The sequence below is a fragment of the Camelus bactrianus genome, chromosome 1 (assembly GCF_048773025.1).
Source record: "Camelus bactrianus isolate YW-2024 breed Bactrian camel chromosome 1, ASM4877302v1, whole genome shotgun sequence".
Classification (NCBI taxonomy): Eukaryota; Metazoa; Chordata; class Mammalia; order Artiodactyla; family Camelidae; genus Camelus; species Camelus bactrianus.
In genome coordinates, this window is record NC_133539.1 from 9,573,002 (window position 1) to 9,717,180 (window position 144,179).

The window sequence follows — 144,179 nt, forward strand, 5'->3', positions numbered from 1 at the left end:
AACCTGTAACTTTTAGGTTGCTCTTTTGTTTTTGTCTCGTTTTTTTTTTTTTTCATTCCAACAGTTTTGCAACATTGTGAATGTACTAAATGCCATGGAAATATTCACTTCCAGATGGATAGTTTTATGTTATATGAATTTCACCTTAATACAAAAAAACGTGGGGCTAATATAAAAATACCCGACTGGGGATTAAATGTGACCTCTGTGGAGAGATGTTTGAGCAAGTTCAACACTTCTTTTTTGATTCCGTCTCCCTGATTCCCTGGGCCACGTGGACCCTTGAGAACAGGGGACTTCATGATGGTGATCTGAGCCCCAGCGCCAGAGGTCTGTTTTGCAGGCAGGAGAGACTCAAGTGACTATGAAAATCACCAAAAAGCGGAGTGGTAGGATTGGAGTGTTTAAAAATCTTGATACAGATTCCTCGGAGTAACAACCACAGAAACGGTGCTGTGACTTGCCACTCAGACTGGGAGCCAGGCAGCTGGGGTTGCCAGCTCCACCATCCTCCACGCGTGGGACCTCCAGCCAAAATTCTTGCCAAGAGTCAGTTTTCTCATCCAAACAATGGGGTTTATTGAAGTACTTACCGCATAGGGCTGCTGTCATAATTCAGCTAATTGACGCATATGCTGGAAATACAGTATATTCTCAACAAATGTTAGCCAGTGTTTTATTAAGGAGAAGGTAAACAATGACCAAGAAACATTGGCGGCATGGGCTCTGTTGGGGGGCTGATGGGGTGAGGAAGACAAGGGGCCACTGTAAGCATTTAAAGCCAAAGGGGGACTTTGAAGTTGTTTCTGAAGGTGCTTTAAGCAATTTGCAACACTGCAGAGTGGGACGGGGTAGGGGAAATTGGGGGACAGAGGACAATGACAGGAAGGGAGAAAAGTTGCACATCAAAATGATTATTCCGAAAATTAAGAAGGAGGAGCTGTCAGATGCTGGGAGTGGCTCAGAGGAGGAGACAACACAGAAATTCAGCAGTCTCCACTGGGCGTAGGACTGGATTGCTTTTGTAGTAACTGTGAAAGGGGGACAGAAATTTTGTCCCTTGCAACATGGTGTTCGGAAAGTCCAGCTCTCAAAGCAGAATCTGCTGTGCCAAGCAGACACCCTCAGAGGAAAACCGCTAATGAACTAGACTTAGTAGAGACCCACCACGCAGGCGTCCCTGAACCCCGTGTCTCATTTCCACCTGAGTTGAAAGTCCCATCATGAGAGTGAATCTTTCTGCAAATCAGCCTTTAGCAGCAAAAGGGAGGGCTGCACGGTGCAGAATTTAATAGGAATTGAGATATTTGATGATTATCTATGGTGAGCCTGACTTAGTTTCTGAAATATTGGACATCATCCATATCATCCTGCTGCCGTCCCTGTAACTGGAGGCCTCCTGCTCTCTCAGTCCTCGGCGATGTGCCAAGGTGAGATTCCAGGAGCCGCAGATGAAGTGCGGGTTTGTGATACAGCTCTCTGCATGGTCAGCCTGGGTCCCCAAAGCCCAGTTCCCCCCATGGGGTACAGGTTCTCCAGAGAGAACAGGTCACCAAGCCCCAGAAGTACGTGACATTTGGGCCTTGTTGGAAAGCACTGTCTTCAGACCATCTTCAGTCTTTCATGGGTCGACTGAAAAAAAAAAAAATCACAACCTAAAAGTTGAATTATGTTTTATTCGGGAAGCTTACTGAGACTACAGCCCGGGAGACAGCCTCTCAGATGGCTCTGAGCGACTGTTTCAAAGAGGTAAGGGAGGAGCCAGGATGTATAGGAGTGGTTGCTGGAAAAAACCAAGTAGTGAAACATCAAAAGATTATTGCTAATCACAAAAAACCAGACATCTCCAGCTAATGATTTTAGTGCTTTTCTATGTGTGGGCAGATGTGAATCTGGGCTCATTCAAATTATCTCTTTGATATGCATCTTAACCAGCAGGGCCAGTATCCTGTTTTTCTCCATCCTGAATCCCCTCAGGGTGCACCACTGGGGGTGGCTGCAGTGGCTGATGGCTTGCTGACTGCCAAAGTTCATTGTTTACCAGAGTGGCAGGCAGCACTCTTTGTTTACTGAAATGGCAGGCAACGTGGTTTTTTTTTTTTTGGTCCACACATTGATAAGAATAGAGATAGAGATAACAAGCGTATCAAATCAATACCACAGCTTAAACTTAAACAATGTTATCTGTCAATTATTTCTCAATAAAGCCAGAACAAAGATGCAGATATAGATATACACAGTTAACTGTTAACAGTACATAGTTACTGGATTCTATGAAGGGCTGAATATAAAAAAGACGAGGTGTCTGCTACTAGAAATCATTCGAAACTACAGTTCTACATGATCATGCTTGTTTTATATCTCCCCTGCCACCACCCAGCCGTCTCCCTTCCCTCTCCACTCCTACCCACACGCCTCTAACATTGATGGTAAAACACTTTGCCTGGGATGGCAGGAAACTCACAGTGAAATGTACTGAGCAATTAAGCATATTCAGTGCTTTGGAGTCATAACTGATTTCAAGCATATCTTATTTTTTAAATATAAGTAATACATGTTTATTGTAGAAATTTAAAAAACACAAGTAAGCAAGAAAAAAATTAAGCCCTCCAATATTGCCACTCAGAAATTATTACCCTTAAAGTTTAAAATTCCAATTTATATTGCTTTAATAGTACTCGCAGGCGTGTACGTGTACACACACGCATCCGGAAGACCAGCTGAGGATGAACTTGGGGCCCCCCATGAGCTCTCGTGGGCGTGGAGAGAGCTAAGGGGTTTACGCTAGGTGCATGGAGGCATAGGGTCAGGCAGCACTGCAGCAAATGAAGAGGTCAGCAGGACCGCTGGCAAGGCAGCCTACCCCTGAACTGCAGCTCAGCCCCCAGGGAACAGCCCCTGTTCATCTTCCCCCTTCTTTGCAGAAAGCAGCTGACCCCACCCAGCACAGGACCAAGGCAGGTGTTTGCAGCAAAGGGAGGCATGCAGCTGTGGCAGAACACTTTGAGGTACCAGCAGCAAGAGTGGAGGCTGGGACCATCCCCACACACCTCAGCACGTGATGGAAACCAAGAGGCCAGAGAGAGAATTTGAGGGCATTATGCAAATAAGGGCCACCAGCCAGGGGAATTTGAGTAATTACAATTAATGTGACTTCATTTTTTCCAAAGACTGGTGAAGCCTGGGAAAATTAGCACATATATATACACACACACATATATATAAGTACTTAAATATAAAATTTGTTCATACCCTAATTTGATAAGTAAACTGTTTTCTTTGCTTAACAAGATCTCATATTTTTTTCATGTAGAGAAAGAGAGAACTACGATAATTGTTTTCAACACTAGAGACCAATGAAGGTGTTTCAGGGCCCCCATGAAAGGGACAGTAGATTTTGCAGATGGGAGAAGGTGTGAGTTGCCACAGAGTCTACTTTTACAGTTCTGTATACTAGGATTCTACAAAAGACTGAATATTAAAAGCAGGAGGTGTCTGCTACTAGAAATAACTTGAAACCACAGTTCGACATGATTTTTTATGCCATGTGAAATCTCACTGTGTGGATAAATGATCGTGTATTAACCAGACCTCTATTTTTGGACATTTAGGTTGCACAGAAGTTAGGAGTTGTGTTCAGATGCAGATATCACACTCCTGAGACACCATGACTTAAACAAATTAGGATTTTATTTTTCTCATACAATGAAAAATCTGGAAAGAGGCAGTGCAAACATCAGATTAGCAGGTAATGGATCTCCAACATCCCATCAGTTCCAGGCAGGATAAAAAGGGAGAGAGGGGGGCAGAGGTCATAGGTCAGAAGGGATCTGGTAACTGAGTTGATTTTCCTCACAAAGAGCTTTCCTGGAGATGCATCTGAATGACTTCTCCTTACATTTCATTGTCCACCCCTTTTTTCAAAGAGTCCAGAAAACATTTTTAGCTAAGTACCTTACTCCTCCCCCAAACTGGGGTTCTGTTACTGTGGAAGAAGGTTAGAACAACAATTAAACCCTTATCTCAAAATCCTTGAAGCTACATCACAACCTAAATTTTAACAAGATCACAGCACAGAAATAAAATTGTTCCTTTAAAGACACCTCAGCAGTATGTAATAAAAAAGTCACAAAAATATTGATATAATCTCTCACTATTTTGGATCTTTGTTATTTTAATAACTAAAATGTTTTCATGATTGTTTTTCTGAATTGCTTAAAAATGTTTTTAAACGATGGAGTCATCTTGTTTCCATTCTTATCAGTGTGATGTGAATGCTTTAGAGAAGGGCTTCTTAAATTTTAATGTGTGTACAAATTACCTGGGATCTTATTAAAATGCAGATTATGATGCAGCAGGATTGGGGTCAGCCTCGAATCTGCATTTCTAAGAAGCTCCCAGATGACACTTGCTAGTCCACAGACCTGGCTTTGAGTAGCAAGTTCCTAGTCGCCCCACCAGTGCGATTTCATCATCAAACAGAACACGTCTGTATTGTTTTTTAAATTTTTTATTGAAGTGTAGTTGATTGACAGTGTTAGTTTCAGGTGTACAGCAAAGTGGTTCAGTTATACATATACATGCTTCTTTTTCTTTTCAGATTCTTTTCTGTTATATGTTATTACAAGAAATTGAATATAGTTCCCTGTGCTATACAGTAGGTCCTTGTTGTTTACCTATTTTAAATATAGTAATGTGTGTCGTTAATCCGTGGCCCCTAATTTATCCCTCTCCACCCTTTCCCCTTCGGTAACCATGGTTTGTTTTCTATGTCTGTGAGTCTATTTCTGGTTTGTAAATAGAATTTGTATCATTTTTTTTTAGATTCCACATAGAAGTGATATCATATAATGTCTTTCTCTCTCTGAAATACTTCACTTAATATGATCATCTCTAGGTCCATCCATGTTGCTGCAAATGGCATTATTTCATTCTTTCTTTTTTATGGCTGAGTAATATTCCTGTGTGTGTGTGTGTGTGTGTGTGTGTGTGTGTGTGTGTGTGTGTGTGTGTGTGTGTGTGTATCTCACATCTTCTTTACCCAGTCATCTATTGATGGACATTGAGGTTGTTTCCATGTCTTGGCTATTGTAAATAGTGCTGCTATGAACACTGGGGTGCATATCTCTTTTTGAGTTATAGTTTTCTCTAGATATATGTCCAGGAGTAGGATTACTGAATCACAAGATAAGTCTAGTTTTAGTTCTTTAAGGAACCTGTGTACTGTCCTCCATAATGGCTGCACCAATTTACATTCCCACCAACAGTATAGGAGGGTTCCTTTATCTCCACACCCTCTCCAGCATTGATTATTTGTAGACTTCTAAATGATGGCCATTCTGACTGGTGTGAGGTGATACCTCGTTTTAGTTCTGATTTGCATTTCTCTAATGCTTAGCGATACTGAGCTTTTCATATGAGAGCACATCTGCATCGTTGAGTGAGAAGGGCTCTCTTCCCTGAACACAGAGGAGGGTCAGGACCAAACATCCCCAGTGAGGATTTGGTCCCCAAGCCAAATGTATACCCTTATGCTGCTGCAGAGAAATAACTCAATTCAGTGAGACTTCTGAGTGACCTGGGAGGTCCCTGAGAAAAGTGAGGGCTTCATTATACACATGAAAGTCTGAGCTGCCAGTGGGGAGAGATAAGAAAGTCAGCTCCTCTGCATCTCTTGTCCAAACAGAGACCCAGAGACTGGAACAGCCCAGGTCAGAAACCAGGAGCTGCTCTGGGCCCTTGGGGCCGGTGGCAGGACATGGGGGGCGGGGCCGACTGTTAAAATGCTGATTTGAGCCTGGTTCCCTTCATTCCGCACCCACACCCATTTCCAGCTGGTAGCCAAGCTTCACACTTCCCTGCCTCCGGGATTTGGGCCAGCTGAGATTCTTCCCTGCTTTTGTAAAAGCTAAATCCCTGGATGAGATTATGCCAAGGGCCTGGAGGGTGAGAGAAGGGAGAAGAAGTGGGGAGAAGCACTCCAGAGCGGGTAGTGTAAGGAGGAACTGGGGAGTCTGGACCCCAGAGGACCTGTAGGGCCCCCAGAGGTGTGGCCCCAGGCGCCTCTCTCCAGATCGCAGTCCTGCAGATGCAGCTGAACCACAGGGTCTGAAGGACCCCGTGCCCAGGCAGTGCGGGGGTAGGGAGAACGGGGTGGGACCCGGGCATTTGAGGGGAATCACCTCTGTTTATACTCTGTCTCCTGAAGCCTACTTTGCTGGATCCTAAGACAGCCACACCAGCCTTCCATGTATGCTTTGAGTTTGCGTCTTCCATAAATACCCTTTTCATCAATGAGAAACCAGAATATGGGCGAGAAAATCTCCCTAGATTAGAAGTTGAGGTCACGGGACTGCAGTTCCCATGGTTACTGGAAACCTTGAGTGCCCAGCCAGGTGATCGGTGCCGGCAGCCTTTCAACCTGGGAAGAGGGTGTGTGTGTGTGTGTGTGGTGTCCACTTCCAGGTGGGCTCAGCCCACTCCATGCCCGTTTCCCTAACGGGACAGAAATAGTGAAACCCCATCCCAGGAACGTGAACGCTCTTCAGTGGCTCCTAGCCCACACCGAGGAGTGTCATAGCACCACTCGCAGAGAGAAGAGACCCAGACATCCCAGAAAACACAGCTGAGAGATAGCTTTTGTGTCTCTAGGTCAGGAGTTCCCGGCTCTGGCAAATTAGAAGCACCCACCTGAGAAGACTTTTTAAATGCTAATGCCCAGGCCCCATTCTCAGGTGATTCTATTTTATTGATCTGAAGTGGGACTGGGCATCTGAACTTTTTAAGGTGATTTCCATTTGAATCAATATTTTTGAAGGCCAGCTAAGTTAATCTAATGTTCGATCAGACTGCTTTGCAGACTGCAAATATTCCAGAAGGGAGCCAGGTAGAAAGTCACCAGTTTTATACAGTCAGGTATTTGTCACTCTGTGGCATTACCAATGACACCAGGGTTGGCTGGCTTGAAGGACAACGCTACTAAGATGTCACGTGACCAGGCAGAGCCAGGACGCATCCAGCACACCCGGCCTCCTTGGGAACAGCATCGATACTGCAGCTCCCTGCGGGAGAAGATCGTGGCTACAAAGCACGGAACAGGAGCCCTGCCTGCCCCTCAGCAAATAATTAGGGCTGACCTGCAGCATTACTTGATATCCACCTCCAAGGTCAATGCGAATGAATAGGTGTCTCTGCTCAGTTTCTTCCCCCAAAGCAAATGTTTCAGTCATCTCCCTTTCACCCTCCATTCAGAGTACACTGTCCGGCACTTCTGAGTCACTCTGAAAACAAGCCTGTATGTGGATATCGTGGAAATAAAGCCATTTCCATGAGACGTAGTATTTCTTGTTCAACACTGCTTACAAGAGCTTACTAAACCGGCAGAGAAAAAAACCCAGCGATTTTCAAAGTATAAAAAACTACCCATTATCCATTATAGAGACACTGGTGGAAGTCAGGAGCTTTTGGCTTCAGGCAGAACTAGGGACTTTGAGGCTCATTTTTCAAATGGAAAATGCTCTTTTCTTCTGTGCTGCTCACAGCGCCCAGTTCATGCTAGGAAGCCCGAACCAGATCTTTTGAAAATGATATTGTTCTAGGACTGAATGACTGGGAGAGACAGAGAAGGTTTTCAGTCCAAGGATGAGAACTTTTGTATCCTTAGCCAAACTGAATCCCACCCACTTTTCCAGTCCAAGGATCCCATCCCTGCCTTCACTGTCCCCTGGTGCCAACTTGCTAGGTATCATTAATTAAAACCAAAGCTTCCTGCTTATAGGCACCAGGCCCCACCTGCTGCCCCATCTTTGCAATATTGATCCTAGGCCTTCCTCCCCAGCCATCCTTCTCTGCCACCAACTCCTTGGCTCCCGCAGAATGGAGGCAGGTGTGTGAGGGGTGACAGGCCCCCGGGGGGTGCACCATTCCCCTCTCCATTTTCTGCAGAAGTGTCAACATGAACGTGCTTGGGGTGGGAGGCTGGAGAAAGGGGGAGGGTCAGAGGATCACGCAGGGGTCGTGCAGCTGCTGAAGCCCAGAAGAAAATTCCCCTCTGCCACTGAGAAATGGCAGTAGAAGGTCACAGCCGCCGCCCCCTGAACTTCTGACCACTTGATAAAGGCGGCTGAAGATGAAGAACATTCCTTCACCAATCTTGCCTTCACTTTTGATGAACAGTTAGGACACAGGTTCAAAATTTAATAGCTCAACTGTTGTCTTGGACTGCCAGCCAGCGTGGACATTGTAAAGGCAAGAGAGGGTGGGAAGAATGTGATTTCTTCTTCACCCCAAGTGGCTTTATAAAACAGAAGGCCTTGAGAGGGAACGGACTGAGTCCTCCCCGAGTGCCAGCAGTACTGAGACTTTCAATACACTGAATGGCCCTGGAGACTCCAACCACCAACAAAAGCAGGGGGATTTTGCCCTCGCTTACACAGAAATTCTACGAGTCAGACATCCGTGTTCCGCTCAGGAATCAATTTTTTGGAGGGTAATTTTATTCTCCTGGATCCTTTTCCTGTAGTCACTGTGTCCAGGTGGGAATTGGCAAGGTTCGACTCTGTCCCTGTTGCACTGTTCTCTGTAGCTGAAATTCACCACCTGGAATTTGAAGAACAAACAAGCAGCAGCAGGTCCCTGGTAAGCCTGGGACTCAGAGGCGGACCTTTCTGCATAAAAGGGGGACTAGCTGTCACAGATCTGGAGACTAATGACTCCATAAAGTGGCCTGGCATCACCACCTGTGGCAGTTCTGTGGGTGCCTTGGGGAAGAAGCACTGAAATGACATGAGTGGGCCTGGATTCTGACCTGGGTCTTGAAGTGTATGTGAAGGGTGGTGTGTACACGTGTGTGCGTACATGTGTGGGGGACTTTGTGTGTGGATATCTGTGCCCCTGCATGTAGTCATATTCATTTTCCAGGTGACAGTACCAGATCCATACCCCTCACAGGATTGCCTGGTAGATCAGATAAGAAATGAGTAGATTAGGGCTCCCCAGAAAAGTAGAACAGATAGGATACAGGGACAGAGATGGAGATAAAGATGGAGACGGAGAGAGAGAGAGAGAGAGAGATTTACTACAGGGAATTGGCTCCGGTGATTGTGCAGGCTGAAAGTCCCAAGACCTGCAAGGTGAGTTGGAAAGCTGGGGACCCAAGAGAGCCCAGTGACAGAGTTCCTGTGCAAGTCCAAAGGCCTGAGGAAAAGGAGAGCCAGTGGTGAAGTTCCAGCCCGGAGGCTCAAGACCCAGGAAGACTTGACGTTTCAGTTCAAGTCCAAAGGCAGGAAAGAGCTGATGTCCCAGCTCAAGCAGCTGGGCAGAAGGCATTCTCTCTTACTCAGGGAAGGATCAGATTCTTAGTTCTATTCAGGCCTTCAGCTGATTGGATGAGGCCCACTCGTATGTATGAGGGAGGGCAATCTACCTACTCAATCTACAGATTTAAATGCTGATCTCATGCAAAACCATCCTCACAGAGACACTCAGAATAATGTGTGACCAACTGTCTGGGCACCCCACGAGCCAATCAACTAACACATAAAGTGAACCATCACAGTGGAGTCAAAGGCAGCATCGAGTACTGGAAGAACCCCTGTTTCTGGAGCCCAACAGCCTAAGGTCAAATCTAGCTTTATTACTTGCCAGTCATGGGATTTGTAGGTTACTCAGTCTCTCTGGGGCTGCCTCAGATGCCTCTTTGGTAGGATGAGGATAACAAGAGAGTCAACAATGTACGTACATGACACATAACAGGTACCAAAGCATTCGCTGTCTTGGGTGCAAAAAAGTACGTTTTTTAAGGTGCAGTTTGTTTTTTGCATTCAATGTACATCATCATTTAAGGCAAAAGAGACTGCTGGACATAGAACATGTAGGAGGATAAAGAGAAGCATTCATAGCAAGGAAGAAAAGCAAAACACCAGAGGGTGACACAGACCTTGTTAGCACATCTTTACTGTTAAATTAGTAGACCGGGACCTGGGGTTTGGAGGAGACATCAGAACTACCGGACTGCGGGGCTCCTCTGCTCTAAGGGAAACTTCTTTATTTTCCCAGGAGGTGTGCGGGCCAATATTTACCTTGGAACCACAGGGTGGCTGTGCTCTTTGCAGAGTATGTACATGTTTTACATTATATGCATGAGTGTTGGATGATAGCGAAACCTAATACATTTGGGACCTGATACCATCATCCTTCATGAAAGCAAAATATTTTCCCACTCTAGAAATCAAGTTGGAAAACCTCTCTCACAGTTGGTTTGGATTTTAAAGTCACAGTAATGGCTGCAAAGATGGACTGTTGGTCCAGATAAGACTGGAGCCAACCTAACACCTCATTGCAGGATTGGTCCCACTTCAAAGTCCTGTTAAGCATGTGGGTGGTGTTAACAGCATCCTTCTGGCAAGTAAAATGGACCAAGAGTATGGCCTAATGGTTAGAGAAAACCTAGATGGTACAACAAGGAATGCAGTGGCCGGACAAGCCACATGAGACTGTTGGGGGCCAGCATGACAGCTCTCTCAGAGTGTGAGATATTTGGGGTTTGGCAGATCCTGAGAAGTCAGCTGCCAAGCTCCACTGCCCCCTGTCCCCCTGGTGTATTTCAAAGGAAATTAAATCCACATGTTTCTGATTTGCTGACACTTACAGCTCATCCAAAGGTGGTTTTGCAAGAGTGGTTTGGACATGAGAAGCCTAGAGAAACTTTAATTATTATTGTTTTTTTCATTTTGAAATGCAGACCTGTGCGCTCACATAATAAATGCCAGGCCTACACAATCAGAGCCCAGTTTTGCCTTCTCAAAACTTTTCGTCCTGGGCCCACCAGAGACAGACAATTGAAGTCAACTAGAGAAGACAAACTCTGACTTTAATAGCCAATCTAGAAATTCACCTCGAAAATGGTCGCTCTGAATGGCCCCTTTTGACTGAGCTGTACCTAGACCTGCCAAAGCTAGAATTCAAAAATATAATATGCCCAGCATGGACTGAGTCCATAGGTTCCATTATTGCCTGAGACTCTGGCCAAGAGGATGGAAACCTATATTCAAGATGGCATCCATCGTAGGTTCTGGGAACCTGGGTCCAAGGACATGGGGCAAGAGGCCTCAAGGACAAGAGGCCATCACAAAGGTGTTCTTTGGAATGTTCTGAAATGTCCTGCCGTGTCCCTGAATGAAACTTAGACAAGCAACAATCCAGTTTTGCTTCAGGGCAACTGAATCATGTTATACACTTGGAAAGAATGAGCGCTCTGGATGTGACATGTGACCCCTACAAGTCCAGTCACATGAAAGCTATTGGCCAGAGAGATCAGGGACCAACGGTCCCCGTCTTCTGAACCAGGGATTAACATTTTTGGTTTCTCCCATCCCTACCTCTAGCCACTGCAGAAAATGTTTTCTGAAGATGCACCTCAGCGGTGACCTCCTCCCCTGCTCTGGGTTCTCCTGACAGAGGCGACAACTTCGTTCTCTCCCGCTGCTCCCACCTGTCTTCCCAGCTCTGGGCCAACTACTGCTTGCTTGGCAGTTTACACGTGGGTCTCTGCCACCGGAATCCCCCAGCCCTGAGCTCGGGGTCTGGTACAGGTGAGAGTGCTTTAAATCTGTGATGGCTGAGGCGACAATGGCTGTGATGGAGAACAGGAGACAGCCCTCCCCATCCCTCTGCTCCTGGGTTTCTCTGGGCACCCGTGGTACACTTCTCACTCCCTCCACGTGTGCTCCCCTAGCCCCCAGTTTTTAACCCAGGTAACCCTTGCTTCTCAGGTCAGCTCAGACGGTCCTTTCCCGGGGAGCTGTTTTCTTTCCAGCCCCACTTGGAGTGCCTCCCCACCGGGCTGTGCCTCCCTCGCTCCTCTGCACACTCAATACTCATAGTTAACTAATTAAGTGCAAGGTCGCCTGCATTGCCTCCCTTCCTACCAGACTGCTTGCCCCTGGACGCCAGGAAGCACGTCTGTCTCCCTCGCCCTCTCCCCAGCGTCTGGCCCTGAGAAATCGGCGCCGGTTCACTGACCGACTTCTCACTCTGGAGGGACAGCCAGCCTTTGCCACCAAGACGGCTCATTTCCATGAACTGAACAAACAAAGAGCTAGGAGAGGGTCTCCAGACACTGCGAAACCAGTACCACTCATATTAGTTTGCTAGAGCTGCCATAACACCAAACGGATGGCTTACAACAGCAGACATGTATTAGCTGACAATTCTGGAGGCCAGAAGTCCGAGATCAAGGTGTCCACAGGGTTGGTTCCTTCTGAGGCAGTGAGGAAGGATCTGCCCCAGGCCCTTTCTTAGCTTTGGTGGTTTTCTGGCCGCCTTTGGCACCCCTTGCTTGTCGAAGATCACCCCAGTCTCTGCCTCAATTGTCACACGGCCTTCTCCCTGTGTGCCCGTCCACCTCTGTGTCCAACTTCCCCTTTTTATAAGGACACCAGTCATGTTGGATGACAGTCCACCCGGATGACCTCCTCTTAAGCTGATTATCTACAAAGACCCTCATTTCCAAAGAAGGTCGCTTTCACAGGCACACGGGTTAGGACTTCAACATCTTTGCGGGGAACACGATGCAACTTATAAGGCCACTTTCCTGAGAAAGAACATGGCAGCTTAAAACTGACATTAAAATATAGTAACTAATTTAGAGTCCAAACTGGGACATTTTTGAGAATGAAAGGGGGCACTATTAATAATTTTGCAGGGGCAACAGGCATAAGCCAGGACTGTCCCAGGCGTGCAGTCTGGCACATATGGCCACCGTCCACTGTGAGGCTCACTGCCCAGTCTTTCCCATGAAAGGACACGTGTACCTTCACCTTCAGATCCCTCTTTGTTTGTGTTCCCAGCGAGTCCGGTCTGTTTTATACACAGACGCAGCGATACTGAGGGATTAGCTGTATTCCGGCTGCAGTTAATTCACTGTTTTCAGTTCCCAAATGCAAGCCCCATCTCAGCAATTAATTTGGCCAGATGAAGTCAGGCCCTCTTACACCTGTTCCCCTGTTTAATTAGGCTCTAATCTTCCCGAGGGAACTGGAGGCACCGGGGAACATCACCTAAGCCGTAGATTAGGAGGGCAGCGTCAGACACCCTGCCGTCACCATAATGCACAGGCGACACCCCTGAAACAGCTCCAGCCCTTCAGTCTAGAAATTCGCCCTGACAACTGTGATCCCCCAGCATGGCTGGGGAAAGGATCCTTATTTTTGTTACAGATTCCCTTTCATCTCCTCCCAAGGGGAGGAAGTGTTCCCAGTGGTGCTTCTCTCTGAGGTAATTGTTGGACCGGAGTCACCAGTTAAGGCTGCCCATCTAATTAACAGAGTCTGTTATGATTTTCAGGATAATGAGGTGGGAAACAAAGACATCAATTTTTTTTTTCCGTTCGTGATATTTTGGCCTCTTTTCTTCCTTTTGGAAGATGACCTGACATTAATGAGAAACGAGTACTTATTGTTGGGGTGCAAACAGAGAGATAAATGACATCGGTAATTAAGTCTCAATCCCTCTTTGGTACACAAAGCCATTTGTCAGGCAATATTACTCAATTAATTAATTCCATTAGGGCTACCACATTTTCCCCAATCCAGCCATTCCGCCATCAGCGAGGACAATGGTATGATACAAAAATAGAATGGTTAATAAATGCACAGTGACCCTCCAAAAGAAAGTATTTTAGCCACCCCAGGAAACGTAGCCAGAAGCATTTGATTTGAGAACATGTAAAGTGCTCCCAGCCAGCCATGTACGTCTTCCTATCAGGGACTAAACAACATTTGGGCATTTTTGAGCTCAAATGCCTAGAAGGAAAAAGGGGGACATGGGGCTGGTCCAGCTCATTTTATTATGCTATATCAGCAGTCACTGTCAAGGCCTCTGGTCAGCTGCCTGTCTGTGGCCAGAAAGGGAACAGGATGACATGAAGTGTGGCTGTTAAGGGCCAATTCAAAGGGCAATACGATGGGAAGGAAGGCTTCCAGAACGGCAGCTCCCAAACGGTGTGGTCAGTTTTCTGTCTGCTTTCTTTCCTCTCTTTTGTCAGAGGAGAACCCTGACCCTCTCCCTGCCCATCCGTCTCTCACTGCTCACAGCTCAAGTTAATTCTGCCTCCATTGACGCTCATGTTGATAAAAAACAAACCCACGTTCTCTTCTATTCCTTTCCTTTTTCCGCTTTCCTTTTCAATGCTTGCCAACTTGTCTCAGAATCCTTTACCTCCTTCTTAGTGAGAAATATGACTGCAGAAAAAGATAAAGTGACAGTCCAGAACCACATTTAAGAAAGATCTAAAAAAGGGGTTAGTATCATGACATTCTAAAGAGAAAGGCCAGCCCCTCCTTCATAAACTTGACAAACACCCATTTACCTCTTTATGTCTCCAAATCAACCTTTCCTTCCACCACTAATATTAGCATAAATAAAATACTATCCCTGTGTATCATTCATTGCTTTATTTTGTGTTGATTGGTTTCCGACCCTATGGGAACACTGCGATCTGCTCTATCTCGTTGCGATGCAGCAGTATTTCAGCTGGATTCAGGATGAAATATGCTTTTGTGTGCGGTTGTGGGAACCTACCTCTCATTCCCAGGAAAACAGCTCACTTCCAAGGTTCAGAACATAGTCTGTTTGTAAAGTGGGTAGCTACTACCTATACGGTTCTAGCCCCTTTCTCATCTCTTGGCTAATCAAGGTTTCTTTTGTCCTCTAAGCCCATCCTCTGGGAAGGAATGTGAAATCAACATGGAAGGCCACCAAAGCTCAAAAGCCAGGCTGGGAAGGAAAACGCCCAGGGCAGGGGTTTTCAAACTTGAGCCAGCATCAGAATCACCTGGAAGGCTTGTCTGAACAGACTGCTGGGGTGGGATCCAAAAGTTGGCATTTCTAACCTCCCTCCTGCGGAAAATTTGCTTTCAGAAAAAGACGGTCTCACCCAGGGATCACCCTTTGAGAGCTACTGGACTAGATCATACAGGTACAGAAGAGGTACAGGGAGGTAACTAGGTTTTCAGAATCTTGAGCGTCTAGCCAACAACTTGGTTGATGCAAAAGCTGCGTTTCCCTTTGCATCAGCCAGGCATGGATCATGACAGAAGCAAAGAAGCCATCCCTGCCTGAGTCTCCCCCACCTTTACCTGTAGACAGAGACCACGCCTGGAGTGAGATCAACAATTTCCCTGGAATAGGCCAGCATCACTTGCTGTTTTATAATTAGATCTAGAAATAGTGCCGAAGTCTGCGGAGATTGTGGGATTTCTGAATGTTTGTGAAAATGCTCTGGTTTGTTTGCCTCTCTGCTTCTCCTCGGTGTCACACATCCAGAAGTTCAACAGGCTGGAAAGTCTTGGTGATCTTCTGCTGTTCTTCGTGGAAAACTCAGAAACTCATAAACCCATTAGGGCTGGATGGGGACCTGACCACTCTCACTCTTCATGCTATGATCCCAACGGTCATCGGGGCCAGTGCTTCCCAAACATCTTTTTGAACCCCCTTCACAGAGATGGACAACCCTGCCAGTCCCTTAACAACTCATCTTCATGTCTTCATCCTCGTAAATCGCTTTAGCGTCTCAGCCGGGATTCCTCACAGAAAGCAGAGCCTATGACAAGGGCTTTTGTAAAGGAAAGTTATTTTGGAGAGTGAGCCCAGCAGACAGGAGTCAAGGGCAGGAGGAGGAGAAGGTGACCACGTGATCCATCACGTCTCCAGTGAAGACCCTCTAGGAAGCTGTGTCCAATGCACATCAGAATTTTCAGCCTGAGGGAAGAGAGAGGGAAGCATTAACCCACAGACTCTTTTTCCCTTTTGGAGGGTTGTCCCATGAAGTGTTGACTCCCTCACAACTACCAGGTTGCACACACATGTATACCAGGATACTGTCCCAGGAAAGCCCAGGGCTCAAAGAGAGACACAATGTCCAGCTGTGTCTGGAAATACGGTGCCATCTGGTTACAGCTGCACAAAGCCGATTGCCCAGCCATGCCTGACATCAAAGGTGGGCCAGAAGGTGAGAGACACACACAGAAGATGTCCAAGACGGTGTTTTATGAAAAAGAAACTGGGGGTAAAAAAAATTTATATTTTATCTACATGTATTATAAATCTCATATTAATATAATCTTTTATATCCTACACATTCAAACATTTAATAAAGGTGAGGGTTAACATCGAATTTCAGGAGTAAGTGTCTGAAACCCGTAAACCTTACAGTGTGTCTACATGCCCTATTTCTAGAAACTTCTACCATTCCTGTACTCTGAGGTCACTAGCAAACACTGACCAGACATAAACTTCATGATAACGATTGTGAGGCCATCAGATACAGGGAGAAAGTCAATAAAAGAGTTATTCTGTAATAGCTATTTGGTGTTCGTGTTAAAATACAGGTTTGGGGCATCAAAAATCGCTTGCATGACCTCATGTCTGAAATTTTTATATTTGGTGCTTTAAAAAAATCAACTAGCTGCTATTTATAATCACTTTTGTACAATCATTTGTTCGTAATAAATGAAAACCAAATTTAGACATAATTGTCACTGTCTTTTTTTTTCTCCAACACTAAGTTTCTGAAGTCCAGGGGCCTCTTCAAAAGGACAGATTTTTGACGAGAAAAAGACCATCTTAAGATAAAGTGAGCATGAACATCAAGCAATTTACTGAATTATTAACATGAATTTCAGCATCTGTGCTGCTGACGCTTCTAGTCTTTAACAAATGGGCCATTCAGGATACAGACCCAGGAACATATGGCGAAGGAGAAAGGCTATTTGAAGCTGGACTTCGGCGACAAGCGCTGCGGCTCAGCTGTCAGGGAAATCGGCCGAGGCCAAGCCCGCGCATGCTCAGTGCAGCTGCCCGCCCCTCCGCGCATGTGTACCTGACGCCCACTCCGGGGCTCCAGCATCGTTCTGGGATGAAAAATAGAAGTCTTTAAATTCTAAAAACTTTGTCATTGAAATTTTTCAAAAATATACAAAAGTGCTAGAATAATGGGTCTGCAAATACCTCACCCAGCTCAATTATGGCCAATCGTCAATACGGTTCTTTCTTTTCTCTCTCTTTTTTTTTTTTTTTTTTTTTTTTTTATCCTCTTTAACAGGCATCGTTTTTTGCTTCTAAAGACAGGAAACCCGGGGGAATTTTCGTGACCCCCTGAGGGTTTGTGACCTGCTGGTTCTTTGGTTCACTGACCTTGTTCAATCCTCTCTTTATACAAGGGAATGCTCTGCTTCTCTCATTCTCTCTGGCTATCTCTCACGCTTGCAGCCAATTAAGTGGACTCTGTCTATGATTTCAGCAATGGTGACATATAATCCCAGTGTTAAAGGATGGAATTTTCCAATGCAAGGAGCAGCAGAAAACGAACAGAGGAAACATTGCCATGAGCAAAGGCTTCTCAACACAGTATCTCTGACTGTGCTGCAAAGCAACCCAGCATTTGGATGAAAAGTGAAAGAAAAAAAAAATCTGACAATGGAGTGATTGTTCTCCCTCCACAAGTGATCCGTACTATTTCTAACCCTTTCATGAGCTGTGCTGGCAACAGGCAGACATGACTTAGGTCTTCCTCAAGTGGTCGGCAACCCCAAAGGCAAAGGAAAGAGAGACCCATGTTTCCAGGAGACCAAGATCCCACACCAGGATTGCAGCCGCCAGAACCTTTCCTCACCAAACAAAGAGCAGGGCAGCTACTCACCTCCTCTCATCTGTTCAGGGGGAACCCAAACCCAGCCACATGGATCTGCTTCTTGATTTTTGTCCTACCGCTTGCCTACTACTAGAAAAACAACCGAGGTCTGCCAAGAATCTGCAATCTTCTAAATCTCTAAATAATGACTAGCCTATCCAGTGTTTCCATCCAAGGAATTGTTGGTCCCTATACAAGAAAACCCTTTGGGGTGAGAGTCAGGAGTCCAAGAAAGGCATGTGGTTATTTTTTGCTACAATTTGGAAAGAAAGGGAAATCTATTTTTGACATCGGCTATTCAGCTTTCCAATCACATTAGCCCTTAAAGCATACCTAATTGAACTGTTGATTCCAAATTTTACTTAACTTTAAGGCTTTTTGGTTTTCTAGTGTGCTTCAAACACACACACACACACACACACACACACACACTCTTTCACTTACATTCTCTTGCCTTGGCAAAAGTTTTGGAGTAAGTTAAGGAAATTAATGCTCCTGTTTCCATCTGACAACTTTCATCTTTAAACAAAATAATAATAAACAGGAGTGATCAAGTGGAGAGTTCATTGCTTCGTTCAGATGACGATGTTAAGACTAATGGCATTAGGTACAATTAGTCATTAAAGAAGGAGCGATGTGCTCACGGCTTATGAGGGGAAAATGAGATGCAAAGGGCTAAGGGGAGAAGAAGGGACTCCTACAGTGGTTTTGGAATATTCCAGCAGGTGTGTGAGTCATTACATGTCAACCCTGAACTGAAGGCAGAGATCAAACATGAAGTTCACCAAGGGCTTGTGAAAACTAATAAGGGTTGTAATATTGCTGACAACTTAATCAAACCCGTTTGCATACAGACTCGAAAATGATTTCTCCACGTGGGGGCCCCTTGCTGGAAGGGAAAGCCAAGAACACGTGTTTCATTGTTTTAAAGAGAAAGCATATATGTATTTCTCATAGTCATGAAAGCATTTGCAATCCAGAGTTCCGCTCGTCTTTTAGCTGAAAAACAGAAAGCCACACCAAAACGATTCCTAACATGAAAGAATGGAGTTAGTTTTGCCTTCAACTCATATCAAAGGCAAAAAAAATTACTCTTCTACAGAGATGTTGGTTTGTATTGCTTCTCCAAAATAAAATAAAATCACAAAATGAAAGCTGCTTTCCCTGCCCTTCTCACCTCGGCTTTATCAGCCACCCACCTTCTCTGAACCCCTGGAGAATTTAGGGGACTCTCACTTACGCCCCCACCATACCTTCCTCTCGCCATTTGTGGACAAGCCCTCTCAGCGCTGACAACCAGCTGGATCTATCACTGCAGCCCCCACAGGGCTTAAAGCAGGACCTTAGTGTTGTTGAGTGGTTCAGTGCCTTTAGTAATGGTAAGATTTAAGTCATAGCTATCAAATTCACCTCTTTTATGAAAATAGGAGAGACGGAAGTGAAAGAAAATAAAAATCACAGCTGTAGGTTTGGTATCAAGCTTTATTAGACGTGGAAATAGTAATACACATATTAAGCTAAAAAGAAACCGAGTTAGAACCCCTATCGGGTGACCAGCCTTGCCAGTGTGCCTGGGACTGCCGGGCTTAGGACTGAAATTTCCACACCCCAGGAGACCCTTCTGTCCTGAGCAAATTGAGACAGTTGCAGGGATCACTCTGTAAGTTCTCAGTGACTCTCAGAGACCGAGATCCAAATGTTGACTTCGCTGTAATTCAGCAAGATCTGAGAGAGCTCATCAAAGGTGCACAATACACCCTATCTCCACCGCACCGTGAGTCTCCATTTCGGCCCCCTATTTATTTCCTTCGTTCCACTTTAAAAATGTGATTATTTTTCTGTTTATTACTTACTATCTGTTCTCCTTACTCAGTGTGAGCTCCATCTTGTCAAGGGAGTCATCTAGCCTGTCTCCCACTGTAGCCCTAGAACACTCCCTGGCAAACAGAGGACATTCAAGAAATATGTCTTAGGAGCAGAATTCTCCCCCCCCCCCCCGCCCCCAAATCATGGACTCTAATAGAATTGCTGTTCTTCGCTGATTCTGAGATACACAATTTTATGAAGTTTAACATCTCTGCAATCCAGAAGCATCTCAATCAGTGTTGTCTTTCAAAAGCCATCAGCCAAGTGGTGTCATGACGTGGTGGTCATTGGCTTTGCCACGCAAGCACTTAGTGGTAGATGCTCACACTGTCCTCCCTTCAGCTGAGGTATGTGTGTCTATTACTTTGACCTGTGAGCTTAACTGACATTTAGAATGGCCTCCAAAAAATTTCACTATGATTCAGCATTGAAATGACAAGCTATTTCATACTCGCAAAGGCACAGAAGCCAGGCAGCAGGATGTAAATGTGATATGAGTAAAGAGTATTTGTCACAAAGGAATGATCGCAAGTCCACATCTTCTTGCTAAGAAACAACCAAGTGCCTTAGACACCTCAGAAAGGAAGATAGCCACGAAGTCAGGCAAGCTGTGTTACTTTCCTTTACCAAAATATTTGTTTCACCGCCAGCTCTCACAGAGAGATGAAGATTAATTTCAAAGGAATCTGACATGATTGATTCATATGGTGCTCAGGACTGTTGTTAAAGGCACCTGTCACAGTCTGTTGGAAGTGTTTTTCCTTTTTTATCAGTGCATAAAATAATGGTAGATCTTACAATCAACAGCATCTTAGTCTTGACTTAATGGAATGAGGTATCAGCCTCTCCCAGCCTTTTGTTCAGTTCTGTGGATCACCAAAGAGGTTGTTGGTACATGACAAGGTCAGTAAAGTCTCGCAACTCATCCAACCTGTGCAACTTTTCCAGAAACTTCTGGTGATTGAGTTCTCTGGCTGCTACAGCCTGAGCATGAGAAGGGCTCTCCAGTTCCAATGCCAACTTTAGTTTTCAGGTCTCCATAAATTTCCCATTGGTGCCCCTCATGCAAACTAATGTATTGCGCTGGCTCAATTCTGCCCCACAGTGCAGGTTCTTGCTAAGCCTGAATGATGTCATTTACAGAATCTAATTATAGTCTCAGCACTTCACCTACCAAATCCTGTCCTACAGGATATGAGAAATCTCAAACACTAATTCCAATGTGTACTTTCTGGGGGACAGTTATCTACCATCTTTGATGACAACAGCTGCATAATTCTGGAGAAAGGATTTGTATATTTAATTGTGTCTCCTCTACATGATGGAAGCAGGAGATGCTCAGAGACAATGCAGGTACCACAACACAAGACAAGAGACTCATTAGAGAGAGTCCAGTTCATAATTATCAACAGTGAGCATATGTTGGGTTAAACAAAATGTGTCCATTTTTCTTAAAGTCTTTAGAGTCTCTCAATGCATTGTTATATGTTTAAGTCATTTCATAATGTGTTCATTCATTTATTCTTTTACTTGCCAAATAATTGAGGGCCTAAGGGCATAGAAGGATATACAAAAAAGACATTTTCTACACAGCGTGTAGCATAGGATAGGTTTTTAACCTGGGGTCCACAGACCTTCTCCCAAAGTGGTTCATGAACTTGGGTGGGAAAAACTTACAGCATTGTCTTCACCAACCTCACTGATGGAAAGCATTGATTTGTCTCCGTCATTATCATTTTATTTTTTCATGTAAAATTTCTCATAGAAGTTCACATAAATGGGATCATACAATATGTAGAACTTTCGAGACTGGCTTTTTTCACTCAGCATAACACCTTTGAAATTCATCCAAGTTGTGTGTGTCAGTAGTTCATTCCTTTTTATTGCTAAATTGAGTAGCATTCCCGAGGGATGTACCACAGTTTATTTACTGATTCACCCATTGAAAGGCATTTGGATTGTTTCTAGTTATTGATGATTATGAGTAGAGCTGCTGTAGACATTGATGTACAGGTTTTTGTGTGACCATAAGTTTTGCATTTACTTGGGTAAATACCTAGGTGTAGGATTGCTGGGTCATCTGCTAAGTGTGTGTTCAGCTTTAATGAGAAACTGCCAAGTGGTTTCCCAGAGTAGTACAATTTGGCATTTCAAACTGGTAATACATGACAGTTCCAATCGCTTTGCATCGTCATGAGCACTTGGCATTGCCAGTATTTTTTTATTTTCACCATTCTATTTTGCTATTCTAGGTGTGTAGTTATATCTCTTCGGGGTTTGATTTGCATTTCTCTAATGGCCAATGATGTTGAACATTTCTTTGTGTGCTTATGTATTGCTGGATATTTGTCAATATTTTGTCGAAAATTTTTGCGTCTGTGTTCATGAGATATTGTTCGGTACACTTTCTTTTATTGTACCATCTTTGTTTGGTTTTGGCATCAGGGTAATGCTGGACTCATAAAATGAGTTGGGAAATGCCCCATCCGATTCTATTTTCTAGAAGAGACTGTGTAGAATTTATTGTATTTCTTATTTAAATATTTGGTAGAATTTGCTAGTGAAATCATTTGGGCCCAAAGCTTTCTTTTACAGAAGGTTTTAAAGTACAAATTCAATTTTCAGAATAATTTTAGGACTATTCAGTTTATCTATATTTCATCTTGAGTGAGTTTTGATAGTTTGTGGTTTTGGCAGAATTTGTCCACTTTATCTAAATTGTCAAATTTATGAGTAGAGCCTGTAATGATAACCCCTCTTTCATTCCTAATATTCATCATTTTTGCTCTCTCTCTGCCAGTCTCTTTAAAGATTTATCAATTTTATTGAACTTCTCAAAGAAGCAAGTTTTGATTTTATTGATTTTTCTTTATTGTTTTTAAAATTGTATTCCATTTCATTGCTTTATACTCTTACTTCTGTTACTCTCTGTCTTTTGCTTGCTTTGGGTTTATTTTGCTCTTCTGTTTCTAATTTCTCTAGGGAGCAGCTTAGACTATTGGTTTGATATCTTTCTCTTCTCTAATATGAGCATTTTAATTACATAATTTTCCCTCTGAGCACTGCTTTTCCTGCATCCTACAAATTTTGATATGTTACATTTTGATATTTATTCAGTTCAGAATATTTTTCTAATTTCCTTGAGACTTCCTCTTTGACTCACGGATTAGTTAGAAGTATGCTGTTTAATTTCCAAGGGTTTGGAATTTTTCCAATCATACTGTTATTGATTTCTAGCCTAATTCCATTATAGTCAGAGAACATACTCTGTATGATTTCAACTCTTTAAGTTTTTAAAAAATGTATCTTAGGATGTAAAATCTGGTTTATCTTTGTAAAGATTCCATGTATACTTGAGAAGAATGTGTATTCTGCTGTTTTGGGGTGGAGTGTTCTATAAATGTCAGATAGAACCAGTGGTTTATAGTATTGTTCAGGGGTTTTTTGTTGTTGTTGTTTTGTTTTGGGTTTTTTGGGGTTTTTTTGCTTTTTTGCTTTGGGGTTTTCTGTACTATACCCCTGCTGGTTTTCTGTCTGCCAATTCTATTGATTACTGAGAGAAGAATATTGAAGTTTCCCAATATGATTGTAGATTTGTCTGTTTTTTATTTCAGATCTGTTCATTTTTGTTTCACACATTTGCAAACTCATTTATTTGGTACATATCCATTTAGGATTGTGTGTCTACTTGATGAATTGACCTTTTTATCATTAAGTATTATCCCTTTTTATCCCTGGTAATTTCCTTTGCTCAAAAATCTGCTTTGTCAGATATTATTCTAGCCACTCCAGTTTTCTTCTGATTAGTGATCTATATTTTCCATCTTTTATTTTTAGCTTACCTAGGTCATTATATTTAAAATGTGTTTCTTGTAAACAGTATATTATTGAGTCATTTTTTAAATATATCCTGACAATCTATCTTTTAATTAGCATGTTTAGTCCACTTATATTTAATGTAATTACTGGTATTTAGGATTTAGGTCTACCATTTTATAATTTGTTTTGTTTGTCTCTCTATTTTAATTTCTATATTTTCTCTTTTCTTGCTTTCTTTTAGATTATATAAACATTTTTAAAATGTCTATTTTAACTTATTTATCACTTTTTTACTATATATCTCTGTGTAACTTTTAACTTATTGTTTTAGGGATTAATGCACACATACTTAACTTTTCATAGTCTATGTAGAATCAGTATTTACAACTTCAAGTGATGTATTACCACTATATAGGTACCATTACCCTCCCTCCTTTATGTTACTGTTGTACTTGTTACATCAACATACATTGAAAATCCTACTAGACACTTTTGTAATTTTTGTCTTTAACCATCAAACATATTTAAAGAACTCAAGAGGAGAACAGTCTATTACATTTACCCAGGTATGTATCATTTCTGTTGTTCTTCCTTCATTTTTGATGTTCCAACTTTCCTTCTGGTGTCATTTCTCATCCTTAAGCAATACAGCTGGTGACAGTGAAGTCTCTTATGTGTCTTTCATCTAAGATTGTCTTTATTTCATTTTCATTTCTGAAGGATATTTTTACTGGATGTAGAACTGTGGGTTGACAATTCTTTTAAAATGTTATTTAAAGGGGGAGGGTACAGCTCAAGTGGTAAAGTGCATACTTAGCAGGCACGAGGTCCTGGCTTCAATCCCCAGTACCTCCTCTAAAAATAAGTAAAACCTAATTACTCCCCCTCCCCAAAATAAAATAAAGTATTCTTTTTAAAAGTTCTATTTTCTTCTGGCGAAAGCTGTGGCTATTTGAATCATGTTCTCCTTATAAGTGTTATTTTTTCTCTGGCTGCTTTAATTTTTTTTTCTTTAGTTTTCAGCAGTTTGATAATGATGTGTCTGGGCATAGATTTCTTTGGGTTTATCTCGTTTGGGATTTCTTAGAGTTCTTAGTCTGTAGGTCTATGTCTTTCTCCAAATTTGACAAGTTTTCAGCCATTGTTTTCTTCATACATTTTCTATGCGCCACATCCTTTCTTTTTAGGACTCCTACGACAAGATTGTTACAATATTTGGTACTTTCCCACCAGCTGATGAAACTCTGTTCTTTTTTACTTTTAGTCTTTTTTCTCTGTATTATTCAGATTTTATCAATTCTATTGATCTAAACTGAAGTTCACTGACTCAGCTCCATTCTGCTATTGAATTGCATCCAGTGAGATTTTTTTATTGGCTATAGTATTTCTCCACTCTTGAATTTCCTTTTGGTTCTTCTTTATATCTTTTATTTCTTTTCTGAGACTTTTAATCTCCTTATTCATTTTAAGAATGTTTGCTTTTACATGTTGGGGTATTTTTATAATACTTGTTCTAAATTCTGTGTTATCTAAGCATTGGTCTCTGTTGACTATCTTTTCCCATACAAATTGAGATTATCGCAATTCTTCATAGGTGCTGAGAAATTTTTAATTGCATCTTGATGACTATGTTACCAGACTCTAGATTTTTGTCTAAATCCTATGGAGTATTTTGTTTGTTTGTTTGTATTTTAATTAGAATCTACCGGGTTGAGTTCAGGTCACATGTTCCAACCCGTCTTCCATGGTTTGGGTTCTAATATAAGTCCTGTTTCCCAAGATTTCAGCTCTTTCCTGTGTACACTATCCAGTAGCCAGTCTGAAACCTGGGCAATGGTCTATTTTGTAGTTCAGTTCTCAGAATTTATGGTATGCTATTTGAGGTCAGGTCTATTCTTGTGTTTCTCAGGGGTGAGCCGAGAAGTTCATAAACAACTTTATGGGGTTGCTTTCCCTGGCTCTTCCTTCTCTCTGGTACTTTCCAGTCCCCAGGGGCTCAACTTTTTAGTCCCCTGGCCAAAAAAGCTGGGGCTTTACTTAGCCTGCTCTTCTATGCATTTCCCACAACTGCATCTGTGTCCAGGGACACAGTAGTGGAGGACATAAAAGGAAAAAAAAAATTGAGAGTTTGCCCTGCACTCTTGGGACCAAGCTCCCCTGATCAGAGGGAAGATTCTCCTCACTCAATTTTAGGATCCTGTGAGCTCTCATGTCCCTGACACCACAGGATTGCTTGGGGTCTGGGCACAAGAGGATGGAGAAAAGGAAAACAAAACAAAGCAGGGGATTTCTCCACCATTTCTTAGTATTAGGGGACCTCCTTCCTGCTCCCTAGGGCAGGACCTGGGTGGGGCTCTCTTTATAGGCACCAGTGCCCATTCCTGGGTTCAGGGCTGTGCTGGATCTAGGCTGGGGGGTTCTGGAAGGGGAAAAACAGTAACTCACAACATGTTCAGGGATACTTCAGAGTCTGTCTTCTTCACCAGTCTGCCAACTACCATTTGCTTTTCAGACAGAGTGGAATGCACTTACTCCATTTTGCCTTGAACCAGAACCCAGTGTGGTTTTTTTTCACACACTTAAAAACACAATTTTAAGATAGGATCCATAGGCTACATCAGCTTCCCAAGAGGTGCATGACACAGAAGGACTTTTAGTCAAAAGGGAGAGACAGACATAGCAATAGCTGCTTGCAAATCAACGTTATACCTGCTCAGCAGGAGCAGCTGGGAGCTTTGGGAGCCCCTGAAGAGCACGTAGGCTAGTCTGGGATCAGAGAAGGCTTCCCAGTGAGCACAGGAGGAAGAGTGTTCTCAGCAGACAAAAAGTCATGCTCAAGAGCCAGAAAAGAACCAGAGTGTAGAAATGTGGGTCGTAACAAGTAGTTTAGAATGGCCAGGACATGAACTTCTCTTGGCTGCTGAGACCATGCGCAGAAGAGAATCATATTTGTTTCATTAGGCAGCATTGGTAAACTGTTAAATTCAATGAAATTCTAAGTCCTTTGGAAGCTGTCATCTTGTTGGTATCCATGATGGAATCCAATTCCGGATCTCCATCTCAGTTCTGTACGTAAACTCTGCTATGTAGGCATTTAACATTTGATTAAGGAATCCATTCATTTTGTATACTTGGCAACAAATTCGGTCATGGATACATATACCGTAAGATAGCTATTTAAAATCACTATTTCAGAGATCAAAAATTCAGTGAGGAGACTGAAAGCAAAATACAAAAATTAAGAATGCAAAAGAATAAAAATAGCCAAAGGAAAAAAATTTTAATTCCATTTTCCGTTATTATACACTAGAGGAACAACCGCAAATAACAGACACAATCAATATAAGACACTTCTCTGCGCCTTTGGGAAAACTCGAATTTGTCAGAGCTTGAGGCAGAGCATGGAAGGAAACATGATTAAACAGAGAAAGTGTGCTAATATGTAAAAAAGGAACTAAATTCCCAAGGCAGGTAGATCCAGCATGCAATAATACAGATTCAAATCCCCGTAGACCAGAGACAAACACAGGCTTGTTGTGAGAAATTTAGTGGCTTTGCCACAAAGCCTATGGGCTGAATCTGACCTCAGGCATAGAGCTCATTTCATTACCATGCAATAGGAGGCTCTTTGGGGGGAGGAAAAAAGAAAGGATCATGTATTTACACCACTTTAGAGTCGCTTACACAAAATGTGACTGGCTAAGCATAAAATAGACAATAAGGAGTTTGTTCATTTAATTTATCTGAAGAAAGCACTTACCATCTCACCGCATCACAACTTGCTCAAAGATCAAATTAGGGAAAGAGAACAAATTGCTTTCATTTAGGCACTCAACAAACCCTTAAGGAGCACCAACAGATCAAGCCTGCACTGCGCTCCAAGGGTGTGTTAAGGACTGCATTGTGGCCCTCAAACTCGTATGTTGTACCCTTAACATCTAGTGCCTCAGAATGTGACTATATTTGGAGACAGGGCCTTTAAAGAGGCAATTCATATTAAATGATGTGTTAGGGTGGGCCCGAATCCAATCTGATCGGTTCCTTAAAAGAAGAGGAAATTTGGATGCCCACAGAGACACCAGGAATACACACACACACGGAGAAAAGACCACATGAGGACGCAGCGGGCAAATGGCCGTCTGCAAGCCAAGGAGAGGGGCCTTGAAAGAAGCCAGCCCTGCCAACACCTTGATCTTGGACTTCCAGCCTCCAGAGCTGTGAGAAATAAATGTCTGTTGTTTAAGCCACCCATTCTGTGGTATTTTGTCATGGCAGCTTGAGCTGACTAACACAGGTGGACAGAGAATGGAGGTCACAGATGCAGGAGAAAGCTGACCAGGGACAAAAGGTAACAATACTCAGAGCACATGGTGGAGGATGAGCAAGTCTGTGGGCCCATAAACAGAGCACAAAGGGAGAAAAGATGTGTTTCCAGGAAATAACCAAGAGGATCAAAGGGTAAACTCAGCTTCAAAACTGTCAACACTGCTATTTCCTCTGGAAACTGGATTCATCCTGGGTTTGGTCAGTCTGAAAACGCCTCAGAATCTGAAGCTGCCCCTTTACTGAGGTAATCTCCCCATCAAGGGGCTTTGGATCCTCTTGCCTTCCAGGTGTAAACCATCCCCAAGCAATTAGGGCAAAAGTTTATATTCCATCCCTCAGCCTTGACCTTTCTTGTGATGGCACCAGTAAACAAGTTGATCTGAATGATCAATGACCTGACTGACCCTGGAACATAGAGCAAAAATTCAATGAAATGAAAAGCATGAATAAAATATGAGAGCAAGGGAGTACATATTCAAGAACACTGCACAGTGGGAGAATATTAGCTGTTAAATATTGAGAGCTCCAGAAAAGGAGAGAAAAACAATATGGAGAAGCAAAGTTGAAAAGCAAATAGAAGAAAACACTCCTTGAACTCAATAAAGACCAATTTTTGAACCAGAAGGCAAATAAACTCCAAGTGCCAAGCAAGATAAATAATAATTTGAATAGCAAAAAATAAAATGAAATTTGAAAAAAAGAGTCACACCTGGACAAAATCTGGTGAATTCCCAAATTCCAGCTACTAGAGAACAAAGAGCAATTATTTACCTAAGGAAGGGAGTTTGAATGGCACCAGAGTCCTTACTGGAAACAGCTGGAACCCTGAAGCAATGGAGCCAGGTTTAAGGCTTTTGAGAGATAAGACTCTGATCCAAGATCCCTCTGCTTGGCCAATATCTTGCATCCGGAAGGCCAGAGGAAGACACTTTGGGACTTTGCAAGGACTTAAATAAATATACTACCCACATCCCATTTTTGAGAAAAGACTAGGAGTTCTCTGGATTAAGAAAAATCAAATTATTTTAAAGAGATAACACAGGTGAACTTCCAGTAACCAACAAGGATGGGGGAAAGATGGGCAGAAAGAATTCTTTTAAAAACTGACTAATCCAGGAAGAATAAAGAAAGTAAAAAAAAAACAGGACACAGAAGAAATTTAATAAATAGTGAAAAAAGAGATAAGGTGAAAAAATAAGACCAAAGATATTGAGACATCTCAATAAATGTGACTAGATTAAATTCCTCCACTGAATGAAAAATATTCTGAAATAGAATTTTAAAGCACTATTTGTTATATGCTATTTATGAGAAGGAGCCAAACAAAATTACAAAGAAAGCTTGAAAAGAGATGGGAAAACATACAAGGCAAGAGAAAACAAAAAAGCAGAGGCAACATGAAGAGGAGATGAAGTGGAATTTGCGACCAATAGCTTTAAATAGGACAAAAGGGGGTATTTTATAATAATAGGTACAACTCCAAATAGAAAAAGAGTCATGAACCATTATCTATTCCTTATGACACTGTTTCTAAATATATAGGGCAGAACTTCTCCAAAGTGAAAGAAACAGATGAATCCACAGTCAGTGTAGGATACTTCAGCAACTCTCTTTGAAATTACCAGGTCAAGAAAAGATCTGGGGAAACCGAGCAACCAATAAGCCACAAGTCATACATCTGTGTAGAACTTCAGGCTAAATTTAGAAAGCAAATTCTCTTCAAACACTTGGAAATGGTTTTGCAAAAATTGACTGACTAATGTCTTAGCTCAGGCTGCTTTAACAGAACACATAGACTAGGAAATCTAAACAACAAATGTTTCTTTCTCACAGTTCCAGGGGCTGAAGTCCAAGGTCAGAGGGCCAGATAGTCAAGCTCTTGGTGAGAGCTCTCTTCTTGGCTTATGGAAGGCTGTCTTCTCGTTGTATCTTCACCGGGTGCAGGAAGAGGGAGGTGGGGGAGAGAGAGAGAGAGTTCTCTTATTTCTTCTCATAAGAACACTAATCCCATTCATGAAGGCTTTTTCCGCATGACCTAATCACCTCCCCAAGGCCCCGCCTCCTAATACCATCACACTGGGGAGTAGGGCTTCAGCATGTGAACTGTTGGTGGGGAGTGGCACACAGACATCCAGCCCATCACAATTAGGCCCCAAAGGAAAAGGTAAAAATAAATAGACAGTCTAGTCGATGTGGAAGACTGACATGATGAGAAAGGCCATCCTACCCCAAATGGATGGAAATCCAAAAACAGAATTTTGTTACAGAGCCGATCTCAAAACCAAACAGAGAGAAACCAGAGAAAAGGGGGTGACATAAAGCAGTGAACAGTAGCTAAAGTATTAAAAACAGTCTAAAGCCTTACAGAGTCAAACATAGGTCTGGACATCTGGGCAGGGATTGGGGGTCTGGACTGAACAAGGAGCCCAGGCTGCTGGGCCAGGAGAGGCTGGGAGCTAGAAGGAGCCACTGGCATGAAACCAGGAATTACCAAGGGTGACTTGTCTCCAGAAACCAAACTAGAAAAGCTCTCTAGCCATGGATCCAAGAAGCTTGCTTCAGACCCAGACGGATCCACAGATAGAAAAAGAATTACCCAGGAGTAATTGGAATGAGTGAATGAATTAATGTATTACAAAGTTTCCTCCTGTCCATGAATTCAGAACTGCGCCCACAGTCCTTCTCAGGATACAGGAGCAAAACTACTTGCTGGTGCCTGAATCTGTTACCTAATTACCACCCGGAACTGTACCAATCAGAACTACAGAAAATTGCACGTATCTGTGGGCCCTGCCTCTTCCAAAATATTTGTCTAAAAACATGAGACCACACTGTAACTGGTTCTTTCCACCATTAACCCCACCCTGCTCTGCCAGCCTGAGGTCAAGTGTATCCCACAGAAGATGACACACTTCTGAAGATGCCACCATTGGTGCCTGTTACATGGTGGGCATTGCACGTCAGAAGCTGTAAGGACCAGGCTTTGGAGACAGAAGAGCTGGGAGCTTCAGAAAGTATTCTTTGAACCTTGATTTCCTCATCTGAAAATGGAAATGATAATAGCTATTTTCGAAGGTTATTAGGAAAATCAAATGAGATATGTAAGAATAGTAACTATAAGAAACAAATTATTATTATTATTATTATTATTATTATTATTATTATTATTATTGTTATTGTTATTGTTATTATTATATGTTTAGTTTCCTTGATTTGAAGTAAAAAAATCGCCCCAATGATTTATTTTTATTTTCGGCTTACAGATTTTATTAAAATTCTTTTTTTACTGCCAAATAATAGTCCACTGTATGGATATAGCACATGGTATTTATTCATTCATCAGTTGAAGGATGCTTGGGCTGTATCTCCGTTTCGGCTATTGTGAATAATGCTTCTGTGAACGCTTACGTACAAGTTTTTGTGTGGACATAAGTTCTTCAGTTCTCCTGGGTAGATGCCTATGAATAGGACTGCTGAGTTGTGGTAACTCTCTGTCCAGCTTTCTGAGGATCTGCCAGACTCTTACCAAAGCTGCTGCACTGCTTTCCATTCCCACCAGCAGTGCGTGGGGGTTCTGATTTCTCCACGTTGGTAGGATGCTTTTTAAGGTAACCGAGGAACAGGTAAACTACGGGAAACTGGGACTTCGGCATCCCCACCTCCTTCCTGGAGAGCATCTGATTCCCTTTCATTTGTACCAGGGAAACAATAAAGTCGGATCAAAGTCTTTCTCTTAAATTGTGGGGATTTCAGGCAAGGCAAGCCTCCTCCCCTGTGATTCCATTTTCTCTCCTAGAAATGCAGACAGAGGCAGAAGCATCTCCTTAAAGTACCTATTTAGTTCAACATGGTAGAAAACATGGTAAGAACACAGTAGAAAATAGTAAGAAATGTGGATCCAAACCTAATATTTAGAACATGTAATAAAGCTTCAGGTGACGTTCGACCAGCTCTTTTGCAAACCTGCTTGAGCAGTGAAGGAACCTCCTTGGTTCCAAGGAGAGATGTCTTTTCTTATCCTCTTTCCAGGCCTAAGAAAGCAAAGGCCAGCGTGATGGAGAAGTAACCTGGGGAGCCAAGGTGGCTGTAACCAAGAGCGGCAGCAAAATACGTAGTGAAGTAATGCCTTCAGCTGGTTTGCATAGTAAGAAGAGCCAAATAAACAGCATGCTCAAACTTCTCTTTGAAGCTCAAACTTCACGCCCCACAGTCTACTGAATCCTTGGAGAGGATCATCATCAACCAGGGAGGAAGTGGACTTGGGGTGTGATGCCTGGGGCTGGCCAGAATTTGAATCTTATGACCACCCGTGTTGAATTGAAAGTGTTCCTTCAGAGACTTCTTTTGAGTGTAAAATATAATTCTGTTGGTCACAGGCGAAAAGCCATCGTGGTACAGAATGACTAATAGGATGCTACACTTTTTTTCCACAATCAATGGCAAGAGGGAAAAAAAAACACAGTGGCGTATTCTTCCCCCATCCAATTCAAAACACAAGGTGGTAGAGTAATAAAATTAAATAGGCCGTAATGAAAAAAAAAATAATTCCACCATAAATAAGCTTTGTTATTCCATCCAAGAGAAAAAAACAGGGAGCTGGGTCGTGTGTGCCTCTTCCCTTTCAAAACCAAACTGTAATCAAAAGTAAACAGGTTTGAAAACTCAACAGAGATAAAACTGGAATTTGCAGCTGTGAAGAGAGACACCCATGGAGTGGAATGGCCGCCGCACAACGCGGGCACGGAAGGGTGGCCTTTTGGTTTATGTGGGAGGTGCCTGTGAGGGCTCGGGCCCCTCGCGTGGGGGCCCCGGGCACTCCACGGGTGGGACCCCGGACAGGGACGGATTAGCCGCCCCGGGGCGCGGGGAGCGGAGTCCCGCAGCGCCCAGCCTGCCGTCCCAGGGTGAACTCCAGCCCCGCAGGTCCGAGGCCGCCAGGGCCATGTGTTGCCTCCTAAGGCATGAGTGGCGGGTCGCCGCCTCCTCCGCTTTCCCGTCCCCGGACCCTTCCTTGCGAGATGGAGGAGCTGTTTTCTGAGAAACGTGCAGGATGAGACGTCAGCAGCATCCCAGGTGGTGTCCGAGGTTTCCCCATGTCTCTGTGCCTTGGGGTAGGGCAGGCAGCGACCTCACTCAGACGCTGCCTGTTTGTCTCCCACGCGACAAACCGCCCTTAGGATGGTTGAGCCTCGCATGGCTGACTTCCTTCATCGGTGCCTGTCACCAGGGAACTGTTGGGCACAGCCCGAAAAGTTCGCTCCCCTAGTCTCCAGTCCCCTCCTAGAGCCTTGAACTCCCCACAGCTGTGTGGCATCCCTGCCCTCACCCCCTGTCCCGTTCTGTTTAAAGGAGCCTTTCTTTGTCACCCTCGGCCCTTCCGCGTCCCTCCACCTTCTGGCCGAGGCTGAGACCTGGCTCCCCTCCTCGCACCCCACTCCCTCCAGCGTCACAGGGCCGGAGTTCCTGTTGCCACCTCCAGGGTCTGTCACCATCAGGGAGGAGTTAACATCCCCACGGGTGGCTCCTCGGGCTCAGGGCCGCTTTCTGCCTCGGTCCTCTACTCCAGGGAGCCCAGCCCTTGCCTCGCTCACCTCCCAAATCACATCAGGACCTTGACGTCCCCTGAACCCCTCTGCCTCTGAAATCCGACTCCCCAGTTTGACGTTTGCATCTGTCAGGGTTCCCATTTCAAAGTCTTAACTATTCGATCACTCAGAACTCACTCCTTTCCATCCTGGAGGCACCGGCTTCACCTAGACCCAGTCCTGCAGACCTCACTCTCAGCTAACTGTTAAGGTTGGAAAAAATTCAGTTACTCACCAAGGATTGGCTAATCATGGATTACACGGGAACAGACGAATCCTTCTCCTTCCAAGAAGGACCGTATAAACATCTATACAGACAGCAATCACTGTCATTCTCCTGATGGTGTCTCTGCTCCTTCCTCTCTCAAAGTATTAAGTTTCAAAAAGTTAAGCCCATGACTCCCACACAGACATAAAATGAACATGTGACATGAGTCCAAGATTTATGTAACTCATGAAAATGGGCAAACCAGTAGGACAGGAAAGATGGTTCAAAGAGCACTTGCAGAATTTACTGGCATTTAGAAACCAAACAGAATGTTAGAATGACTGCGGGGTCGTACGGTAGATACAAAACTGGTTAATGCCCTTCATGGGAATAAAAACATAGCCTTCGTCGTTATCTTTTCATTAGGGACAGAAATTGATGCTTGAACATGGAACTTTACTGTGTCTGGGCTTATCAACCAGCGAATGGTTAAGTCAAACACAGGTAGATTGTCCTCAAGAATTAAGTGATCCTGGGGTGAGCCTGTCAAACAATGGCTCCATGTGACATTCAGAGGACATGCCCTTTTGCCTTGTTTCTATGTTTTGGATACTTTTCCTGAAAATTCCTAAAAGAGAGAAACTCTAAACTAGTTATCTCAAAATCTCCACACTCGTTCCTACTTGACCTTAAGAGAAGAAGAAAGAAGCCTGTAAGTGCATCACTCGTGCTCCATCGGGCTCTTGGTGACCAAGCCCGTGATTGGCACCTGGGAGAACTTCAGACAGCATGACTCGGCGGGAGGAATGGTAACTTGGCAGCCCTCTCATTACACAGATGGCCACCGGCTCTCCCCAGACCAGCCCTGGCTAAAAACACAGGCACTTCGCATTCCAGGATAGGTTGTTCAGGAATAGATTCTGTGAGCTTATACCTTCATCGAGACATCATAGGGCTGGAACTTCAAGGAACCTTCTGGAACGTCTCCCTGGACCTTCCAGAACAGATGGTGTTTCCTATATTTAGTTCTCCTCGGACTGAGCAAGCCCATTGTCTGCCCAGGCTGGCTCTCAACAGCCTCCCTGGCAAGGATCTCTGCTTCAAGCTCTTTCTTAATCAATTTGAGGCCATTTTTTCTTCTGTCCTCTGTGAAAATGGCTTACAATTGATCAGTGTCTTCATCTGAAACCTCTTGACTTACTTCAGGCAATTTTTAGGCCATAATTTCTTTTAGGCTAAATAATCCAAACTGCTATTATCTTCTTAATTCTGTCATTAGCTGTGCTTCACTGAGCCCTCTTGGGTCTCTCCTAAGACCAGGAAGAGCAGAATAAAGCCCCCAGGGATGATGACTTCACACACCAGGTCCACCATGCCCCGCGCCATGTGAGCTCTCTCTGAATCAGGCATCTGCCAAGTAGGAAGGTTGCTGTGAGGACCCTTTAGGTTGTTTCTCATGCTGTTTTTCTTGCTCAGTCTTTCTTCATTGTTATTGGAAATATTTCTACTATGTTCGTCAGCACGTAGCCCTTTATTTATTTATTTTTTTCATACCCATCATCACAATTCTCAGAGTCAACTACGGCTGGTATGTTGGCACTCAGCATTCCGGTCTTTTTCTCCTGATTTTTTTTTTAAAGACTCACTCAGACTGTCCTGTACCGCCGTTAAGCTACTGCTTTCATCCAGTGACAGCCGGGGGCCCCCACTCGCCCCCTGCTCAGGGCTGTCTCACTCTTTCCCAGCATCAGACCGTCACCATCACGACAACCCAAGCAGCTCCTAGTCTGAGAAAAAGTCCTAGCAACACTTCAGACTGGCTTAGGAAGCAAACTAAAATGAATCTACCAACACCGATTTATTCAGCTTGAAGAGAAACCAGCCCGGTGAGTGGGAAACACCAGCAAGCCCTCAAGAGGCGTTCCCAGGAAGACTTGTGGTCAAACCACAGCCTCTCCTCTGTCTCATCTTCTGAGTCCACCCAGGTTTACACCAGGGACCTTCTCCGGGACACTCTGGGCCCCCACGGGGGGTTTGCCAGCAGATCGCCAGCGGAAGGGCTGGCCGTCACCCTAGACTCGCCGGCTTGACGCACACCCAGCCCTCCCTCGTGGGTGACCCTCATGCTGGCTGGTTTTCTTGCAAGTTGGTGCCGACCTGATGATGTTTCTGTGTTCAAAATTATGCCAAGAGACACTGATTTTTCTGTTCTATCTGTGAGCTCTCATTGATATACTGACTCATCTCTATATTTTTTGCTATCCTGGTAAAGCCGGTTCTCTTTTTGGGTGCAAACCTTTTTTATTTTCCTATTAAGTCTCTGTATCTAAGACACATTAGACATTGTTTAAATTTCACGTTGCTCCTATCAATAGATCATAGCCGTTTCCTCGTGCTGCTCTGTAATGGTGGTAAGTCCATGTTAGCAAGTCTGTATGCAATGTATTTCAATTAGTCTCCTACTGTAGAACATTGAGGTGATTTTCAATGTTTTGATTTTCTTAAAGGAATTTGATGACTATCCGCTGTGTGCCAATCATGATTCACGGTAAACGCCCACCAGTGGGACTGCTGGGCCACAGGCCAGGAGTCTTTCACTACCTGCAGCGAACCCAGCCTCCGAAGTTTGTGATTTTACATCTACAGGTACTTCGCTGTACTCATCCTGACTAATCTTCATCCAGTTTTGGACCAATCTGTTCTCCACCCAGGACACGTGGAAGACAGGGCTGTGGAAGCTGGCGCTCTTAGAACGGGGGCTTTCAAAGCCTAGGGCACTAACTTAAATCTGCCATGTTCTCTCCGAAAAGTCCTCTTTGTTCATCTGACTGCAGTGGGTCAGGCACCCTCTACGCTGAGGATGCATCCACGAACCAGCCAGAGAAAATTCATACCCACTGGAGCTTATATTCCCCCTGGGGGGTGGGGGGGAGGACAGACAGTGTAGATGTAAGTAAATAAAATATACATCAGATGGCAAAATAAGTGCAGTGAACAGTACAGCAGGGGAAGGAGGTGGGGAAAGCAGGGGGGTCAGGAAAGCCCCCACTGGGAGGGTGACACTTGGCCAAGGCCTGAAGGAGAGGTGGTGCTGTGCCCCTGTTAGGACCATTAGCTGTGTGGCCTTAGGAGAATTGCTTAACTCCTCTGTACCTGGATTTCCTTCACTGGAAAATGAGGGGTGTTAGCACCCATGGCATAAGGTTGTTGAGAAAACTAAAAGAACTAAGCAAGTAAATGTTCATAAAATACTTAGAACTGGGCCTGGCGTATTAAATGTCAGATGTGTGTCTGTTAGATAAGAAGACTGCAGGCAGGGCTCAGGCAGGCAGAGGGCACTGACCGAACAAAAGTCCGGGGCAGATCAGGTGGGAGGTTGACAGGGTGACCAGACCAGCCAGGTTTTATAGGCCATTAGAAGGACATTGGCCATTACTGCAGGTGAAGTAGGAGCCTCTGGAGGGTTTAAGCAGAGGAGCCATGTGCTCAAGCCGTGGGGCTGAAGTCAGAGCAGTGGTTGCCAAGAGAAGGAAGAGGGGGTTCACAAGGGGGTGGAGTGGACTGAATAGTGTCCCCCCAAATTCATGTCCACCTGACACCTCAGAATGTGGCCTTATTTGGAAATAGTCTTTGCAGATGTAATTCATCAAGGATCTGGAGGTGTGATCCTCCTGGACTCCCAGTGGGCTCTGCATCAAAAGCCCAGGACGAGGGGAGGAAACAGACACACAGGGAAGGGGCCGCTGAAGACAGGCAGACACTGGGCGATGCCGCAGCCAGGGAACGTCACGAGCCACTCGAAGCCAGATGGGTCAAGGAAGGATCCTCCTCCAGAGCCTTTGGAGGGCGTGTCAGCCCTGCTGACACCTTGGTTTCAGACTTCCAGCCTCCAGAGCTGTGAGAGAATAAATTTCTGTTGTTTTAAGCCACCCAGTTTCTGGTGCTTTGTTACAGCAGCCCCAGAAAACTAATAAAGAAGTTATTATGGTCTAGGAGAGAGAGGGTACGGTTTGGACCAGTGGGATTCTAGATACCTACTGAAGGTGAGAAGACAGGAGTTACTGCGGGTACTGGATGGGGGATGTGGAGGAAGGTGAGGGGCCCAGGATGCCTCAAGGTCTACATACAAATATATATTTAGCATCAGAAAAGCGGATGACATCACCTGGGAAGCAAAGGAGTGGGAGCAGACAGAGAGCAGGTCTGGGCTGAGCCTGGAACATCCCAACACTAAGCGTCAGGAAAGTGAGGAGGAACCAGCAAAGAGTCTGCAGAGGAAACCAGAGTCAGGAGCAGAGTCTGTGATGCCCTAGAAACCAAGAGAGGAGGGCATTTCAAGGGGGAGGATGTGAGCAACTGTATCAGTGTCTCTGATGGCAGAGTGAAATCCGGGCTCAGAGGAGCAGTGGTACAGTGGGGTGGGGGCAGAAGCAAATTCAAGGGGCAGGCGTAGGCGATGGGCTTCAGTACAAAAGGCTGGACCTCTTTTTGTTCCTTTCATTATTATCTTCATTAGGGAGACCGAAAAGAGAAGAAAGGACTAGTAGAGATAACCCTTTTGAGTTTTTTTCCCAGAGAATGAACAGCATGTTTTTGCTGATAAGAACGACCAGAAGTCTGGGAAATTGGATGATGCAGGAGGGAGGGGGTGAAATTTGCTGGGTGATGCCCCAGTAGGCACAAGGAGACAGAACCCTGGGCACAGGGGAGACGTGAGCTCTCTGTAGCATCACGGGCCATCCGCCCAGGATGGGGGTTGAAGGATGCAGTTACAGATGCAAGCAGGATAGTAGGTGTGGTTTGAGCTTTTGTGGAACTTTTCTTATGATTGCCTTAATTTTTTCAGTAAAATAGGGAGTGAGGTCATCAGCTGAGAGTGGAACTGGGGCAAAAAGACACTAGAAGTTTGACAAGGGAAAAAGGAAGTATTTACCTGGGAGGTGGGGAGTCAATGGACTAGGGAGGTGGTGCATTGCCAGGCATCAAAGGCCCGTGTGTGGTCTCTCAGAGACCAGGCAGCACAGACGGTTTCTTTCCAGCCACATTCAGCTGTACACATGCAGGCACAGAATGGGTGAAGTATCTGACTGTAATCAGTGAGAGGATCTAGAGAGTGAAGGAGTGATCACAGTGATGGAACTTAAGCTGGATTAGCAAGGGAAGTGACGGTGTGAGGGAGAAGAGACACCAAGGAAAGGTGGTAGGATTGGTTGGCAGGTCCCAGTGGGGTTGACAGAATGGATTGTGGCAGCCGGGCTACAAGAGGGAGTGAGTTGGAAGGTGGGAGTGGAAAGCTTGAAACTGAGATGCCGGGTGATGTAGTTACTGGTATTAACAAGGTCTAAGGTATAACCAGGGAGCAGCTTACAAAGGGAGGGTGGATGGCATGGCCATCGGAGGGGAGGAGATCAGGTAACGGAGAGGCCAGGGTACTGGAAAGGATCACCTGCATGGATAAAGAAATCACCCAGAATCACACGCAGGTGGGTGGAAAGAGTAACAGTGAGCCAGGAGCTGAAGTCGTCAAAGAACAAGAGGGTGTGGCCAGGGGTCCTTAAGTGAGATTCAAGTCTAGGGGATTTAGGACAGGAGGGGCAATGGTCTGGATGGGGCAAGCGGCCAAGGAGGACACCTACTCTGCCTCCAGGCCCAGAGGGAAAAATGTTATGGGAGAGAAAACAGCCATGACCAAGAGGGATCCAGGGTGACCCCAGTTTCAGTTGGGGCAACAAGAGGAGGGAAATATTTTAGAACAGCTGAGGAGGGGCACAGAGAGCAGGTTTCAGGGTAGGAGATGGGCTGGAAGACGGTTATATTCTGAGTTCAATGGGGATTGGGTTCCTGAGGGTGAGGGACAATGTGGAGATCCTGGCCTTCCCATGGTGACTCTCATAAAGCAGAGCAATAGCCATCGTCATATTGGTTCCCAGCTCTCCAGGCAGGTCGCAGAGCCAGGCAGGAGGGAGCAGAGAAGGGGGGAAGGCAAGAGTGAAAGAGAGTGTTGCCAGAAGCATGTGGAATCTGGGGCCCCCTCTTCACTCCTGCCAGTGGCAGAGTGAAGCCAGGGCAGGGTCCTAGGCCTTCATTTGAACTGCACTTGTACAGAAAGCATCGCCTTTGTTTTCTTAGATTAGAAAAATGACAGACAACCCAGGATGTAAATTAGCAAAGTATATAAAAAAGCAAATAATGGGGGAAAAACCAGACTGTAAGTTCACGCTTATTAATAGAGAAAATGTAAGTTTAAAACAGAGACAGCTCTTGACACTTGATTGGCAAAGTTTTCTTTCTTTTTTTTTTTTTAACATGATTAATACCATATATGGGGGCGGGGGGAGTTGAAAGCAGGATCTCTCAGATCTGGCTGTTGGGTGTGTAAATTGGTGCAAAGACTCTGGAGAGAAATTTGTCAGTAACTAGTAAAGATGAAAATGGAAATACCCAATGAACCAGGAATTCGATGCCTAGTGAAACACTCACACCACGCCCCAGGAGTTATCTGCCAACAGGTTCACTTCAGCTTTGCTTGAAACACTGTAAACTTGGACATGCCCATTAAGAGGCAAATGGCCAAAGTGTGTGCTGCAGTCACACAGGGCACCTTACAGGACAGCAGAAATCAATGCTCTGGATCTATATGACAGATCTCAAGAAGATCGTGTTGGATGGGGAAAAAAAAATGTTGTTGAAGCTTCCGTATCATGAATCCAGTTGGTTCATTAAAAATCCACAAAGCAATATTACAAATTATGACCAAATATATATGGAATAAAACATAAAAGATGGATGTAAATGGTGCACACTGACTTGAGAAGGATGGCTCCCTCTTGGGAAGGAAGAAATATATGTGCTGCCAAAGCAAGCACTTGGGAAGGAAGAAACAGATGAGAAGAGGTACAAAGAAAGGATTTCAACTATAGCTAACATTTTATTTCTTTAAAATAAAAGACCTGAAAGAAGTATGGCAAAAACACAGTTGTCTATTCAATCTGAGTGGTAAGTACCTCAATTTGTTACAGTAGCATCTGTTCCTTTAGGGACGTTTGAATTTTTTTTTAAGGAGAATGTTTTAGTGTATCTATCCATGTGCAAGTTTTAAGAAAGCAAGCAGAGTATGAATAACGCTGTAAGATGAGGACAGTCATTGTTACAGCATCATATTTCACCACAATGAGATGAACCCAGAACCATTTCATGATTAGGAGGGACAAGGGAGTACTGGGCAAACAGAGATTTCCTTAACATTTTGCTTAACCACACTAAGTAACTTACTCCATCCTATTTATTTAGATCTGGTAAGAGATATGAAAAGGAACATGCTTTCAAAACATTGGTCATAACTGCTAACTTCATAAAATCTGCACCTTAAATTCCTCGTGATTTTGCTCTGTGAACAACTTTTTGCTGTTGTTTTAAAGGTAATTAAAATATATTTGATTTGGAGAGTGTTACGAAAACCCTTGAGATATCACAGAGTCCTGAGGGGGGCTCCTCCACTATGTAGCTAATTATCCTTTTCCGCGGCCTTAACTAAACCCTCTTGAGTCTCCTGTTCGAAGGCTGGGAGATAGACGGACACGGCGTCCAGGCTCTCCTCTTACAGTCTGGCTCTTTCTGGCCACATCACCAAACCCTTCTGCTGCCGTACCTTCTAAGTGTTCCTTTCAAACAGAAGGCCCCTGGCTCTCTAGCAGACAGGAGAGGGTGGGAGAGGGAAGGCAGGATGGTGGGAGACAAACCAGACAAGCAGAGTAAGAACATTGGTGGGAATAAAAATCTCCATTGCTGCAGATAAAAGTTGAAGAATTACTGGAAGATGCCAACGAGGTGCTCAACAGAAAAACAAAGCACAAACCCGAGTCAAATACAGTTCAGTTCTCGTCTTGCGTGCTAGTTCTGTCATATAAAGTTGCTGCGAACACTGATTTAGATCATACAAAACCACTGCTCCCAGGGGGAATACAGGGTCAGGTTCCTGCAAGCCTCTGGTCCCAACATCCGTGTCAGTTCATCAATACATCATCTTGCTTTATGTGTGGAGACACCTTATTTAATACACATTGTTGATCCACTAACATTGAACAAGGCCAAAAGCACCACAACTGGTATCTGAACCCAGCTACCCTCACACACATATTTTCTCCATCAGGCACATCCCAGCCTTCCTACACTTCGGGACAGTAGACAGCATTTCAGTGTTATGCTTGGAGGACATTTTAATCAGCAAAATCACCAACAAAAACCACACAAGTGCAAAAAACATGACACTAAACTGAGCGAGAAAATTTTAGGCACTTGTTTACAGTACAAGAGCTGAAACAAGAAGTCGCCTTGTTCAACTTTGGCTGGGAACAGACTCATCAGAGACTCAAAATTTCTGCCATTCTATCTATGAATAACTGTGAAGACACTGTACTGATTTGGGGGTTGCAAACAAATTTTTGCAAGTAGGCAAATCCACAGAAACAGAATCTTTGAATAATGAGAATTGGCTGTACCAGTTAACAGTACCAGGTAATCTCTGTCCAAAAAGCAGTATCTAACCTTCCACAAAGAGGTACTTGGGATCCACATGGACAAACAGTGCCACAGCCAAGTCCCAGGTCACATCACTTAGCCTGATATGAGTTTATGGAAACTCCACTGAGTCTCCCCCTTATTTGGAATGGAAAGGTCAGGAGCCCATTTTGCACAGTCCTTACTTCTGACACTGTCCACCAAACAACCTTGCCTTTTCCACTCCCAATGCAATCAACCCGGGGCAAATCTCCTCTGGGAAATGAAGTGAAATCACATTTCCTTCCACAGAGGGGGCACAGCATAGCGCTGGTTAGTTCTGGGGGAAAGGGTTCAATCGCAGTATGCAGACAACTCTGCTCCCTTGCAGCCGTCCAAAGGTCTGGCTTCAGCAGTCTGACTTTTGCTAAGCTCCCCGTTGGGTTGTGGGGAGCTGGGAGACTGTAAAGTGTTACTGTTATTATAAATATAGGGGTTGATCTTTGGGCTCATGTCACAGTTTCCAAAACCCAGACTTCACCACCACCCAGGGACTCCCTGGTCGCCACACCCTTTTTCTCCTGGGGATGAATAGAATGCCTCGTGCCTGTGTTTGGGTCTAAGTCCACGTCTCTTAAAGCTTTGTTCTCAGAGCAAAAAGAATGCTGGCAATCAAGCCCAGCGAGTGAGCGTGCTGGCCTCTGGGGCTCCCTTTGCTGCTTACTTGTGATCGAGTACAGCGCCTGTTCCGTTTAGACCCCCACCCCCACCCCCACCTCCAGCTACCCATCAGCAGGCCGTGAAGACAACAGCAATTCTATCAGAAGATGAAGAGTGTGCGAAGAAGCAGCCTCTGAGAAATTCTCTTAACCTTTCCCCACCTCCCTACCCCGCCAGGTACCAGGTCCTCGAACCACTGACAACCCCTCAGCACATCGGGCAGTGGGACTCAGTCCAGGGCCTTACAGAATGGGTAGGGTCCTTCGAGTCCAGCTCGTTCACGGAGGCTGAGAGAAGATAAGGACTTGTCCGTGACCGCGTGGCCCATTGAGGAGGCTTCTGACCCCAAATTCTGTGCTCATCCCACTGCTACGTTGTTTTCGAGGTGACCAAGAATCTCACAAATTGCCCTGGAAACTTTCCACCATCAGCACCATACTGGCCTGTTCCCAGATGCAGGAGACAAGCAGGGGTTGGCAGGTGACCTTCCAGGTGGATTCCAGGTGCAGCCACCTCTCACTGAGCTCTCCAAATGCAAATGGCAACAGCCCAGACCACAGGGAGAGAATGGTACATACTTTTCAAACGCACCCCCACCGAATTTGTGAGCACACCCCGGTCAGCCAGGAGTCACTGGGCAAGCATGACACTGTCCAGTCCACCCTGTCCACCACTGGTAGACATCTGACCTTGCCTCGGCCCTCTGTGTACTTCTCCACGGTGAATCTGCATAATCATTTCTTTCTCACAAACATGTGGGCAGCATGGGGCAGCTGGTCCATTAGGAGGCACATTTCATAACAAGTTAATATGCACAGTACGTTCTTGGCTCTTCGAAATGGTCCCTGCAGTTCAAGAAAGCCTTAGCAGCCATGAAATGCCTCCTCACCAGTAGATGGCAATTTGGTCCCTCCCTGAACTCCCCTACACCCCAGGCCCTTTCCCACCATCACACTGTACTTGCCCGCTCCTAGGTGTTCCCAAAACACAGTGTACTTTGGCCACCTCCCATCTCCCACCACCCGAGCTCCGCACTAGTTGCTCCCATGCCAGCTTAAACACCACCTCTGCTGGAAACTCCCCCTCTGTCCCCCGGAACTCCAAGAATCCAGCTCTCCGTTTCCATAGCACTTGGTTTGGATCTCAACGATTATTTTCTTTTATTATGGTGTGTTTTCAGAAGGCTGCATATTTCCAACTCCTCTGTCTGTGAGAGCCTTGAGGTCAGGGACACAGCCCACTCATCTTTGTATCCTGCCCAGGGCAGCACCTGGCATGTGTGTGCCCTATAAACACACCCCTGGAGTAATGTGGGGAGAAAAAAGCTCTGTGGGAAATTATGGAGCAGTTTGGAAAAACATGACAAAAGCAGGCCTGGCCTCCAGGGTACACTGAGGTTTCTTCCGTTGTTCTCAGGACTTCCCTTTGAAGACCTGAGATTAAACACACTCCCGAGGAATCCCAGACCCACTCCCTCTCCTCCTGGAGTGAAGCCTGGGGCTTTGGTCTAGGTGTGGGACAGGAAGGGCCCAGGGAGAGGTCCCTCCGAGCATGGCCTGGGCCGCAGGCACTGGCAGTGTCCACCTCTAGAAGGGTGCAGCGGGCCCAAAGTGGACTTGCGAGTCACCAATCCCAATTCCCCCCTTTGCAGCCTGGGAAGGGTCACTTATTTTCTCCTAGCCCTTGGACACCCCATCTGTAAAATGGGTATAAGACTTGCCTAGTGGACTCGTGAGGAGGGGTCAAACCGAGCATTTGCTGACAGCATGTGCCGCCGCCCTCGGGTGCGCCCGGGCAGACAACTACTCTTTCAGGCTCGCCCAGCAGCATGGACACAGCTCGTGCTTTCAACATCTAAGCCTTTCATCAAATTTTTCTTCTCAATCAATACAAATGTGGTCTTTCAAACATCCACACGGCTCGCTTGGCTTGACGGTCCTCCCTTGTGGGCTCAGTCATATAGGACTTAATCACCTCCGACCCGGCTGCTTGCCGAACGCCTCCGCGACTGCAAGGGTCTCCAGGAAACAGCTTCCAAGGCATGCCTGGGACGAGCTTCTTGGGCCCACAGCCTCAACCTCATTTTCTACCTTCCTCAGCCCACTTCATGCAAAAAACAAAGTACTTCTGGAAGCTCAATCCTGTTGGAACTGGACCACAAGCAGTCAAGGTAACAAACCCGAAGGGAGTGCTCAGCAGTTGCAGCTCCACCGAGACCTGGCCTCCTGTGCTGCTTCGAGTCATCTCATTTCGGCAGACTCCTATCTGTTTATTCTCAGGGTTTCCAGTCTCCCAGATGTGCCCCCCCGTCCTGACTCCCTGTCATGCCCCCTCCATTCTCTGGTCTCCAGGTCAGGGCCTCGGGGCATCAGCGTGCGCTGTGCCCTCTGCCGACAGCTTCATGTCACATGACTGGCTCTGCATCCTTCAGGTCTCAGCTTCCCTGTCTCCCACCCTCTACCCAACATCCTCTGCTCTTTCCCTTTGCAGCAACCCCCCTGCCCCCGATATTGGCAGCACCCGCACCTCCCTGCCTTCCCCACATCAGCACACGAGGACAGGGGCCATCTTTGCTCACGGACCTAGGACTCTGCTCACTTCCAGGACTTCACTCGTAATCGGCGCCTCTGACCCCCCCCCCCCCCCCGGGCAAGAGGATCTGATGCTCTTGGCTCTGACGGCGAACATGCAGCCTGGAGGTAACCCCCACACAGGCCCTACTCAAACACCCGCAACTGACAGGCTGCAAGGGGGCAAGAACCCCTTCGTGGCTGAGGGTCCAGCTATGAATCAGCGCCTCAGGGGGAAGGGACAGTGGCTTCATTTGGTCCAAGGAGCTTCCAAGGAGGGGAACTGGCACACCGCACAGCTGTCCTACTTAGCCAGCCTCCTTCCTAACGCTCTAAACTGTGCCACAGGGTTCCGAACACTCCATGACCTGGGAAGCCCAAGAGCATCACCTGATTTCCCCGGGACGAGCAAGTGTAGGAGAAGAAAGTGCGCGCACCACTCAGGCCACGAGGACAACTGCTACGACCCCGGCGGCAGTGGCTCACCTCAGACACCCAGGTGCCTCGTTTACCAGAAGACAAAGACCTCAGTGTTATGGATGGAAAAGACCACATGGCATCAGGGTCCCTAGTTCAAGGTCCCAGTTGTCACCTGGTAGTTGTGGGGTCAAGGGCAAATCTCAGAGTCTGTTTCTTCAGCCAAAATTACATCCGGCTATGAGGGATGTAACACTCCCTCACAGAGCTGCTGAGAGGACTAAATCAGGTAACAGCCTCAATGTATGCAACACAGCCTACAGCCTGCAGCACACACGTAACATACTTTAAGGAAAATGGAAAACTCCCCCCAGATAGCACCTGAGTGAACGTACATCAGGACGCAAACCATTTGACAGAAGAGGCTGTGTTCCCGCCAGCCCTGGCTGAGCGCCTGCGCTTGCAGGAAACTCCTAATGAAACAGGAAGTAGCATATTTTCCCAGATAATCTCCACTTTATCCCTTTTATTTCCAGTGCACAGTTCCTAATGACCCTCTTTACTGAATACTGCTCTTCAAAGAGACTTTTTATAGCCTTGTGCCTCTGGAGGAAGTTGAAGATGGATGCTGTCCCGGCTCTTAAGATAAGCAAAGTTGAGGAATCGGACCATCCAGGGTGGGGACAGGCAGCGCTACAGAGAGGGAAGCCCTGGACCAGCTGGGCTGGGCTCCTCCTGGCTCCTGGGCACCTGGCTTGCACATCTGTCTGTGCTTCCATCTCACCACCGTTAAAAAGTGGTAGAAGCCAGACCTCTGAGTCCCCTTCTATTTCAACATGGTCTGAGCGTACAAATTAGCATAACCAGAGGCTTGACTTAGTAAATGGCACTTTCCATCCTCTGGGCTGCTGACAGACACCCTGGGCGGGGCCCCGCTTGGGGAAGATGGAAAGGCTGCTCAATTTCTTCTAATTCACCAACTCTGAGGGGCCCGAGGAGATGCCAGGGACGATTCCAGGAAAAAGCCTCATTGTCACCCACCACGGAAGCCATCCGGCAGCCCGGGACCCTGGGTCCTCAGCTTCCCAGGCCTGGGGCAGAGACCACATACGGAACTGTCTAAAGGAGAATTCTCTGACTGTGGTGTCAGGTCAGGCCCACAGAGCAGATTATCTGGAGCTAAGCAGAAATGAAATTTCAGTTAGTTTCTAGATCAGTTTTCTGGTGTGAGAGGATAAGGGTCTGAGACAAATTAGAGCACGCCAGCTGTGCTCTCTTCTGCAACTCCCGATGGTCTCCGGCCTTGCCGGGCTGCCGCTGCTGTCAGTTGAAAATCCAGGATGCTGGATGCTGATTTCATTTCTTTCTCAGTTTGGCAGTCTCTGGCTTGGTATTGCTTATTCTTTTATGTGAGTTACACTAAAGTTACTACATTAAACACAGGATGGCCAGGTAAAACTGAATGTCAAATAATGCATCATTTTTTGCTACAAGTATTATTTCATGCAATATTTGGAGCATATTTATGTGAAAAAATGACATTATTTATCTGAAATTCAAATTTAATTGACCATTCTGCACTTTCATTTGCTAAATATGATAACCATAAATCATATCCAAATACAGTCTCAAAATACATCTCAAACCCAACTCCTGCCCCGCCAAGACAGAAAACTCTCAAAATTTGTCTTATTTGCAGAATATGTTAAAAAAAAAAAAAAAGACCTATCAGTAGTAAATCAAAACAACAAAAAGAAAGATGCATCTTCTTACAAGTCCCCCTAAATTACGAGCTCAGCACGCCACTGGCCAAAGCACTGGCGCCGCTGGCTCTGTGGGCTCCCCCAACTCAACAGCAACTGGCTTCCGACTCATCAGGGGAGTGGGAAAAAGGGGGGGGGTGCAGAACTCAAAGGTGGCTACTTCCCCACAACAGGTCTGCCGGGGCTGAGGGACAGTGAGGAGGCAGGTGCTGATGGCAGAGGAAAGACAGGAAACAGGGCCAGACCTCAATGGCCACAGAACACTCAGGTCCCGCACCAAGGGTGGCGCCCACCACAATGACAACCATGAGAAGACGGGAAAAGCGACTGCCCAGGAGTCAAGGGTCAGACACATCCCACCCACCCTCACCCCAGCGTCTCCAAGTCTTGAACTTGGGCTGATAACCGGGTAGCCTGACTCCCAGACACTGCTGCCATTCTAGACAGACTGAGCTGTGAGGCCGGCGACAGTGCCCAGTGTTGGGGTACGTGAAGAGACAAAAACACATCCCCCCAAGTTTTTGAAAATCACGCTTTCACTCTGATCAAAAGTTACTCATAAAATACGATGGTCTTAAAATTTTATTTTGCATGGTTGTATACAGTCTGAATGACTAGCTTGCAACCCAAGGCAGTTTTTACAAGCTTTGCTCTTCAAAATAGTGTTAGTGTTGTTGCAGGGCAAAAGTCCTGACACATTACATTCAGGAAACAGAATCGAGGAAGCCAAGTGGGGACCACAGATCACAAAGAGGCTCTAAGCAAGCCATGCCCCTACTTCCCACAGCAACGAGGATCAAGAGCTAAAAATATCTCAGAAAAATCAAGTGGCGCCTGCAGCACCCTCTTATATAAAGGTCAAGCTTGTAAATTATTAATCCACGGTGCTCAAAAGTGAGAGAATTAAATATAAGGCTAAGATCTGGCAAATCTTCTCACTTCCTCCTCTTCGTGGAATACAGCTTCTCTTCAAGTGGGACTGGGACGATCCCTTCACACTTTTTCACTTCCTGAGTCAGAGGGTGTTTTACAATATTCGGTCTAATCACATCAGTGTCTCGAGACAGATACTCCATTATGCCGTCAACAGTTGTTGTTGGCGCATAAAAATCCACCAAGAAATACCTGCAATAAAATAAAAATTTGTGAATATCCTGCATTCTGAAACACAGCGGTTTCACTACTTTGGTCAGTGTTTTCACTTTACTCCTCCCCAGATAAAGACATCAACCACACACACACACACAACACATCTCTGTCAAAACAGAAACCGCCGGCGGACCCGCTGACCCCCAGTGCCGCAGCGCGCCCACCTCCCTTTGTGACGGCCTTCCCCCTTACACTCTTGTGAAAATCTGGACCCAAACAAGCTCAGTGGTAGAAAAAAAGCAACGTGACGTTACATGCAGTAGGAAATACTAGAAAGATGGTAAAATTATGGTACAAGAACAGAATTTGCTATTCAGCAAAGCCTGAATTTTCTAAACCATTAGCTGATTTTTTTGAGTGTGGAAACACCTACTAATCTTCTAATTTTCCAAAGGATTTTACAAGTGACTAAATGCACCAAAGAGATACAGAAGGAACCACCGGCCGCACTTCACAAACAAGGAAAAAGAAAAGGCCTGGGACTTGTCTAAGACTACCTTGCATGGTCAAGAACTGACAGAAAACAACAACAAAATTACCTGAGTTTTGGGTAAGAGAAAGAATTTCATATTCATCCACCCAGACCAGACTAGTACAGACAGGCACCTCATACAGCTCCCTGGTCTTAAAAAAGGAAAACAACTTCACAGCGGTCTGCGGGAGGACGGCACAAAGGAGGAAGCATCTCTGGTCCCTGCCCCCACTCCGCTCAGTTCTGAAAGTTTAAGCCTCCCTTGTCCTGTTTAGTTTGGACAACAGTGCTGTTAAAGGACAGTTTTCAGTGCAGTATTTCAGAATTCTACAACGTTCCAGCTGGTTAGGATGACCTCTGACACCCCTCATTTTGTTCCAGCCACACTCTTCTCCCAAGCCTAGTCCCATCCTCGGTCTTCACTGTGCCTCTGCCGGAAGTGGTCTTTACCCACGTCCACACAGCTCCTCCCTCGCTTCCATCACGTCTCCGTCCAAAAGTCAACTGGTGAGAGAGGCCTTCTGTCCCACCCACCCAGCCATCACTCTTATCTCCCTTACTTACGCTTTGCTTTTCTCCCCCACAGCACTTTATCACCCCTGACACAGCACACGCTTGTTTACAGTCTGTCTCGCTCCACTAACAGATAGCTGCCCTAGGAAGGGCCGTGTCGCTACAGCCCCAGCACCCTGCGCAGAGGCTGACGTCCCTCCGTCAGGCCCGCAGTAAATACCTGACAGCGGTGGTGCAGCATAAAAGGCGGGATTCTCATAGAAAGTAGGAAAGACAAGCTTAAAATGGACAAATTCAGCAAGAAAGTTACGACAAAAAGTACGGCATTTTGTTAATTCCATACAAAGAGGGTTCAAAACTTGAAAGAAAATTTGCCGTGCGACCATTCATAAGCCTAGTGGGAAACTCAATCTAGTAAAAATAATTAAAAGGATAGAAAAACATGTATCACGCAAAAATACCAATCAAAAGACAGTCCCAGTGGCTACAGTAATACCAGACAAAGTAGACTTTTGAGCAAAGAGAATTATCAGGGGAAAAAGAAACACTACATAGTGATGAGTTCACCAAGAAGACACAACAACCCTGACTGTGTGTGACAGATAGCAGAGTTTCAACACACAGGAAGTACACGCCAACAGAACTGAAAAGAGAAAGACACAAATCCACAATTAGAGTTGGAAACCTTCAACATTCCTTTCAGTAATCAACAGACCTGGTACACAGAAAATCAGCAAGGCTATGGAAAAAGCAAACACCACCTTCAACCATCTGGATCTGATACTTGTAGAACCCTCCACCCAAGAACAGCAGGATACGTATTTGTTCTCAGGGGCACGTAGAACATTTGCCAAGGTTGACCATATTCTGGGCTATAAAACGAGTCACAATAAATCTAAAAGGGATTCGAGCCACACAGAAAAATCTTGGGAAAATCACCAAATACTTAGAAATTAAACATACATCTCAACAACCTATGGGTCAAAGAAGAAATCAAAAGAGAAATTACAAAATACTTTAAATTGAATAAAAATGAAAACAAATCAAAATTTGAAGAATGCCACTAAAGCAGGACTTAGCAGTAAATTTACAACACTAAACGTCTATGGAAAAAAAAGAAAAAAGGCCTCAAATAAATTACCTCAGCCTCCACCCTAAGAAACCAGAAAAAGGAGAGAAAATTAAATGTAAAGTAAGACAAAAGAAAATAATAAAATCAGAGCAGAAATCCCCGAAGCAGGATACAGAAAAACAGAGCACATCAATGAAACCAAACACTAGTTCACTGAGAAGACCAACAAAAGTGATACACCTCTAATCAGACTGACCAGTAAAGAGAGAAAAAACAGAAATCACCGATACTGGGGACAAGACAGGTGCAATGACTACAAAAGTTTACAGATATTAAAAGGATAGTAAGGGAATATTATACAAAGTTTTTGCAATATATTTGACAACATAGCTGTAATTCCCTGAAAAACACAAACTGTCAAAACTCACTCAAGAAGAAACAGATAACCTGAACAGCCCTATATCTATCAAAGAAATTAAATCTGTAGCTAAAAAATCTTCCCACAAAGAGAACTACAGGCCCAGTCAGCTTCACTGGGGAACTCTACTAACTGCTTATGAAAAAAAAAGCCAATTCTGATACAAACTGGTCTGAAAAATAGGAAAACACTTTTCAACTTGTTCTATGAGGTCAGCGTTACCCTGATACCAAGACAAGACAAAGACACTACAAGAAGAAAGACCTATATCCCCCATAAACATAAATGAAAAAATTCTAAGCAAAATTTTAGCAAACTGACTATTATAATATATAAAAAGGACAGTATATCCTGACCAAGTAAGATTTAGTCCAAGAATGCAAGATTTGTTTAACATTTGAAAATCAATGAAAATCCACCATATTGACACACTAAAAAAAAAAATCTTTTGATCATTCCAGTGGATGCAAAAAGAAGCATTTAGCAAAATCTCACATCCAATCTTGATTAAAAAAAAATCTTAGCAAACTATAGAAAGAAGGAATCTTCTTCAATCTTATAAAGACCGTATTGGAAAAACCCACAACAGCATACTAACCGACCAAAGTCCGAATGCTTTCCCCCTAAGAGTGGGAACAAACAAGAATGCCTGTTCTCACCACTTCCACTCAGCATTTTACTGAAGTGTCTTCCCAGTGCGGTAAGTATGAAAAAAAGAAATAAAAGGCATCCAGATAGGTAAGGAAAAAGTAAAACTGTCTTTATTTTACAGATGTCACCATCATGTACACAAAAAAATATGAAGAAACTTATAAGATACTAGGACTCTTTAAGTTTAGCAAGGTTGCAAGATACAAGGTCAACAAAAATTAACTGTATTTCTATACACTAGCAACAAATAATCAGACCTTGAAATTGAATATGAAATACTTAAAGATAAATCTGACAAAAGATGTGTAAGACTTGTACGCTAAAAACTACAAAACATTGTTGAAGGAAACTACAGAAAACCTACATAAATGAAGAGGTATACCTTGTTCACAGGGAGGAAGATTCAATTTATTTAGATGTCAGTTCTCTCAAATTGATCTATAAATTCAAGAGAATCCCAATCAAAATCCTAACAGACCTTTTTGCCAGAAACTGACAAACTGATTCTTAAGTTCATATGGAAAGTCAAAGGATGAAGAACAGCCAAGACAATTTTGATAAAGTTGAAGGACTAATACTACCTGATTTCAAGACTTATTGTAAAGGTATGGTAATCGAGGTAGTACAGTACTTGTATAAAGATACACAAGTAGATCTACAGAACAGAATAGAGTTCAGAAATGGATCCATACACATTCGCACAACTGATTTTTGACAAAGGTACAAAGACAATTCAGTGGAGAAAGGATACTTCTTTTAACGAATGGTGTTGAAACAATTTGATATCCATATGCAAAAAAAATGAACTTTGATCCATATTTGTACTATATACAAAAATTAACTCAAACTGGAACATGAATCTAAACATAAAACATAAAGCTATAAACGTAGAATAAAACACAGGAGAAAATCTTTGTGACCTTGAGTTAATTAGGCGAAGGTTCCTTAGACATGACACCAGAAGCACAATCCGTAAAAGAAAAATCTGATCATTTAGACTTCATCAAAACCAAAAACTGCTCTTTGAAAGATATTGTTAAGATAACAAAAAGACAAGCCATATACTGGGCCTCGCACATCTCATATTTGATAAAGGACTTATTCCTGGAATATTAACAACTCAAAATTTAATTAAAAACAATTTTTTAAATGGGCATAAAATTTGAAAAGGTATTTCCTGAAGATATACAATGGTGAAGAAGCAGGTGATGAGATGCTTAATACTGTTAGTCATTAGAGAAATGTGAATTAAAACCAGAGATGTCTACTAGAATGGCTAAACAATGACCATACCAAATGTTGGTGAGGATAGAGAGGAAATGACACTTCCACACACTGCTAGGAAATGCAAGATGACACCACAACTTTGGAAAACAGTTTGGCATTCTCTTAAAAAGTTAAACATATACCTGCCATTATGATCAAGCCATCCCATTCCTAGATTTACTCCCAAAACCAAAGTATATGCCCATAAACAACTTGCACATCAATGTCGACAGCAGCTTTCCTTGTAACAACCCAAAACTGAAAGTAGCACAAATATCCATTAACATGTAAACTAATAAGCAAACTATGGTACGTCAACTAAACAGCATACTACTCAGGAATAAAAGGGAAAAAACTATTAATACAGACCACTAATGAATCTCATAATAATAATTTTGCTGAGTGAAAGACACTAGAGCAAAAAAGAGTGCATACTACTTCTATCCAAATAAGACTTTAGAAAATATAAGCTAATCTAGAGTGAAAGAAGGCAGATCAGTGGTTGCTAGGTGTGGGAACAAGTGGAAGGAAGGCTCAGAAGAGGCAGGAGGAAACTTTGGGGGTGACCAATTTGTTTCTCATCTTGACTTGGGTTTATACATCTGTGCAGTTTATTGTGTGGCACATATCTCTGTAAAGCTGTTGATTTTTAAATGCTCTATAGGAAGCTGAGAGGCCAGGACTTGGTAAATGACTTGCTGTGGGCGGTGGTGATGAGGGAGCAAGTACAGCTTGATGAAGACCCCCAGGGTTTTCCAAGAAATGAAATAAAAATGATATAAATTCCTCCACTAACTGGCAAACTTCTTGAGGGAGTGACTTGTACCTCTGCTCAAGGATGAGACCACTGTTTGGGCTTACTCTGAAAATTACGCACCAACCGGGCCAAATTTTCCTCAGTTTCATTCTACTTGTTTATTTCTACTCCACGTAGCCCATGCTAGGATTGCAACCACCCAACTTAAGAACCGCTCGTTTGTTCAACATTTAATTATTGATTACTTATCCTGAGTAAGGCTCTGGAACAGAACCTAAAAAGTAAGTGTAATCGACCTTAAATTATCTTCTCCTTGCCAACCCCCAGCCCTTTACCCACTCCTCCAGCCCCCAAATAATTATGGCCACCTGGTGGCCAGAGCACGGAACTCTCACTCAACATAGCCTCCAGTGTCCTTCTTCCCTTTTTATCCATTTGTTTTTTCATCATATTTTCGTCATTCATCAAATGTATTGCCCGGCTACTGTGGACAAGTTATGACCTCACCCTCTGTCGGCCAACATCCCACCATACTTAATTCTATAGCAGGTAGTGGTTCCTTAAACATATGCACATCCTCTCTGAGCTCCTTCCTCCTCCCTTGCCTTTGGCTAGTTTCCCAAGAAGAGTCTTCCTATTTGCCTTATTACACTTAAAGCCCTGTGCTGACGGCTGGAGGGAGGGAACATGAAATGCCATCTATTAACAGAGGGTAAGATGGAGGGAAATGCTGAGGCCCGACACGCTCAGGGCACTCAGCAACCCAGGCCACTACCACTGCCAGCCCTGGAAGTGCTCCAAGTCCCCTCCCTCCAGAAAGTCCACAGGTGTCACCTGCTCTAGTGAGGTAAGCCTGCCCTTCTTTATACTCAAGTATTCAGGTTACTCAAGTATTGTATCTGGGGTTCAGCGAGCATTGTTTCCTTTCATTTTCCATTCAACCACACCACAGAGGCATTTTTGTGGGCTAGCCTCCAAGTCTAAACATATTTCTAAGAGAGAGGGTGCTTACGGTAGCCAACAACCAGCTCAACTGCCCACAAACCAACTTCCCTTCAGTCTTCCTGAGCAGCAGCAGCCTCTCTACACTGGCTCTCACGAAACGATGCTAAGAAATACACCCAAGGCTTCTGGATATCATTTTCTGATAAGGGTAAAAAGGATACTCAAGGATGGAAACTAGAGGCCAGATATACCAGAAACCTCTTATTTCAGAAATTAAAAGAGAGTGTCTTGGAAATCTCTTTTAAACAGCTCCTGAGGAAGAGAACGAAGAGGTGGAAGCCCCACACCACGCGGCAACCCAGCAAATGGAAGCGGAGGAAGCGGGGCTGGGTGCAGGGCTGGGTCCAGCAGCCCTCTCCCCAGCAACTACTACTGTTCTAGCAGCTTTCAAAGTGGCTTCCTGCACATTACCTCCTCTGACTTTTATAATAATTAAGTCACTGATTCAAGGTCACTCAGCTACAAAGTGGTCAGTTAGGATTCTAACAGAGTGGTCTTTGACTCCAAGACAATAGAAGCCACAGAGAGCTCTGGGGCCAAAGGCTTACAGAATCACAGCATGCAAGTGCTGGAGCGGACCATGAAGACGACACAGTCCAGCTGATCTGCAACGGGCCACAAGTGAGAGGCAGGCTCCAGACCCCACAGATCCCCACTCCGTCAACCACATCTCTTGCTACTTAGCAGCCAGCATTCTGGAGGTTTCTCAAGGATAAAGAGAAGTCCTAGACAAAGGCCTGAAAAGGCCTCCCGGAGATTCTCTGTTACCATCACCCCCCTTCCCCCCGACCCCGCTAGCCTTTACCTTCTTTTACCTACCCTGCCTTCCCTGTACCGTGATGCTCATCTGGCAACCAAACCCAAACAGGACCACTGGCCAAAATGCAAATGGGCTTGTACTCACAGCCACAGCTGCGACAGTCATTTCATGCTTATCACCCTGCTGATCTATGCCTGGGGCTCGTGTGGGCAAAGACTGCTTCTACTCCCAGGCTCCTTATTACACTGTGGAAATTTCCACAAAAAGGAAGTACCATCAAAACAGAGGAGAGGAGCAGCTCAGAGGAGGGCAGCTCTTGCTGTATTCGACACTCCTGGTTGAGAGCTGAACCTCCTTCCTCTGCCTTAGTGACCCAAGCACACAGGTCAGTACCCCTTTACAGCTTTCCCACACAGGAATGCCATGACCAACTCCTGGCTGCTGCCAGCACCTACTCTTTTTCTCACCTACATATCTCAGGCAAACCCAGTCAATCAATGAACATCTACTGTGGGCAAACCTCAGAAGGAGGCTAAAAATATGAGGTACACAGAGCCTTGATCTCCTGGAACTTCAGTCCAGCTAGGGAGAGGAAGTCACCAGGGCTGCTGTGCTAGCAGAAACCGGCGTCCAGGACCTGCACACACCTCCCAGTCCTGAAGGAGACGGTGGGACTGATGTGGTGGCTGTGGACACCCGATTCCTAGCTGCGGACACCCGATTCCTAGCTGCTGGGCTTTTCTAACCACAGGTGACCTGAGGAAGGATGATGACGCTTTTTACAGATGTGAGAGACTGAATGGGGCACATCCCTGCGTCTCCATCTGAACCAGTGAAGACATGAGGCTTAGAGCAGCCTACTTGGAGCTGTAGGCTGGAGCAGCTTCAGAGGCCTGCAAGGATCCCTTTCCCTTGACAGCACAGGTCCGTGACAGACCTGGAAAAACTGGGAATTAGGTTGACAGAATGACCTTGGAATGCCCTACATCCCACTGAAAGCTGCCATGGAGAAGCCATTCTGAAATTCAGAAGAGCTGCTGTTCAAAGGAAGGGGGCCAGAAGAGGGGCTCAACGCCCCAGAGGGATCTGCCCCACTTTCGCCCCAGCCCTGAGCGAGGCGAGGACCGAGAGGATTCAACAGCCACAGTGAGGTACCAGCGTTTGCTTCTTGCCCCAACCTAGCTAGGGAGAATCCAAACACAAGCCCCAAAGTCACAACACACGTAGACGATTTCTTATCTTCATCCTCATGACAAGCTCCTCACTCAAGGTAGAAGAGTTTAGGGTTATGACTATAATCGCTACTGCCTAGCCATGGCCAAAAGCTGACATTCCAATAAAAAGTAACCAAGTTCTCCAAATAGCTAGTTTCCACTCTCCACTTTTACTCTAATCAACGATCAAATCAGTAAATGGGCAGATCATTTTGGAAAAATCCAGTTTAGCAATCTGAACTCTAATTATAGTATACACTCCCAGCCTCTTCAGCCACGTGTTTGCTGGCACCAGTGAGATGGTTCTGCACACCAGGTAGCCAGGGTTGAATGTAAGCACTGTCATCGCCTTCAACACAAAACCCAGTGGTGGTGACATTTCAAGGTGTGTTTTCCCACACGTGGTTCTAATTATAGAATCACTTCATCCACAAGGCAGACACCAGCTTCACCCAAGCATCTCTCTTTTCTATAGAAAAGCACTCAGGTTTTATGCAGCCCCAACTGTGCACAAGCAGAAGTAAGGAGATGACTGATACCAGGGAAAGAGAGAAACAAAAAAAGCTCAGCACACTAATACATTTCTCATCACAGAGTCCCATGTTCAAAAGTTGGAGGAACAGGGAACCATCTCATACGCAGAACTGCCCACGTGGTCTTGAAGGTGATAATTAACCCTCCTTTGTATTTCTTAAGACATTCACTACAAACTCTCCACTACCATGACTGAAACCCCACAGAGATTTGAGAAGACCCAGAGAAAGGGCTTCCCCAGGACAGACCGAGCCCAGTGTCACCAGGACCACACCATCCCCAGCGCGGGCTCCCGTGGGAGCCAGCAGCCCTCAGCGTCCTTTCTGCTCCTCCTCTCTCGGGCCCGAGCCTCAGTACCACTCAGTCCCCTCCTGGCACAAGGCTACGCGGGCTGCCAGCCCCCACCCCACCTGAGTGGCTGAGGGAGGAAACATGTCTTCTTGCAGCACTCCTAAATGTAAAGGCTGTATTTGGTTTTTATTCCACTTTTGTCTTAACCCTGTATTTACAAGTTTTCCATAAAAAGTGCTTGGCTGAATTTGAGTTATATTCTTTGTCTGTCTCTCTCAGACACAGTCACACACTCACTCACAGCCTCCCCTTCCCCCTAGCAGACGAGTGGAAATTTCCACTGAAGCGCTCAGTGGCTCCAGTGAGCAGGGTGGGGGAGGGGGAGAAGAGGGATTTGCAGCCATGAAGCATCTTCAAGCCTTTTTGAAGACAGGAAACAGATCCGTCTGAATGCCAGTTCCTAGCCTGTATCGGTTAAATCTTGCTGGATTCAGGCTTCGCTGAGGCAGTGAATTATTCCCCTTAAAACGAAGACACCCTCTGCATGGAAAAGCCCCATTTCTTTTTATATCTGTTGGGTCTCATACATTTTAAAAACCACTAAACCTGCTGCAGAATCCTTACAAATCTTGGGACACTGCCACCAAAAAGAAACCTGCAAGGCCATGGCAGCCTTGCCTTGAAACCCTGTCACGAAGCACCTACACACAAGAATGGGGTCAGGATGCTGGCCTGGCCTTAACGCTGGCAGGAAAGCACAAGAACATGGAAATGTTAGCTAACGGGAAAACCACAGAGGAGAATCAGTCTCCTCTAGAGAGGGTGCCAGCGCTCCCGGAGTGAGCTGCAGACACACTCGGGGAGCGAGTCAGTAAAATTCCACTGATTCACCACAGAGCCAGTTATTTTTATCATTCTGCTTACCCGTAAATAGAAGGGCATCTTATATGTAGGCCAGCAGATCTCTGCTATAAGTACCTATCCACATTTTAAAGCAGATGAGAAAAGAGAAAGAAGGGACAAAACAGGCAAGAAAAACCTCCCTCATGTCTTAAGAGCTCTTATACACACGCATTCTGAAGTCAGCCCAGTCTCACTGCAGTAAAATCAGGCGTGGTAAAAATAGTCAAAGCCAATCTGGGGCATCCTTTTACAAACAAGCACAAGCCCAACACTGAAATATGGACCACGGTTTCTTTTATAGTTCCCTCCCCTGCACCAGAAATCACTCTCAGTCTCAGTCCAGCCCCATCTAGTGGAAAGAGAGCCTTAAACCAGCCTGTGCAGCCCTGGAGGAAGACAAAGACGCCGACATAGTTCTGGCAGAATCTGCTACTATGATTCAGTAAACTGCCCATCCCTTTTTAGCAAGGGTCTAAATGAGCACTTACTCCTGCTGCTCCCTTCTGCACATGTGACACTGTCCCCTTTTAGACTCCAAGGAATACAGTAAGAATCTTCCAAGACACCAACCTTCCCTTTCCCACAGAGTCAATCAAGGTGCCAAGATGAGCATGTGACTATACAAAGGAAAGCTAATTGGGGGCCCCCAAGAGACTAGAGCAAATCCAGAGCTGAGAATGAATCCCAGGCCTTCTAAGACCACACCACTCCCCCTCCCCTCAGCTCCAAATAACGCTCCAGCGGTTGCCAGGCGCTGCCTGGTGAAAGGGGTGGCGAGTGAGGCCAGAAGCCTCCACCTGGAAAGCTGGTCTAGAGGATCCAAACTTCTCAACCAGCCCAGCCTGGCCCAGACAGCAACAGGGGCATCTGGTCAGCTCCTCCCTGTTCCTAAATGCACATCACCGGAGGGACAACTGACAAGGGAACTGACTTCCCCTGGAAAAATACTCTTAATAAGTTACAGGTATCTGAGATACTATCCCCACCCCTGATAAATAAAGGTGACTCAACCCAGGCTCTACTCTGCTGCCAGAAGGAATTCAGAGCAGCATTTTAAATCTAAGTTTTAGAAAGGTGCTCCAGCTGTACATATATAACTTCTCCAGTTCTACTGACCCTCAGAGATTCTGAGCTCAAGCAAGTTTCTGTGGATCAAAACTTAACCATTAAGTTTTTCTAATGGGAAAATAGGTTCCCAGTTATAAACATCAAACTTACAAATCCCGTATGTAACCTGGAATGTAACCTGTTTCCAAAGTCAGGACTGACCAAGTTAATATCTGGACTATAATGATTGTATTTTGGGGGCATAAACCAGTAACAGACTTGATATAATAAACACTAGGTACCACTTTCAAGGTACCCCCTCCTCTTTCTGGAAGACTTCCCAAATAACCCTAAAGTAACAGGATCTCTCCTACCTAAGCATTTTTCTACCCTCATCCTTCATTCAGGCCTACTTGCCATGTGTGTAGCCAGGGAACGGATCTGGGGGGAGGAGGTGAGGTGGTCAGCCTGGGGGGTGCTGAGCTCCAGCCTGTATACCCCCTTGGCTGCTGCCCCGGTGCCTGGGTTAGTCATACACATGCAAGCCCCTGATTCAAGTGAAAACTTCTTGAGATCAGGAACCACAATAATCACGAGAACCATCCTGAGACCTAGGAGTACCACTGGGATATGCCATTTCTTCCTGTAAAATGTAAAAGCAACAAATATGTATGACCAACAGCACCACAACGCAACGTGGGTTCTTAGAGGGCATCTCGAGCCCACTAGTTAGCCAGCTGAAAAGTTGGCTCTCACACACCAACCTAAGGATTCAAGTCAGTGCCCCACCAAAATTACAGACACCTGTCATGGCCTCCACGGCTGTTCAAAAGAGTCAAAACCTTCCAAATGCTAATAAATGCATGACAAACAAGTCCACTCTGCTTCTTCTCAACCACTTTGTAAAAGTGAGCCTTCCCAGCACCTGGCACACGCTGGGCACATCTGCTTAATACATGTTTGTAATGCCTTCTGTGGCTACATCAGTGCACAAAAAGAGCTAGCCATGTGAACAAAAGGCCTAGCACAAATGTCACTGGGGTTAGTGACTATGGGAGGACTAGTGGCAGCCAATATCAGAGTAAACTTAAGCTCCACACTGCAGACATCCGACACACCACTCAACTCTAAATCTCCAACCCCCGGAGGTAACTCCCAACTACCCTAGCCCCTCACCTCCTCATTGACCAAAAGCCACTGTGAGGAATATTAGTGAGTGTTACAAAACTAAAAGTTACATGGTCAAAGGACACTGACAAACAAAGGCATCTTACTGCAGGGTGTCTCACCATTTACACTCTACAGCGTGCGGTGAATCTCTAAAAGGAGCAGAACGTGCAAGGCTTCCCACATCTAACTGATCACAAGCACATCCCAGTTTTCGGTGGAGTATCACCACACTTTGGAAAACATTATCTCAAACAAATAAATACCAGATATTGATTTATCCCCAGAAAAGCAAGCTTAAAACATGAACCTCCCAGCCTGGGACTGGGAATTGCCTTTCTGTGTCAATGCACAATATACACAACATAATGCACTTTAACAATGTGGCTTCTCCTTTGCTGAGAAGTCTGAAAGTAAAAACAACAACACAACAAAAATAAAATCCTTAGCTACGGAGGAACTAAGTGCCTACAACACAGTCTTTGGTGGGGCACAGGTACCTTGTCAGGAATCCAGGACGTAGGGCCAGCGTTGTCAGCAGTTCTGCCTTAATTCCAGGTGGGCACTTCCTGGATCTGAATTTATTCTCTCCGTAAGAGAGAAAGAGCACCACTCCACCCCAGCATATGCACACAGAGGCCTGAAAACTAGATGAATTAACGCAGCAGTTCTCCAAGTGTGGGCCTCAGACAGCAGGAGCAGCGGCACTGCCCACACCGTGAGAAGCGGTAAGTTCTAGGATGCTGGTCACACCAGCCGCCAATAAGGTCAAATCCTGTACTTGGAAAGAGGGCAGAAGAAAGCACTCCTACTGACCTCCCTGAAAGCTGACTTCTCTCCCTGTTCAGTGCCTTACATCACGGAACCTGGCTAATAATTCTTGGCCAAATTTTACATACTCCTCTTTAAAAAAGAAAAAGAGGCAAAAGGATTCATAGCCTTGCTATTATAACCAAACCTCTTTGTGGTTAAGTTAAAAAAAAAATGTTACACACACAATCGGCATGGCTCACTGTTGTTATGATTGTGGAGAGGGAATAAGCCACCGTGCATTTCATGTTGCCTAGCAACACCTCAGGCACGCTCTGCAGAGGTGCTCTCAAGAAGCTGAACACTAGCACAAAACAAGGTGAAGCAATCAAAAGATGCAATGTGCAGTCTGTGCCACACCTCAGCAGAAGGTTTACAGGCAGTAAGAAAGCCCAGTGTGACGCAGGACTTCACTTGAGTGCATCACTTGTATCAAAACTGCATTAAGAGTGCTCGCTCCGTGTGCCTAAAAGCAGCTCACACAACACCCAGTGCTGTCCACAGAGCACATCTTCAGAGAACATCTCATTTGATCTCTGTGACAAAGCGGATGGGAGGTCATCTGAGTTCAGTACCCAAGGAAGCGGGAAACAGAGAAGCTAAGTGACTTGGTCTAGGCCACACAGCTGGGAACACAAGAGGGAGAATCCAGTCTCCGAGTCCGGGCCTCTCCCACTATGCTAAAAACTGATTCCCATCTTCCCTGTCACCTACTTCTAAGGAAGCCTAACAATGTAAGATTCTTCCTCCAAACCAGAAACGATGGGGTAAGCAAGCTACCATGAGAGCTTACAAAGCTTCAAATCAACTTGACAAACTGGCCTCAAAGAATTTCTACAAGGATAATTATCTACAAGGTACTATAAAAATCAAACCTTTGACAAATGTGAGAAAAAAAATCCCACTACAGAAATTTTGATTAAAATTGATTGGAGCAGATAAAAACATTTTCTATTATGGGTTTTAGGCTCTGGTTATATACGGCTGTAAAAGAAGTACATTCGGCTTATTATCTCAACCTACATTCTTAAAAGGATGCACTGAGTAGGCGGACAATACATTGCTCAATGAGGTGTTTAAAGGCAAAAGTGAAAGAAATGCCAGGAGAAAACAGTGCTTAAGTTGACAAGAAACGTTTCCCACAATCAAAAGCTTATAAATGTGTTGCTCCTGGCATGACCAGTTTTTGTACCCTGATTACAGATGATTACGGGTCAGCACAAGTGCATCCCATTTGCAACACAACACTGCTGGGGTACATACCTGCACACCACCTGGTAGGATGGGGATCTGACTGTTAAGAGTACAGTAACTTCTGAGCTGAAATACACAGTGTTCCCCACTGAGCCCATCAAAGGCAGCTGTCAAGTGACTCATGAAGAGACTTACCCTCCTCGGGTGTGCCGCTGACTATGCGAGGACATCTTGTAAGGAAGCGCCTGTTCGCCCAGGTTCTCCAGGTTCCTCACTACTGCCCCTCTGTCCATCAGGGCTTCTAGAGTACGTTTCAAAGCAGCAGCAGTCTCTGGCTGTTTGGCGGGTTTTGTTTTTAAAAAGAAGAAAAAACAGATCAGAATCATTATTAGAACTGGAATGATTAAGTGTGGTCAGTTCCAATCATAACAGCTCTATTGGGAGGGATCTTTGGGGAAAAACAACAGAAATTATCTTTGGCTAAGAAAGTTTAAAAAAGAGAGAGAGGTATTTATTGTAAGGATATGAGATAGCTCACAGATACGAAGGAAAATCTGAAGAAGCAGGCCTCGGAGAGTCCAGGGACCAGAGCAGCTCCAGGGATCTGGGAGGCAGGAACTAACTGAGTGGCTTCTTCAGAGCACCTTGGCCAGGATGAATCAGCGCCAGTCACTGCCAGTTCTTGTAGCCCAGGGCTCAAAATTCAAATTCCAGGGGAAGAGCATCCTATTGGCAGGACACTTTGATTGACCATCTCACCAAAACCATATACAGACAGTGGGAAAAGGGGTTGTCCCCCAAAGAAAAATTGGGAGATTGTAGCCAAAAGGGGGAAAGGATGAGTAAGACCCAACCTCTGCCCTCATGGGGCTTACAATCTAATAAAGACATGAACACAAAAACTCATGTAAGAAGACCAGAAGGCAGAGTGCAGGAAGTGACACAGGGACCAGAGAGCTCATGAAAAGAGAAAGCAGATTCAGTTGGAAGAAGGGTTTCATTAGGAGAGCCGACTTATAAGGAGCCCTGGAAAATGACAATGGGAGATGCAAAGAACAAATGAGCCAGGCGCTGAGTAAAGAAGCAAAGACAAGAAAGTATTGAGGAAATAGCTAGGAGTCCCATCGGTGACGTTCAGGACAAGGGAGGACTGAGAAGTAAGACTATAGGTTGGGTGCAAGTATATAAATAATAAATATCTGTTATGAAAAACAAAATTCAAACAAAATAGAGTCCCATCATCCAGAGATAAAATTCGTTAAACATTCTGATGAACTGCTTTCCAGATATCTCTCTATGCATATGTTTACACCAAAAACTTTAGGAAGAAAAGACACTTTACAATGGTAAACAGGAAGACACAACTAATGAAATGTAGAAAATGAGGAAGAGGTGTGGCAAAGGGGGCACTAAATATGGGGTTGTTATTAACAGCTAAAAAGAAATCTGGAGTAGCTGGCCAGGGACCACAGAAGATGAATCTGGTTTAGGACATGCTGAGTCTGAGATACCCACAGCTTCTCCAAGTTAACCTCTCAAGATGTAAACCTTAAGCTCAAAACAACAGGGCAGGTTAGTCATCTGCCGAGAGGGGCTATCTGAAACCTTGGCAGTAGGTGAGATCACTGAGGGGAATGTAGAGATCACTGAGGATGAGATCCACAGAAGCTTGGGGAGCACAAACACTTGGCGGACTGACAAGAGGACTTGAAGTAAGAGAAGCAAACAGCAGAAGGTAAATCAGATCTGCCCTGTCACAGAAACTAAGGGAAGAGGCAGCCTCCAAAACGACAGGATACAGGGTGGAGATGAAGAAAAAGCCACAGCGTGGTGACCACATGGTCACTTAGCAAGATAGGGCTAGAAGTCAGATTGCAAAGACATCCATGGTAGAGGTGTGATGGCAACGACGACCAAAAGAAAGTTCCAGAGCCTGAGGGGCAAACATATTCAAGCAAAGTGTTTGAGGAGAGAGAAAACTTAAGCAAGTTACTAGTTAAAGGGGGAATGAATCAGTCAGAAGATAAAATGTAAGATGCTTTAAACAACGTCATCAATGGCCAACATGATTTGCTGCGTGACTGCTATATGCCCAATGCTAGTCTAGTGTTCTAATGTCACATAGTTAATCTTCACACACACACACACACACACACACACACACACACACACACACAAAACAGAGTAAAGAAGGTTTACAGATTTGGAAACTGGGACCCTGAGAGATGCCATAACTTTGAGATCACGTGGCAGTTAGCAGGTGGTAGGGCCTGAGGCAAAAAAAAAAGGAACACTGACAAAAGTCAAGTCAGGGAAAGGAGGCCAGAGGACACCTGGGCAAGCAAAAGGGAACTTCTCAAAGACATAAATGAAGAAATGCAAGTAAAGAAATCGTGAAGTGCAGGGGTGAACTTATGAAAAGCCTACCTTCCAGTGGCTCATTTTAGATCAAATGAAAAGAAAACTGCAGAACAAATTTTAAGTATGCATTCCAGTAGCCCAAGAAGAATCCACAATATAGCTGTATATTTTCTTTCTGACAAATACTGCTGAAATGCTGTGAATATACTAAGTATTAGTTTAAGGTTCAGAAATAAAATTTCTCCTTTCATTCCTATTGTAGCCCACCATAGACTTCAAAAATACCTAATGAAAATTATGTGAATTTATATATTTAATCACCCTTATGATAAACGGAAATTTCATGAAAATAAAAACAGGAGCCAACTATCTCTTTGCATTAACACTAACTAGGTAAAAGTCTACAGCAATTTCTCCTTATGATTGCAAACAAACATTCTTATATAGTTCCAACAAAATGGAGACTAAATTCTCCTCATATTTCACTAGCAGGTATTTACAAATTTTGCAGAAACCTCATTCCTAACAACAGTTAATATTTCATTTCATTTAAAATACTATTTACTGATACAATTAACTGATAAGGTGGATGAACAGTCTATCCAAATAAAGAATGGGTAAAAAAAAAATACTTTGATTGATTATAGTCTTCTGATTAGCTACTCAAAGCATTAATTTTAATTTCAGTTTTGCCTGATTAAAAAGGAATATATCTCAATACCTCTTGTTTAAATTCCAAGTGAAGTGTTAACAGTGTGAAAAATGGAGCACCCTCTTCTGAAGTAAGAGCTTGTAAAATAAAAGATTTTCTTCCGTCCAAAAAAGGTAAAGGCTACCTAACAAGAATGCAACTTAGGAAAATATCAGAACACATTTCGACCTCAGTAATGTCAAGGTCAAACTGTAGACTGCTTGAATGACCAAATTCATTTCACTGTAGCTTCAGAATACCCAGAAGTGTAAAAAGAAGAAGGGGCTAAAAGAGTCCCTGTTTATTAAGGGAGCTCAACTTGTACCTTACACCATATACCTCACCTCATCACTCTAAATCAAGGGTCAGCAAACAAAGCCTGTGGCCCAAATCTCGCTCACAACTTGTTTCTGCAAATAAAGTTTGATTGGAGCGCAGCCAGCTTATGCATTTATGTAGTGTCCGCGGCAGCTCTCGTGGTAAAAGCAGACCTGCAGTTACAGCAGAGACTGTATGGCCCACAAGCCTGAATTACTTACTATCTGGCCAGCTTCTGCTCTACCTTCTAACGGGGTGAGGGAAGCTGGCAAAGCCTCAATCCACTCACCTTAAAATGCACCATGTGAACCTGGGCCCCTGGGGTACAGACAGTGCACTCCCATGGGATCAGTCCTCAGGGAGACACGCAGGGCACCAGCCTAATAAGGAATATCAGCCTGACTGTTCAGATCATCACAGGACTCAGAAGGGATTCTGCAAAATCAGCGCTCCATCCACCAAGCTCCTAATATATCAATACAGGATTTCAAATTGCCTCATTTGGTGAAACCTACATATTTATTAATATAAAATTTTAGGCTTCAAAAAAAAAAGTTCTGCTCAATACAGCACAATGTTCAATTTGTAAAAACATATGGTCTACAGGAAGCACATGATCTTGCTGCCGTAATTCTCATTTACAAGGTCTCTGAACCACTTAATTCCAACTATTCTAAGAGAGGTTGTGCACACGCGCTCCTTATAGGCTTCTCTCACCCCATCTGAAAGCAGCTCCCTCAGACTTTCCTCCAATCCACCATATGTCAATGAAACACAATTTTGTTACAGCACAGATTGGAGGGCGGAAATCGCTCACTTGAAAAAAATATGGAAAAGAAACAGTGAATGAATGTGAATGGGAGCTAGGAAAACTGGACTGCAGTCCCTGCTCCTCCACTAATGTCAGACAACCCTGGATAAACTATTAAAATTTATCCATTTTAAATTGTGCCTCACTTTCCTCGTGTGCTACATTAGTGATTCTCAACAAATTTTCTGTTTCTGTAAGCTTCACGTATACATTTATGTCACAATTCTCAAAATATCCTGGAGTCACCCAATGTTTTTTAAAAGTCTCTCTTTTCTTTCTGTGTTCCTCATTCTGACCTCCTCATCACCCAGAAGTGCCCCAAACCCCAACCCCAGGGACTCCTTGTGTCACCCAGTTTACTTCCACACAGCAACACTCTTTCATCACTAGAATGGAAGCTTCAGGAGAGCAAGGACTTTTGTCTATCTGGTACACAACTGTACTCCTTAAGTCCACATCACGAAGCTGGCACTAGAAATGGTTGTTGAATAAATTAATGCATCAATTGTACCTCCCAAAGAGGGTCTCTTGCTTACGTACTCCAGTTTCCCTGCTCCACCAGGAATCTGAAGCTTCCTCCTTTCTCTAATACAATTTGAAGCTACTTTTCATAAACACAAAGCTCACTATCAGGGTAGTGACTGCAATACTGAAGCAAAATTATAGTACTAGTGTTTTTATGTTTACTTCACGTAGCGCCAAAATGTTTTTTTTTTTTTAAATACAAATTTGCAGTTTAAAAGAATCTAACAGAAGGAGCTCAGTGGCAGAGTGCATGCTTAGCATGCACGAGGTCTTGGGTTCAATCCTTGGTACCGACATTAAATAAATAAATAAGCCCAATTACCTACCCCCAAAAAACTTAAAAATATGTATGTATAACTAAATCACTATGCTGCACACCAGAAATTAACAAAACATTGTAAACCAACTATACTTCAATTAAAAAAAAAGAATCCAGAATTCATCCAATAGAAGTGAAACTAAATATATTTCAAAAATATAAAGTTCAAATATATATAAACATAAATGTTAAACTTAGATTGTTCTGATTATTTGCTGATAACATAAGAATTTACACTAAACAATACTTCAAGAAAATTCACCCTAAGAGAAAATTAAAACCAAATTTTGATCTTATTATTAATGATTACTCAAACTACTGGTATCCAGGCCACAAAAGCCCACCTTAGGGAAACCTCAACAGCTGACTTCAAATACTTTCAGGGCTACTATGCAAACGACAGATATGTCTTATTTTGATTGGACCCTGAGAGTTTGACTGGAATCAATGGGTAAAAATTACAGAGAAACAGAGCCTTGACATATAAAGGACACATTTCTGAAAATGACAGCTCCATGGACGTGAAATAGGCTGCCCTGTGAAGCAATGACCTTTCCGTCACTCGAAGTGCAAAGACTGGGATGACCATCGGATCAATCTTTCCACTGGGTGGGAGGTTAGACTTGCCAACTTCTAAAGCCCCTGCCAAGATTAAATTCTAATACTATTCCGGCACCATTCTGAAGGACGTTCTGAAGTGAAACTGCCTTTTAAAAAACACTACGATTGCATGGTGGTGAGAAATACACTGACTACTAATAAAGTTTGGTGCTGGTGCCTAGATTTATACTAAGACACCAGCTGTTTTACCCACTACTGCTTTTGCAGTGATCCCCTAAAAAGGTCTCTGAGAAGTCCAAGGCTTTTCAGGTCACTTTTTATTTTAATTGAAGTATAGCCAGCTTACAATGTTGTGTTAGTTTCTGGTATAGAGCAGAGTGATTCAGTTATACATATATATATTCTTTTCATATTCTTTTTCATTACAGGTTATTACAAGTTTTGAATGTAGTTCCCTGTGCTGCACAGTAGGACCTTGTTTTTCATCTATTCTATATACAGTAGTTGGAATCTGCTAATCCCACTCAGATCACATTTTGAAAACTGCAGTTCTAGGAATTCTAATGGGCAAAGTTTCTATGACAACAAGGAGACAAGGAAAATAAAAGGAAGTACATCTCCCCTTGCCCCCCAAATAAAATTCCCAATTCAGTAAGGTTATTACTAAGCTAATAATTCACAGAAGTACCACAAACATCACCATAGGTCAATGACCAGTATTTAATCTAATTCAACATATTTTCATCCCAGAAGAGAAGCATGTCAACAAAATTATCTTGTAAATTAGATTCTCTGGCCAAGACAGTTTTGAGCCAGTGGCCCTAGGGTGCACCCGGGTATCACTACAAAACCGTCACAGCCTACCAGGAAATGAAAATGACACAGAATCCACAACACATAGTGGCATGTAGCATCTACCTACCTACACCCTGCCTTTCTCATGTTACAAAGGGCCGTGCAGCAACCAGGAGCAAGTCTAAGATTTAGGAAAGCAGGAGCCAGGTCATAAAACTGTTAAAATCTGTGAAAATGTAAATGTAAAAGCCTTTCCCACTCTTTGTTGCATCTTAATTCCAAGGTTTAGCTCCTTAAGAAAATATCCTTGAAATTTGCATTTCCAAATACAGAGAAAGTCCCAGGAAAGTCTGCATTGAGATTCTCACAGCAGTTTGGAAGAGAAAATCTGTGAGTATCTTTCAACAGTAGTATTAGCTTCCAGGGAAGTTCTGTCACTAGCAGACCTTGGTGGGAAGAACAGAATGGACACCACCTACCTCAAAATGTGTGAAGTGCCGGCCCTGCCTAACACCATCTACGGTGCCCAACTCTGAGAATGATTCCATGGGAACTGTTTTATCAAATATTTTTATGACTCAAGAGAACCCCTTTACCCCACAATTTATTGAATCAAGAGCTGTAGTTCTCCTGGTAATTAAGGGCAAAAATTACTAAGCACAGAAACTATTTTAAAAATTAGAATAAAATTCACTAAGGGCAAGTCTAGAACAGTAAAAAAAAAAAAAACCACAAAGCTAAACAAATACATGCTGGAACATGATTATACTTACCTACAGTGGACTATTATACACTCTGTAACTTGTAGGTAAGTGACTAGAAGAGTAACTTACAGACTCTTTGAAGGTAAAAGATAGAAAACACTTTTAAGAACTAACTGCTATACTACTTTGCCCATGAATCATATTTAACAGATCATTTACCAGAAAGAGAGAATAATCATGAACAAAGACTTTACAGACTTTAAAAAGCGGGGGAGAGAATGAGGGAAGAAGAGAAGGGAACCCATCAATACACATCAAGTGTACTAGGAAAGTAACAAATACTGTAATTCAGTGAAAAACTGCTTCTTTTTATAAGCCACTGCTGTGTGCTCTGCAAAATGAAAAATACCTCAAAAATTTTAAATAATGCTAAATACTGCAGATTTACAGCTCAGATATATCAAGTGGTCATTTAACCATTAAAGCAACAGAGCTCTAAGAGTTCCTTAAGTATGTACTAAGTGAAAAGCACTCATGAATATGATATTCAACTTACACAATCACCTTTTTGAGACACAGTTATGGGAGGGGGGCACCTATAAATCCCCACTGGGGAATGATTTTAAAATAATCTTAATGGCATAAATCAGCTGTAAAAAAGAAGGTGCATACATCCACACCTGGAAATGGAGTGACAGCAAACTGAATGATCTCTTATAAACACACCAAACTCTGTGGGTATCAGAAATATAGGTTGTACTTTAAGAAACTGCCATTTGGGGGGATCAAGAACAGTCCAAATATTGACCATTTCTTAAGGCTTAACCTAATATTTATCCACAAACATTCCTTTCAAAGTGTGTCCCTCAAGACAAGTATTTCCAAGTTTCTCACTATGAAATCCACCTCTAATAGGGTAGCCATGGGGATATGAAATACAAATTCCCTGCCCTTTAGAAGTCTGTGATGTAGATATGCAGACACACGTAAGTCACTAATAAAAAGGAGGGTGAAATATTTCTGACTGGTGAGTTAGAGATGGCAGACTTCAGCCAGATCCAAAAGACTGAGCATCTCTGTAAGAGGTGGAAGGACAGTCAGTCAGCATCCTCTCAGAACAGGTTGCACTAACAGGATGACAGGAAGACGGTTCTGATAGAATTTATATTTGGGGTGGAATCGATGTGGGCACTGTGCTGGGTATAGGTAGAATCCACTGCTTTTTTCCACTCATGGCAATTTTTTGCCTACATTAAGATTTCAGTGTCTTCAAACACACTTTTGGTAAAAATGTCAACTTTCTGGAGATCAAATACGGCAATCTATATTAGTTTAAAATGTGTATACCTTCAATCTATGGCCATTTTTAGGAAATTAAGAAAACGGCCATACCGAAGTATAAGGATTTAGCTATGAAAACATTCACCACAAAGCTACCAGGACAGTGAATAGATGGAAAAGTATTTGTCCACTAACAGGAGTCTGGTTCAATAAAGTATTTTCACTGATTGAACAACTACTATGCAGCCATTAAAAAACAAGATGTTGATCCTTATACATGGACATGAAAATATTTTAAAAATAAAATTAAAAAAAATCAGCATGTAGGGTCAATCCAGTTTTTTTCTAAAAGAAAAAAAAGTACTAACGTACATGTACATTTAGAAAGTCTACATGAACATACAGCTGAATGACATTAGTTTTCCACAGGTAGTAAGATGAGAGGTGTATTCTATTCTCCTCTTTGCTTTATTATCTGATTTCTCTTACAATGAGCAATGAAAGATGTTTTAAAAATTAAACCTGGGGAGGGGGAGGGCGGATTCAGTTTTATTTTGTTTTAAGAATTTCTTCCCCTAAGTCTATGACAATATGCCATAACTTGTGAATTCTGTGTCAAAGCCCTGAAACTATGCCTCAACGTTTACAACTCATTCACTGACTCCACATCATTTACGTTTTAAATAATGTAATAAGCAGAGAGGTACAGATGGAAAGCTTTCAGTGGTTCCTGAAAGAGCCGTGCAAGCTATACTTCCAGCATCATGAGCTATTACAACTGGCTGCTCTGCCCCTTGGGAATCAGAGGGAAAACGAATCTAGTCGAAGACAGAAGCCCAGAGATCTCTGTTTCTAGAATCAGGGCAACCAAAGAGATGTTATGGGACAGGGCCAAGTTTGGCCTTGAGAACACAGCAGCCAATAAAAGCAAGATGGTAAGAAAAACAAGAAAGAGGAGCCTGCCTATTCTATGGTCATGCAACCAGGACTGAGGTTCTGGCGATCTGGGAAATGTAACAGAAAAACGTATTCTCTGAACAATGTGATGAAAATAAAAACAACCCAGGGAAGAATGCAAGAAAAGAAATCAGAGGAGTAAGGATCCAACAATTACCAAGTTTGGCAAAGATCAACGCCATGCCAAAAGCAAAGTGCAAGAAATAAAACAGAGTCATAGTTCACAGCATTGCTGAATTTGTAACTAGAAAAGCGGTAGGATGGTTGGTAAAGCACTTCAGCTGCAAGGCAGGTGGAATGCCTTTAAATCATAAACTGGACTTACTTTAAATGTAGTGGGCATCCAAGGGACCCCCTGAAACTAGTCTGTGCTGAGACATCAATATCAGTATTGATATCAAAAGATTACAAATGAATAAATTTAAATCCACTGGTTTTCAAGGTCTCAAGTCAAAGAATGTCATTCAGAGGCCATTTAAGGCCATTTAAGGGGGCTCGTCAAGGCGTTCCTCTAGAGTACATTAGAATCACCTAGGGAGTTTTAAAAGTGAGATGTCTATGTCTCACCCTCAGATATTTTTATTCAGTTGGCCTGGGGATTCATAAATCTTGGGCACTAGGATTTTTTTAAAGCTCCCCAGGTGTGGACGAAGGTGAGAACCACATTCTAGTAGGAAGTTGGCTGGCTTCTTTCTTATCACCCCTAAGATGAATGATTCTGGCTGAACTGCAGTTTATAAAGGATTTTCAGCAATGATCTCCTCCAACTCTAATTTAAGGAACATAAAAGCTCCACTTTTCTCACAGTAATAATGTAGCCCCCCGAATATGAAATGACAGTCCCCAAAGGTCACTACTTGTGGTTAATTCTACCTGAACAGCTGGAAAAATACCAAAAATAAGGTACCCAGGTTCACTGTTCTGAGAACATTCCAAAATTCACAGTCTTTTTACTGGGAAATTTCCATTTCTATCCTCCTCATTCCCTTCCAGATGCACTTACGGATGAATAAAAGATGGGAAACAGGAAGACTGGCAGGAGTCCTGGTTACTATGGCAGCAAGTGAATGAAATGCCACAGCTCATGAAACTGATAGTGAGAGCAGGCATCAGGTAGACATCATCAAGCCGTGCCTGTCCTGCTGATCGCTCTCCTTCATGCACAATTCAGTTCCCTGCCTTCACCTTATATTTCAACCTGTTCAGAGAGGAGGGGTGGAATGGAATGACAGGAAGATCAGGAAAGGTGAGAATCAGCAAAGGATTCTGATGTAGAGACAAAAGGGTTAGAAGAAATCTCTATTTAGATCATGTGAATCTTCTAAGCATTGGTGTACGGGTTTAGCAAAAGTATCAGTAAGTTGACTGGGTTAAGAGAAATTTTTTAAAACATGCCTTGATACAGTCAGAAACTTGGGCTTTGGCAAGAGAGTCAGATTTGCATACCTTGCTGAACAACAGACCAAAAGTGTGTCCACCACCAAGCCACTACAGTGGTGCTCAGTGCAAGTGATAGGATGAAGGTACCACTCTGAAAAGCAGGGAGGAGAAAGGGTATAAAAGCACAGAGGAATTAAAGGAATAAGACATCCTTCAAGATTCAGCTACCTCCTAGGAAAGTGTGCCTTTCCTCCATAACCCCATGTGTATCTCTCTCAATCCACATACATCTTGCAAGTGTAATTATGTAGAAGTACATCCCCTTCCCTAACTAAGCCTCTTCAAGGTTGCTTCTTACTCATCTTAGTAAAGATGCTGGAGATGCAAAGAATCTGGCACATACTCAATAAATGTTTGATGAACATGTATGTCAAAAGAATAAATGGAAAGATGAGAGATGGAAGTTGCCAGCTGTACTTTATTCAACTGAAAAGAGGATTAAACCAAGTAATAAAATTCAAGGAGAAATAAGACCTTCATTGCAAAAAGGAAAACAGCACCTTACATGTAAATTTTTTTCTTTTAAAGGCGAAGATGCCTAACAAATTTAAGCATATCCTGTTAGTCAAACACAGAGATGTACGATGTACAGTCAAGGAGCTAGGAGCAGGAGAAAGATGGAAACAAAGATCCAGTCAGAAACTCAAAAAGGTGCCTCCAAACTTCTAAAGATTCTTGGGACATAATTAAAAACAAAAACAAAAACAAAAACAAAAACAAAAACAAAAAACAATGGACATTAGACTCCTACTGTGTACAGAAAATATCAAAGCAAAACTCAGACTATAAAAACCTCTGGAAGTGGAGTCAGCAAGTCCCATATAGATACAACAGTATTTTAGAGGGTATGACAATAAAAATTCATATTAGAATTGGAAGAAGAATAAAACCCAAAGGAATGGTAGCTCCCATTCTGTTTTATTTATTTCTCATTCCAGTCTTACATCAGTAACATCTCCCCTGGTGTACTGTATTCAACATGGAGGCCACACATAAAAAGGGACATCAATTGCCTCAAAGTTGCCCAGGAGAAAAAAAAAAAAAGATGGTAAAGTATCTGAAATCCATGTCCTGTGATGCACACACCAGAGAATGGAGATTAAGCCTGATTCTGAGACTGAAAATTGAAGACTGTATTTATCTTGAATATTTATCATCAGATACTCAAAGAGAAAGAAAGCTACACTTCAGGGGCATAACTTGGACTACCGAATGAAAGTCAGAGGCGAATTTGAGGTCATAAGAAAACTCTTTAAAATCAGAACTTTTACAAAATGAAATGAACATTCAGGAGTGGGGACTGATAAAGTTCTAGTTCTCATGGGTGGTGGCTGCATAGATGTCTGCTTCACAGTTACAGTGGATGCTCATTATTCGTGGATTTCAAATATGCCAATTCACCTACCAAAATGTCTGTAACCTCCAAACCAACACTCCCACTGCAGAGTGGTGAACAGTACGCACATTCCCAGCTCAGGTCCAACGTGATGCTCTCTCTTCTTGTTTCAGCCCCCACTATGAATAAGAGTTCTTTTCACGGTCTATGTAGTGCCATGTTTTTCACACTTTTCTGCTTTTTTTGCTGATTTCACTGTTTAAAGTGGCCCAAGTGCAGTACTGAAGTACTTACTGTCTAGTGTTTCCAAATGCAATAATATATGATGTCCCTTATGGAGGAAATACGTGTATTAAGTAAGCTTTGTTCAGGCATGAGTTAGGGTGCTGCTGGCCTTGAGATCAATGTTTATGAACCAACAATATATTTTAAATATGATGTCTTTAAACCAAGACACATGAAACACAATTATGTACTGACTGGTTGACCAAAATGTGGTGACCAGCCAGAGACTGGCAGGAACCTAACCATGCATTTCCCCAAGGGGCAACGACTTCATATTCACTAATTCAAGTGTTAGGCGCAACTTTATGGACTGTAACTACCACAAATAACAATAATCAATCGCATTCACTACTTTGTACACCTGTTCATGTTTCATGGACTGAGAATGTATGCCAAATTTCACAAAAATATTTTGATAGGTGGGATTTGTGCTTGGTACAGAAAAATCAAATAGACAACTTCTAAGGCCCCTTCAAAATGGGAGTAACCATTAACTTTGCACTTAAAGAGATAAACAGAATTTTGAAACTCCCGTTGTGCTTCTGGTTGTCAACATGTTCTTTTAAGATAAGACAGAAATGGGCAATAGACTCTGAAATATCAAGTTTCAAATGCTAAGTGGAGAATGGATGTCAGGATTTCCTAGTAAGTTAGAGGATTCAACACAAGCATATACAAAAGAGTTGGAGGTCTTAAAAATTAAAAACCTGATAGAAATTTAAAAGAAATTCTTTTTCAACAGAAGGGTTGGAAAATAAAGTTTAGACACACCTCTACAAAAACCAAATAAACAAAGATGTAAATTAAAAGACAAAAGACTGAAACCAACTGGACCAGTCCAGAAAGTCCAAGAGCTGGACAAAGGAGGTTCCAAAAGGGAGAAAACAGAAGAGAAAAATTATGCCAAGACTGAAGGACACAGGAATATCAAGCTGAAAGAGGCCACTGACAGCCCATACAATGAAAGAAAAGCTTTCATCAAGGCACATAATCGTGAAATTTGAGAACACAGGAATTAGAAGTGAAAAGGTGTTATGCTTAACAAATTTCTGAAGGAAAATACTCCTCAATCCAGAATTTTATATTCAGCCAACTTTCAAACAAATGAGTAGAATAAACATTTTTAGACACACAAAACTTTTTGATTCTAAGAGACTATGAAATTGTTAAAAATGAGTAACAGTGTTAGTACTATCAGATTTCTTGCTGTTGGACAAAGGAGATACCAACACAGAAGGGGGAAGGCCAAAAAGAAATCTCTAGTGCTGGTTTACAATTGGAAGCATTAGTAGATGTGCACACTGAAAAGGGCCCAGAAGTAGTGAACATGTTTACCTCTAAGAATGAGCACACCCAGACCTTGGTTTCTAAATACCATTCCCTAAGTAAATGCCTGATCCTGAATGGGGCAAGGAAATTCCATGTGAGCCTAGAACCCCTTGTTGTGCTGGAAAATAAGAAGTACTCAAAAAATAATGGAAACATGTTACAAAGAACACAAACTAGCCAGAAGGGAGACCTGCTAGATAAATCTGGAAATGTTTGAGCAAAATAATGACAGTAATGAATTATAGCCCACTAAATAAAATAATACATGAGTTCAAACTAACATATAAATGGGGAAGTGGGGAAACTCATTTCAGTAAAGTTAGAAAAAAAAAGTTAGAAAAATCACTGCTATACACCACTGTAGTAATAACTTACTCAAGCAAGAATTATCAATGGATGCTAAAAGTAGGGGTTCAAGTCTGATGAGGAATAAGTTACTTACGTAGTCTCAAATTATCTCCCCACAAATTACTTATTACCAAAGGGGCAAGTGTTAACAATACAGTGGAGAAACCTGGTATATACCACTTCAATCAAGTATCAAAGTTAATGTCAACAATTATGGGACAACACAACATCACAGGCCTCCCAACGTGAAGTTCTGGGGACATATTATTGCTTAATGTTGTAGTCCCGCCAAAAACACAGTGTGAATCTAATCACAAGGAAACAGATAACAGTAAATTGTGGAGGGGCATTCACAAAATGACTGGCCTCTAAACTTCAAAAATGTCAATACCACAAAAGACAAAGAAAAGCTGAGGAACTATTTCAGATTAAAGGAAACAGACAGAAAAGCTAAATGCAATGGACTGGGTTCTGAACTTTAAAAAAAAGAGAGAGAATGGTTGCCATAAAAGAACATTTTGGAACAGCAACATTTGAATAAAGACTTTAGATTAAAATATTGCACTACTGTTACCTTCCAGATTTTGATAATCATATTGTGATTATATGGGTGATTGTCTTTGTCTTAAGAAATATACCTCTAAGTACTAAAAGAGTAAAGAAGAATAACGCATGCAACTTAGGTTTTCAAATGGCTCAGGAAAGCATCTGATAAGAGAGAATGCCAAAGCCAACATGACAAACTGTTAACTACCATGAATCTGGGTGAAGGTGATTTCTGGGTTCATACTATTCTTACAACTTTCCTACAATTTGAAATTATTTCAAAAGTAGAAGTGAAAAAACTTAAGGATATTTTTATTTATCAATGTTATATATACAACTCAATTCTCAGTCATTACCTGCTAGTCCATGTTAACCAAGGTAAATAACAATAATCAGCAGGGTTCTCATTGGAACTATTCATGAGATGAGAGAAAAGAAACAGATACAATCTCTTGTGGGTAGACGTGTTCATACTGAAAATACTTAGTCACAGAAATGTAAATTTTTCCTTTTATTCAAAGTTGGTACAGAAGTGCTAACATTTCCATAAAATAATTAACTATACTTCAATTACAGGACAAAATACCACAGAAAGGAATATACTTTGCAAGAAATGTAGTTCATCTTAAGTTTCCAAATACTTGTAAAGGCTAATGCAGCAGCTGGCAAAATAACACACAGTACACAAAGAACAGTGTATTTTACAGAGTCAGTAATGAAAACTGACAGCTCTTTAGCAGATTTGCTTCATTTTTTTTTTCATTTTTTAAACAATAACACTTTTAAAAACACATTAAACCAAGATCATACATGTCTACAATTTTAAAAATCAGGTTGTATACAATAGGTTAGAATAGTCAAGTTAGAATTGTCACGTATGGTTAACAATCTTAAATCTACAATTTCAACTGTACTCCTTTCAATATGGAAGTAACTTGGTTTATATTCTACTTTCTGCTTGCAACTAAAACATTGTACAATGAGATGGACCTGATCAAACCTTAAAAAAAAAAAAAAGCCGTGGACAATGAAGAGTACACCAGAAATTAGTTTACAATTCAAAAAACTCACCAATAACGCAACAACTTCATTTATAATCACATTTGGTCTACAAGGCATAACTGACAAAACGATCCATGTACACAATACAAACCCCCAGTGCACAGACTGGTCTCTCACAGAGCATCTGAACAAGCTTAAGAGGCAGGACACTGGGAGGAACATTTTTCAATGTAGACATCTTTTAAAAATGCTTTAATACATACATATCAAAATTACTAGATAAAAGCAGCAGTACTCTGCTGACATTTGGCTTAAAAATAAAGAAATGAATGAAGCAATTTCACAGGATATTAGAAAAGGAATTGATTTTCTTCTTGAAGAAGACTACTAACTTTTGCACAGCAACTATTTTTGATATCCACCTTATTAAAAAAAAAAAGAAGAAGAAGAAGCACGGAGAAGCATAACATAGTTCATATGTGATTGCCAACACAGGTCTGAGTAACAGAAAACGGGATGTCCAAGCAAAGAATGGGTAAATCCCCGCTCTATTTCTGAACTCTGTTGGCAATCTATAAACTAAAGCAATATTGGTGGGGGAAAGAAGGGCAACAGATTCCACACCATCATCTGACACTAATGTAATATGTCATTATTAAAAAAAATAAAGCTTTTGCATTTTAACAACCCCACAGAAAAGTCCATGAGCAAAAAGACTTTGTTGATCTGTTTGCCACTCAAGTTAGAGATCTCACAGTGAAATTAGAAAATTCTAATTATACATATTTACATTACTAGGACTACTTTCACCTAGACTAATTAAAGCAATTTTCCGTGGAATTATAGATGAAAGATACTCTGCCAAAGGAATCTTGAAAAGCGTTCTTTAAGGTCTTAAAAACTATTTTAAATTTAAAAACAACATTTAAAGGTACAGAACACATTCTATACAGGCCTAACAGGTTACACGGCTTTGCTTTATCACATATTGCTAAGTCAAAGATGTTCCTCAAACCTCTCCATTTTCCGGCATGTCTGGTACTCCCCTCTCCCCTCGTCCTGCCAAAGCCTGAGGTTTCACATTCTAAAAGAATGCCGTAGGTACACACCTGGTGACTTCTTGCTAGAGCGGGGAATCTCTCCCTCCAAGTGCTCAGATTAATTCTTCTAAACCATGTCCCATTAGTCTACACCAGCTATAATCTTCATTCCATATATTATTAAGAGTTGATTATCCCTACGAAGATAAATATACAAAACAGAGGAGAGTGGGAACAAAGGTTCTTCTCTCCCATTTTGAGAGTTCTATCTTTCGACATATGGGCAAAATTCAAGACACAGATACACTTATTCCTTGTTGATAAACAGGGACTATACAGGTGAAGAAAAGTGGGGAGTAAAATAAAGGCAATGCTGAGTACAAGAAAACACATTATGTCCTTCTTTTGCACTCACATTCACAGACTTCATCTAACCTAGTCTCGAAGTGGGTATTGGGACAGGCAAACGAATCCTTTAGGCTCTTACGATCATTGTGGAATGCAAAGTATAGATCATTCGGCAGATCTGTCTCAATTAGTTAGATACTCAGTACGCTTGGATCAAATTCTGCTCTATTAAAAATGAAGGGCAATCAAGCATATGAAAAAAATAACTTCATTAAGTTTAGATTTACACAAAGATTAAAGATTAGTATTTGCTCTATTAAAAAGTGAGATTTCTCCATATTTACAGGATACTACTGACAAGAGGTAAAGTTTCCTAAAGATTTAAGATTAAAAAAACAACTACAGACTCCAATGGCCCTACAGCTTAAAACAGGAGCTTGTCACAACGTCCCACCCACCAAAGCCTCGAAGTCTGCTCCTGCTTCTTTAGTTCCAGCCCACAGACCCCGTCATAGCCAGTCACCCCCTACTATGACTGCAGCATTCTTGACACTGGTGTTCTCTCCTCCATCAAAGCAACACAAATGTACTCGGATTAGCACACTGAATCACTTAGGATTTAGGACCCCCATCCTGGGTACCTCGCTGTCTGGGGATCTTACTACTGCGGTCCTCAGCCTAACAACTCCGGAGACAAACACGTGGTGGGCTTTCTATGCCTGGCACTTGTGGGATACTGAGAATACTGTTAGTCTTGTGCTTTCTACATGTGGAGACACACACATGAGGGAACACGGTTTTGTGCTTTCTACAGGCCTTTAAGCTTTTTCCTTATCATGGAATGTGAAACGGTTGTCACATATATGTTCTCAGATATGCCTATCAAACCTACACTGGAAAAATGATAAAGTTAAAACATACTCACAGAATAAGCAACCTTATACTTTTAATTAAAGATAAAAAAGAAACAAATACAGATGAATAAATAACATTTAAGCTGCAACACAAAGTAGAACTACCTGGTTTCCTTGACCCTAAATAAAGGCTGCATATAAAGTATGTAAATATAAATGTATTTTCTTCACTAGTTATAACAAAATTTAAAAAGAGAAATTGTAACAAGTAAGAGTTATCTATCAAGAAAGGGAAAGGTGTAAACTAGCATATTCAATATTGGCAACAGGAAGGCACTAATCAAAACATAAATTTCAGAAGCTGATTATATTATGGAACACCCTATAAAATGGCCTTTGCTAATTTGGGATTTCAGTAATATAGATAGCAATGAGCTTAGTTTCAGTTTCCAACTATTATAACAAAAAAGTAAGCTATTAAGGAACATTCCACTTATAGACGTTTAAGCTACTTTGATATATTGAAAAATTATCCAGACTGGTTTGTCCAGAGGCAATTTAAAAAAGTAAACACTCCTTTATCCAGCAGCACTAGCACTAGGGTACAAGGTGAATTTACCAAGATAAACATGTCTCCAATAAAGGTGTTGGTATCTACTATCAACTTGTGCTGTTGCTGAAGTCACTGCAAAATGTATTTCCCTTATCAATAAAGTTCACTGACTGTAAACTGTTTTGAACTGGGGGCGGGGCTCCATTATCCCGGGCAACAATTACATACAGTACAGTGCTTCTCCTCTGAGGACAGCGAAGCCACTGCTCCTACACTAACAAGAAACCGAGACCACTGTGCTTTGTCTTGACTTGCTCTCCAGTTGCTTATTTATTCTCACATCACTTTCTTCAAACATGCTATAAATCTAGGTAACCAAACCAAACTTTAAAAGTCATTACATAAATTAAGGTTATTGGTTAAGTCAACAGTCTCAGATTACGTCCTCCCCAAAAAAGTAAAGTGCAAGAGATGAGTAATGATCCAGATACAACCAACCATTTTTGTTTACTTTTGAGTAAAAGACTATAATGCTAATGTTTAGGGCTGTTAGTTATCAGATAAATGGGGTGCTTAACACAAAACAAAAAGCTAAATCCTATCTTTTATAAAGGATTTGAGATGGAAACAGAAACATAAATTATATCAATTCTCACAACATTCCTTTAAAGGTGAATCAGTAGTTTAAAGCCTTAATTCCCAGCTCTGGAGAGAATTTTAAATAAAAACATTTATATGACTGTGAATAATGGTGTGGGACTCAGCACTGGTAAAGCCTATTAATTATTTTGAACCTTAGCTAAATCCTGTTCTGGAGTCAAAGTAGCTGAATATCTATCTACTCTTCCAAGAGAGGTGAGTGTGACAAAAAGCATGCCAAATTAAGAGAAGTTACCTTAATGGAGGCAAAGGGGTTTGCAGCCCTGAGTTATGTCAACCAAGTCTAACCAACTGTAGTAATCAAAAGATCACTTTGTAACTTAATCCAGCTTCATATCTAACTAGTACAAAGGATTTCTCTAAATGCCAACTGACTAGTTCCAACTTTTTACCTTTAATTACTGCGAGAACAAGGCTTTTTGGCATCAAAACAAACTCCATTCCTCTCTGCACTGTGATATCATCATTTCAAAGGGGCTGGTGTGAATTTTAATTATTGTTGCCTCCTCTCTAATTTTGAAAAAGGAGTTTTGAGAATAAAATATTAATGAATTATTAGGGCTCTTATCATTAGTGAAAACAAAGTCTGAGAAAATAATTCTGGAGAATAAATGGTTTAAACTAATAGAAATTTAGTATATTTAAACACAACTATATTTAATGAATCATTATTTGGATCCAAGTCTTCAAAACTGAGGCAAAGCAGCACTTTCGCACACCATGGCAGTAAGTCTGAAAGTGAATTAAGCTGACAAAAGATCAAAATGGGAATTTGATAAGTATTGAAAGACAGAACAGGTGAATAATTAAAGCAATGTTTGAGGGCAGACAAATAAAGGGGAAGACCAGTCTCTCTGAATAGCAGGTGGACATACATACAAATAGGAATATATCGTATTTGTAAAGTCTGCTCAGGCTAACATCAACACTGAAATGACTTAAGCAATTTAAAACCTAGCTAATAAGAAATTTTATTAGCTAAAGTATCAGTATGGAATATTGTCATTTTAACCTCAAATATGTTAATAAACTCATACTTTACAATATTTAATATCAAACCAGGGTTTAACAGGCTGGATCTTATTCATTGGTACCCTAGTCTATACGGGGAGGGGTTTAAACTAGCTGATAGCAAAGATACTTCAAGTTCTAGAGTTCAATGAATATGATTCTACATCTAACACATATTAAGCTAATTTTGTCCTTTACCAACTTGTTAAGTGTGTATCACCCAGGTACTTCTCAGTATCTCTCTTAATAGTTTTTATGACTTTTTAGGACAGTTTTGTCCTGGCAAGTCTCTGTAATCACATAATTTAACGGGACTGGTACTTATATATCTCTCAACCCAAACTCAGGGAATGGTGAGGTGTAACTACTAGATACCCACGTGGTCATTTCCAGCCATCATACCTCAGAGAAAAACAATATAAGGGAGTAAAGTATAAGAAAAGCAAGTAAGGGGGGAGAGTTTAGCTCAAGTGGTAGAGTGCATGCTTAATATACACAAGGTCCTGGGTTCAATCCCCAGTGTCTCCTCTAAAAATAAATAAGTAAACCTAATTTACTGCCCCCCATAATACAAAAACAAAAACAAACCAAAAAAATTAGAAAAGCAAGTAAGCCGAACACTGCCAAATGGGAACATTGATGGGTCTAACCTTTTAGTAGCTAATAATACAGCCAGTCTACAGGGTAGCAAAAGAATGAGAATAACCTATACGCTGCATTAAATTATATGTAAAGAGAAAGGGAAAGATCCACACACCCCAAGCAGGGAAGACAGCAATGGACTGAGAAATGTAGAGGCTAACCACCCTGCCCTGGACTTTCAAGCTCTGCCTTAGGCTCAGGTTAGAGAATTGAGTAACAATCTTCCCACTCAATTCTTAAAATGTGAAGTTTCATGAAGTGATAGGTCCCTGCAAATTACTTAAAGTGCCATTCCTAAGAGCTAGGATTTTGTGACCCTGGCCAGCCTTTTTTATTCAAAAAGACAAATGATCCTTTGAGCCAAGTGAAAAGGAAGCCTTGGGGATCAAATCTGCTGGATTTAGGCCAAAGGACACAGCACCATTCCTACTGCTTGATGCTTCTCCAACCTGAAGATAAGAGTGATAACCTCACCATGAAAGAAAGGCTGGGAGGAAAGATTGGCTCAGCCGTTTCAAAAGCACTTACTATCCCAGGGTGGGAGGACAAAATATTCTACATGAACAGGGAAATTAAAGGTCCCACAAAGGAATCAATAATCATTCTGCATGTCAGGGTAATAATCTCTTCTCATCAGTTCTTAGGACAAAGATTGCCTAACAGGACAAAAATTTAAGTCCTGGGGATACCACTAACAGCAGGTAAGAATGTATTTCTCCACTTCTGAACACCAGTGTCCCCACTTCATTTTGACTCTTTTCATCAATATTATTCTTAGCCAATTCTGAACCTTAACTTGAGCCAATATGTAAATATATACATGTTAATGTCTAGATATCAATGTCATCATCTAGGACCCATTTATTGATGTAAAGTATCACTACTTTGCTAGCTTTAAGACAGATCATGTATCATTCCATGAACAATCATTCTTATGAAACACGGACTTCAGAATGGTCCCCTGAAATTAAGTTGCAATCAGGAATTCACATACTTATTCAAGCACATTATCTATTACTGGAAAGCAGTAAAAGGGCAAGCTTCAGGGACTTCAGTCTAAATAAAGTGATGTTTATACTGGCAAGAATAAACAATCCTAATGGATATGCTAATAATCATTCCTTATTTACAAACATTAGTGCTCTAAACTTGACCTAATGCTATATACACACAAATAGACATGAGATGACGTATTTTATGCATCATACTAAACAAGAGCAGAGAGAAGGCAGGGGGACGCTAGCGCTCCAAACTATTAGGGCTCAACATTAAATAATGTTGAGGGGGGGAAAATCCACTTAAACACCACCTACTTTTTTATGCTTTTAATAGAAGGGGTAAGAAAGCTGCCCAGTCATTATGTCAATTCTCCCTGTTGAGTTACACAGCAATGTGTTCAGAGTCAAAGGAAATTTTAATTCCTATAACTTAACGCCAATTTGAAAAGTCTAAGATCCTATTATTTCCCCAAATACCAAAGGTTGCCTCAAAGGAAGGACAGTTCCTTTGAGAAAAGAAGAGGACAAACCAGGAGTCCAGATTTGGACACCTGATTTTCTGCTCTTCCCAATAACCTTGTAGCCTTGGATATGTCACAGCTTCAGCCTCCACACAAGAAAAGGATGGTCCCTATTTATTTGGCCCCCAGCTTATAAACCTTAAGAATGAAACTGAGAAAAAAAATTCTACAAGGCACTCACTCTAAGCTCTCAGAAATCATGCTATTCATATATGAATTTTTAATTTTTTTTCATATACAGACTCAGTCCATCAGAAAGCCTCCTGGAGATGGGAAGACATTATGCTACCTGATAATTTCTAAAATCAACTTTGGACAAATCAAGTCTATCATAATGAAACTAGTTTACAGAATACAAAAAAAATGTAAAGTCATTAGGACTGAGTTTTGATTCAAAATCTACAAAAGTATCTAAAAAAGTAATAATTTTCCCTAAAGAATACAAGATTAATAAAATCATGCAATTTAAAAAAATATCAGAGATTATGGAAAAGTCAAAGAAAGTAGATACACAAATAGTTTCCTTCATCTGTCATGGAGGAAGAAGGACAGTGAAGAGCACACACAAAGAACTACATATCTGTTGCGCTTTTCTCAAACATCTTTTGTACGTACCCTGTCCTCACAAAGGGGAATCAGTCTGTGAAAAACAGACTCTCATCCACAAAGGCTGCAACTGGGTACCAAGCCATGTCAAGACAGAGGGTCTTACAATTACACAAGTCCTGTAATCTCCACAAGACACACTACTAAACCCAGAAGTTCTTGTTCATGGCACCTTCTGAACATACTATCCATTCTACAGAAAGACCATCTGACAAGCTACCAATGGCAAAGCATGCACTCTTGAGTTTTCTGCTACTAATGGCCAGTTTGCACTGAAATATCCTCATGTTCTATGTCACTAGGTTTTTAAACAAAAATGTAGAGGCTGTGTACAGATGGCAAGCCTTTTGAAAAAAAGTAAATTAGGGAAAAATAACTCATCAAGGATACAATATGATCTTAAAATTAAATTTTCACTCTAAAAACTCAACCTCAATATATCATCATACAATTAAGTAGGGCAACCCAGCCAAAGGGCAGCGTTAATTTTTCTTCAAATTTCTGTACACATCTTCCAAATGGATCCACTTGGGAAAGTACCTGGCTAGTAAAGTATGTAAGTATGTTACCAATGACAAGAACAAAGCTAGAGAATTAATGGAGTATGAGTAATCACCTGTTCAGCTTAAGCTGCCTGAACACTGCTTAGGGGCTGCTAATTCCCAAACTATATAAACAATCTTAATTTGGTCAGTATTTTAAATTTGGGGGTCATCAGCAACGCTTACTTCATTTTCTCCCCCATAATCATTTCACAATACAGTCATGACACATAACTTTATAAAGACAGACTTGGTGGTCATTTGGGTATGGTTCACTTAAACTTCAAAGAAAAAAGAAAAACAAAATAACCGGAACAAAACTGTTTCCCAACATTCTATACACTGGTGGTACAAGAATAGCTACAGGAAAACATTCTTCTTTTCTTTCAGCATTCCGAATCCATAGGCTCATGCTAACAAAATAAACCTGGCAAACTAACTTGTCCTGAAACAAGTTCCCCACAAGCACATGTTAGATTTTCAGTACATAATTGATTATACAATGTCTACAAATTCACTTTTTTTGTTTTTAATGATAGTAGGGATTATAGAGACAGAAAAAACTTCAAAATGAGCAAGTCTTCTACTTCAGGGTAAGAAGGTCTACCAAGATTTGGCAGTGCAGACAGTATACCTTATTCATGACATCTTAGCATATATTCTGCTCTAAGTGATCTATGAGAATAATTGGTCTCTCCTTACTTTGGTATGAAAAATTTTAAACCACATGTGCACAATTCAGTCTGTTAAACAAGTTTTACTTCATTTAAGCTGAAATTTTACTTTCATCCATCTCTGGGAAAATAAAGTCTTGCAAATAGATGATTTTCTGCTAAGTAAAATTTGGCTAAAACCTACAGCGTAAACAATGCCTGAGAGATGCAACAGTTACATAAGGTGTTTTTTTTTCAAAGACCAGTATTTTCTTTAAGTTAGTGTCTCATCATATCCTTTAAAGTTCATAAGGAAAAATAAACAAACATGAAAATTCCAAGGGAACACACAGCAAAAAGTCCAATATTTAGTATTAGTTTAACTTGTGGAGGTTCTTCCAACATTTGTAAACAAACAGCCTCCTCCTCCATCAGGTCTCTGAGACTCCTCTTGCTGAGGCTCTTACTCTTAAAGCCACAGAACCAATCTATGAACTTCCAGTACCGGCCTCCATCCTCTGTTTCTTTCTTTCTTTCTTTCTCACCCATGAGAGCTGCTTGCCCATTGGAATAAGCATCAACTGGTGTTTCCGCTTCTGAATGACCTAAGGAAGCCACTGGGTTGCCCTCCTCTCTGCAAGTCACCAACAGATTAACATCTTCAGGCTGCAGGCCCTTAATACTATCTTCAGATTTCCCATTGGGAATGACATTGTTGATGGCCTCACTATTCTCATTGCATCTCAGAATGCTCTTCTCTTGCATTTTGTATGGTTCGTCTTTCGGGGAGCAGCTCTCCTTCGTCACCAGGATCTTCTTAGACCAAAAGGTGGTGGTACGAATCTGTTCCTTCGTGGGAGGTGGTGTGAGAAGGCTAACAATTACAGTAATAAGTCCTGTGACCCAAAACAATGCTGTGGCCACATACATGTAATGGATGTCTTTGATGAAGCCTGGCCTGTTATCAGGTTGGTCACATTCTGGGGCACGGTAGGCAAAGGCCAGTGTCAAACGGACTGCTCCAAGAATAAAGCCAGCCATTCCACCATAGAAAGCCCCTTGTTCATTGCAGCGCTTCCAGAAAATCGCCAGAAGGAACAGGGCCGCAACTGGGGGCGTCAGGTAATCTGCTACCTCCTGAATATAAAGGTACATCTGGCCTCCTTGCATCTCCACGATGATGGGCACCCACGCAATGCTGATCACCACCATAAAAGCTACAAATATCCTCCCCACAATCATTAGTTCTCGGGAGCTTGCGCTTTTGCGTATGAGTTTGTACACATCGAGGGTGAATATGGTACTGGCACTGTTAAAGATAGAGTCCAAGTCACTCATCAGAGCTGCAATCATCACTGCCATCATTAAGCCCCGCAGGCCCACAGGAACCAGCTTCATCACCAGACGTGGGTAAGCAATATTAGAGCACCCAGCTCTGCTTCCACACACTTGCATGCAGTGCTCTGGGTTGATGCAAGCTATATCATCAGCAAACAGTATCCTGGAAATCATTCCTGGGACAACTATGATAAACATTGGCAGAAGCTTCAAGAAGCCAGCCATTAGAGTAGAGCCTTTGGCATGAGCAATGTTTTTAGCCGCTAGGACCCTTTGCACGATGACTTGGTCAGCACACCAGTACCATACTGAAGCTGGGGTCTGTCCAAGAATGAATCCAGGCCAAGGAACATCTTCATCTGTTGGATTCCGCAACATTTTCAGTGCATCTTTCTTAGGGTGGACATTACAAGAATTTGTGTTGGAAAGGTTGTACGTCAACAAGATGGAGGTGACATTGGGTGAAGCCAACATGTACCTTCTCTTAACTTCCTCAAACCCGCCAATCTCCATCATGCTAATAATCATAAGTGTGAGTGCCCCCACGATCATGAGCAGAGCCTGCAGAGTGTCTGTGTAGATTACTGCAACAAGGCCTCCGGTGACAGTCAGCAAAGCAGTCATGCCAATGAGCAGGATGACAGACACATAAAGGTTCCAACCCAAAGACTCCTGGATAAAGAGGGCACCCGAATACAAATCCACTGAGAGCTTGGTGAAGATATAGAGAATCAGAGACAAGGCTGCAAAATATACCTGAATCCTATGGCCACCAAATCGCTTGGACAAGTATTCAGGCATGGTGTATACCCCTGACCGTATGTAAATCGGGATAAAAACCCATCCCAGAAGTTGCAAAAGCAGTAAGGCATTGAATTCCCATGCGCCCACTGCAAATCCACTTGCAGCTCCAGATCCTGCCAGACCAATGAAGTGCTCACTCCCAATATTGCTCACAAACAGAGAGGCACCAATTGCTACCCAGGTCATAGAGCGCCCCGCCAGGAAGTATCCACTCACGGTGCTTCTATTAGATTTCCACATGGCAAAAAAACCAATGCACATGACCAGGATAAAATACAGGGCCACTATGGCAATGTCTGCCGTCTCCAGCACAGCCCTCATTTTGGAAACTTTGTGAATAAAAGTGTCCAATGACAGAAGTGTCCAACTTTTTATTTACTCATTAGTAACCCCAGTCAAGTCCGTAAACCATACGTGAACCGGACTATACAGAGTGACACAGCAGGTCAAAGTCTTTGTCCTTTGGTTTGCTGTCTTGATGGTGGTGGTTGTGATAAACTTTGAAGGAGACAGTTTAAATTTTCCTCCGCTTCTTAATTGGGATTGAGAACTTAGCTCGTACTCTTAATCCACTCTCCACAAGACCATCAGCATTTACTCAGGTGCTGGAGGAGAAATTCTGAGTTGCAGCTAAGTCTAGTGAAGCCTACTGTACCAACCCTGCAAGGCAGCAAAGACAAAAGACAAAGATTGAATTAGCGGAGGGGCTCACCAGGCGATGAGGAAACTTTCAGTCTAGCAAAACGGCGCAACAAGACATTCTTTATAAAAAGAAAAAAAATTTAAAAACATACGTACTTTAGTTCCACAGGAAAGAGCAATCTATACCATCACATCTGATACTTAAAGTCAGTGAGAATACTTAATATTTTTAACTAAGAACAAAAATTCATCAACCTCCTAACTAAGTGGCCTAACTTCTCTAGCAACTAAGAACCCACCATGACATTGCCCTTTCTTGTCTTACTGTGGTAGTCTCAGACTGGGGGTGGGAAAAGGGAGCGGCGACACTAATCATTCATAATAAGGGCACCAAAACGAATCTTCAAGTACTGTGACTCCTAAGAGTAATGCACTTTATAGCCAGTTAGGGGCCTGGATAGATACCAGGACAGTGGTATTCTCAGGTGTTATCATTTACCCCCAAACACAACACCAAGTTATCACTTGGTCTATGCAGACCACTGCTACAAAATTTTCCTAAATTCCTACTACAAATGTCCATCTGTGTTAGTCATTGTACAGCAACCTAGAAATTGTGAAATGACTCTTGGCCTAAAGGGAAACGAGATTCCACACAAAAAAACTAGGAACATACAACTTATAAACAATCCTAAAATTTTATTCTATTAGCTTGAAGTAAGACATTGAAAAAAAGATTTTTTAGTGTTAAAAAAAGTAACTTCCTTCCTTTCCTTTTCATCAGCCATTATTTCCAAAAGACTCCCCAAGAGGATAAAGGCACTGACTCAAGGTTTGATTTTGTTGAATATTTTTTCCTTTTAATACTTTCTTGTTGAAGGGTACATATAAAGCAAGGAGAGGAGAGAGGAGAAAAATTTTCTGGAAGACTGAAAAATAATGTGATTATTATCACATCTTCCAAAATTAAATGAAACAGACATTTGTAAGCCATTAGATAATAAATTATCTTCAATAAATCAATCAGATTGTTTCAGTCCTAGATTAAGAAAATCAGTGACAAACAGACATTTAAATTTACCTAAAACTGAGTTTATGAATATGACAGTTTTTCTCCTGGAAGAAGACAAATTCTGAATCTTCAAAGTTAATTGTAATTGTAGCTGGAAGATCAATATGAAAAACACTTTGTTACTCAACCTAATGCCTTCCACATGGTAACTTCTAAAGCGATTTCTCCTTTTATAAGGCATCCTCAGAGTGCAATGTTTTCTATGCTTGGCAAAGCAGATGCTTTTTGATGAATCTAGACATTTTCCTTTGAGAATTAGGAGCAAACTTTTTAAGTCCTACAAATGATACTAAAAGTTACCTCTTTTCAAAACTGTTCAAAATGGACCACAGTACTAATCTCACTGGCAAAGAGCTAAAAGTAATGCCTAAAGATAAATGCTCTACCGAATGAGGTTATTAGGTCTACGTAACAATGCTATCATGTAGAAGTGACTCGAACCCATCTTTATGTCTTTTTCAAGTGTAAAGAGCTACAACAATTATACTAAAAAAGCTAAAATCCTTTCTCTTAAAAGCCAGTGTCAGTAATAACTGGCTTGAGTAAAACTGCCGCACACAAAAGCATAAAATACACTGAAAGCTGGGATTTGTATCACTTCCTATTTGCCAAATACTGAAGCTGGTCATATGTCTATGACTACTTTCCCTGCCCTCCAAAACATTCAAGTTATTAAAGAAATACTTTGGACATTATTTAGGAAGAATTGCCTAAATTTTTTATAAAATCTAATCAGATGATTAATAAACATTATTTTAAAGGATGTTTTTAATCTTTCAGTATAAGAGTCAGGTCCTCAACTACAAAGAAACCTGTACTTGGCAGTTAACGTGAGCCCTGCCTTCAACAGAGCTCTCTGCCATCCAGCACCCAAGCCATACTCTTGCCATTTTGTTCCAATTTACACAGATCTAGCTGTGTAAGCCAAGCTCAATGGTCTGAAGGACCATTTCAGGTTTCACTCTTCCCACTGGCAGTAGTTGACTATGTGTGTCCTCAAGAAGGGACAAATATGGAGTGTTTTTGTTTCTGTGTGGAGAGAAGGTGAAGTGGGATATGTGTTGTAGCGGCTGCTGCAGCAGCTTATTTGTTCAAAGAACAAAGTGCTCAGAAACAAAACCAGCCCTCCTTTCTCCAATCACTAGGAGGCACTGCCAAAATCAGTAACATTGCTCTTCATTGTCAAATACGATGCAAGTCAGATACCTAAGCCATATCCTGCTCCCGGATGAACACGCAGAGTGGTCTAACCCCTAACTTCTCTAAAACAGCAGGCAAGCTTGAGAGAAAAGATGTTCTGCCCACAGGAAAGGTAGCAGAGAGTGGCCAAAAACTAGCTCAAGGCCAAGTTCTCAACTCTTTCTGCCTCTTCAGACCCTTCAAAAGCCACTGCTGGCAATCCCCATGTCTCACTGGATACCATACCAGTCTGTGGGCAGATTTAAGATTTTTTTTCAATTTAAACAAAAAATATCCAGAGACCAGCACCTGGTAAAGACTGGAAAAGGAAAAAAAAAAAACAAAACAAAACCAAAAATAGGTCAAATTAGTTTGCAGAAAGACATAAAAACACAATTCAGCCAAATTTCACATTCTAGTCATTAGTAGATTTGTCACAGCTTTGAACTTTAAGGAGAAAAACTGTGTGATTCCTAAAAATGGTTCCAAATAAAATATACAATATAAGTTTGGCATATTTTTCCTCATTTTTCTATAGAAGTAAACATTTTGACAACAAAAATAAAATGAACATTATCCACAGTTTATTTTTAGGAAGAATATACATGGGAAAAATTTTTCTTCAGCTAAAAATGAAGCTTTTTAATTTATGTTTTTGTATTTCTAGGACTAAGCTGGTTCAAGTTAATGAGTGAGAAATGTGGGACAAGTAATAAAGTAGGCATAGTAATGATAAGTATGTGACTCAGTTCCACAGTAGTGTATTTTTAAGAAAACAATTATTTCTACAATGAGAATAATACCTGTAGAATGTATAAAGAAATGGTGCCCTGGTTGTGATGGCTAGTGTAATAAATTTAGCCAATTTCAAACACAAGGATGGTGAAACAGAGAGACTCCCCCAACAGGAAAGGTCTTCCTTCTCAGAAAGTAATGTTTTGTTGATAGTTCTGCACAAAATTAGAATACAATTTTGGTACCATTTGCATGTACTTGGATGAATTAAATTACAACTGTAGAATTAATCCAAACTGTAGAAGTGTACATGAATATTGGCTGTGTTTGAACAACTAGAAAGAGTAAAATAGAAGACCAAATTTAAATCAGCTATTAAACTCCTTCAGGTAATATAATCAAAATATAATTAGTTATAATCACTAAATCTAACATCTCTCTTCTATTATCTAGGGAAGTAACTAGGAAGTTACTCTGGGACAATCTGTAACATCCAGCATCACTCTAAAAAGAAGTCATCTGCCATTAAAATTCAAAAAAAAGGACAAGAAAAACAATCCCTAAAGCCATCAGGGCTCCAAGTCATAATTCACTCTATGAAGGCACGTGGACTAACAAAGGGTAGAACACAGTGACCCTCATAAAGTGACCAAACCATAATGTTTTTAGCTTTGGGGTCGACTTAGAGACCACACGACCACACACTCAAAAGGACAAGCTGAACAGGCAGAGCTTAGTACTGTCAATAGTAGGCTTGCCAAGTCTTGCTCATTTTCTGATCCAATGGAAAATACTCCCTTTACCAACTAACAATTTAAGGGTTACAGAACATACGGACACCTCCGAAAACTTATTTGGGTAGGTGATGTGATCAAGAAAGCAGACAAGCCTTGAAGGGCTGGGATCCAAGCTCTGTCACTTGTTAGCTTCAGAATCTTAGGCAAGTAACAATCTCTATGAGCCTCAATTCTCTCATTTGTAATATGAAACCACCACCTAGCTCTTAATGATTTATTAAGGAACAACACACAGTATGTAATATTGCCTACTGCTACAGGCAGGTGCTCAGTAAATGTCACTTTACCTTCCACAACTTGGATAGACCGGAAGTCAAGGTACTGGCTTCTTTCAAATTAAACTGTCAACTATACACCAGGCATTTTAGGATCCTCATAAATGTTATTTATAGATAAAAGAACTAAAAAAAATACTGTATTAAATACGCAGTTCTCTCACAAATATTTTAAACAGGCTCCCAACCACCTCATCAACCATTAGCTTCAATTTACATCACTTCAAGTACAATACAACCCTTTCTCCAGCCCCAAGTTCACAGAAAATTCTACTTACAGACTTTTCATACTCATTTTTACTTTTGTCATCTTGATTCAAGATTCGGTAAAGCAAATTCCACTAATGGAATAGGTTGATGGTGCTTGGTATGTAGTATATACATACTCATATAAGACCTTCCTCAAACCTCACTTTAAAAATGTAGAGCTTGGTTATGCTAGCAGTGTATCAGTGACACCTGAAAGTGTTTCTAATACAACTGATATGAATTCCAGCCAATTTTAAATTACAAGCGGGCTGAAAACAACATTGTATATAATCATATGAGAAAGCAATCCTTAAAACATTTCAAGGAGTTTGCCCTTAAATCTCTTTGGCAAAATATTTCTATTATACCTCCAACCTCGACTATTCAAGTTTTCAAAAGTACGTAAGAAATGTATGAAACCTTAATTGAACTCAAACGGCATCCAAACTATATTCTGAGGGTTTCTAGTCCCCATGTACCATCACAGGGGTGAGAGTCAAGGCAGAGTGGGCAGGATAACTCCAGCATCACCCTACCAACCAGAACAGTTCTACTTTTAGCAAATCATTGCAGCAGGTGGTTGGGAGGGATAGTTTCCCATGTAAGCAAACCAGATAAAATCTTATTCACCTAGAAAAGTTCATAAACCACCAGATTTATTTTATATATATACACACACACATATATATGTGTGTGTGTATATATATATTCCCCAAGATATCTTCACTTTAATTTGTTTCTATGAATGTAGAAGTGTGGCTCACAATGTTGTGTTTTTGTTTTCTTTGTTTCATTTTTTACTTTTTAAAGATGTCTCAGAGAATGAAGACCCTTTGGCTATGGGGGCAACTTTGGAACTCCCACTGGTTTCAACCTTCATGTGGGTATCAAAACATGTGCGTGGAGCAAACTCCAATTATCTATTTTTTTGAGAGAGGTGAAAATGTGAAATAATAGAACAGTAATGCCTATGATACCGTATATTGTAATCCCAATGACTAAACATTTGTGTTAACTTTTAACGAGAAGAATTTAAGAGGCTCAGCTTCTTGAACTTTATTTGCTTCCAAAAGACTGATTATCAAAGATAAGTGAGTTACAGATAATGGAGATTAAAAAATAAAAACCTGACAGTAACCAGATCCTAACATCCTGTAGGTACTGTCCCTAGAGTGTAGAGTGCATTAATTTAATCTTCACAACAATTATGGAGTAAGTACAGTTATTATGATCATTTTACAGATGAGAAAAGTGAAACCAAGGAGGTAGTATAAGGTCCTGGACACAGTTATTTGCATTATATCAGGATTTGTACTCCCATCTATTTCTAAATAGCTTCTCTCCTTAATTGCTAGGCAATACTACCTTCCATGAAAAGGAAGTTTATTGATAGAAACATAAACAATACTAACTAATAAAGGACCATGCAACATCATCCATGTTTCAAATGTCTGTGCTTGCAGAGAAAACACCTGAGATGTATATATAACAAATTTTAACAAAACAGACTGCAAACAGTGCATGTGCATAGGATAAAATCCAACTGAAGTATTTACATATGATTATATGTGAAGAATATATTTAAGAAGAATATGAAGAGATTTAAAAGAAAAGTCCCAGGCACAGGCTTCTTAAGTAAGTGAAAACACATAGAGCAGAAAATTCAGGGCTTAGCCAGCTTCTCACCATCCAAGTCCAAGCCTTTTGCCTTCATTCTCTTTATCAGTGTGAATTAGCCCTCCCAGAGATTAAAAAAAAAAAGTCTCAAAGTCTGTTCTACACCTGACCTTGTTACCATGGGCTATATGAATCTTAGTCAATCTTCCTTCATCTGCTAACTCTCACATCTTTTTAAGACATTAGCTAAAAGAATCGGCTGTATGATGTACAGATACGAATTATAGTAAAATCCATAGACCACTGTTCTTACTGAATCAAGTGTTTGTAACCACCTATCCTTTTCTTTGAGAGTATGAGTAATTTGGCTCATCCCCCTTAAAGCTGTTCTACTCTCAATCTTTGTCGTCTCAGAGAATGGCAACTCCATCCTCACTATTGCTCAGGCCAAAAATGATCAGTCATCCTTGAAGGCTTGTTCACTTTTTCTCTCAACCCACACAGAATCAATTCATTAGCAAAGTCTGTTGGCTTTACCTCAAAAACAGATCCAGAATCAGACCCCTTAACATCTCAACTGCTAGCACCCTGGTCCAAATCACCATTCCATCTTGTCCAGTTAACTGCCCCAGCCTATCAACTTGTTTCCTAGCTCTGGCCCTTGGCGCACTACAGGGCAATAACACAGTAAGCAATCACCTCTTCACTCACAACACACAACATACCAAACACGCCTCTGGGCCTTGACACTGCCACTCCCTAGGCAGGGTACACCCTGCACCCCCAGACTTTCCCAAGACTTGCTCTCCTCTCATTGCTATCTTTGCTCAAAAGTAATTTTCCTAGCCATCTCAATCCTTCCATATCCTGTTTTACTTTTTTCCATACCACACAACAGCTTGTAACATACTACAAAACTCCCTCATGTTTACTGTCCCCTCACTACCAGAATGTAAACTCCATGAGGGCAAAGACTCTTGTCTGTGTTATTCACTGATGTGGTCTGTGTCTAGAACCCTGTCTTGAACATTTCAGAAGCTCAAGTGTTTGTTAAACGAATGAATATTAATGACTAAGTACCTGATTAAGAGTGTTAAATTTCCAATATCCTATATAATCATCAATAAAAAAGTCAGGGTTTTTTAAGCAATAAGAGATGGCAGATGAAAAGGCCAAGAAGGAGTAGAGCATTTCCTCCCCTGCCACAGTGATTAGGAGTCCCCATCAGCTCTAATTGAGAGTGTGCAGAATAGCAAAAGGCAAATCAGACTAGGCAAGAATGCTGCCCTTTATTCAGATAAAAATCTCAATCGGTCACAACACAGTAAAAACCTGTGTCTGGAGTCACTTCATCCTACCTACCAAACTACTTCCCTTCACTGTACTAATTCCATTCCAGAATGTGCTCCAGATTTTACCTCTACAATTGTGAACATCCAGTTCACAATGTGCAGTGTTACACACAGACGGTCCATACACAAGTGCTTCTTGTACTATGGCTGTTCCCATGCAGACAGAAAAGGAAAGGCTGTTTTGGGCAAGCAGCACTACCCTTCGGTTCACTCTAAACAAGTCCAAGACTCCTGCTGATGTCAACACAGGAAGACCCTCTCTCATCTCTGTCCCTCTACTACACTTGAAGAGTTAAATGTTTCCACAAAACTGAAAACATTATATTAATAACTAGCACTTACCAACACGAGTGCCAGGTACCATTTTTACACTACATGTACCAGCTCATTTAATCCTCACAAAAATCCAAAAGGTAGGCATGATAATCATCCTCAATTTACAGATAAGAAAGTTGAGGACATATCAGAGTTACTAAGAGAGTCCAGAAACATCGTCTGTGAAGTAAAGATGAAAAATGTTATCGTTTACAACACTCCCTAGGAAGAGATACATTAAAAAGTAGAAATAAATGTAAGTCAGAAAAAAATCTAGCTCATCAATACAGAAGGAATGATGCAATTAGAAAATCACCATTTGTAATCCCTACAAAAAGAAATAACATCCCCAGGCAATGATATAGTGGATGCTAGAACTCTTAGGTGAAAGGTTGATGGGGGAACTTTAGAATGGATGGATGAGGCTGACAATATTTGCACCCACCAAGACTTACTCTTATCTCTAGAAGGCAGACATATGTGTCTCCTCATGTGATGCTACACCCAGGAACACTTGTAAAACAAAATACAACCTGAATTTAATCAAATGTCTACCTGCCAGTTCACAGAAAATACCCGCAACAGAACCACACATAAAACATCAGAAAGTGATCAACCAAATTCAAAGGGAGGAAGGGTAGAAAAGCTATTATAGAGTAAGACTTAAGAGGTCATCAAGTGATTATAACCTGTGAACCTGATCTGCATTCAGATTCAAGCAAACCAAATGCAGAGAAACATGTGAGACAATTCAAGGCACTTGAACATGGATATTAGATGTTCAGGAATTACAGTTAGAGTTAGGTGTCATAAAGGCATTGTGGTTGTTTTTAAAGCCCTTACCTTTTAGGTACATACTAAATATTTACAGGTGAATTTTTATATTTGCATTTGCTTTAAAGTACTTCAGCAATTACTGATTCAGAAATATCAACAGATGCCAAAACCAGTGGAAGACTGCTGGAGAAAATATTCGGTCTCAAGTTTGTCACTCCATAAATCACTTAATAATTACTAAAGGAAAAAAGGTACATTTATAATGGAGCAATCTGGTGGATATCACCTAAACCAAATGACTACCTGACATTCCCAACAGTGGGACAAATCAACATGCCTCCTGACATGGGATACTGACATCCTTATTTATAACATTCCGGCCAACAATGTTTAACCTATCTTTAATCATGAGAAAGCAACCAGACAAATCCAAATTGAGGGATGCTGCAAAGCAGCAGGACTGAACACTTCAAAGTGCCACTGTCGTTAATGACAATGGCTTGAAAACTGCTCTAGATCAAGGAGACTAAACAACTAAATGCAGGATCCTTGATTGAATACTGGATTAAAGAACTAAAGAATATCACTGGAATAACAAAGGTAAATTTGAACACAAGTTGAACATTCCATAATTATACTGTATTGATGTCAAATGCGTGTAATGGTTATGCATGCTGTAGTTAGGAACAAAGCCTTTATTCCTAAGAAAGGCACATCAACCATGCCTGCAACTCCCAAATGGTACAGATTTTTTAAAAAGAACCAAAAGGGGGGGGGGGGGGCACAAATAAATTCAAACAATTAGTAATCTAGGTGAAAAGTATACAGGTGTTAACTGAACAGTTCTTATAACTCTTCTTAAGGTTTAAAATTTTAAGTTAAAGTTAATATAAAATACTCCAGCATAAATAAATGAACGAATGAATGAGAAAGGTGGTGGAGATAAAGGAAGAGTGGTAAATGTTCATTAACTGTTGAAGCTGGGTGATGGGTACAATACAGAGATTCACTAAACTAGTCAGTTTTATGTATGCTCAAGTCCATGTCTAATTCTCACTTCTACAAAATGGGAAAAACGCATACTTCAAATCATCATCATCAAAGTAAGATTATTAAATAAAAGTCCTGTAGGAAAAAAGGAGGCATTAAACAACTGTCATATACTGCCAATTCTTTCAGGCAAGACTTGAAGACGACCTATAAAACAAAAGCCTGCTGAACTGAATGTATGTTAATTTAACTGCTCCAAGACATCTGCACCGGTCCTGCCCTTCTGCCCCCAGTTAACAGCCGTGGCACAGTCCCTCACTGAAGTCTCAGCCTTGCCTGAACACTATAACGAAAACAGAATTTGCAGTTTTGTCCCCTTATCCTGCTGTTTTTCTCTTCAGAGCATTGCCAGTGTGTCTCCCTTACTCGAATGTAAGCCCCACAAAAGCTGGAACTGTCCTAGTTTACCACTGTATTCCCCAAACACATGGTAGTGCTGGTACCTAGTAGGCACTCAAAATAGATGTGAAATACTTCCTTCAGTCTAAAGGGATCATTAGCTCCACTACCAGTATTCTGTGCACTCTTTTTCACAGATGCAGTGATCAGTTTGAGACTGCCTTTAGACTTGGCCACTTGCTGAACCGTGTGGTCCCAGGTACCTTTCTGCTTCAGTTTTTTCATATGTAAAGTGGAGATCACACTATCTACACTTCAGATGGCTGCATGTTCAAGGAAGGAAAAAATACACACACACACACCCTGCTTATTAAACCAGCCACTAAAAATTAGGTATTACAAACCGTAAGATTTATAGAGGTAGAATATCTAACCAGGTCAACTTGGTGGTTTACCTTCATGTTTTCTGTTCTCATCCTACTTGGTTTCAATTTTATGTTCCTAGAAAAACTGTTCCTAGAAGAACAGATGCCAAAAAAGTTTTTCATTTTCCCATGTGACTGAGGCCAGAAAATGTAAACACAAGAGTCTTCCTGGTAGACCAGATTCTAATTCTCCCAAGAGGCCAAGTCATAAATTAGAAGATTCTGAAATTGGGATGTTTCCTCAGGCAGATATTTTTTAGAAAATTTTAAAACTGTCTAATTTTCCTTAAGGTTGGGGAGTATAAGATTTTCAAGAAGTGAAAAATAAGACCATAAACAGGATAACTTAATAAAATTTTGAAGGACTGGTAGAAATTATGTCCTGAATTGAACCTAAGAAGTGAACATAAAACTGAGGCATGGTGCTGTAGATTCCAAATGCAGCTGGATTGTTCTCTTGCATTTCCAAGAGAGAACAAGTAGACTGGTATGAAAATCCAGAGAAGTAAGATCAGAACTACTTTCCTTGCATGTCAGAAAGTGGAAGATCTTGAAATTACAAGTGGCTTCCAATTATTTCATCCTAATCAGATAAAACATTTAATTAAGGAAATGACATTAGGAGGGATTTTTCACTTTAATCTTACACTGAATTTGCACAAACTCCTGGCCCTCAGGCCATATAAAGAATGGCATTCCTGAGACCAACAGCACTGCTAGAGTCTGTTGGACTAAAGACCATCCCTGATGGAAATCTGGTGTCTAAGGTTTTCAAGATACTATACTTCACATAACTGCTTTCTCATATAACTGCTAACAAAACAGAAGGCAAGTAGTACACCAGCAGCAAAAGGATGACAATCAAGACAACCTATAACTGGATCATAAGTTTGCTTAATAACAGTTGAAAAGATTTTTAAAAAGGACACAAGTATAACTTCTCTGTAACATATGCCTAGCAAAGATCTTACCCTCAAATTCAGCTTTTCATTCAGCAGCAGAAACTCACCTTAAATCCTAATCAAAACCAGTACTGAACAATGTCTTATATTCATAATTTGCACATAAGATATCTGAACACAAACTGAAAACAAAGCAGGTATCTGGGACTCTGGTCCACCATCCTTCCAACAGAAGCAAATACTGCCTACTGGTTCCACACAAGGACCCTCCCAGCACCTGAAATCCAAACTGAGCTAAGGCCTGACCACCAGGCAGTGTACTTTTCATACAGAACTACATCCACAGCACTCTGGCTGTTATAGTGGCACCTGGGTTTCTTCACCTGACAAAATTAAAACATTTTAACAGCCAAGGTAGGTGTCAAGAAGACGTTTTAAACACTGAAGTCTAAACAAAGACAAAACCAGGAATTCCTGAGGCTGGGGCAGAAGCAGGCAAATGCCAGTCTATGAGCACTGAGAACTCCAGGTTGAGGTTTTGTTAGTAAGTCCCTGCTTTCACTTGCAATCCCATTTTTAAACTCTCATCAACACCAACCTCTACTGAAGTATTCCCAAAGTGGGTAGGACTCCCTTAACTAGGGCACTGTAATTATAGCAAAAATGATGGGTGGGGAGTTGGGGGAGGATGGTAGTGTACCAAACCAGATCAACTGTACCCTGGACTTGAAAGCTAGGGAAGAACAAACTGGACCTGAGTTTATTTCCAATTTGCTGTTAGATCTGGAGTGGGAGTGGGGAAGTAACAAAGACAAAAAGGGAAAGTCAGTCAAGGTAATAACTTGGCTTCCATTCTATGGAAACATGAAGCCTGGCCAAAAATAAAAATATTGTATCATCCTCTTACTCCATACTCTGACTAGAAGAGCAACTAGTTTTTTTCATAGTAATATTATATTCCAAGGATTATAGGTCATATAAGCTCATGTGAACTTCATAGACATACCCTGAGCAAAAATGTCATTTTCTAGATAAAAGTAGTCTTTTCCAGGAAGCAGTATTTCATACCTCTAAGACTTCAGTACAATGGGTATAAACCAAGCTACACTAATGCCTGCTTAAAGTGAGCAATCACCCAGACACGCAAAGTGGACTATGAAGACCAATTTCCGACAGCTTACACCAAGTCATGCTTCAGTCTTTGTGCAACTCTCTGAAATCTACACGTGTACTTTAGCCTAAATGGGCATACATAGTCCACTAGTCCAAAGCTAGAAATTGATACCACTTTTAAGAATTAAACATGTTTACAATTTACTAAGTAATTACCAGTCATATTGTAAATCAATGGCCAATTAACAAGGTGGGTTTTGTCAATGTGTAAGCAGCAATTTTTGAAACCTAAAATGCTAAAGGAGGGGTCTAAAGGTAACTAAGCATGTCTTTAAAGAACCTCAAAAGCCCTGCATCTAAATGAGAAATTACAAGATGATAGCCATATCTGACCAACAGATACATTTCATTAGGTCCATGCTGCTTAAATATTTTTAGTTACCAACATCTTAAAAATTAGACTTCTTGTAAAATCTGGATTTCTGGCTAGGAACAGAATAAGAAAAGGACAAGCTGGCAAAAACCAGGCCCACACTCCCCATGGCAATTGGACTGTAGCAGCAAGCACCAGTACCACCAGCACACACAGGCACCCTCAGCAGCTCTTCCATTTTGCCACAGGCCCACTCAACCCCTTCCAATCTTGAATTACAATACTCCAAACAATGACACAGTTATCTAAGGCTGATTCATACTTACCCATAGTATAAGAATTCAACATACAACCTGTCTATTCCTTAGACAACTTTATTAAACAGCTTGTATTAACCTATGAATACAATCATACTTCACACTGCCATCTCCAAACACAATGAAAATGATTTAAAAAGTTACCACCATTACTATTCTTCTTGGTCACATTCTTGTTTCTTCATTATACAGTCACACACACTTTTCTCAACTCTGCTTCATACAGTGCCCAATACCCTATACCACCCAGTATCTCATTATGGAGCTTCAGAGTAAAATAATCAGGTACCAAAAAAGTCACAAATTAAGTCTGAAACAAAGTTGGTTTAAAAGACTAACAGTTACATACACATGAAAAAAAATGTCTCTTTTAAATGGTCTTACTTTGGACTTGGTCACAAGTACCCCTGGCTTATAAAACAATTACTAAAAAAACAATCAAGCATGTTAATGACATATATACATTCCAGCCAACATTTGCTATAATGCAAAATAATACTATTTTATTTTAATTCTAGGAATGGAAAGAATCTTAAAATCAATTAAAAGAAAGATATAATGTTTCAATACATTGCTGCATCAAAAAATGAAAAGTAAAATACTAACTGAAAATACCCTGTAGCAGCAGAAATCGATGGGCTATAATCCATCTGCTCCATGTGTTGATTCTATCGAGAAGGGGTCATCCCTAAAGCTTCAGCAGTTTGGCAGTTAGCAATCATTTACTGAATAGATTAAAATACTAAGTTTTCCCCCTACTTGCCTCAAATCACCTTGATACAGCCTATCAAAAGTAATTCTTTTTAGAGTCTTCCCATTCTTCACTTTTCCCAATCATCTCACTTAAATAATACACTAAGTCTTAACTAAGTACTACTTACACAGGGTCAGATAGGAAATGAACACAAAGCCCAGATGCAAAGAGTTTAGTTCCTGATGAGGAATCCCAGTGCACACAGCCTGGCAAAGGCTGGTAGCTGCTGAATAAACACTACTTTTCTGTCTAACAGAGAATCTGTTCTAAGAGGTGAGTTCATGGGATCCCTCACAAATACATTCTACATCTCACAGTTGCAAAACCTCGACCTTGTTCATTACTGTGCAAGTTATTATGCAGTATGCCTCCTGTCCACTGATTCAAAAATTTTTAAGCAAGCACTGTATTCCAGGTTTGACTCAGTCTTGGATTCTGGCAACTTACATGTAGTAAATTTCTTTTGGAGTCTCTTCATCAATAAAGTGGGAATAATGGAAAACTGGACCAAAAAGTTTGATAACTTGCCTGAGATCACAAAGCTACTTTAATGACATACTGAACACCTACTACTTCCAAGATCATGTTACCATTTTATCTTCAAACACTCCCCAACTGAGGAATTGCTCCCATTTTACAGATAAAGAAATGAGGATCCAGAAGTGTTAAGATTCCTAGGAGGTAGGTGCCAGGAACCAAAACCAGGTTCACTGTCTCTAAAGCTCTTTCTACTCTCCCAGTGCCAGTTCTTTGTTTATTCCAACGTAACACAGCCAGTATCTTCATTTCAGATCTTATGTTCTTCTATTCATTAAAAAAACAAAAATCAGAGCATGTACTGAAGCAGAAGCCTGTGTAGCCAAAACAATCATATCCAAAAGTAATAAGTAAAAAGGGATTAAAGCTAAAGTAAGAAATCAAGAAAATCATACATACATACCTTAAACATTTTATTTAAGTTAAACACATAAATGTATATTCATCTGCCAATCATAACATTGGGTCAAGCACTTGGAGAATGGGGTCGATGATGTGGCGCTCCTTGCTGACTGACGTTCCTTCTGCTTGATCTAAACCATATCTAAAAATGCATCATCTACAATCTCCATTCCAGCTTCATTAGAGTGGAAAGCTTTAAGAAATCCTTGTAAAGCAGTTTACATGTAGAATCATCCTGGACTACTGTTGTTATTCTTCCTCCAAAACTTTTAGTTATTGCAGCCATATCTAATTCTACAGCCATTATTTTAGTGACTCACCTTTATCAAGGTTTTCCAGAGAATCCAACTCAGTTTTCAGGGGAAAAAAAAAGTTTGCACTCATTTCTTCAGTTTACATGATATTTAAGTTATTATAAAAGCGAAATGACCTGCCATGAAATAGTCTTGGAAACCAACATAACTTCTGGTAAGCACACAACTCCCCCAAAGGGCACTGACTTGAAAGCAACTTACTAACACAAGAGACCAGCAGGCTACCTCGTATCTGAGAACTGTCTGAGAGAGATAAGAATAGTGACCCCCGTAAGGCAGGTAAGTGAGCATTGACCTATGTGCAAAGCAGAACAGAGGACAGAAATGAAAGACCTGACCCTCAAGAATATGTAACCTTGCAAAAGGAGATACGGAACATTCACTGATTAACTGTAATATAAAATAGAAAGTGGTCCCTGTGATCAGACACAGAAACACACCATGCAAGTCCAAAGGAAAGATGATGCTCCTAACAGTGCAAGTCCTCAATATTTGTTTCATGTACTAAATAGTTAAAACATGAACTTGAGGCACATTATCATGGAGATGATGGGGTAACACTGGAAAGCATTCCAAGAAAAGCAGTGTGACACAGGCAGCAAATAAAAGGGAATGGTATTTACAGGGATCTGCAGCAGCTTTCTTTACTCAGTACTATATGAAATGGAGAATGAAATAGATAGGGTTTAATAAAAAAAAAAAAAAGGTTGGCATCATATTACAGGTGGCCTTGGATGCCATACTTTGATCTGAATTATCTTTGAAAAAGAGCATTATTTCTGAATGTGCTGTAATTTGGCAATGATGTTGACACAATCAAGTGATAGGAGAAAGTAATGAAATAATCAGAAATGGTCGCTATACAATGCTTTGTATTACTTCCTTACTAAAAACACATCCCAATTCAATAAATCAAGAACTTATATTTTTGCACCCTAAAAAGTATATTTACAGACATTAATTATCCTCCCCCTCAGTAGTATGTTAGAGAGACCAGCTAAGAAACTGCAAGAATCCAAGAAACATGAGTGGTTCAACTAGGGCAGAGAAGAGACTATACGGTATTGAGAGGGCAGCAATAAAAGAGCTGGATTTGTTCAGCCCCAGGTACCAGAAAACAGAGAAGCCATAAACAGAAGTAAGTTAGATGAAGTTTTGGAGTAGGCCACTCATTCAGTTTGAACCGCACTAAGTTTGCAGTGCCAAGGGAACATCCCGGAAGCTACCGGCAGCACAGGCGAGTACAAAGTGCCAGAGTTCTTGGCTTATTACCAAAAAAAGGCAAATCACGTGAAGGTCAAACTATATGAAGGTCAAAGGCATAGGTACTACATAAAGAAGAGTGAAAGAAGGAATCAAAGCAGCAATCTCAGAAAACAGCAGCATAAGAAGCTAAGAGAAATACTGAACCTGAGAAACCATGTGTCTCTATATACTAAATCAGGGGTCAGCAAATTTCCTCTGTAAAGGACCAGATAGTAAATACAAATAAATGAACAGGGTTATGTTCTGACACATCTATATTTATGGACTCTGATATCTGAATTGCATATAATTATCATATCATAAAATATTACTCTTCTTTTAATTTTTTTTCCTGACTAGAAGTGTAAAATCCTTAAGTTCACAGGCCATACAAATGCAGGTGACAGGTTGGATCTGGCCTATGGACCATATAGTTTGCCAACCTGTCCAAGTTAAAGTAACAACAAGGAAATAGGACTGAATTAACTGTCTTTTTCCAAATTTCTAAGGGTATTTTTTTTTTTAGCTAAATTGACAACATACCACATTCGTTAAAGTTGAATGATTTCCTTAAATCTAACTAATTCCTTAAATGTGATTCCCCTAAGAGATTAATTACATGTGTTGATAACAATCCCTGTTGGTTTAGAATTGCCTTCCACTAAAAAATATGAAAACAAATATATGTATGTATATGCATGACTGTGACATTGTGCTGTACACCAGAGATTGACACATTGTAATTGACTGTACTTCAGTAAAATAATAATAAGTAAAAGAATTGCTTTCCACTAAAAAGATGTATACCGTATTTTGAACAGAAATTCTACCTGTACTATAAATACAATGAAGGTACTAGATGAAAAACATTACTTTAGAATTCCCTAATTGCTTTCAAACTCTTAGTTTTCTTTTAAATTATTTTATAATCTAAAGGTGAGAAGATTCAATATCAATCTGCATATGAAACATCTAGATTTTAAAAACCAATAAACACTGTTTTGAATGTGTGAGTTACGATTAACAGGAAAAAATATTTAGTGCAGAATGTCAAACTTCTGACAAGCAGTCTTCATACATACAAACCATGTCTGGTAAGGAAGGACTCCTTACCCCCAAGCCACTCCTGGTACCTTAGCTGTAGCTCAGGGGCAGGAACAGGACTCCTTCTTCAACCACTTGCTGCGGCAATAAGCTGTAACCCAAGAAAACTTTAGTACCAAGTGAAAGTACAACAAGGCTCAAGTCTTTCATTTCAGGATAACTATTTTAAGTTGCCTGATTTCAAGCAGACAAAACACAAAGGGTGACTACTAAAGATACAAGCTAAGCTGTTAAGGGAGGGCCCACGAGAAGGGAAAAAAAGACTAACTTAGCCAGCTGACAGCTAGAACAAAGACGTCTCCATTTGAACTTTTGTCTGCCACCACCTGAACAGAAATATCACTGGTTCCTAGTTATCGAATGTTGCCAAGCAAGCCAAGCTACATCACCTAAGGGTGGCCAGTCCCATACCTGAGTTCATTAGCGCTCTATGCCTCCGAAGAGTATCTAAAATGAAAACTTTTTTTGGTATTTCTTCCACAAGATTGTAAACTTGGATACAACTCTAGAATACACAACTATTGCCAGTTTATCTAAACAAAATGGCTTCACTGAGAAGAAATAGAAAAGACTCTTCACTGCATAATCAGAAAACCTACTGCTTTGTACGTTTTTAGGAACTAGAACTACACTTCTATTTCTAAACGTATAAAACCCAACTCATAAATTATGCTCAGTACATCGTAAAACTCTTTACTTACAAAAAACTATTTCAATGAATTAGAATTAAAAATATGATTTTCAGTGAAATTAATAATTAGAGATACTGAACATAAAATAACTTGTGAGATCTGTTTTAATGAGAAAGAATTTAAGATGTGCGAAGTAGCTATCTACTTTTATTTCTATTACAAAAATATATACAAGATATATAAATGGTATTTTATTTTATACACCTGCATTCACTTAGAATGAAACTATTATTTACATCATTAACCTTTAATTCTTCATGTAAAAATTCCTGAGTAACAATGAGAAGATTTCAGGAAAAAAATATCTTCCCAGGGCTTTCACAACTCTAAATATGCCAACTGTGATCATCCTCTGGGCAAACATAAGACATGATAATTAAAGTGCTCCTAAAGTGAGTAACCAAAGAATATAAATGTTCTGCATAAATCTTTTTTTATCCTCAAAATTCCTCTTCCTGATCCCATCCCAAACGTAAAAATTTTCTACAACGTTTACACAGCTTTTTCTAGGCTTCTCAACACAGTATGTGGCTTTAAAATTCATAAATTGGCAATTCAGTTCTATCTTCTACCTTGATAAACTAAATATCAATCTTTCAAATCTAACTTCAGAGTGAAATCAATGGACTATAAGCCATTTCTCAGACTCTGGAGAGAAGGAACCTCAGTAATCAGTGTCAGATCCCACCCCTCAAATGCATGACCCTTCCTCTATCTACCAGAACATTCTCACTGCACGAGGTCAAGAAGTGGAGAGAAAACTCGCCATCTCACAGGCAACTGGCTTAGTTTTCAGCTGTTAGGAAAGGTCTACCAACGCTGAATTGACGCCGCCTGGAACCTGCAGCTTGTGGTCTCTCCTCTGTAGCCTATGTCCTTCCATACTACAGCATTGAATACTGTGTTTGCCAGAGTGAATAAAACTCTTCTGATACAGGCACAAGACTTCCAAAATCTTTTTAATCTGGAAACTCTTCTATAAATGGTCTAAGACTGGTCTAAGCAACCACCTTTTCAAATGGCTTTAGTCATCACCTTTAAAGGCCTAATTTTGCAACATCCACTACTTCATTGAATCAATTTTCAGAATTTAACCTCATTTTTACCTACTTTTCATGCTAAATTACAAGAAGGGGGAATACCAAAATAAGACAACTGTATATATACACATTACAATAAAAGTCAAGCTAAATGGTACCTGCAAATAAATTTCTTTTTGGGAGGACTGATATCTACACTCATAAGAGCACAAACTTGAAAGTGCAACAAAAGCAGATACCCATTATAACTGACTCCCAGTTGTAAACCGAGAAAGAAATAGCACTGGAACTTCTCAGTGACTAACACACAACTGTATAGTTCAATAAGGACTCATTCTACATACTATACCCTGAAGTCTTTCAGTAGGGACTCCCACACGAGACGCTGGTACAACACAGTGGGTCTCCAACACGAAACGCTGTGAGAGCCTCAAAACAGCATCTGCATCTTAAACTTTAATACTCTTGTATGCTCAATGTTAAAGAATCAAGCTTGGAGTCAAATAAAATAAAACAGTAGGGAAGGGGAAATAATACACTTTAAAGAGACTAGAAATGCTCTTCAGGCTTATAGAGTATCACAGGAAAAAAAGACAGGAAAACCTTTCCGGAAATCCAAGAAAAGGCTGCAAAAACTACCATCTCTCAATTTCTCAATGTCTGTTCTAAAGCTGTCTAACATAGTGCATTTCCTCAATTCCAAGATACATAAATGATTTGGGAGAGGAGGAAAAGGACAATAAGCCCTTAAAGGGGTAAACTTTAAGAGGTAACACATTTTAGAATCTAAAAATATAAAAAATATGCGATTTGAAATTGAGGAGTTATGTACAATAGGCAACCTGCAGCAGAGCTACAAACCGCCGCATATTAGAAGGGAGAGGCTTCCCTAGCGCCTGCCAAAGCTCATGGTGGCATTTTTCATTCATTTTCCCTAAAGTATTGATCTTACTTTAGAATCCAATTTTCCTAAATTGAAAGCAACCAAAACTATTCAAAACCAAGTCTTTGTGATTGTTACACATTGACAACCTACTCAAAAACAAGTTTTGTCAACAATAAATTAAAAAAAAAAGTTTATTTGTTGTTTAGTCTTACTTTATTTAGGTCAAGGGGCTCTTCAACACAACTTCATCGTTGTTACAATGTTCTATCTGCAGCCATGGAGGCCTCTGCCTCCAGGGAGGATTTCACCTTGATTATCTGTAAAGGTTTCTTTTTTCCCCCTGCCCTCTTGCCAGGATTTCAAGGAAAATGAATTGAATTATTATTTTAACCAAACCGCATTTCTGTGGCTTATCTTAATTCGAGTAAAAAGTATATGCTCCACACCAAAGTTTGTGAATCCTACTTGTAACAGGATAAAAAAACAAAAACAAGAAACATAGTGGAAATACATGTAACTAATACACTTAAAGCCTTGTTAACAAATGTACAGTACTTGGCAGCTATGCTAAACACAAAGAAGAGTTCAGAGTCTTCATTTCAAAGGTTCATGGATACACTGACTCTTCAATGATACCTGTTTCATCCCTAAAACAAGGTGAAACAAAAGAAATTTCAAAAACTGCATTTCCCAGATTCTGGTATCTCCTAAAAAGTGTAAGTTAAAGGGAGGGCTTAAACAATTACCACGTAATTTAAACTGTTTCCTTTTTAGTAACGTGCACTACTTCTCTTCATTGTTCCTATTCTCTCTAAGCAGTGTCCTAACATAGAGAAGAAGGGCCAAGCTGGGGGTAATACTCAAGAGGCTAAACAATGCAGTCTTCTCCTAAATTAGAGGAGAAACAAGCTTGAGGACACAGTGGCATACCAGACCAGACTCCCAAACCTGATCAAGAGGCACTGGTGTCCTCTCCCACAACACAATGTACAAAAAAGTAAGGATTTTCCAATGTTCTGTGATTGTTAGTTTCTCAACAGCGCTTGAACCGAGACCCTAGGCTTAAGTTCAACCAAACTTCCTACACAGCTCTTCTTCAGAATTGACCCAAAGTATAAAATGTGTCCAAGCCTCTGGCGCTGTAGGAAGCCATGCATCCAAAGTTCGAACATAGGTTTTTTTGTTTTTGTTTTTAATACCTGCAAGAGGAGTTAAAAAATAAAATAAAATAAAATCATACACCACGCTCTACGTTACCCAATTCACGGAAGAACGGGGATTTCGGCGACGGCTTGAGGAGTACCTGACCCAGAATAGAGAACGAAGGGCTGCCTCCGGGCCGCGGGTCCCTGTCCTCGGCCACACCATTACCTGAAGTGAAAGGGCTGCAGGATCGCTTATCATCCCTCCAAACCTGAAATCCCCTACCTCAAGAGCAATCAAAAGCAGGGGGAGCAAAGTTTCTTCCGGAAGGCGCAAAAAAGGCCACAACTTGGATGAATGAAACTGGGCTAAGGGCACTCGGAGCAGGATTTTCGCTGAAGTCAGAAAAAGAGAAGTCAAAGATTTTTTTAACGTGAGCCGGTTATACGCGGCGGTGGTCCAGACAACTGCACAAACACGCTTGGAAGAAGGTTTTATTGAGCGCGGACGGTTCCGGAGCGGCCGGCGGGCGCTAGAGTGGAGGCGGGCGGCGGAGGCGGAGGCGGGTGGGCGGCGGAGCGGGGCCGGAGCGGGCGGCGGCGGCGGCGGCGGGGCCGGCGACGAGGCAGCTTCGCGACGGCAGAGACGGGGCCGGGGCCGGGCGCTGGCGCGTGTCCTCCCGCGGACCTTCCACTGGACTCCCGCGGGCCGCCCCGCCCCCCGTCCCCCGCCCGCCCGCCCGCCCGCCCGGCGGCCGCGTGCGAGGCACACCCTCCCGCGGCCGCGCTCCCGCGCCGGCACACCCCCGCCTCCCGCGCGCACGCGGCCTCGCCGGGCCAGCCGGCCCCACGCGCGCCCCCTCAGCCCGGACGCCCGCCGCCCGCCCGCCCGCGACCCCGGCTCCCTCCCGGCCGCGCGGGGAGGGCGGGAGGCGGCGGCCTAGAGGCTTCGGGAGCGCCCGCGCGGGAAGGCGGGCTCTGAGGGGAAGGTCACTTACCCGCTGCATGGCTTTCAGAATCAAAGCCAGCTCGTAGCGGGGCATACCCGAATGCACAGCGCGCAGCTCCGAACCGAGCCGGCTCCGGGGACGTACGAGGTCGGGGACCGCGGGGACCAGGCGGGGGACTGCGCCGGAAGGCTCCCAAGCGGCGAAAGCACGCTCCGGCCGCGCGAGCCCGGGCTTAAAGGCTCTGGCAGCTGCGCAGACGGCCCGCCACGCCCCCTCGGCTAGCCACGCCCCCGCGCCCCACGCCACGCCCCCTCCTTAAGGCGGCAGTGCCGCGCCCCCTCGACAGCCCTGCCGCCCCCGCCGGGACCCCAAGCTCTGCCCAACCCGGTAGCCACTGCGTGTGGGAGGCAATGTGGGTTCGGGCGGGAGGGAGGCCAGCCGGAGCTACACGCCCCCTCCGACCCCACCGCCGCCGCCCCTGCCGCTGCGCTACGTACGGTTCTCGAACCAGCTGGAACTTTCCATGCCTTCCGTTTCATCCTGGGCGGCGGGCGAGCGTGCGCCCCCATGTGCGCGTGCGCTGCGGTGCGGTCTGGTCTGTGCGCGCACCCCTACCCCGCGATTCCGCGGCGGTGGGGGATTTCTAGGCGGCCGAGCTGCTGGGTGCGGGGTCTCGGCCGGACTGGGGGCTCTCTCCGCCTACCACTGCACACCAGGATTTCGGAACGTTCTCGCTTGGGTCTACGCCCCCCGCGCTGGGGAGTCAGGGCTGGCGGGGGATACCCGGGACGGCCTAACCCTCGCGCCCCCAGCCCACAGCTCGTCGTCTTAGCGCGGCCGCGGGCGCAGCTGCCGGGTGCCCCCTCCCTAGCGAAGTGGGCGCAAGGCGAAGGCTGTGGGCCGCTACGTGCAGATCGGGTTGTGCCCCATCCCTGGCTGGCTGCCTGACCTTGGGCAGCCTCCCGCGAAAAGAATGTGAAGGGCACCTACTTCCCAGTGATGTGATGTCTTTGAGTGAGCTGATGCTCATAAACCGCTGAGAACGATGCCTGCACGGACGTAATGAGGGCGCAGCATGGGCATTTGTTGTACGAGCTGGGCCTTACCCACGTGTTGTTGCCAAGGGTAGGCTAATACTTTGGCTCAAACCAATATTCTTTAAATGTTTACTGGGCATTCATTTAGAGGATCAGCTGAATGCTTGGAAAGTCATTTAATAACCGTCTGGGATCGTGCGCGTGCCCTGGAAGGAGGGTAGTCTCGTCCTGCCTTTTCCTGACTCACCCGCACCCCTCGCGCGCCCTCCCCAAACATGCACACAGGGCTCACCTCTCCCTCCAGCCTTTGGCTGTACTCTCCCTGACAGTTGTACTAAATGCATTTTTCTCCAACTCCACTCTTGAAACTGTCGCCCCTGCCCATGCTTAGCCCATTCAAAGGGTCTGTAGGTGAAATGTTTGTCAGCTTTAAAGTGCTTTAATAATAGATAAAACTTACTGAGCACTTACTGTGTATCGGGCACCACGCTCCAGCTTTTACATGTGTCTCGTAAAAATCTCACAACAGCGCTATGAGGCAAGAACTATTATTAACCCCACTTTAGGGATTTAGAAATACAGGCACGCAGAGGTTATGTAACTAGCCCCAGGTCAAATAGTAATAGGACAAAATTTGGATCCAGACTATATGGAGGCTGAGCTCACACTCTTAAGTAGATTTACCATATACTCTATGTAAACCAAGAATAAAGAGTCCCTTTGTCACCTTATCCGGACACCTTACTATTTTTCATTCCTTACCACCCAGCCACCACCAAGGATAAGGATGGTTTGAACACCACCCCTTCTGTGATATCTGGGTTTTGATATTTTCTATTCTTGGACTTCTCCACCACCCGTATCGTTTCAAAGAAAGCTATACAGATATTAACACAAATTACCTGGTTAGTGTAATTTCACCTTTGGTTAAAAAGTGTAGAATATTATAAATAAATAACAGAAAGAAAAAGGAATTTCTGGACTTTCAGAAGTGAGCTACAGGTTTTCCAGGACGATCCCTACTTCAGCTGTCCCTCCTGTCATCAACCACATTTCCCAGGTTGGGAATGAGAACATAAGGACCTGGAAAAAATATGCCGAAGACCAGAGCAATATCAGGAGCTGACATCAACTTTTAGCATTTCCTCTTGGAAGTGCCATAGTTCCCCCTAATGCCCAGGGGTTAGTGAGAATCTGGCTTCTTCCTCTACTTCTAACCTGACATGTAGTGTAAGGAAATTAGCCTGATTGCACAATGCCTCAACACAGCGCGTGTGTGCGTGAGCATGTGCGCGCGCACATGCTCTCACACACACACACACACACACACACACACACACACACACACCTCTTCCAGTCTGGTGACTGCCCTTGGGCTCATTCCATTTCTTATAAAAAGGAGAAAAAGGAAAATTATACTCCTTTAATTATTTGAAATTCTGATTAAAACATGTCACCTGCAATGAAACTTGCAAGTAACGAACTAGCCCGTATTCAGTAGCTGTTTACTGTTCCACATTTTGGGGCAAGGGGTGAGGGGGGAAGGTTGTTAATAAACCTTATACCCTTTCAATTTTTTTTTAAAACACAGCAACAAAATACTGGTGGGTTCATGAAAACATAATAATAAAGTCATAAAGAATGCTGCTGCAAATTTAGTGTCTTCCTACTATAACTACAAATCTATATTCACCGAAAAGGTTTTTTGAATTTTGTACTATGTATGGTCAGCATTTAGAATTATAAAACATTTTTGTGGCATTAATGTATTAATTTTTAAAAATTACTCTGATACTTAGGAATGTTTAACCAAGGAGTGAAATATCTGTATACTGAAAACTACAAAAATAAATAAATAAATAAATAAATAAATAAATAAATAAATAAATAAATAAAAATTAAAGCAGAGACAAATTAATGGATGGATATTCATGTTCACAAATTGGAAGAATTAATATTGTTTAAATGCCAGTATTACCCAAAGTAATCTACAGATTCATTGCTAACCCCTATCAAAATCCCAATGACATTTTTTAGAGAAACAGAAAAAAAATCCTAAGATTCATATGGAATTACAAAAAACCTAAATAGCCAAAGGAATTTTAAGCAAGAAAACAAAGCTGAAGGCATCATACGTTGTGATTTCAAACTATATTACAAAGTTATAATAATCAAAACAGTATGGTACTGGCATAAAAACTGACATATAGACCACAGGAACAGAACAGAAAACCCAGAAACAAACCCACACATATAAGGTCAACAGATGATCAGCTGATCTTTGACAAATGTCCGAGAATACAGAATGGAGAAAGGATAGTCTCTTTAATATATGATGTGAGGGAAACTGGATATTTACTTACAAATGAATGAAACTGGACTCTTACAACACATACACAAATCAACTTAAAATGGATTAAAGACTTATAAGACTTGAAACCATAAAACTCCTAGAAGAAAACCGCTGGGGGAAGAAGGGAAGAAGCTTAACATTGGCCTTGGTAATAATTTCTGATATGACACCAAAAGCACAGGCAACAAAAGCAAAAATAGACAAAGGGGATTGCATCAAACTAAAATCCAAAGCAAAGGAAATAATGAACAAAATGAAAAGACAACCTATGGGATGGGAGCAAATATTTGCAAACTATATATCTGATAAGGGGTTAGTATGCAAAATATATAAGGAATTCATACAACTCAATAACAATAAACAAACAAACAAACAGATTTACCCATGGGCAAAGGACCTAAACAGACATTTCTCCAAAGAAGACGTACAAATAACCAACAGATGCATGAAAAGGTGCTCAGCATCACTAATTTTCTGGGAAATTCAAATCAAAGGCACAATGAGCTATCACCTCTCACACCTGTTAGAATGACTATTACCAAAAAGTCAAGGGATAATGAGTGTTGGCAAAGATGTGGAGAAAAGGCAACCCTGTACGATATGGATGAGAATGTAAATTGGTGCAGCCACTATGGAAAACAGGATGAAGGCTCCTCAAAAAATTAAAAATAGAACTACCATATGATCCAGTAATTCTTCTTCTGGTTATATATCTAAAGGAATTAGAATCAAAATCTTGAAGAGATTAGCCAAGACATGAAAGCAATCTGAATATCCATGACTGGATAAAGAAAATGTGGTAAATGGAACATTATTTAGCCTTTCAAAAAGGAAATTTTGCCATTTATGACAACATGGATAAACGTAAAGGGCATTCTGTTAGTGAAATAAACCAGACACAGAAAGACAAATACTATATGATACCACTTATATGAGGCATCAAAAAATAGTCAAACTCATAGAAGCAGAGAGTCGAATGGTGGTTGCGAGGAGCTGGGAGGAGGGGGAAACAGTCAAAGAGCACAAAGTCTCAGTTCTACAAGAAAAAAAATTACTCTGGAACTTTGGGTTTTTAAAACATACAATATGGTACGTGTAAGATTTGATTAACCTGAAATTGTAATTCATTTTTAAGTAAGTGTTTATGAGAGAGAATAGAAAAGTAAAAATAAGAACAGAAGTCGAAATATAATCCTATTTCAAGTAACGTCAGTGTATGCCCTGGGTCAGTTTGATCACAATTACCTTCTTATTTTATATTACTGTAAATGTGACTTGACCTTGAGCTCACACAAGATCATCAATTCTCAAAGATATCTCAAAGATAGACCTGTGTCTCTAATTACAGCCCTCAGAAAGTGAATAAGCATGAATGTTTTCAATGAACAGAGAAAATAATCTTAGGGTTGAAAGAAGTAGTATTTAGAGCTGTCAATCATCACTCTCACCAGCCTATCATCTTCTCCCTGATGAAATGAGCTACCATTTCTGGCAAATGTGAGCTCCTGGTCCTAAATCCCACCTCACAAAGACCTGGGATTGTGCCACAGCTAATTGCTCCCAGAACTTGGACCTGTGAAATCCTGTGTCTCTGCCTGGCTGCTCAGTATGTGCCTTTGTTCCTCAGCTGGTGGCGCACATCTAAGTCACATTCCAAACTTCTTTTGTTTTTCAATGTTTTACCAGTGAACCAGTGGTATTTCTTAATACCCCTACACACACCCTTGCCCCCATCTTAGATCCTTTTGACCATGTTGATTTGCCTGTGATTCTTTCTGTCTTCTCAGCAAGTCTCCAGGAAATATCTAGCCTAAGCATTACCCCCTCACTCTGTCAGTCTGTGGGTGCCGTTGGTTGTGCGTCTTGCAGAAGGATATACTAGACGCAGTATATATTATTAATTCAGGATTTGGGGAGCTCCTTAAACATTTTCTTTTCTTTTAATCTACCAATTTCAAATTATTTTTTTTAATTTTGAATAAGTAAGTTTTTGGGGTTTTTTTTGTTTGTTTTTCAGTGAGTGGGGTTCAAATTTGGGCTCCACTTATAGGGAAAAAAGAAGATAAAGCAAAGTTTGCTTAAATGAGATGTTCCCTTCCTTTCACCCCTGACTCCCCCGCAAATAAATTACGGGATGTTTGTGGGAGATGTTCTCCTGACTATAGTATCTTTTTTCAGGAAAGAAATGCTTAATGTATTTTTTAATGTTATGACTTTAAAAAGACAAAATATTTCCTGCATCTCCACTTATTGAAGCAGTTAGGTTTTCTTCTAGCATTATTATAAAGTGTCCCCGTCTGCCTATTGCGGGCCCACAACAGTTCTTAACTGTTCAATGTCTATAATGTTGGTGGTATTAAATAGCTTTGTGTTCTTTCTGCACAAGTGCAAAGTCCAGAAGAACACACTTGGAAGGATCTTAGATTTAGAAAAACGAACAAAGGCCATGAGCTGGAGAAGGTCCCCATCTACAGGGGTCTTGGAGGGACGAAGCTCCCTGGGCGTAGCGCTAAGCAAAGGCCGGCTGGAGCACCTGACAGGTAAACCAGAGGGCAGTCACTCAGGGTGAGGCTTAGGAGTTTTAAGGCTGGAGGTGAAAGGGCACAATGTCATCAGAGCCGAAAGGATTCAAAGGGGGCAAGTGTGCCCATGGCAAGCGGGGACAAGCTCAGAGGGCATGGTGCAGGGCAAAAAGGGGGCGGGGGGCTGGTGGAGGTCGTAGGAAGGAGTGTTAGGGATAGAATCTGTAGGATCTGGAGACTGGATATTTGAAGGGCAGCTAGAGAGTCAAGTGTCAACAGTGCAACAAACATTCTGGACTGACTGTCCTTTGTTCTGGTCACACCCATGTGTGGTATTTCCTCAGCTCCTAACTCATAAAGCTTGTATTACAATTCAATGTATTGGTACTTTTTTTTACCGATGTCTTATCTTCATAAGTTTTCATAGCAAGATTGTAATCTTCTGAAGAACCTAGGTGATATCTTTTATTGCTCTAAATAGTCTCCCTATTCTGGACTTTAACCAAAAGAAGGAAGGTGACAGTCCTGAAGCCTGCATAAGATGCACCACTGAAATGATCTGGCCACCCAAGGGATGCTGAAAGGTGGGTGTAATGACACCACCAGTCAACACTTCCTAGTAAGAAGGTCAACATACAAGTATCATCTCAAAGTCCAGGCGTCTATGAGGACCATCCCATGTGTTGCTGGCGCTCTGCTGATGCACATGGGGGAGAATGTCCACATTATCATCAGACAGAGTCGAATAGAGATTTAGTAATAGGAGCAAATCCCATAGGCACGAGATTACGCCCAATACCTTTGCAGCCCCACCTTGACTCAGGGTCAAGTTTGCCTTGGCAAAACAGTGTTGTGCCCTTGATCGAATTCCATTAACTTTCCTTTTATGAAGAAAAAAGATGACAGGTAGGTAAAAGAGTTTCAGAGGCAGAGGGGATTCCGACAGAGAATATATTCAGGAGGTAAATATTTTCACTGGAGAAGCTATCTAGTAGGTAACCAAATTCCTCAAAGCAGCTATAAGATTTTATACTTAAATACATCAAATTTAGGTATAATATTTTAGTATCAGTATCCATTTTTTCAAATTGTCCATATTTTAAAAAACATAGTGGCAACAATAGCAGCTATCTAGAAAGAAGGAAAAAATTGTCCTTACATGCAATTGAAATTACAAGATAATTGGGAGCCCTCAAGTGGTTCCTCCCACAATAAATCATCTTGAACTTTCAACCTACGTTTTCTGAGACCTTAGGAGAACTTGCAGGAAGTATCTTGGGAAATTGGTTCCTGAACTGAATAAAGAAGTCCACAACTGACCTTAATATTAAATACATAATCACTAAGAACACTTTAAATAACCATGTTAACCAAATGTTCATCTATAGTATTATTGCAAAGGGAACAAGTCATTTTAGTGATATAGAATCACTACGTATAGTGCTATAATTAAGTGACTTCTACAAAGGGTTAACTTTTGCAATGATCAGTTATTTACAAATCCTTTTGTTTTTTTCTTTTCCCTTCTGCACCAAAAAGTTTAGGATCTAAAAGTTCATAATTACCTAAATGAGATGGCCTTTGGGAACAAAAATGACACTTTCACCTCAATCAGTAATATGCCTGGTTGACATTAGAGGGCAACCAGATAGCAGAATCTCTTCTGGTTACTAATGAATGCTTCAGTGATTAAGAAATGACAAGTTCCCAGATGCAGCATAGCAGGGCAGTTAGTCGGATGGTGAGGAAGACCAGCCACGGGCAACACCTAGGACCAGGAACCCTTCCTCCCCCTACCTCACTGCCACTCACCTGGGTACTGAAAGGCAGATGCTCACACTGGGGCTGGTGGAAGGCTCTTTCTGAAAATGCAAATCTGATTCAGCCTCTTCACAGCTTAAATATTTCAGTGGCTCCTTATTGCCCTCAGGATAAAGTCCAAACTCCTCAACGGGGGTTTATGAGGCTCTTCCTTCTGTAGGGGCCTCCTGTATGCCTCCATCACCCTCGCCACTCCTCACCACGTCACTCCATTGCGTTTGCAAGTCCCTGAGCTCTTCATGCACTTCCCCTCCTGTCCTTTGCCCTCTGCCTGGAACACACTCCACTCCATCCACTCCCACTCCTATCCCCACCGCCTTTTTAAAAGTTATGAGATATACAGAGATTGCATGAAACACGTAAGGAGAATTTAAAGAAAAATTATTTAACAAGCATCCCAGCATCCCAGATCCCAGAATCCTCTTCTATGCCTCTCCAGAAACACAACCCCACTGCTCCCCTACTTTCCTTGCTTTTCATTATGGCCTTAGCATCTACATACGCATTCCCTAAGCTGTAGCTTATTTCTGCCTGTTTTTGAATTGTATGAGTGTCTTGATTTTCCCCCTCAACATTGTGTTTATGAGATTCAGCCAAGTCATTGAGTGTAGCTGTAAATGTATTTATTTTCGTCATTGATACTATCCCACTGTACCACAATTCATCTATTCTGTGGATGGACATGGGTTATTGCCTCTGTGGGTGGCTATTACAAGTAATACTGCTGGGAACATGTGCATATCAGTACATATATGTACGTGTGCAAAGAGTCCCTCTAAGAGCTGTCCCTATGAGTGGAATGCAAAACTTCAGCTTTTCTACATAATGCCAAATGGTTTTCCACAGTGGTAGTACCAGTTTGTGCCTCCATCAGCAGCATGTGTAAATTTGCTAATTCCCCTTCTCTGCTCAGCTCTCAGTCTTGACCACTGCGCTGTAGAATGCCTGCCGGAACCCTGAAAGTCTGGATTAGGTGCATCTCATTTGTATTCCTTTAGCATCACACTAATCATACCTTGTAGCAGGCACATGACAGATGTGAAATGACACTGCTCAGATCCACAGCTGCTGTCCCTCTGGATCCACTGCTCCATTAGTGCTGTGGCCACATGTCCCTCAGGCTGCTCCTAGTCAAGGACTGAGCACAGTGGAGGTACAAATCCAGGCTCACTTCTATGACACACAGGACTCCTCTGATGGGAGACTTGGGCTCAAGGACTTCCCAGTGACCTAGAAAATTATTTCTTGGAATTGCACTGCAATGTAAAACTCTCCCTACCCACCCCTCCTGCACAAATGTCAGATCCGTAATACAGTCTGAAATCTCTCCCCATCTTCTCTGGTTCCCTCCCTTTGTCCTTCATAGGCATTTCTTCCAAGAAATCTCTTGCATATCTAATCCTATCTTGGTAACTGCTTCTTCGAGAACATGAATTAACACAACGTAATTTCCTCTTTGTTTTGTGACCTTAGCAATTAATACATAAATTATGAGAAAATAACTCTTTTGCCCCCATTGCCTGACAGAGAAACTGGCACATGGTAGATGCTGAGTAAATACAGGTGAATGAACATTTACTTAGGAGATGCCCACTTCTGTGCTTCATATGAACATGTTCCTAGTGTCATCTCAAAGGCAGAAGAAAACTGCTTAGCCCAACCTTGAAATCTCCTTGATTTCCATGGGCCTGGCCTCAGAGTATACTTCCTGCTTAAAAGGTGTGGCCAGTGTGCAATGGTGAACAAAGGAGCTAAGATTCACTTTCTTTCCATGAGGGAAAGGCAAAGTCTCCTGTTAGGTCATTGGCTCAGGAATACTCTCCCTGGCTTCACATCCCATACTTCAGAAGCCTCTGATCTCGACTCCTCTTGTGAGAGTCCTAGAAAAGGGAAGGGTTTGTCATAAGTAGCTTCTCAGATGGTCTCTTATGATCCCCACCTACTGGTATTATACTTTATACGATTCCTTGTTCTCGAGTGTGAACTGGATTTAAAGACCAGCTTCTAAGGTATTGAATACAGCAGAAATAGCAGAAATGATAGATGATAACTTCAGAGATTAGGTTAAAAAAGACTTGGGCTTCCATGATAGTCTCAGAGTTGGAGTGGAGAAGACACAGGGTTTAAAGTCAGAAGACCTTGTATAGTCTTTATCTGTGTGATGTTGGCCAAGTCATTGAATCTCTTTTCATCTTAAGTTCTCTATCTGTTAAAAGGGAATGGTAATATCTAACTAACACCTATGATTGTTATATACAGGAAATTATATGAGACAACTTTTACTGAGTGTTGCTCTACATACTTTTTTTTTTGTATCAACACGATGCTGGCAGCAATCCAATGAGTCATCATCCCCATTTTATAGATGAGTAAACTGAGGCACATAAATATCAAAAAACTTGTCCAAAGTAATACATCTAACAAGTGATAGAGCCAGGATTTGCACACAAGCAATCTGGCTCCAGAGCCTACATCATGAACACAATTCTGTTTCTATGGGTAAAAGCACTTTCTCCAAAATATTATAGGACTATAAATCATGCAGTGATATATTGGTGTAAAGACAGACACAACAATCATTAGAGCAGAATAGACAGTCTATAAATAGACTGACACACATGTGGTCAACTGATTTGCAAAAAAGTTGCAAAAGCAATCCAGTGGAGAAAGGATAGTCTTTTCAACAAATGAATCTGGAACAACTTAATGTCTCTATGAGAAAAAATGAACCTTGACCAATATCTCACATCATGCGCAAAAATTAACTCAAAATCTATCATAAACCTATTTAGGTAAGACATAAAGCTATAAAACTTTTAGAAGAAGAAAATCTCTGCTACCTGTAGTTAAAGATTGCTTAGTCGCAATACCAAAAGCACAATTCATAGAAGAAAATGTGGATAAATTGGACCTCATCAAAATTAAAACTTCTACTCTTGAAAAGACACAGTTAAGAAACAAGTCAGAGACTGTGAGAAAATATTTATAAATCATGTATCTGATGAATAATTTGTGTCCAGAATATATAGAGAAAATTGAAATTCAAAACTTGACAATAAGAAGACAACTCAATTTTAAGAAGGGGGAAAGGATATAAACAGACACTTCATCAAAGAAAATGACAAATAAGCACATGAAAAGATGCTCAACATCATTAGTCATTAGGAAAATTCAGCTTAAAACCACAGTGAGATACCACTAGATTAGAATGGTTAAAATGAAAAAGACGAGAGCAAATATTGGTGAGGAGATGGAGCAACTGCAACTCTTATACACTTCTGATGGGAATGTAAAATGGTACAATCATTTGGTAATTCCTCAAAATGATATACATAGCCTACCATATGACCCAGTCATTCCACTGCTAGGTAATTACCTAAGATAAATTAAAGCACATGTCCATACAAAGTCTTGTACACAGATGTTCATAACAGCTTAATTTGTAATAGTCAAAAACTGGAAATGACTCAAGTGAGCATCAACAGATAAACGAAATGTGATAAGTCCATGCAGAGGAATACTACTCAGCAATAAAAAGGAGTAAATGATTGGCATATTCAACAATGTGGGTGAATCTCAAAAAAATTATGCTGAGTGAAAGAAGCCAGAAGCAAAACAAAAAAAGAAAGAAAGAAAAAAGAAAAAATATACACTGAATGATTCCACTCACACAAAATTCTAGAAAATTCAAACTCTAGTGACAGAAAAAGAATCAGTGATTGCTTGGGGTGGAAGTGATAAGAGAGGTTACAAAAGGGTGTGAGGAGATAATTTTTAAAAAATACTCTTGATAAAAATAGATGGTGAATCCTATAGAGTATGTGTGGACTCCATCCAGGCAGTATTGATGTGAGTATTTACAAAAATCTATAGGTAGAATAAATACTCAAACCTACTCCACATGGTTATTTTTGACCTATAAAACATATTAGGTGTGGCAAAGGTATGAAAGACACTACTAAGATGTTGGCGCCAAATTATGAAATTTTTACTGAGTAATAAAGTGACATAGCTTTCTTGCCTTAGAAGAACTGGCCAATAAAGTTACTTTCAGATCTTACAACCTAAAAAATGTGGGGGTGAAGAAACTTTGGGAGGTGTGATACATACATTTATTTTCTTAGAGTAATGATTCACAGATCTATATATATATATGTCAATGTTTATCAAATATGTGCCATTATTTTGTATCAATTATGACTCAAAAAACTATAAAAATATGAATCATTCACTTTATTATGCTCTGAGGGAAGTTATTTTAAATCACTGCCCAATATATCTCTAACCCTCCTCTTCCCCTGTTTCCCCTTCCCCTCATTCCTGGATGAGGTCTCAAAACCACACCCACCTCTGGTATTTGTATCAATTTTAAAAAAAAGTTCACGTGGAAAGAATTTTGTTAAGTTCTACAGGAGATGCAAAGTTGGATAAGAAATAGTTCATATTTTCAAGATGTTATAATCCAGATAGAGATAGAAGATATAAGTAAGTTTAAATTGCCTAAGAAGGTAAGACTACTAATTCTAAAAAAAAAAAAAATGGAAAATATATGAAAAGAGGGTGATTAACTGCTTAAAGAAGAGTACAGACAAACATTTCCAAAGAGAGTTACTTTGGGCTGGGATGGTTCAGGAATGTTTCATGTAGGATGTGGGATTTGAGCTGGAATGTGAAGAATGGATAACATTTAGATAGATAGAAGAGTAAAGAGAATAAACACAAGATGTTTGGATAGGGTCAGAGGATGGTGACATTGAGTGAAAAAGTTGGATAGGAAGAAAGGTTTCTGCAGAAGAATCATAAGACTTAACTCTACAAAAGTGGGACCAGAGTTGGAAGGTGTTGAGTGACAGGCAGAGTGTCTAAACTCCCAGCCTTTATTTCATCTTAACATGAAGAATTTGTGAGGTAGTGAACCTTTCATTGTTGGAATCATTCAGCAGAGAGTGTATGAGCATATATATAGAAAGGAGATAACTTCCTTGGATGGACGAGTCCCTCCCAGTCCTGAGACTCTGGTCACAGACTCATGGGATCTAAAAGAATCATTAAAGACTACACTGGATATTTTTCTGATAGTATCTTGGTTCCTCTTGGAGTTGACGCCTGTCTCCCAAGCCAGAGTCAACAGGGTCACATTTTCCCCGACTCCACGCCACGTTCAGCCAGAGAATGGAAGATGATCTAGGTGCAACCATCAGACCCTCTTCTGTGATTTTTGTACCCTGAGTGGATGACTCAGTGACAGGAGGACCAGTGAGAAGTCATTCACCATGCTGACCAGACTCTGCTCCATGGCTGTGGCTGTTCCTCCTGCTAACCAGCCCTGTAAAGTACTCTTGGTTCTTGGTGACCACTCTGGCCTCTGGTGAATTCTGTGATTTCCCCAGATATCATTCCAATAAGTTTCATTTTTGCCTAAGACATTAGAGTCTGTTTTTGTGGCATAAAGCCAAGAACCATGACTGACATAGAGCTCTTTGGATCTTAGTCCTTCAATTCCCTTCATAATCTATTGGCCTTACTTCAGCCCCCTGGGACCTTATGAAGCAAGTCTATCCTCTCTTCCACATGAGCTCTTCCTATGTCTGAAGACAGCTCTCCAGCCTATCCTAACCTTTTCCTTCCCTGGGCTAAATGCCCTGTGTTCCTTTGGGCACTCCTCAACTCACATGACCTGGATTGCTTCACAAGCCTGGACACTTTTTCCAAGGGTGCTCAGTTGTTCACACTCAGACCTTTGTGACTCAATAAATATTTTTTGAATGAATGAATGAATTTCACCAATTTAAAGTTTTGCTTTTTGTTACAATACCTTTTGTAGAAAATAGTCATTCAGTTCTGTTCTTCCATGCAAAGACTGTGTAATAGTTAAGGTGCTGGCTCAGCTACTGAAGCAGAGGTCAGAATAACAGGGGCTTAAATAAGACCGTTTATTTCTCTTACATGGAAAGGTCTAAATGTAAGTAGGGCTGGGGAACCAGGCTCTTTCTAGGTTGTTGCTCTCCATATACAACGCATGACTTCTATCTTGTGGTCCAGCATGGCCCTTCCTGCTCCCAGGACCATGTTCACATTCCAGGAGACGGAAGGAAAAAGAGAAGAAAAGGCTTGCAGCATTCCTTTTAAGGAATGTTCCGGAAGTTACACCCATCACATCCACACATTTTCTGTGGATCAAAACTTAGTCTTATGGCCTTGCCTTGCCTTCAGGAGGGGCTGGGAAATATTGCTTTTGCTGGGAGAGAATGATGAACTAACAGTTTCAACAACAGACCATGTAATGCAATTTGGGAATCTTTGGGTAAACTACTCTAAGTATAATAGATGTTACACAAGTCACAAGTGGTTAATTGGCTGTAACTTTCTCATACTCAGTGTTTGGTATTGGTATTTTGCAAATGACTATCAGGCCAGACTTACTTTAAGAGTTGAGTTTTAGGTAAATTCAATTTCATGGACTTACCAGGGGACATACTTTGGACCAGTCTTGTACTTAGAACCCAAAGGTCAGACCTACAGCAGAAAGTTCTTCTAACTGAGGCAACCAAACAGCTATTTCTTTTTAAAATAAAAACCATGAGTTTGCTCCATATAAAGAGTTTAATATACTTTCAGGCATATTAGATTGTATTTTTTTGGTTACAAATAATAGAAACGGACTCTATTTTGTTCTGAAGGGAGAGATGAGTTATAATTAGTGTACCAGATGTCTCCCAAGACCCAAGGCAATGTGCAGCTGACTGGGCTTCTGGAACAGACTAGAACCCGGATGCTCTCCATCTTTTGTTTCTGTTTCTCGGCCATTAGCTCAATTCTTCCCTCTCTAAAACGACCCTTTTTCTCTGCTCTCCAGTCTGCAACAGTAGATGACGGCTATTCCCAGCTCTTTGGTCTACATATGATACTTCTAGCCACCTTGATATAGTCTGAGGCTCTCTTTCAACTGGAACTCTTCTTAGTCTCGCTTGGATTAGTGGTCACTTTGGGCCAATCAGTCAACTCTAAATAGAAGGTCAAATCCTATCATTATGATAGCCAAGATACCTCTGAACCTGGTAGATTTAGGGGTTCATGACTGGGGAGGAATAATATGCAGCAAAGAGGAGGCTAGAAAGGCATCCCAACAGGTGTCTTCTCCACCCATATGTGAGTGGAGGATTGTCATGAGCAGAATGAATTTAGAAATACAGCTGTGAGATCTATGACACTGAGACAGATTAGAAACATGATGAAATGGAGTTGGGGGAGAAACTGAGTCTTCCTCAAGACACTCTTGGTCATAAGTAACAGAACCCATACAAAGGCTCTTAAACATAGCACTTGAGATTTTTAATATCTGAAGAAGACTATTACATGCAGAGCGTCACCTATAGTTATTTGTTGTAAATAATATTCAAGTTGTTAAAGTTGTAATTTTTTTTACATCCTTAGTACTTATTTATCTTATAACTGGAAGTTTGTATCTTTTGGCTACCTTCATCCAACTCAAATCCCCCTAGCATCCACCTCTGGTAACTGCAAATCTGATCTTTCTTCCTATGAGTTGACTTGTTTCTTTGTTTTTGAAGTATAATTGACCTACAAAACTATGTTATTTCCTATGAGACAACATAGTGATTTGATATTTTGATATATTTCAAAATGATCACCATGATAAGTCTAGTTCTAATCTGTCACCATACAAAGATATTGTGTAATTATTGACTATATTCTCTGCACTGTACATTTTATAACCATGACCCATTTATTCTGCAGCTGGAAGTTTATGCCTCTTAATCTCCTTCATCTATTTCTTTCCTCCCCTACCCTACCCCATGACAATCACCTGTTTGTTCTGTATAACTCTGTTTTGTTATGTCTGTTCATTTGCTTTGTTTTTTAGGTTTCACATATAAGTGAAATCATGCAGTATTTGCCCTTTTTCTGTCTAACTTATTTCACTTAGCATAATACGCTCTAGGTCCATCTATGTTGTCACAAAGGACAAGATTTCATTCTTTTTCATAGCTGTGTAATATTCCACTGTCTATATATATATGTGTGTGTGTGTGTGTGTGTATATTTTCCATATGTTTTTTATCCATTCATCTACTGATGAGCACTTAGGTTGCTTCCATATCTTGGGTATTGTAAATATGCTGCAATGAACATAGGGGTGCATATATATTTTCAAATTAGTGCTTTTGTTTTCTTTGGGTAAATACCCAGAGTGGAATTGCTGGATCATATGATAGTTCTATTTTTAATTTTTTGAGGGATCTCCATAGGGTATTCCATAGTGGCTGCACCAATTTACATTCCCACCAACAGTGCTTGAAGATTCCCTGTTCTCCATATGCTCACCAACACTTGTTATTTCTTGTTTTTTGATCATCAGTTGTAAGGAAATATCTCATTGTGGTTTTGATTTACATTTCCCTGCTGATGAGTAATGTTAAGCATCTTTTCATGTCCCTGTTGCTCACCTTTATGTCTTCCTTGGAAAACTGTCTATTCAGAGTCTCTGCCCATTTTTCAGTTGGGTTATTTGTTTTTTTTGATGTTGAATTTTTTTTATGTATGCGTTATTTGTGTATTTCGGATATTAATCTCCTATTGGACACATCATTTGCAAATATCTTTTCCCATTCAGTAGGCAGCCTTTCATTTTATTGATAGTTTCCTTCACCATGTAAAAGCTTCTTAATTTAATATAGTCCCATTTGTTTATTTTTGCTTTTGTTTCCCTTGCCTGAGGAGACACATCCAATAAAGTATTACTGAGACCAACGTCAAAACCATTTTCTGCATCTATTGAGATGATCGACATATTCTTCAAATTGTTAATGTGGCATATCACATTGATTGATTTGTGGGCATTGAATCACCCTGGCATCCCTGTGTATGGTCCACTTGATCATTGTGTATGATCCTTTTAATGTATTGTTGAATTCAGTTTGCTAATATTTTGTGGAGGATTTTTGCATCTATGTTCATCAGTAATACTGGCTTCTAATTTTCATTTTGTGATGTATTTGTCTGATTTTGGTGTCAGGGTGATGGTGGCCTCATAGAATGAGTTCAAAAAATTCCTTTCTTTGCAATTTTTTTGGAATAGTTTGAGAAGGATAGGTATTAATGCTTCTTTAAGTGGTAGAATGCAGGGCTGTTAAAATGCATTTGAACTTGAGAGATCATAATTTTTAAAAGACATCATAAGATAATCATGTATTCCTATATAAATACATTAAAAATTTTATATATTACTGTATATAAAACTTATGGTAACTACAGACCAAAAATCTATAATAGATAAACACACACAAAGAGAAAGGAATCTAAACATAACAATAAAAATAATCATAAGTCACAAGGAAGAGTGCAAAAGAAGAAACAAGAAAGACCTACAAAAACAATACCAAAACATTTTGCAAAATGGCATTAGGTACATGCCTATCAATAATTAATTTAAATATTAAATGCTCCAATCAAAGGACAGAGAGTTGCTGAGTGGATACAAAAACGAGACCCATATATTTGCTGTCTACAAGAGATCCACTTCAGATCTAGAGACATATATAGACTGAAAATGAGTGGATGAAAAAATGTATTCCATGCAAATGGAAACCAAAAGAAAGCTGAAGTAGTAATAGTTAGATAAAATAGAATTTAAAATAAATACTGTTACAAGAGACAAAGAAGGACACTACATAATGATCAAAGGATCAATCCAAGAAGAAGATATAAAAACTGTGAATATATGTGCACCTAACATAGGAGAACCTCAATATATAAGGCAACTATTAACAGACATAAAAGGAGAAATTGACAGTAACACAATAACAGTGGGAGAACTTAACACCCCATTTACATCAATGGACACATCATCCTGACAGAAAATCAATAAGGAGATACAGGCCATAAATAACACACTAGACCAGATGGACATAATTGATATTTATAGAGCATTCTACCCAAATGCAGCAGAAGGAAGCACACTCTTCTCAAGTGCACATGGAACATTCTCTAGGATAGACCATGTGCTGGGCGACAAAGCAAGCCTTGGTAAACTTAAGAAAACTGAAATCATGCCAAGCATCTTTTCTGACCACAGTGCTATGAGATTAGAAATCAAATACAGGAAAAAAAGTTTCAAAAACCACAAGCCCATGAAGGCTAAATAATATGCTATTAAACAACTAATGGGTCACTGAATAAATCAAAGAGGAATTCAAAAAGTACCTAGGGACAGATGAAAATGAAAACACAACAATCCAAAAACCTATGTGATGCAGAAAAAACAGTTCTAAGAGGAAAGTTTATAGCAATACAAGTGTACCACAGGAAACAATAAGTATCTCAAATAAACAACCTAACCTTATACCTAAAGCAACTAGAAAAAGAACAAACAAAATCCAAAGTTAGTACAAGGAAAGAAATCATAAAGATGAGAACAGAAATAAATGAAAGAGAGACCAAAAAAAAAAAAATGAATAGAAAAGATCAATGGAACTAAAAGCTGGTTCTTTGAAAAGATAAACAAGATTGATAAACCTTTAGCCAGACTCAACAAGAAAAAAAAAGGGAGAGGACCCAAATCAGAAATGAAAAAGGAGAAATTACAACTGGCACCACAGAAATACAAATGACCGTGAGAGAGTACTATGAGCAACTATATGCCAGTAAAACAGACAACCTGGAAGAGATGGACAGATTCCTAGAATTGTGCAGCTGCCCCAGATTGAACCAGGAAGGAGTAGAAAATATGGACAGAGCAGTTACCAGTAATGAAATTGAATCAGTCATTTCAAAAACTCCCAACAAAAAGGCCCAGATGACTTCACAGGTAAATTTTTTTTAAAGACTTTATTTCTTTAGAGCAGTTTTAGATTACAGCAAAATTGAGCAGAATGTACAGAGACTTCCCCATATACTCTTATGCCCCCACACATACACAGCCTCCACCATTGGCAACATCCCCCACCACAGTAGTATATTTGCTACAATTAATGAACCTACATTGATACTTTATCACTCAAAGTCTATAGTGAACATTAGAGTTCACTCCTGGTGTACATTGTATGGTTTGGGGTAAATGTATAATGACGTGTCCACTGTTATAGTATCGTAATAGAGTATTTTCGCTTCCCTAAAAACCCTTTATGCTCTGCCTGTTCATCCTTCCCTCCTCCCTAACCCCTGGCAGTCATTGATCTTTTTACTGTCTCCATAATTTTACCTTTTCCATAATGTCATATAATTGAAATAGAATGTAGCCTCTTTAAATACAACAAATACAATCTATGAAAAAAAGAACAACCTGACAGAAAAATGGGCTAAAGGCCTTAATAGACATCTTACCAAAGAAGATAAACACATGGCAAATAAGCATATGAAAACACGCTCCACATCACAGGTTGTCAGGAAAACGCTAATTAAAACAATAGTAAGATATCACAACACGTATATTAGAATGGTCAAAATCCAGAACTCCAACAACACCAAATGCTGGTGAGGATGGGGAATGACAGAAACTACCATTCATTACTGGTGGGAATATAAAATGATACAGCCACTTCGGAAGACAGTCTGGTGATTTCTTACAAAACTAAATATATTCTTACCATATAATCCAGCAATCATGCTCCTTGGTACTTACCCAGAGAGGTGAAAACTTACATCCACACAAAAAACCTCACATGGATGTTTATAGCAGCTTTGTTCATAATTGCCAAAACTTGGGGAAACCAAGATGTCCTTCAACAGGTGAATGAATAAAGGAACTGTAAAATGTGAAACAAAATGGAGTCGCTTATGTCAAGGGAGCCAAGAAGCCATTAAGGAGGTCAAACTTACACACATCCTCCAGTGGTGGAACCATGAACTTTTGAACTGGGCCAAATCATAAATACTCCAAGGACTCTGAAAGAACACCTGCAACTTGTCACAGTAATTAACTTTTTCTTCCCTCTAGTGATAGCCTTAGCAATCAATCATGTTTAGCTAAGACTAGCTTCTGCCTCCAACTCCAATTAAAATTCTTTGTAATGCAAACCTCTCATCATTGCCTTTAAATGTCCCTGACTTTTGCTCCCTAGCGGGAAACTGTTTGGGTTGCTACCTAAATCACTGTGCCCCAAACTGCAATCTTTGATCCCAAATGAACTATTTTTGCTTGGTTATTGCCTTCTAAGTTATAGTAGGTTGACAAAACTATTGTACATCCAAACAGAGATATATTATTCAGTAATAAAAAGAAATAAGCTATCAAGCCATAGCAAGACATGGAGGAAATGTAAGTACATATTACTAAGTAAAAGAAGTCAATCTGAAAAGTTGTCTCATTTTAAAACCTAGGGTTTTTTAACCCCTTATGTTTAACTTGCAGTCTTATTCTTATGTGTGGTAGTTTTTACATAAAAATGATATTAATTGCCTTCATTTTCCCCTGATTAATGTTTAACATAGTAAATCCTCCTAAATAATTAGCCTTATTTATAAACTTATTATTTAATTTCCTGAAATATTTTAAGTGCATTTAAAATTTAAAAATAATCTGTTTCTCTAAAACACTTCAAACAACTGACATGGCAAACTTATAAAACAGACAAGTAAAATCTTCCTAAACCTTTAAGCAATTATTGAAATTTAATAAATCTAATGAGTGAAGTTTCTTAAAACTCATGGTGGATGACTGCAAAGTACTTTTTGATGTTAATTCTTCCCTTTTTCCTGTTAGCTAAAACTGCTGAGTTTCAGCTGGACACATGTCCACCCAATAGTAGGCTACCTTTTTGCCGTTAGCTGTGGTCATGTGACTAAGATTGGGCCAGTGGGATATGAGCGGATATGATGTATGCTACAACCAGATCATCTCCTTTAAGACACTTGCCCTGGACACATTTCTTTCCCACCTTTCCTGGTTGTTATGATGTGTCAACATCAACCACACTGATGAAGATGACAAGTTAAGCCAAGGCAGAGTCAAAGTAGAGAAAGGCTCAATTCCCTAGAAGACCTCACATTGCAAAGCTGCTTGGCCCACAGCTCTGGACCACTCACCACTTGACTGCTACATGAACATGAAACAAACCTCTGTCATCTTTCAGGCATTGTACTTTGGGGTTAATACAATTTTCAAAGACTACATGCAAGTTTAATTAACTATATCCTCTTAATGTTTCAAATTAAAATCACAAGTCTAATATGCCAGGTTCTCTAATATGTTAGATTTTCTTCAATGTTTCAAGATTCTTTAAATAACACACGGATTATAATGATGATTAAAAACTTGTTTCTAACCTCACCAAAGAAGGAATGCTATAAAGTTGACCCTTGAGCAATGCAGGGATTAGAGGCGCTGATCCCTCTTGCAGCTGAAAAATCATGTATAATTTTCAGTCCCCCAAAAGTTAACTACTAATAGGCTGCTGTTACCTGGAAGCCTTACCAAACATAAACAGTTGACATACATATTTTGTATGTTATATGTATTTTATACTTTATTATTACAATAAAGTAAGCTAGAAAAAAGAAAATTTTATTAAGAAAATCATAGAGAAAATACATTTACAGTACTGTACCACTTTTATTGATATCTTAAGTTTATGTTGTGTGTTTACAAAATTAATTGTCAGTTCCTACCTCAATATTGTCTTCAGTGATACAAAACACTGTAGATGTTACATGTATTACTAACCCTAGACATTAAAAATGAAAAGATAATGTAAAGCAAAAATTCATATTTATTTTCATGTATAATATTTATGTACTGATAACAAAGAAGCAGCAATATATTGCCCTATTATAGCCTAGTGTAATCAGTTTGGTTGTTTCATGATGACCCAGCCTATACACTAATGGATGAATCATTATAAAGTATTTGTGGCAAACAGTATTCTAGTCATATTCATAATACAGTATTGAAAACATTGTTACATTTTTTAAAAAGCCACTTACCTGTGATGATAGGCTGATACACAGTTTCTCCAATTACAAAGGAGAGAGGTATACTGTAAAGTAATGCAATTCTTTGAAAGCAAGGTTGTAAAACAGTAAGAAAATGAATGCACTATTAACTTTATATTCACTGTGGCTCATTATGCCTATGTAAGGAGAGGCTAGCTACCTGAGTACAAGTCTTACACGTGATGTTCTACATGATAAACACTTAAGCGATGATGATGACACATAAATGTCTCACACTGTTCTCACTCTACAGTTATTCACACAGAGACTCTCACATATACACCAGGATAAGTTTATTAACTGTATGGCAGGATGATTATTTCCTATTCATTAAGTGGAATTGGATCATCATAAAGGTCTTCATCGTCATCATCTTCAGGTCGAATAGGCTCAAAGGGAGGAGGAGATAGAGGGGGTGGGTCTTGCTGTCTCGGGGTGACAGAGGTGGAGGAGCTGGAAGGGGAGGCAGGAGAGGCAGATTCAGTTGCTGCAACTTTATGGAAATACACCATAATGTCTGACTTCTTTGCTTTTTCATTTCTCTAAAAGTGTTTCCACACGTTACCAATCCTTCTTCCACTATTTGCTTTAGTCCCAGTGCCCATATCATAGAAGGGTCCATGTCATAAAAGAAGTCAAAAGCAGTCTTGAATAATTGGAACCCTTCTGCCAGACTCTGATTCAGTTTATTTTCCGGCACTGTTTTTTCTATGTCTTCTTCCTCATCGTCTGGTACTGATTCAGAAGCACACACCTCCACCAAGTCATCTCCTGTTAAATCCTCTGGTATGGTGTCTATTAGCTCTTGAATTTCTTCAAGATCCATATCTTGAAACCCTTCACCCTTCACCTTTTTTGCCATATCCGCAATCTCTTTAATGATTTCCTTGATTGGCTCTGTCGTAAATCCTGTGAAGTCACGCACACCATCTGGACACAGTTTTCTCCAGCAGAAATGTATTGTTTCAGGCTTGAAGGCTTCCATAGATTTTCCTATAAAAATGATGGCATCTTCAGTGACGTAATCCCTCAAGACTTTCATGATGTTCTCTCTACTGGCATTCTTTTCCATAGCATTGACAATTCTTTCCACAGAGTACCGTCTAAGATGAGCTTTAAAGATTCTTATGATCTAGAGGCTGAATTAGAGATGTCGTTTTCAGGGGCAATTAGACCCCTTCACTGTCTTCAGTGTCGAATTCATGGGGTTTTAGTGGCCAGAGGCATCGTCTAATATCAAAAGAACTTTAAAAGGCAGGCCCTTACTGGCAATGTATTTCCTGACTTCAGGGATAATGCATCGATGGAACCAATCCAGAAAAAGTGTTCTTGTTGTCCAGACCTTCTTGTTTTATAATCAGCGGTCCTAATCACAAACCCAACTGCATTTGCACAAAACAGTAGAGTTAGCCTACCCCTTCTGCCTTAAATCTCAGTGCTCATTTCTCTTCCTTACTAATAGATCTTCTTTGTGGCATTTTTTTTTCCAGAATAGGGCATTTTATCTGCGTTTAAAACCTATTCAGGTAGATATCCTTTCTCCTCAATGATTTTCTTAATGGTATCTGGGAACCCCTCTGCCTGTTGGTCAGCATAAGCTGCTTTTCCTGCCATCCCAACATTTTCTGAGCCAAATCTCTTTCTAAAATTATCAAACCATCCTTTGCTGGCATTAAATTCTCCAGTTTTAGATCTTTCACCTACTTTTTGTTTTAAGTTGTCATGTAGGGACTATGTGTTTTCTCAAGTCATATCAAAGTCTATGGGTATACCTTTCCTATAGCAATCCACATAAAAGCTGCGTTTTCAAAAAGATATTCTACAGAAGCTCAAGATTTTCACATCTACTGGCATAGCTCCAGCAACAGCTCCGTGAATTCCCTTTTCTTTTCTTATAAGGGTCTTTACACTGGATTCATTTATCTTTAAATGGCTGGCAACCACAGCTGCAGACCTCAAGCTATGCAAGCTATGGCACATGTGAAGCAATTCAACTCTTTCTTGTAAAGTCATGACTTTTCTCTGCTTCTTGGGAGAACTTCCAGCATCACTAGTGACACTTCGTATGGGTCCGAGGGCATTCTTTGAGGTTTACAGTCTTGCACTTTAAACACAATGAAAAGTAAGCCAGAACCAAGAGAGGTCACTTTTTACTCTGAAATGCAATTTACTGGAGAGACTAACTGCTCACGCAGAGACGACGAGTGTCATGCAGCATTTTAAGCAGATATTCATAACACTTGAGCTCACTGCAATACAACAGGAGGTGGCTACGAAACTGTCACAACAGTAGAGTATGTACTACTGTTAATTTTATGCAGCTATGATTTAATATTGCATCTTTACATTTGTTTACATTTCTCTCAACAGCAAATGGCACCCTGTATGATCTGTCTGTGTACGTAAGTTTTGATCAGTTTTGTTTATAATCAAGTTGTGTTTATTTTATGGTAATAAATAATAAAATGGACTAGCATCTACAGATATTTTGTGCATTCATGACTTATCTAACTTGTCCCTAATTTTTTTGATATTTTTAGGCCACACAGTTTGTGAGTTTTTTCAAATTGTTTCAAATCTCAAAACTTTTTTCCAATATATCCATTGGAAAAAAAATCTGTGTATAAGTGGAACTGCACAGTTCGAACCTGTGTTGTTGTTCAAGGGTCAAGTGTATTTCGTGGGATCTAAGATGCCTTCAATTATAAGATGCAACATTATTTTAATATCACTAAGGAAGAAAAAATACCATTTGTTGTATGATACCACTGATGGTAGAATGCACTCCAATATCCAAGACGTTAAAATTGATAAAGTATAGCAGTACTCTGGTCTTGATTAACTCATCGTCTGTACTGATCTCTACATTTTCCTGGGGTTACAAAGTCATTTACCCAACAACCAAGAAGAGGGTATTTGCTGTCTTAGACCAATTTAGTCTAGTTGTGAAAGATTCGGGACCTTAAAAGTAGTTACAGATCCAAGTTCTTGGTAGAGATGTGAGGACTGGATGTGGATATGGATGCTTGGTACTTCTAGAATGATCCTGCCTGAGCAGCTGTGAATACCAGGGTTGGGATGTTAGAGTTGGAGTCTATCTGCTGTGTCAAGAGGAAACTCTGTGCCCACATCTTTCATCTGGAATTTAGTTTCATATCACTGTATCATGTGTTTTGGGGTGGCTTTTGAATTTCTCCACTAGCCTATTTTAAAATTGAAGCCACTTTCCTTTGGAGAAAAGGGAACCCTCCTACACTGCTGGTGGAAATGCAGTTTGGTGCAGCCACTGTGGAAAACAGGATGGAGATTCCTCAAAAGACCAGGAGTAGACTTACCATATGACCCAGGAATCCCACTCCTGGGCATAAATCCAGAAGGAACCCTACTTCAAAATGATACCTGCACCCCAATGTTCATAGCAGCACTATTTACAATAGCCAAGACATGGAAACAGCCTAAATGTCCATCAACAGAAGACTGGATAAAGAAGATGTGGTATATTTATACAATGGAATACTATTCAGCCATAAAAACCGACAACATAACACCATTTGCAGCAACATGGATGTTCCTGGAGAAAGTCATTCTAAGTGAAGTAAGCCAGAAAGAGAAAGAAAAATACCATATGAGATCGCTTATATGAGGAATCTAAAAAACAAAACAAAACAAAAACAAAAACATAAATACAAAACAGAAACAGACTCATAGACATAGAATACAAACCTGTGGTTGCCAAGGGGGAGGAGGGTGGGAAGGGATAGACTGGGAGTTCGAGATTTGTAGATACTGACAGGCATATGCAGAATAGATAAACAAGATTATACTGTATAGCACAGGGAAATATGTACAAGATCTTGTGGTGGCTCACAGTGAAAAAAAATGTGACAATGAATTTATGTTGTTCATGTATAACTGAAAAATTGTGCTCTACACTGGAATTTGACACAACATTGTAAAATGACTATAACTCAATTAAAAATATATTTTAAAATTAAATAAATAAATATTAGTTGAATGAACAAATGAAAAACATAAAAATAAAAAAAATTGAAGCCTCTTTCAACTTTCTACCCCCTGATTTGAGTAGACATACCCTATAAATACATGCAAGCTCACATCCAGACACACACGCAGCAGATTGCAGCTCATCTCTTTTCTGTAAGATTAAGGTTCATCGAATGCTGTCTACAACACGCTTTTTCTATTTTTACCTATCTCATTGACCATCATTTTGTAATTATTACAATGAAAAAGCAAAACATAGGGATTCACTAAAGGATCTGAGAGTATATCCTAGGATCCAGGAACAGGATGTGAGGCTGAGTCTCCTGAAGAACTAGACATGACATTTTTGGTGTCTGGGACTACATGTATCTGTCTCTGCTCTGCTGTAAAAGTGTTCCACCCCCTCTTCCCCTTCCCCCCACCCTTTCTTGTCTCTCTACTTCTCCAAGCCCACTGTGGAAGATGGCTAGCCCTTAGCTTGACTGCCCTGAGGACACATGCGCTGAGTTCAAGTGACTGCTGACACTGACCATCATCTTTGATCTGAAGAAGGAACCTCACTTGAGATCCAGCTCAGAAGGTACATCCACCCTAAATCCAAGAGATTGCAGCCATGAAGTAAAAGAGCTTGGTTGGCAGGGAATAGCTGTCCTTGGAGCAGATCTCACCAAAGACAGCTCTTTGGGGTCAGTAGAGCTTGGTGATAGAGGGCATGGAGCCAAAACCACTGTCTGGATCCAAACTCTAGTTCCATTGCTTAATGGCTGTGTGACCTTGACCAAGTAACTGAAGTCTCTGGGCTTCAGTTTCCCCATCTGTAACATAATCACACTTAAGGCATAGGGTTGTGGGGAGGATTACATGGGGAATCCTGCCTGCCATGTGGGAGGTGTTTAATAACTGCTGCATATTCTGATTGAAGAGACAGACAAGTAAATAGATGGAGGTTGCATGAATTTTCTCCCCACCTCAGGTGCTAGAATTATCGCATTAATCTGTCTATCTATCTATCCATCTATCTATCCATCTATCTATCTACCTATGTATCAAAATCAGATCTTCTGGTTTGGTTCCCACCTACCAAAGCCTGACAAGGGATTCCATCTCAGTCATGATTTGCCCCTGGCCTTCCCCATCTAGAACAAAGTGATGAATCCAAAAGTAGGGAACTCCATCCCTCCAGGCTAACCATGTGTAGGGTTCATTGATTGACTCACCAAAGAGTTGTGACTATATGTGCTGGGGACTGGATACAGTGGAGACCAAAACCACACATCTTTCTGCCTCTTGAAGAAAAACTTAAAAGAAAAAGTCAGTGAGGCCTGTTGGTTGAATGGACACAGAGGGTGAGGCAGAAGAAGGTGCAACAGTGACTTCTGGACCCTTGTTCTCTGTCATTGGATGGATACTGGTGACATTTAGGGAGATAGTGTGAGAGGCAAATCACAATTTTTGTTTAGGGCAAGAAACAAGATGTTTAGTAGCAGATAGAATTAGGCTGCCCAGGTTCCAGTCCAGCTCTGTGCTCACCAGCTGCACATTGGGCAAATTCCTTAACTTCAGGCAATTTTCTTCTCTGAAAAATGAGGAGAGTACTAGGTCACAGGGCTGTCACAAAGATGAAAGACGTTTATACACGGAAAGCGTCTAAAACAGTGCCTGGCTCCGTTAAGTGTCAGCCTCCAGCACATAATGGGTTTGAGGTGCCTTCGTGACATCAGCAGAAGGCAGGCTCCCAGAGCAGGGTTTGCTCTAATTGCTGTCAGATCCTGGCCCCTGATATTACACCTGACACACAGAGGATACTGAACAAACACTTGTTGGCTAGACAAGGTAGGACTTCACCTAGAGCGTGGGCTGTCCCTGTATGGGTGGTACCTGAGCCTTTAGCTCAGTGGCTCCCCTCAGGATGCAGAATAGAGGAAAAAGAAGATCCTCAAACTTGGGGCTATGGGTTCCATTTGGACACAGGTCTCTGTAATTGGACGCCCTACATGGCCTCCCTCTAGGGAGTCCCTGCAGCATCATTCCCCTCAGGGGGCCTGAAACAAAAATATTCTAGAAGAAATTCAAAGACAGCTCAGACCTTAGGATAAATGCTGGCCTCTCCATCCTAACATCACGTGGAAAAGGGTGGCACTCTCCTTTCCTGCATCCACAGCTGTGCAAAACCACATTGCCCTGTTTCCCCCAAAGGAGTACAGCACATTAGAACTGAAACAAGGGGAAACTGAGACCCAAACAGCAAGGATCCTATGTTCTCAGTACCCAAGAAACTGTAACAAAACTTCCCTAGAACAAGGGTCAGAGGTCAGAGGATCTAGGAAGAGGAACTGGGAATGACTGGAAATGCCTGATTATGTGAAAATCAGTGCTAAGGAATATGAGTAATGAGTCTAGACGTGTAATTGCCCGCATGCAGATGCCACGCCTGGACCTCCCTCCAGCTGCCCCACCCTGAACAGTTGATTGCTCCAGTTCTAGACAGCAGAGGCTGGGTTGGGAAGAATTACGGAAGAAGTACAGGTAAAGGCCAGGATCCCAGGGACACAGTATTTAAAAAAGCCCTAATCTCCCGGGACAAGGCATTGAAAGTAACGGAAACACAGAAGCTGCTCCATCACAATGGTTCCTGGAAGCCACCCCACCCTGCACCTCACCCAGGGTATCATATAAAAAGGGAGTTCCGACACCCTCTCCCTGCCTGTTCCAGGCTGCCTGCCTTGGCCCATTCCTCCTACCTCATTCCAGTCTTGATTTTATCCTTTCAACTTTCAGTCTTATTGGTCATTCTTTCATGCTTCAGTTTTGTTCAATGGCAAGGTCCTTTTGCCTCTGACATTGGTTCCTTCAAACCATGATTCTTGGTCCACCACCATTTTTGAGCCAGTTGTGGGTCACCTCTCTGCTTCATCCTTTCACGTGCCTCCAGGACCCTGGTAGCCTCTGCTCTGGAGGGCTCCCTCCCTGAGCTCTCTCCTCACAGTTACATTCCATGCACTACCTAGACCCTGCTGGTATCCACTTCTTATTCCAGCCTAGATCTCTGTCTTGGGCTCCAGGCCCACGTTTTGGCTACTAGACATCTCTGCCAGGATGTTCCAAATGCAACCAAGATTCAGGAGTCCAGCTGAATCCAGTAGCTCCCTTTGGGTTCTGTGTCCTGTGAGTGGCACCACCAAACACCCAGGTCTGATGCCAGAAATTTGCAACCCTCCTAGCCTTGACCTTATCTCTTATTTCTCATCCAATCAGTCAACAAGTAACTCTCAAATCCATCTCATCCTTCTGAACCACTTCACTCCAGGGTCCTTAAATTCACTCCTGATCACCTCTCAGTGACTTGAGTCTTCCTTCTTCTACTCTCAGAATAGTCCAACTCAAATATCAATCTGATCAGTTCCCCTCCCTATTTAAAACTCTAACTGGCTCCTGGAGCAAGGGATACTCTGGGGTAACATTCCAAATTCATTCACTCATTCAGCAATTATTTACTGAGATCCTACCATCTGACAGGCACTGTGCAGGTAAGGGGTATACATTGGGAAATAGAGCAGACACGGTGATATAAAATTCAAAGAAATTCAAGGTCATCTGTGAATGATTCTTCCAAACATATCCAGTTTAATCTCTCAATACATCCCTGCCTTGTACCATAGTCCCCCCTCAAAGCACCCTACTTCCTTGCCTTTGATAAGTCTCTTCCAGCCTTCTATAGGCTTCCTCATTTTTTTGGATAATTATTACGTTCTTCCTAACTCAGCTGCATTCTCAGCTCCTCTTGAAAGCTTTCCCTAACATCCCACCCCAAGCCCCTTTGTATTTACCTGCCCTACTCTATGCCACCAACACCTGTGTTTACCTCTATAATTGTACTTATTACACAGTGTGGTGACATCGTTCACTTGCCTGTGTTCTGTTTCCCATCCAACCCTACACACACACACACACACACACACACACACACACACACACACACACACACAAACACACACACTTATAAGCTTCTTAATTTAAGGGTAATTTTTAATCACCCATATTCAACCATGCATGGTACATGGTCAGCATTTGGTAAGTGAACTATATAAAGATAACATATCTCATTCTTGTTGCGTTACCATCATATTTAATGTACTTAAACAACATGAGTTTGAACTGTGTCAGTCCATTTATACATGAATATTTTTCAACAAATATATTAAATTTTTTGAGGTTTGCAACAGTTTGAAAAACCACGAAGATGAACTGCGTAGCCAGACTAGAAATACCTTAAAAAAATTAAGAAAAAGTTAGGTATGTCATGAATGCATAAAATATATGTAGATATACATACAACATGCAAAATATGTGTTAATTGACTATTTATGCATTTGGTAAATTTTCTGGTCAACAAGAGGCTATCAGTAGTTAAGTTTTGGAGGAGTCAAAAGTTATACACAGATTTTCAACGGCACAGGAGATCAGTGCCCTTAATCCCAGCATGGTTCAAGGGTCAACTTTATTTATTTACATAATTCATTATAAATGCAAGTAACTATCTTGGTCACTTTGGATGTCACATTTAATAAACTCTTGAGAGACTAGCATTAGGTTCATCTATTGAGGGCCTAATGAACAAAGTTTTCTTGAGTGCCTACTGTGTGCAAGGCATCATTCTAGCACTGCACAAAGTCAGACACTAAAGTCCCTCTCCGGGTGGAGCTTGTGTTCTAGTGGGGAAAGGTAGGCTGTAAACACAGAGGCAAATAGAAACCTCAGGGAGTGATAGGTGCTATGATGAAAACCCAAGAGTAATGGGACAGAGCGTTCAGGTGGAAGCCGCGGAAGGACACTGCGAAATAGCTAGAGTGATTTAGCAACCTCTCTTTATCTTAACTGCCTCATTTTAAGAGCAGTTCCAGTATCAGGAAGCTTGAAGGATTGCATAAGAAAATATGGAAGCAGCCTTGACATTTCATAAAAAGTGTCCTTCTTGCAGGGTTGTAAGCCAGGGAGAGCCGTGACCTAATTTATGCTCTGAAAGCAGCAGCCAAACGCTGGTGGTGAATGGATCGCAGGGCCATGAGGGGAAGCGGGGACCACACAGGAGCCTGTCCTGATGGCAGGATGGAGCTTCTGACTTCAGTGTCTGGAAGCAGGTCCCGTCAAGTGTCCCTGTGATTTACGGACACTCCCCGCTATAAAGGCAGGTGTAAGAGACGTCTTGCCGGGTGTGAAGAACGCGTCTGTGCCTGATGGAATGTGTAAGAACAAGCCCGTGTTTCCCCCAGCTCACAGGAATCACACACTCGTCCTGCGTCAATTCTGTGTGGATCACACCTGGGCAGGCGCTCCCATCTGGTTCTCCGGGATGATTGCGTCTTTCTGCTGTTCCTTGACTGTCTCCTTGGGGTTTTATTTCCATCACTGTGTCTCTATGAATCCTTGACATTTCAACGTTCTTCCTACAGTTTCCCAGAGTTTCTAGAAGCTCCTCAGCCATTGTTACACTTTGAAAGATTTGACGAACTGAATAAGAACACGTGCAATTCTTAGATGAGGGAACTGAACACTCAGAAATGCACAGATTTCTTATAAACATGACCTACATGTCACCCGCTAAGGGTGAAGTTTCTGAATGTCATCAGGATGAGGTTGTCATACTATCATCAAATGCTTGCCCATTCAAGGGCTGGACTGAAGCATGAAAACTAGGAGAAGGTCTGCTTCAGGGAACACAATGATGTATGTTTGTTGAATGAATGCCTGAACTAATTCTTGATTAATGGCATGCCCAAGAGCAGAATTAGGAAAAAACATCTAGGAAACATTCTAAGTGAAGCTGCTCTTGGTGATCTTGGATGGCTTGGCTCAAAATTCTAGGCTTGGTCTTCCCTTCCTCCTATGCTCCCTTTCTTCTTAATTGTTTATTTTTAGTTATGAAAACCATGCATACACACCCCCCCCCCCAACAAGCAGCCAGTCCTCTCCCTAGAGGTAACCACTGTTTTTAGATTTGTATGGATACTTCTGAGATTATTTCTATGTACTCTGGAAGTACGTGTGCATATATATGTATGTGTGCACCACAGAAGTGCCGGTATGAATGTATATGCAAATATATATAGTGTTGCTTTGTCTCCGTATAAATGTATCACATCGTGTGCATCATCCTGCAATTTGTTCAGTTTTCTTAATGGTAAAAATATGTCTTCAAAAACTCTCCAATGTCACTCTGTATAAATCTACTGTTTTAAAATGTTACTCAACATCTCAGCATGCCATAATTTACGTGTATCTTAATGTATTTAATCATTTTTTTTCCTTTTGTAATTGTGTGTGTGAGAGAACCCAAATACAGAAAAAGGAAGAACCAAAAATGTATAGCTTAATGTTTTATCCCAAAGTAAACATCCATGTAACTAGTTCAAAAAATAGTGTTACCAGCAGCCTAGAAATCTTCCCAATATCCCAGTCACCATCCCTCCCTGATAAAAGTAGTCACTATTCTGATTTTTATGGAAGCCACTTCCCAGATTTAAAAAATGTTACCTCCTAAGCTTATATCCCTACACGTTATAGTTTAGTTTTACTTGATTTTTGAATTTCATATAAATGGAATCTTGCAGTTAGTATTCTTTTGCACTTGGTTTCTTTCCTTCAAAGTTATATTTATGAGATTAATCCATGTTGCTCCATACAGTAGTTCTTTTACTTTTGTTGCTTATCTTATTTTATTTTATGAATATATTACAATTTATTTATCCATCCTACTGTTATAGGACGTTAGGGCTGTTTAAAGTTTAAAGTTCCTGGGAACTTTCCCTGGCATTCTTGTGCATACACATGTACTTGCATTTCTACTGGGCATAGACATAGGAGTGGAATTGTAGGAGCATAACGTATGTGTATCTTCAAATTTAATAGGTAACACTAAGCTGTTTTTCAAAATGGATGCAGGATTTAATCTCTTATTAGCTGTGTGCGACAGTTCCCTTTGCTTTGTGTCCTCACCAAATAATGTAGTATTATCAGTCTTTTTAATTGTAGCCATTC

The 144,179-nt window shown here is 41.5% G+C and overlaps 2 protein-coding genes and 1 long non-coding RNA gene across 5 annotated transcripts; all 3 read right to left on the reverse strand.

Moving 5' to 3' along the window:
- Nucleotides 1-4,494: 4,494 nt before the first annotated feature.
- LOC141576460 (uncharacterized) lies at nt 4,495-34,722 on the reverse strand. Of its 2 annotated transcripts, none has more exons than XR_012504908.1 (2): nt 29,532-34,722; nt 4,495-15,759 (listed from the first exon to the last, which is right to left on the reverse strand). It is a non-coding gene; the product is annotated as an uncharacterized LOC141576460 (long non-coding RNA). The 2 variants fall into 2 exon arrangements; XR_012504906.1 differs by lacking the exon at nt 29,532-34,722 and adding an exon at nt 17,699-19,656.
- A 13,301-nt stretch (nt 34,723-48,023) lies between these two features.
- On the reverse strand, nt 48,024-111,687 carry MRPS6 (mitochondrial ribosomal protein S6). The gene is made up of 3 exons (XM_074360118.1): nt 111,505-111,687; nt 62,878-63,017; nt 48,024-48,584 (listed from the first exon to the last, which is right to left on the reverse strand). Exons 1-3 carry the CDS (start codon nt 111,547-111,549, stop codon nt 48,395-48,397), a joined length of 375 nt encoding a protein of 124 aa, XP_074216219.1. The 5' UTR covers nt 111,550-111,687; the 3' UTR covers nt 48,024-48,394.
- On the reverse strand, nt 77,788-111,643 carry SLC5A3 (solute carrier family 5 member 3). Of its 2 annotated transcripts, none has more exons than XM_074360084.1 (2): nt 111,505-111,643; nt 77,788-89,521 (listed from the first exon to the last, which is right to left on the reverse strand). In XM_074360084.1, exon 2 carries the CDS (start codon nt 89,180-89,182, stop codon nt 87,026-87,028), a length of 2,157 nt encoding a protein of 718 aa, XP_074216185.1. In that variant the 5' UTR covers nt 89,183-89,521; nt 111,505-111,643; the 3' UTR covers nt 77,788-87,025. The 2 variants fall into 2 exon arrangements, with proteins under 2 accessions (XP_074216185.1, XP_074216193.1); XM_074360092.1 differs by lacking the exon at nt 111,505-111,643 and adding an exon at nt 90,585-111,478.
- Nucleotides 111,688-144,179: the final 32,492 nt, after the last annotated feature.

Excerpts from the sequence above, each read along its gene's own strand:
- MRPS6 (XM_074360118.1), bottom strand. The coding sequence starts at position 111,549 with ATGCCCCGCTACGAGCTGGCTTTGATTCTGAAAGCCATGCAGCGG. Across the intron at positions 63,018-111,504 it reads TTCTGAAAGCCATGCAGCGG|CCAGAGACTGCTGCTGCTTT; the intron begins GTAAGTGACCTT and ends CCCGCCAAACAG. Across the intron at positions 48,585-62,877 it reads CAGCGGCACACCCGAGGAGG|GTATTTCTTGGTGGATTTTT; the intron begins GTAAGTCTCTTC and ends ATTTTATTGCAG.
- SLC5A3 (XM_074360084.1), bottom strand. The coding sequence starts at position 89,182 with ATGAGGGCTGTGCTGGAGACGGCAGACATTGCCATAGTGGCCCTGTAT.